This window comes from Anabrus simplex, chromosome 11, assembly GCF_040414725.1.
Source record: "Anabrus simplex isolate iqAnaSimp1 chromosome 11, ASM4041472v1, whole genome shotgun sequence".
NCBI lineage: Eukaryota > Metazoa > Arthropoda > Insecta > Orthoptera > Tettigoniidae > Anabrus > Anabrus simplex.
In genome coordinates, this window is record NC_090275.1 from 71,843,250 (window position 1) to 71,987,428 (window position 144,179).

Consider the following 144,179-nt stretch of genomic DNA (forward strand, 5'->3'; position numbering starts at 1 on the left):
ATCTCTCCACATTCGGTGCTTTAGAGATAAGGGATAACCACACTACAGTACGTGATCAGTGCTGCGTTATGTGAGTCACATCACATGCCCTCGTGTTTACTTTCTTCCTCATCATTTTACGGCTGGACTTGTACTGCAAATTTATTGAATCAATCAATCAATCAATCAATCAATCAATCAATCAATCAATCAATCAATCAATCAATCAATCAATCAATCAATCAATCAATCAATCAATCAATCCTGATCTGCATTTAGGGCAGTCGCCCAGGTGGCAGATTCCCTATCTGTTGTTTTCCTAGCATTTTCCTAAATGATTTCATAGAAATTGGAAATTTATTGAACATCTCCCTTGGTAAGTTATTCCAATCCCAAACTCCCCTACCTATAAATGAATATTTGCCCCAGTTTGTCCTCTTGAATTCCAACTTTATCTTCATATTGTGATCTTTCCTACTTTTATAAACGCCACTCAAACTTATTCGTCTACTAATGTCATTCCACGCCATCTCTCCACTGACAGCTCGAAACATATCACTTAGTCGAGCAGCTCTTCTTCTTTCTCTCAAATCTTCCCAGCCCAAACTTTGCAAATTTTTGTAACGCTATTCTTTTGTCGGAAATCACCCAGAACAAATCGAGCTGCTTTTCTTTGGATTTTTTCCAGTTCTTGAATCAGGTAATCCTGGTGAGGGTCCCATACACTGGAACCATACTCTAGTTGGGGTCTTACAAGGACTTATATGCCCTCTCCTTTATATCCTTACTACAACCCCTAAACACCCTCATAACCATGTAGATCTGTACCCTTTATTTACAATCCCATTTATGTGATTACCCCAATGAAGATCTTTCCTTATATTAACACCTAGATACCTACAATGATCCCCAAAAGGAACTTTCACCCCATCAACGCAGTAATTAAAACTGAGAGGTCTTTTCCTATTTGTGAAACTCACAACCTGACTTTTAACCCCGTTTATCAGCATACCATCGCCTGCTGTCCATCTCACAATATTTTCGAGGTCACCTTGCAGTTGCTCACAATCTTGTAACTTATTTATTACTCTGTAGAGAATAACATCATCCGCAAAAAGCCTTACCTCTGATTCCACTCCTTTACTCCTATCATTTATATATATAAGAAAACATAAAAGTCCGATAATACTGCCTTGAAGAATTCCCCTCTTAATTATTACAGGGTCAGATAAAGTTTCACCTACTCTAATTCTCTGAGATCTATTTTCTAGAAATATAGTAAGCCATTCAGTCACTCTTTTGTCTAGTCCAATTGCACTAATTTTTGTCAGTAGTCTCCCATGATCCACCCTATCAAATGCTTTAGGGGGACATGATGTGTCATATGAAAGCTCTGTGAGTATGTCATAAAATAAATTTGGCAGCTTGAACATAAGACAAAGAAGTATTACAAATGTAGAGTAGCGGCGATTGGAAGTTAAAGTGGGGAAGCACAAAAATGTATAGAAAACAAAATAGTACTGGGGGGCTAGGGGTACAGTATAGTTGAGGTGGGTGGGGAGGGAGTAGACAACATAATTGAAACAAAATAGGTATTTTGATGCTCTCTGAGCGAACGTCGACAGAGAAGTAAAGGTTGACCATTTTACAATTTGCTGTACGTCGCACGACACAGATAGGTCTTACGGCGACGATGGGACAGGAAAGGCATAGGAATGGGAAGGAAGCCAGCGTAGCCTAATTAGGTTGGCCATTTACCAACTGCGGTAATAATAGTGATTTCTTAATTATTCTTTTTTTAAATTTCGATTCAATATTATACAATAAAACTTTCCCCAAACGAACAATTACACATGTGTGCAGCAAAAAGCGGCCTGTACTCATACGAAGATGGTTCGGCGAACTTGGTCTGTTTCAAAGTTTACGAATCAAGATCGCTTGTGTGTGTTGTCTCACGAACCATGTTCGTGGCGAACAGGAATTTCTGTCGAGTTGGAAAGCTTGCTTCGTAGAATTACCAGCGACGAACCATGTTCGCGCCTGTGTAGTGGAGAGTGCGAACATGGTCTTCCTGTCAACTGTACAAACCGGTTTTGACCGGCTGAGTTGATATGAGACCAGTCATTGGCAGCTAGCGGTTGATAAGTACAGTAGTCGAGATGGCAAACACTGCGACGTTGATGCAACCTAATTTCATGACAAATGTTATTGCCTTCCAGAGGCTTTCCTTGTCTTTGGAAAGTTATGTCAAGTGAATTATAGAGGGAGATATAAGCGGGATGAGGCATTACAAGAGCCGATGCGTGAGAAGATACCCGAGGCAGATTTAGCGTTTTTTAACTGCGAGAGTTACTTCGTTGAGACAAAGTTTCCGTAGGAAAATTAGGAATGTTTAAAGCTGGCCTGAGTGGCTCAGACAGTTGAGGTGCTGGGCTTCTGACCCCAACTTGGCAGGTTCGATCCTGGCTCAATTCGGTGGTATTTGAAGGTGGTCAAATACGTCAGCCTCGTGTCGTTATATTTATTGGCACGTAAACAACTCCTGCGGGACAAACTTCCGGCACCTCGGCGTTCCCGAAAACTGTAAAAGTAGTTAGTGGGACGTAAAGCCATTATTTATTATGTATTATTATTTCAGAAAATTAAAGAGTCGGAAAGTAAAACGGCTTCGTCGAAAGAAAGTGCCTATGTACCAACATTGTGGTACTTCGGCCTTCCTCCATTTCTCACCGACCAATACGAAACTCGAAATCCAACATTGATGTTCCATTCACTGAGGAAGGAGAGGCGGATAATGACAGCCAGTCAACTACTGGAATCGCAGATGATAATTTGATGCATTTAAATATTAGTATTTATTAAATTGATTCTAACAAGGATTTTTTTTTTTTGCTTTACGTCGCACCGACACAGATAGGTCTTACGGCGACGATGGGACAGGACAGGGCTAGGACCGGGAAGGAAGCGACCGTGGCCTTAATTAAGGTACAACCCCAGCAGTTGCCTGGTGTGAAAATGGGAAACCACGGAAAACCATTTTTAGGGCTGCCGACAGTGGGATTTGAACCTACTATCTCCCGAATACTGGATACTGGCCGCACATAAGCGACTGCAACTATCGAGCTCGGTGCCAAGGATTTAAACATTCAATACATTATATTGTTCATTTTATATTGAGGATACCATTCGGTCTTGCCAGGCAACTTTTCTCCGGGTATTAAAATAACTCACATAATCCAATTTGCTCTGCGTTTTAACTAATTTCTATATTCCACATCTGGCATTCGCAGAAAGTATTTTTCACTTGTGTCTTTGAGCATGTTTAAAAGATTCATATACGACAACTTGTCTCTTTCTCGTAACCAGTCTTTACATCACGTGTTCCTCTCCGTACCCAACTCGTCAAGCCCAGCTTTGAAAACGTTAATTTCCACATGTGTGAGACCGAGTTCTTCGTGCTGGATGAAGGTGTGTGTAGCGGAACAGAAGCGAATTTGGTTCGCGAGCCAAGTTCGCCGAACCATGTTCGTATGTGTATAGGGCGCTTTTAAGGTTTTATACCATCCCGCTTCTATACACGCTGCTGCGCGGATCTCCACTACTTGTTGTGGCGCTGAAAAACCTGTTATGTGTGTCGAATGACATTTTTTGTGTATTTCCGCTACGTTTTTTTTTAACATTTAAAGAAATTAAAGGAAAGAGGTAGGTAATCGATAATAGAGTTCGTATAAATTATTTTTTTAAAAAGAATTCCTAGTTTTTCCTTAATCTGTTTACCCTCCGGGGTTGGTTTATCCCTCAGACTCAGAGAGGGATCCCACCTCTAGCGCCTCAAGGGCAGTGTTTCGGTGTGTGAGACTTTGGGTCGGTGGGTTTACAACTGGGAAGAAGGACCAGTACCTCGCTCAGGTGGCCTCACTTGCTATGGTGAACAGGGGCCTTGTGGGGGATGGGAAGTTTCGAAGGGATAGACAAGGAAGAGGAAAAGAATCGGCTGAGGCCTTAAGTTAGGTACCATCCCGGCATTTGCCTGGAGGAGAAGTAGGAAAACCACTCCGAGGATGGCTGAGCGGGGAATCAAACACCCCTCTACTCAGTTGACCTCCCGAGGCTGAGTGGACTCCGTTCTAGCCTTCGTACCACTTTACAAATTTCGTGACAGAGCCCGGAATAGAACCCGGTCCTCTAGGAGCTAATTACACTAATACACTAATAACTACAGCACGGAGGCGGACAATTCGGACAAATACTGATTTTAGGTGACTAAAATGGAATCGCCGCCACTCTGAAATACAGTTACAATTTTCTATGTTCTCCTGTAGACCATTGTCTTCATTAAAAAGGAACATCCATTCTTCCTCTATCTCTTTTCCATTTTTTGTATCCCATTCCCCTGATCAACTGTTGCTGGTATCATCAATCAATCCGTATCAGTTGTTTACCTGGTATTTTCTTAAATGATTTCGAGCATGTTAAATAATAAAGAACGTTACTGCGACCAACAGACGAGAGGAGAAACGATCTGGTGTATTCCTTGACTGACAAGTGTGTCGTAATTACAGTGTGTTCTTGTACTGTGTGCGCAGTTACGTCTCATTAATAAATGATCTGTGGACATAGCCTGTCAGAGACAAGGACAAACCTGTGTGAGTCAAACGAGGAGTATTATCGTCTCCATCATACAAACCACTTTTCCTCCAGGCTAATGCTGGGATGGTACCTAACTTAAAGCCTCGACCGCTTCCTTCCCTCTTCCTTGTCAGTCCCTTCCAATCTTCCCATCCCCCCGCAAGGCCCCTGTTCAGCATAGCAGGTGAGGTCGCCTGGGCGAGGTACTGGTCATCCACCCCAGTTGTATCGCCCGACCCAGAGTCTGAAGCTTCAGGACACTGCCCTTGAGGCAGTAGAGGTGAAATCCCTCGCTGAGTCCGAGGGAAAAACCAACCCTGGAGGGTAAACAGATTAAGAAGAAGAAGAAGAAGAAGAAGAAGAAGAAGAAGAAGAAGAAGAGGAATGTAGTTCTCATATACTCTGTACATAAAGTAACATGTCCTGACTCACTGATTGATTTATCATCGCCGAGCCAAAACTACTGGACATTAATAAATGAAATTTTGTTGATATTGAATCCGTTTTAGGTCTTATAGAAGTCTGTTAGGAGGTGACTCTGTTTCTCCAGCACATTACATGGTAAGCAAAGCAACCACCTCCGTACAGGCCATGAAGGCCTTTGGAGGGGTGGAAGGTTAACCTCGGCACGTGATGGGGTAGAGTGGTTAACTCTACGCCCGGTCGCCTTTGCCCCCAGGAATTAACCTGGTACTCATTTTTGGTGTAGGCAGAGTGAATCTCGGGGCCCTATGCACCTCTGGAAGTGGAAATCTCGTTTCTTAAATTTTACGACTTCCTGACGGGGATTCGAACCCACGTCCTTCCGGGCGAACCGAGCACGCCTTTACCGCCTCGGCCAGGCAGCCCCACATTACATGGTATCGGCTGCAATTTGACCCACATAGCTTGCACTTGCACTAAATATACAAACGCAGTTTACTCGACATTACCTCTCGTAACATGATCTTACATCTGTATCGCCATTGGCTGCAATAAAATATATTATAAAATGTTGGGGGTAAAAAGAGGGGATGAATTTTTTAAATGAGTATATCTTTATCTGAAAAACTGAACCGTTTACAGACGTAAAAAATAGGTATTTGGAATCTATTTTAAAAATAAATAATCACTTTCTTTTCGGAAAATCCAGTTAAGGGGGTGGAAAGAAGTTAAAAAGGGGTTGAATTTTTTTATGAGGTTGCTTATATCTCAAAAGCTGAAGATGTTACAGACATGAAAACTGGTATTTGGAATCAATTTAATGGTGAGGGGGAGGGAAAAGGACTGAAAAAGGGGTTGAATTCTTTTTATGGGTATGCCTACATACTTCTCAACAATGGAATATGTTACAGACGTAAAGTTTGGTATTTGGAATCTCCTTTAAAAAGGAACGAGGAATATGATCAAGATTATGCAATAAAACGTCCTAGCTGGATAAAAAGAACGCGCTACGTACCGTCGGGGTCGGAAGAGAACAAAAGATGGCCAAGGGAGGTTGGACAGGAAAGATAAAAGCGAGGCCTGGAACAAGTTAATGGAATCAATGCCAGAGTCAGCTAGGCACACAGTGGTCACCAAATTGACAGCCCCTGGAGGGTAAAAGGGAAGCGTACCAAGACCCATGTTACATATCTCACCACCGCAATCACTATGTAAATGTTCTATGGAGTTGAAAGTCGTGCAGTAAATACACAACCCTTCCTTGTGTAATAGATAAGCAAGGGTTCTAACTCCAGCCGATAACATCGGGGGCAATGACCTAGCTGCCACATAACAATAGAGCTGCCAAATATCATTTATAGCCTACATGCTTGAAATTACAGAATGATATCAATAATGTACAGTATATGTGGAGCAGGAACAAACAATAAAATACATTTGAATATCAGTAAGTGTCTCACAGTTACCTTTCCAACGAGTACATCTATAGTACTATTTGAATGCAAAATGGATAACACAATTTTAGAAAGCTTTACTGATGGTTTAACCAGCGATGTGCTTAACCCGTACGAGAGTGATGATGTCATCCTTCCTGCCGTCAGAAGGTACGAAGGAAAGTTTCCCATAAAGAAGGAAAAAGCATACTGAAATCATTACGCTCCTGTCGACCACAAATACTTTTTTTTTTTACCAACAGATCTTTATTGTGGCCAGCTTCCATTAAGAACGATGACTGTGACCGATATTTCAAGCAAGTTTTATGGTGGACTTTTGATATGAAGACATGTTTTACTAAATACTAGCTGATGTACCCGTGCTTCGCTACGGAATTCTACATTGTATACAGAATTCTGGGTTAGGTACAGTACACGTTGTGTGGAAGACTGTATTAAATTGCATAGCTCTTAACGTTACCCTAGAAACGCGACGGAGAAATCACCAAACGTCTTTTCTCATATGAAGACTGGGTTAGGGAATTTTCACTGTAATGGTAGGCCCCCTTGCCTACAATCAGTCACAATCAGGTTGGAGAGTTTTCATTATAATGGCAAACACTCACTCTCCACCTGCCTTTTTACATCCTCAGAAAGACCGTCTTAGTAGTTTTCCCAACTGAAATGAACATAGGTCATTACAATGACGTCAGTAGGAATGACGCGATTAAAAGCAATGCTTTCATATGAAATACTCGATCAAATGAAAAACTACACATTTTCTCAGTGTTAACGAACAGTACTACGTTGCCGTTCTAACAGTCCAAAGTTCCAGAGCTGGAATGACCAAGCCGAAGGCAGCCGTGATCCGTGAACACACTTCGTCTTATTTCGGCCGGATGGGGGTGTTGAATAGATTCCCAGGGCAAAAACTATCCCCTTTTACCCTGTTTCCTAGGAGTACCCGATGAGTCGGAAAATCTCAGTTCACTACACAGGCGGCGGAAGAATCTATCTGACTTGGAGGTAAATTTTTCCTCCAAGTCAGAGGAGAAACCCCCTTCTTTACTGCTAATTTGGAATAAAATTAATGTAGAATTTAATAAAAGTGAAGAGCAAGAAGCTTTTTCTTAAGAAACGGCTCTTTTCAGGGTTGAATTTTGAGTTATTTAGTGAATACTATTTACTACTATTAAGTGAGCCTCTGCCTTAAGTGTGTACATTGCTCATTCAAAATAGCGCCTCGAGAAGGAATCGAATAGCTGGAATACTATGATGAACCAGTCTGTTACGTACCGGCAGTATCAGAAAATGTATGAACCAGAGGAATGGCATGCTAGAGAAGAAAGTTTTCTAACTTCCCAGCTATTTCCGGTCAGTATTTAGTCAGGCTGTTATACTCGGTACGCAGCAATAATCCCATCTATCTGAGTTGAGCGGCAGCATAGGAGACAGAGAACATCACAACAAACAATGGTCAATGTAATGTTATTGTTGATCAATGTTATGCGCTTTCAATATTGTAGGCCTTCACATTTAGTTTTCTTCCGACTCTGAAATACCACTCTTATCATAGTCGGTACCGGTACGATAAAAGTGAATACACCATAAATGTTCGGAAATTGTATTCTCTATAACTTTTGTTATGTAGTACTTCTCGATAGGACCAATAATATAGATATTTAAAAATTACATTTTAGGCGCCTTCCCCTAAACTACAATTTCATCCAGGGTGAATAAAATGATTTATAACTTAGTCTGTAGTTTCTTATTCCCCGACTTTGTATACCGACTTTCATTAAATTCTGTTAACCCATTTTCACGTGGCTCGGCGTTGATATGGACTTGGCAACAAAAGTACAAATGCATTAATATCTGTGTTATCAAAGCCGGTACAGTAACAATGTATGACATAAATGATCGGAAATTTAATTCTATATAACTTTCGTTATGTAGTATTTATCGATAGGACCACCAATAATATAAATATTTGAGAATTACGTTTTACGCTTTCCCCTAAACTACCATTTCACTCAGCGTGAGTCAAATTATTTATAGCCTAGAGTGTAGTGGCTCATCTCCCGACTTCACATACCGATTTTCATTAAATTCTCTTCAGCCGTTTTCTCTTGATGCGTGTACAGACAGACAGACAGACAGACAGACAGACAGACAGACAGACAGACAGACAGACAGACAGACAGACAGACAGACAGACAGACAGACAGACAGACAGACAGACAGACAGACAGACAGACATTACGGAAAAGTAAAAATTGCACTTCCTTGTTATTATGGACATGACCGATACAGAAATACCATTCTTTTCAAATTCTGAGCAATGTACAGACAAAACTCTTATTATATATATATATAGATTAAACTGTATCTTATCTCGTAACTCAACCAAAAGCAAGATAAATAATGTTTATTTTCATTATAAATCATTTAACTTTGAAGAAATATAGTAATATTATTTAATTACATTTAACACTGGGTTTTGCTTGAGTCCAGCGCAGTGAAGAGTTTGGCCTGTTTGTCAACGCTTCCAAGACCAAAGTTGTAGTCTTCTCTAAAAGAAAAATTCCAGCAACCCTGTCAATAAACGGGAGTAAGATTGAACAAGTATCCTCCTTCAAATACTTGGGTACTGTGCTAGATGAGGAATGTCATTCCAAGAGAGAGATAAAATCTAGAATAGAAGAGGCCAGGAGGCAATTTTTTTAGCATGAAACAGCTATTTACAAAATCGGACCTAAGTGTGCAATTAAGAATGCGAATGATTCGGTGCTATGTATTCTTCATTTTCTCTTTGGATGTGAAAGCTGGACCCTTGACCAAAATCTAGAGAAAAGAATTGATGCTTTTGAAATGTATCTCTATCGCCGCCTACTCCGAATACCATGGGTGCTGAAAATTTCAAATGACGAAGTCCTTCATCGCATGAAGAAACAAAAAGAACTATTACTTACTGTTAAAAAAAGAAAAACCCAATATCTAGGGCACATTATGAGAGGCGAGAAGTACCAGCTATTACAACTCATCATTGAAGGTAAAATACAGGGGAAAAGGTCTGTTGGCAGGAGGAAAAATTCATGGCTGAAGGACATCCGAAGATGGCACAACTGCACTTCAGAAGATGCTTTCCATGCTGCAACATCACGTCCAGAGCTGGCTACGTGGACCGCCAACCTCCGCTAAGAGAAGGCGCCTCAAGAACAAGAAGAAGGAAAGAAACGACCCCCTTTACTACAGAATGTAAGAAATATTTTTAAAAATAACTCTGTCCTTTTAGCAGATAAAAGATACATCATTCGTGTTTCACCTTTCGCTCTACCGCGGGATATTTACAGAGTTTGTGCATTATTGTATAGTCACGTTATTCTCGAAGCTTACGAAAGATCAGTATGATCAAACTTGGAATGCTGACAGTGTTGATGTGATGTTTAAGGACATTCCCTTGCAAAAAGGGTGTATTCTGTCATGAGGTGGAGAGCCGTTTGTCTTGATTTCTCTGGACAGTAGCAGAGTGGTGAAGTACTTATAGTCATTCTCTGGAGGTATGATCCAAAGCAGCCATGTTTTGTAAGGAATTGCAAGAGGGTGTAATTGAGACCGACAGATGTACCAAGAAGGTCTGTGGTGGATGCTGGGAATGAATAGTTTAGTGTGAGAAGCATTCCGCGAGTTGATGTACGTTGCATTCCAAATTTTGATGCAATATTGTTCCAGTAATTTCCTGCATCTTGTCATTGGAATTGAACTATAGGAGGTAGTATCTAGATCAGTGGTTGCTGTTTTGGCTAGAGAGTCCGCTCCTCCATTCCCTCAAATTCCTGCTTATTTTTTGACCCAGTGAAAGGTGATCTTATTTAGATCTTATTTAGATGAATGATTTGCTTTCTTATTGTAATCCCAAGATAATTTATGCGTTGTGCGTCTGTTTGCGATAGCAAGTTCGGCTGCTTGGGAATCTACATATTTAGCGTAGCGCGGTCACTTGGTGATTTGTCTTGAATCTAATCTACGGCCATGAAAATTGCGTGTACAGTAGTTCAGAGGGGCAATCCGTGTATAGTCTTCGTCGCCGACATAAATTTCCTTCGGACGTTTTTCAACTTCTAATGCTGCCCAAACATCCATTCTGGAGCCATCCGTATATATCAGGCAGATAAGGTTTTCCGCGGATGATGTTATTCTGCATACAGTAATAAATACGTTACAAGATTGTGAGCAACTGCAAAATGACCTCGATAATGCTCTGAAATGGATAGTAGGCAAGGGTATGATGATACACGGGGTTAAAAGTCAGTTAGTGAGTGTCACAAATAGGAAAAGTCCTCTCAGTTTTAATTACTGCGTTGATAGGGTGAAAGTTCCTGATGGGGATCATTGTAAGTACCTAGGTGTTAATATATAGAAATATCATCATTGGAGTAATCACATAAATAGCATTGTAAATAAAGGCTACAGTTCTCTGCACATGGTTATGAGGGTATTTAGGGCTTGTAGGAAGGATGTAAAAGAGAGGCCACATAAATCTCTGATAAGACCCCAACTGGAGTACGGTTCCAGTGTATGGAACCCTCACCAGGATTACTTGATCCAAGAACTGGAAAAAATCCAAAGAAAGTCAGCTCGATTTGTTCTGGGTGGTTTCCGACGAAAGAGTAGTGTTACAAAAATGTTGCAAAGTTTGGGCTGGGAAGACTTGGGAGAAAAGAGACGAGCTGCTCGACGAAGTGGTATGTTCCGAGCTGTCAGTGGGGAGATGGCGTGGAATGGCATAAGTAAACGAATAAGTTTGAGTGGTGTCTTTAAAAGTAGGAAAGATCACAATATGAAGATAAAGCTGGAATTCAAGAGGACAAATGGGACCAAATATTCGTTTATAGGAAGGGGAGTTAGGGATTGGAATAACTTACCAAGGGAAATGTTCAATAAATTTCCATTTTATTTGCAATCATTTAAGAAAAAGCTCGGAAAACAACAGATAGGGAATCTGCCACCTGGGCGACTGCTCTAAATGCATATCAGTAGTGATTGATTGAGTGATTGATAGATAGATAGATAGATAGATAGATAGATAGATAGATAGATAGATAGATAGATAGATAGATAGATAGATAGATAGATAGATAGATAGACATCATTACATCTGCTTGTCATAGTGTGCCCATGGTGTAAACACAAATATGATCGTCTTTCGGGTTGATTCTTGCTGTTTTAATGTGAAGTTTCATCCTTGAAGCTTCTGGGATAACTACATTGGTGGGGAGACCTCAATGTTGAATTATAATTATATGATGATATTTATAAAATAATCAAGCAGCTGGCTCAAGACAGAAGGTCGTTGGACGAGGACAGTAATGCTACCCACCAACCATCAGGTTGAGGTGAATGTGAGAGAGAGAAAATGGTACTTTATTGATCCTACTGCCTCTGTACTTTCACAGAGACAAATAAATAAATAAATAAATAAATAAATAAATAAATAAATAAATAAATAAATAAATAAATAAATAAATAAATAAATAAATAAATAAATAAATTTAAGTGTAAAAGAGGACCGTGATCTCTAACTTCGTCGAATGCAAAGGCAATAACTAAATACATAAATGAATGAATGAATGAATGAATGAATGAATTAAATAAATAAATAAATAAATTTCACTTACTCGATTACGAATTATAGGTCATGTGGACAACATTGGAAATGTATTTACCAGTTAAATTACTAAAACATATTATTTTTGGGTATAATTTTCGGCTATTTCTCAGTCGTTATATTTTGACATTAATTTTGGGATTTGATGAATCTTTCTTGAGAATGATTAGGTCAAAAAAATCCGAACCGTGGCTGCTGGCATATTTGAAAGCGTGTTCCTATCCGAAGTGAGAGCTGAGTGAGCGATATTACTGTAAACAGAAATATTTTTATCTGGTGTGGACAGTGGGCAAGGTCTGGCTAATACCATTGTGAGTTATTTGCAGCCGTGACAGTTGTATGACGAGTGAAAAGGGTGACCAACCCTTCTAAGAAGAAGACGGTAGGTATTGTGTTGTTGTTGTTGGTCAAGTGGTCAATGGGGATGTGGGTCACATCTGCTTAACCACCAGACCACACCACCTGCCGGAGTGACCACTCACTGACTATTACAGCACCTGACACTGTCTTTTCAGATTAGTAGAGTCTCTTGATGTAAGAATAAGAATAAGAATAAGAATAAGAATAAGAATAAGAATAAGAATAAGAATAAGAATAAGAATAAGAATAAGAATAAGAATAAGAATAAGAATAAGAATAATACAAAAACCAAACCCCATGGCACTACAGCCCTTGAAGGGCATTGGCCTACCAAGCGACCGCTGCTCAGCCCGAAGGCCTGCAGATTACGAGGTGTCGTGTGGTCAGCATGACGAATCCTCTCGGCCATTATTGTTGTCTTTCGAGACCGGGGCCATTATCTCACCGTCAGAGAGCTCCTCAATTCTAATCACGTACGCTGAATGGACATCGAAGCAGCCCTCTGGTCCAGGTAAAAATCCCTGACACCGGGAATCGAACCCGGGGCCTCCGGGTAAGAGGCAGGCACGCTACCCTTACACCACGGGTCCGACTAATAATAATAATAATAATAATAATAATTTCGTGTGGCTAAGTTATCTCTAGCCGAGTGCAGCCCTTGTAAGGCAGACCCTCCGATGAGGGTGGGCGACATCTGCCATGTGTAGGTAACTGAGTGTTATTGTGGTGGAGGATAGTGCTGACCATTCAGCCAACGAGTCGGAAATATTAATAATAATAATAATAATAATAATAATAATAATAATAATAATAGTAATAATAATAATAATTTTAGAAGTCTTCCTCGTAAACGGTCGAGATTTTCTTCTGAAGACGTGGAGCGAAGTTGTACAACGTATTTTTGATAATTTTGACTTAAAACTAAAAATAACAAGTTCCTGGTACGTTAACGTCAAGAAAGACCTCGAAGAAATGGGACTACGTTCAGATGAGGCGCACAAACGAGACCTTTTCGGAACAAGCATCAAGACGTTTGGGACTTTCTGGGATGAGAAATGGACAACTGGTGCAAAGTGGTCAGACGTATGCTGTCCTCATCACAGAGAGCTAATGAAAACCTGCTGCATCATTCGAAAACTGAGTAAACTGCAGAATGTACGATGAAACTCATCGTGATTCCTAGCTGGCCGATTAGCGAATAATAAATAAATAAATAAATAAATAAATAAATAAATAAATAAATAAATAAATAAATAAATAAATAAATAAATAAATAAATAAATAAATAAATAAATAATCTTGGCTCCACATTGGGCCGGCCCCGCTGTGTAGCTGTATCGTGCCTGCCTTTTACCCGGAGGTCCTATGTTCAATTCCCGGCCAGGTCAGGGATTTTTACCTGGATCTGAGGGTTGGTTCGAGGTCCACTCAACCTACGCGATTACAATTGAGGAGCTATTTGACGGTGAGATAGTGGCCCTGGTCTAGAAAGCCAAGAATAACGGTCAAGAGGATTCGACACCTCACAATCTGTAGGCCTTCGGGCTGAGCAGCGGTCGCTTGGTAGGCCATGGCCCTTCACGGCTGTTACGCCATTTTTTCCCCTCCAGATTTCCTTTGAGGAAACTAAGTACATGATAAGAACTGTCCCCCATCACCTAAGAATAGAGTATGGAAGGACTGAAAGGGTCGACAGCATGATGTTCCTCCGTGAGATGGACCGGATGAAAACTAGTGTAAAGAAAACCAATGGCAGCAGGTGAGGGAAGATGGCCATTTACTTCTGTGGAACACACAGTTTGTGGAAGGCAAGCTAAGCTTAGACTTTACAGCACATTAATAAAAACAGTGTCTTAATGCAAGACTGCTTCCGAATGACTGGAAAAGCTGGACTTAGAGAGCCGAGAAATTTGAAAGAAAGATTCTTCGCAAGATTCGAGGTCCGAAGGTGGTAGATGAACAATAAACTGGAGGTTAAGAGGAACCGAATAACTGTACCAGGAAAACGAAGGACAGCTGGAGTCAATAAGTAAACGAAGACTGAATTTGTATGAACATTCATTGTGTACAGAATGGATGAAGAACGGGTGAAAGAGCAGATCTCCATAATACTGGACAAAAGACCTCTGTTCCAGATAAGTCGTTTCAGGAGGTCAGACAGGATATCAGCACGAAGAAGATCTCAGATCGACCACGATACAGATTGCAGAACAACAGCTTCAATGGCGTCAATGAAAAAGACAAGCAGAACAGCAGATGAATAGAGAATAGAAGGCAGGCTGCCAGAGAAAGCATACAGTCAATTATTCTGGGCTTTAAAAAAGGTTCTATAAAGTATTAATATAGGGTATTTATGGGTTGTAGTAATGATGTAAAGGAGATGGCATATAAGTCTCTGGTAAGACCCCAAGTAGAGTATGGTTCCAGTGTATGGGACCCTCACCAGGATTACTTGATTCAAGAACTGGAAAGAAATCCAAAGCAAAGCAGCTCAATTTGTTCTGGGCGATTTCCGATAAAAGATTAGCGTAACAAAAATGTTGCAAAGTTTGGGCTGGGAAGACTTGGGAGAAAAGAGACGAGCTGCTCGACTAAGCGGTATGTTCCGAGCTGTCAGTGGAGAGATGGCGTGGAATGACATTAGTAGACGAATAAGTGTGAGTGGTGTCTTTGAAAGTAGGAAAGAACACAATGTGAATATGAAGATGGAATTCAAGAGGACCCAATTGGGGCAAATATTCGTTTATAGGAATCGGAGTTAGTGATTGGAATAACTTACCAAGGGAGATGTTCAATAAATTTCCAACTTCTTTGCAATCATTTAAGAAAAGGCTTGGGAAACAACAGATAGGGAATCTGCCACCTGGGCGACTGCCCTAAATGTAGATCAGTAGTGACTGTTTGATAATACAGCAATCAATCCCAAAGCAGTATATACATTGGAAAACCTTATCATGGGTGGTAAATCATTAATGAAAGACAGAGAAAAGGAAGAAGGGAAAATTCTACTGAAAACCTTCGGCCCATTTTGTAGATATGGAATCTGGATGAATAGGAAATTTCAGGATATATGTTGTTATGCCGAAAATTCTCACACACCTTCGGAAAAAGGCGATTGAATTTCTGTGGGCATATTTTCAGAATGAGCGAGGATAGAATGATTAAAATAATTTTCAGAGTTGCCCTTTCATTAAGAACCAAGAACAACAGACCTCCAGAAACTCATCACAGAGGAAATTATATGGGATAGATGTAAATTACGAACACTAATCAATAATCACCAATTTGCAGACAAAACCAACACAAGAACCACTAACACCTGGACAGAAAAACGCAGGGAAAAACTTAGTGAGAGGATGAAGAGATTTTGGGAAAAGACGAATGCAAAAACACCAACTAAATGAGTTCAACCGTGCTCCATAGGAGGGAATAATAATAATAATAATAATAATAATAATAATAATAATAATAATAATAATAATAATAATAATAATAATAATAATAACAGTAATAGTTTATTCTTGCTTTGAAAAAGATAATTAGGACTTGGGGAAGAAGAAGTTAAAGGAATAACCCTTGGCAGATTAGGTCAAAAAATTAATTTACAGTGTTTGGCCTTCCCTGATGACTTAGCAGTGTTGTCCAATAACAGACAGGAAGCGATTGTATCCATTGAAAAACTCCACGAAATTGCATCCAGAACAGGCTCGGAAACCTCACTACATTGAAGAATCTCTTCGGTATACAGATGGACAACCAATGAAAACCCAATATGGCAAAATATTCCAAGTGTCTAAATTCAAATACCTGGGAGAAGTCATCCAGCTTCAGGACTCTAGTTGCTTTACGTCGCACCGACACAGATAGGTCTTATGGCGATGATGGGACAGGGAAGGTCTAGGAGTGGGAAGGAAGCGGCCGTGGCCTTAATTAAGGTACAGCCCCAGCATTTGCCTGGTGTGAAAATGGGAAACCACGGAAAACCATCTTCAGGGCTGCCGACAGTGGGGCTCGAACCTACTATCTCCCGAATACTGGATACTGGCCGCACTTAAGCGACTGCAGCTATCGAGCTCGGTGCTTCAGGACTCAATCGCGAAGCAAACATAGAAAGGGTCTCTAAACTACAAAGAGCACACAGTCTCACTTGGAGCAGATATGATAAAAAATCTGAATCCCGAAATGCAAAATTAAGAAATGTTAATACTGTAATCAAGACTGAAGCACTATATGCATCTGAAACACGGTTCATTGCGGGAGGATTATTGATCAAAGATGTAGAAAAGCAAGAAACAAAAATCTTAAGGAAAATTTTGGACCAGTCTGTACAGGGAGAATTTGGATGATAAGGAAATCTCATGAGCTGCACCAACATTCAGAGAAAATCTCAGATACATTTAGGAAAAGACGTTTTGACATTGTATGGACATATTCTCAGAATGAGTAATCAGAACCTTGCCATATCAATGAAAGTAAAAGACAGTTGGCTGCTCGAAGTTGGAAAAGATCTTCAGGCATCACAGGTGGCATTGTGTTAGACAGATCTAAGTTAAGAAATTAGTCGACAATCACCGCTTTAAACACCATCCAACTGCTACCACCAACAAAACCTGGTCAGAAGATCGCAAGAAAAGCCACAGCGAGAAGATGAAGAGATTTTTGGAGAACAAAAAGGCAAAGATAACAGCTAAATTAAGTTCAATTGCGCTCCTTAGTTGGGCATAACGAGGAAAGAATCATCATCATCATCATCATCATCACCATCATGAACATGTCAAACCGTGTGGTCTCCGAAGAGGTCTGGTGCAGGTCTTTCGTGTTGACGCCGTGTAGGTGGCCTGTTCATCAGTGAGGATGGGGCCCTACCTAAGATGATTTCTATCGCTGAAGACATCACAAACACCCACCCCACAAGCCATAGGAATAAACTAATGAAAGTTAAAATCCCCGACCCGGCCGGGAATCGAACCCAGGACCCATGTGGCCAAAGACCAGCATGCTAACCGTTTAACCATGGAGCCGGGAATAATAATAATAATAATAATAATAATAATAATAATAATAATAATAATAATAATAATAATACCCCTGAGTGAGATCATCATGAAAAATGGACTGGACAAAGAAGCACTTCAGGAGCGAGTACGCAAACTGGAAATAGCCTACCAAACATCCCGCACAATCTACAACAAAAAATGCCTTTCCTAAAACACCAAGATACGTCACTATGAAACAGTTCTGAAGCCGGTAGTTCTATCTGCAGCCGAAACCCTGTCTCTAAATGCCAACAAAGGACTCCTTGAAGAACTGGAGAAAAGAGAACGCAAAATTGTGAGAGGAATCTTGAGATAAAAGTACAGAAATGGAATCCATCAAAAGAGATTCAACAAGGAAGTCTACTGCAAAATAGAGAAAATTACCGACACAATCAGAACGAGACGGGCACGATTTTACGGTCATCTGAAAAGAATGGACGGAAGAAATTTAACTAAAGAAATCTTTCACTTTTTTTTATTCAAACCCCAAAACCACAATTCCCTGGTTTAGAAATACCAAAGAAGACCTGCAAATGCTACATATCTCAGCTGAAGACACCCTTAACAGAGATCTCTTCCGCAAGAAAATATTGACGAACGGGCTAAGCCGAGATGAGCAACCGAAGAGAAGACACGGTGCCCCTTGGACAGAGAAGCGTAAGCAGGCCCACTCACAAAGAATGAGGGAAATTTGGGCTCTAAAGAAGGCCAAGTTCAGTGTCAAATGCAACAAGACTTAACGTGGTTCTTGATGGTCCCAGCGAATTATATAATAATAATAATAATTGTACCGGGCGGTACACCTCTACTCGGTTTATTTAAAAGTTGCGCCAGTTGAAACTCCTCTTCTGGAGGAAGTCTGAACTTTTATCTACACTATTAATCTACTAATTTCTCAGAAGATGTCACTACCTGGAAATTTTTGAGTTTGTGAACTGTGTCATTTTTGATGTGTTTTTGTTTCGCTTGAAGTAAGAAGTGTGAACTTTCTCTTCTAGAGGACACTACTGAAGATCAACAATAGTGCGACCTAGTGCGGAGTCAAAGAACTATTTTGTTGGAGAAATTTTTATTTCAAGAGTTTGTTCTTTGTTAAATTTCTTTCTGTCGTTGTTTAAGTTGGCTGTATACCCCTCTTTTTCCCCTTATTTGGGATCTAGCCAATCCCGAATTTCTTTAATTAATTTTTCCACCAATAATGTGTTTCTTCTTCCTCTATGTAGGGGTTTCTTTTCCCTAGCCAATAAAAATTTTGTGGGAGGGTGTTTTCTTTCCCCTAACGCCTAGAATCTTCCGCGAGAGGATATAAACTGCTGATTTTAGGGTCTCGGGGCCACTTCTGTTCCATCTTTCAGTGTATTAAGTACATAGCAGGAGGCGGGAAGCGCCTCTTTCTTCGGCGGCGTCTACAACCAGGTAATGGCCAAGTAATAACTTCTTTCTTTGCTTGCTCAGCAGTTTAACCTTCGGGGCGGGTTCTAGGCCTTCCACCATGTAACCTTCCTTTAAAATGTAAAGTCTACTGGTACCTATCCTATCTTCTAAAACTACATACTGGGATAGAGAGTGCTAACCCTCTCGAGTTCCCACTCATATTGTTTTGAGGTGAACTTATTTTCTCAAACCCATTCTTCCGTGATGTAATGTAAATTGTTATTTTCTTAAGTCACCTCTGTAGTATGGGATTAGCCCTTGTATTAACGGCCTAGTGCCAAGTAGGTCTTAAACAAAGTGTATCAGGAGTGCGGTTAGCCTCCTCTCAAATTGTTATTTTAGAGGTCATGTAATCAACCTTCTTTTCATGTAATAGACCTCAGTAGGTTGGGTATTTTACCCCTGTGAATACGTCCTTAGAGGACAGCTTGAAGGTAGAGTTTGGTGTGGCCTTTGAGAGGCTTAAATTTTGAGAGCGGATCGCTCTTTTGAAAATGGAGTGTCATATGCCTCGTGGAGGCTTTTCTGTGTAATTCGGAGCCAGGGGCTCCTAGGGATGAATGGGGTTTTCTGCCCCTCTGTTAAAACTTGTGTTTGTGGTAAAACTGAGCTGATCGCTGAAGTCAGGGCGTGAAGCCCAAAACCTGTAAATATTGTAACTCCCCTTGTTTTGCTACATTGTACCTGCCATGTCTGTTATTGCTTTGTTTTTGGAAAAGAAAATATAACTTTGTTAAATTTTAAATTAATTTTACATGCACTATAATTTCGTAGCTTGAAACCCATTCACACCCGCACCTTCTTTTACGCATAACTACCGCTAAAACACGGTAACAAGTGGTAGCAGAGCGTGGTTGAATGGGTCTCAATTTAGCCCCTTTTGACGGCTAAACATTGCTTTGATTCGAACTCTAACAATTTTCTCAGTTGCTGGAATTTTTTGAGTTTTTCAAAATTGTTCTGTCATCATGCCCGGCCCTCGCGATGTTCTCCTCCTTAACTATTTGCGCAAAGAGGAGTTGATATACGAGTTAACTATCAGAAATGTGCAATCTGGAGGCACGGTTGCAATCGACACCAACAAGCTTAGAGAGTCCCTTGATTTGCCCATTTCCATCCCCAATTTGGGAGAGAAAGAAATTGATGATTCTCTTTCCACGATCGTCGAGAATATTACTGGGCTAGCATCTGTAGTCAGCTTTTTTGATGAAAACGATCCGTCTCCTAATCAAATTAAGCGTGTGCAAGGCAGGCTGTATCACTTTGCAAATAGAGTTAATGATCTGTTGTCTCTAAAGGTGAATGACGTTCAGAGGAAGGACGCTAATACGCTCCTTGAAACTATTTCTGAATTGTCTAATAAGGTCACTCTATTGCTAACCGGCGAAGTTCCTCCCAAAACTGATCAACCCGCCACAGTGAATGTAGGTAGTGATAAAGAGCCTCCTCAGGGAGAAGTCAATAGGATAACCGTTGCTGCTCAAACTATCTCTGCCCCATCGAACAACGAATCTGAACGCCGTGAGTCATTGGGTAACATCCGCTCTGAATTAACTTCTTTGCCATTGAAACCTTTAACGACTATGTCACCTGGGTTCAGTAGCTTGCCTCATCCATTGGCAATGTTGCTTAGAGGTATCTCTAAGTTTTCCGTCACCACCACCAGTGATGTAATTTCATTTTTAAGATTTCTAGTGGAATTTCAGGATCATGCTCTTGTTTTTTCTCTTTCGCCATGTCAAATTTTGCAAATTATCTATCCGTATGCTATTGGTATTCTCTCTGATAAAATCGTAAGAGCCATTGCCGAGCAATCATCTATTGAGGATTTCCATGCCCATTTGCTAGCTAACTTCATCCCGGCTAGGGCCAGGTCCTCCCTGATTCAGAAGTACTATTACCGTGTACAGCGCTTGGATGAAAACTTGGCTGATTTCATACAAGATATCAAATTCTACACTAGGGTGTTTGCTCTGCACTTTCCTGAAGATCAGATTGTGCAGGCTATTGTAGAAGGTATTTCGCAATCCTACAGGTCATATTTGTGTTTCGCGGCGTGTCCGCAAACCTTCTCTGAACTTGAAGCATTGGCCGTCTCAGCGGAAGGAGTTAGATACGCCGATTCTTTGCGTGTCGCGAAAGAACCCCCGCCTTCCTTTAGTAACACTCGGCCTCCACCTCGCCGACCAATCAATCCCCGTAAATGTTATGCTTGCGGGTCGCCTGACCATCTGCGCAACAAGTGTCCACTGATCAAGCCAAGTGGGACTAGGAATGGAGCTGGTTCATCACAAGGCTGCTTTAAATGTGGGGCTTTCTCACATATCGCCAAGAATTGCCCAAACTCAAATAGCACCCCCTCCTGCTCAACTTCTGGTGCAAATTCCACCTATGCCAATAATAAAAAGTGACTTGCGGCTTCGGCTGAGTCGACTAATTCTGCTTTCCAAGGCTCAGCCCCGGGCAAAAAGGTCGAGAATTCAGGGAATGAGCAATCTTCAAATTCTTTTTTTGAATGCCCCAGAGAGTGTCTTAGGATTGCGGCGGATACCCCCGCACCTGTTCCTTTTCTTAAGATTGAGTTAAATAACGAGCCTATAACAGCTCTCTTAGATTCAGGCAGTGTTTGTTCCATTATTTCGGCTGATTGGTATTCTAAATTGAAATCTGTTTGTAAACTCCCTGACTATGACTCATCTCCTGTTAAATATGTTTCGGCTAATTCATCTCCATTGGAAATTCTAGGTTCCTTACATGTCAAAATTCGTGTTTTTAAATTTACATGGAAAATCAAATTGTTTGTGGCCAAGCATTTGTCTTGCCCCATCATACTGGGAGTGGACTTCATGTCTCACACTGGTCTTGTGCTCGATCTTCTGAGTAAGTCGTGCACATTCAAATTTGCCTCTAATTGTAAAATCCCTCTATTAAAGTGTAATTCTGCATCATGTTCATCTATTTCGCCTACCCAGGATGAGATGTTGTTTGACCTTAGACATCTACCTGAGGAGCAGGCTGATAGTATTCGCAAATTGTGTCAGTCGTTTCCCGAGGTGTTCTCTGATACTCTTGGTGTTACTGACCTTATTGAATACAAAATTGAGGTCACGGATTCGATTCCTGTTCGCTTTCCACCTTATAGGCTGTCTCCTCCTAAAATGAAAGCTCTGAAAGAAATCATCGATCAGATGTTGAAGGATGGTATTATTAGGCCATCTAAGTCAGCGTATTCTTCGCCTATTTTTCTAGTCCCGAAACCCCAAGGAGGCTTCAGGCCTGTCATTGATTACAGGGCTCTCAATCGGAAGGTGGTGTTGCAATCTGTGCCCCTTCCCGACCTTCATTCTTGTTTTTCATGGTTTCGTAAGGCCAAGTTCTTCACCATCTTGGATTTAAATCAGGCCTATAATCAAATTCCCCTTGCCGAAGAGTCTAAACATCTTACAGCGTTTGCCACGGACTGGAATTTATATGAATACAACCGCGTGCCTTTCGGGCTCCCTACGGGAGCAGCTGTACTCACTAGGCTGCTAGATAGGGTCTTCTCCGACATCAAATTCGAGTACTTATATCACTACTTAGATGATGTCGTCGTATTTTCAGAGACTTTTGAAGAACATCTAGATCATCTGCGAGAAGTTCTCGATCGCCTTCGTAAGGCTGGGTTAACTGTTAAGTTGTCCAAGGTTGCCTTTGCTAAGCCCTCTATGTCATTCCTAGGGCATATTGTGTCACCCGATGGAGTAGCAGTCGATCATTCTAGAACACAGGCCATCCGTGATTTTAAACCTCCCAAGGACATTAAAGGTATCGCCAGGTTCATCGGTATGGTGAATTTCTTCAGGAAGTTCATTCCTAATTTTGCTAATAGAGCGGCGCCCTTAAACCTTCTACGTAGGAAAGGCATCAAATTTGAGTGGGGACCTTCTCAACAAGCCGCTTTTGAAGACCTTAAATTAGCTCTCTGTAATGCCCCTGTACTTGCTATGCCCGATTTCTCGAAGAAATTCATCGTCCAAACCGACACGTCGTCGTCGGCGGTAGCTGCAGTCCTTCTTCAAGAGACTGAACGAGGGAGGCGACCCATCGCCTATGCGTCTAGGACATTGTCAGCTCAAGAAGCAAAGTACTCCATATATGAGCTTGAAGGTTTGGCAGTCTTATTCGCATTAGAAAAGTTCCGTCTCTATCTGGAACACGTCAAATTCGATCTGGAGACAGATAATCAAACCTTAAGCTGGGTCTTAGGTAGGCCGCGTCGTACAGGTCGTATAGCCCGTTGGGCCATCCGTATTTCTGCCTTCCAATTCGATGTACGGCATATCAGAGGTACTGAAAATGTTGTGGCTGATGGACTCAGCCGTATGTTTTCTAACGACGTCGAGACCCAGGAACCGGCCGACAGTTCATCACCTCCCGAGTCCATACTATCTGAGGTTAATGCCATCTTAACGGATGCTCCCATGCTCTTTCGGGATATTGAGAAATACCAACGTGAAGATCCGACGCTGGGTCCGATAATGGAAACCCTTTCTTCTGGGGAACATGTCGTCCCTTATGTTCTGAGGAATGGTGTTTTATGTTGCCCATCGAGGCATGATAAGATGATGAAGGTTGTCGTTCCAGCGGTTCTTGTGCCTATGATCTTCAAATACTATCATGAGACCCCATTGGGGGGGCACCTGGGTATCTTTAAAACTCGTGAAAAGATTCGTGAAATGTTCATCTGGAAAGGTATGGACGGTGAAATCCGTGAACTAGTAAAGGCTTGTAAATCCTGTTTGATTAGTAAACCCACCATGTCCACCAAGGTAGGCCTCTTGTCTTCGCATCAAGCATCGCGCCCCATGGAACGCCTGTATATTGATTATGTAGGACCCTTCCCCCAGTCGAAGGGAAATGCCAACAAATTCATCTTTGTATGTGTAGATGGTTTTACCAGATTTTCCTGGTTATTTCCGACTAAGCTGGCTACCGCTCAGTCTACCATTACTTGCTTAAATTCTATTTTTGCTTCTTTTGGTCCGTGCCAATATATTGTATCTGATAATGCTAAGGCTTTTACATCTAATTTATTTCGAAAATTCTGTTTTGACTTGTCCATCTCTCATGTAACTACTTCGGCTTATTACCCTCAACCATCTCTGGCTGAACGGGTTAACCGTAATCTCAGGTCCGCACTCATTGCCTATCATCATGAAGATCCTTCCAGGTGGGACACGTCCCTGCATTGGATAGCTTTTGCTTTGAATTCGGCGGTTCATGAATCTCACAAGTTTACTCCAGCTTCTTTGATGTTTAAGTTTGTTCCCAACTCGCCGCTCTCTAACCTCTGGTCTCTGAATGACATTCTACCCGAGACAATAGATCCGGATAACATTAAAGATCTTTGGAAGAAGGCTAAAGCCAATCTTAAAGTGTCTCATGAAAAGGTTAGGGAAAGGTATGATCGTGGACGGAGACCCACCCCTTTGAAGGTAGGTGACCAAGTTATGGTCAAGAATTTTGTGCCCGCGGGCAAGCTTGCCCCCAGATTTCATGGGCCTTGTATAATTCTCGATTTTCTCACGCCGGTTACATTGTTAGTAAGCAATCCAGCCACCGAGAGGATATTTAGGGTTCACCTGTCCCAGGTGAAACCGGTGTAAATTTTGTGTCAACTTGCTTCATATAATTTGAAAGGAATATGAAGGTTATATTTTTTTTTTTTTGAGTTTCCAAATTCTAGGCATTCTGCCCCTTCTATAGGATTTTGTTTCTTATGTAAGCATGTTTGTGAAACCTGCCCCGACCCATTAAACTGCCATCCTGTCTTTGCCACGGCCATTACCACGCTCCCGTCTCCTGCTCCACTCTACACAGTGGCTTAATGAATACCATGAATATCTGCACGCCGCTGGCCCCTCAATCTCTCTACAAGCCTGTGCCCTCAAAGAAACATGATGGTCCAACACAATTCTGCCGCCTAGCTTTAATGTTTCAGTGCCCCCGCAGCCACGCAGCGCCGTGCAGCAACTGGGGAGGGGGATGGGCCCCCTCCTCTCCAGCGAAGACGACATGTGCCCGGCGAGCCGGAGCTCTCCTCCCGGCCAAGGCTGATGTGCGGCGCACGACCTGCTACTTGCCCGCAGCCTGTATATGTTCACCGCGGGCGCGGCGTGTTTCAACTCCTCTGCTCCCCTCATAGTGCGGGCGAGCGGTATCTCAGGGTACTTGAGGGGTCCGAGCGGCCTCCTTTGGACGCAAGCTGCAACGGCCGGTCTGGCCACCTCACTTCATCGACATCAACTACATGAACAGTTACTATAAGTAATGATTACACTTGGGAATTCAAAAACAATATTTGGTGGACATTGCCAAATTTTTCATCACTTTCAAGTATTAAAAGTTTATCTTCAAAAATTCAACTTCTACAAACTGAAAGACTTCGCTTCACCTGCAACAACAAATTGTGAAACTGAATCACACAACATTCTGAGAATCTTGTAATCTATTTTCATATTCACCTTATAACTTGGAACTTGTTTCAAACTGATTTCATGTGTCACCCCTGGAGGAACTTTTGGGGGGGGAGGTCTGTACCGGGCGGTACACCTCTACTCGGTTTATTTAAAAGTTGCGCCAGTTGAAACTCCTCTTCTGGAGGAAGTCTGAACTTTTATCTACACTATTAATCTACTAATTTCTCAGAAGATGTCACTACCTGGAAATTTTTGAGTTTGTGAACTGTGTCATTTTTGATGTGTTTTTGTTTCGCTTGAAGTAAGAAGTGTGAACTTTCTCTTCTAGAGGACACTACTGAAGATCAACAATAGTGCGACCTAGTGCGGAGTCAAAGAACTATTTTGTTGGAGAAATTTTTATTTCAAGAGTTTGTTCTTTGTTAAATTTCTTTCTGTCATTGTTTAAGTTGGCTGTATACCCCTCTTTTTCCCCTTATTTGGGATCTAGCCAATCCCGAATTTCTTTAATTAATTTTTCCACCAATAATGTGTTTCTTCTTCCTCTATGTAGGGGTTTCTTTTCCCTAGCCAATAAAAATTTTGTGGGAGGGTGTTTTCTTTCCCCTAACGCCTAGAATCTTCCGCGAGAGGATATAAACTGCTGATTTTAGGGTCTCGGGGCCACTTCTGTTCCATCTTTCAGTGTATTAAGTACATAGCAGGAGGCGGGAAGCGCCTCTTTCTTCGGCGGCGTCTACAACCAGGTAATGGCCAAGTAATAACTTCTTTCTTTGCTTGCTCAGCAGTTTAACCTTCGGGGCGGGTTCTAGGCCTTCCACCATGTAACCTTCCTTTAAAATGTAAAGTCTACTGGTACCTATCCTATCTTCTAAAACTACATACTGGGATAGAGAGTGCTAACCCTCTCGAGTTCCCACTCATATTGTTTTGAGGTGAACTTATTTTCTCAAACCCATTCTTCCGTGATGTAATGTAAATTGTTATTTTCTTAAGTCACCTCTGTAGTATGGGATTAGCCCTTGTATTAACGGCCTAGTGCCAAGTAGGTCTTAAACAAAGTGTATCAGGAGTGCGGTTAGCCTCCTCTCAAATTGTTATTTTAGAGGTCATGTAATCAACCTTCTTTTCATGTAATAGACCTCAGTAGGTTGGGTATTTTACCCCTGTGAATACGTCCTTAGAGGACAGCTTGAAGGTAGAGTTTGGTGTGGCCTTTGAGAGGCTTAAATTTTGAGAGCGGATCGCTCTTTTGAAAATGGAGTGTCATATGCCTCGTGGAGGCTTTTCTGTGTAATTCGGAGCCAGGGGCTCCTAGGGATGAATGGGGTTTTCTGCCCCTCTGTTAAAACTTGTGTTTGTGGTAAAACTGAGCTGATCGCTGAAGTCAGGGCGTGAAGCCCAAAACCTGTAAATATTGTAACTCCCCTTGTTTTGCTACATTGTACCTGCCATGTCTGTTATTGCTTTGTTTTTGGAAAAGAAAATATAACTTTGTTAAATTTTAAATTAATTTTACATGCACTATAATTTCGTAGCTTGAAACCCATTCACACCCGCACCTTCTTTTACGCATAACTACCGCTAAAACACGGTAACAATAATAATAATAATAATAATAATAATAATAATAATAATAATAATAATAATAATAATGAGGTGATGGATTATCACCACTATTATTCAACTGTGTCCTGGAGAAGATCGTGAGAATTTGGAATTCCCGACTTAAAAATCAAGGGATAATCCCGATCTGCTTATGAAGAAAATTGGGAGTAATCAAAGTCAACTGCTTGGGTTTCGCTGATGATTTTGCGATACTTTCAGAAAACCTAGAGGAAGCGGCTATACCGATCAACGTCGTAGAGAATATCGCTAGCAAGACGGGACTTACGATCTCAAAAGGGAAGGCCAAGTTCATGATGAACGACAAACATGGACCACAATTCCTTGAAACAGAGATTGGTCGGATTCAGAGGGTTCAAATATCTTGATAAATTCATACAAGAGAACGGACTAGAGAAAGCTACTGTAGACGATCGTATTTCAAAAATGGAGAGAGCTTATAGACTGACTAAAAACATCTACAACAAGAAATGCATCTCATGAAATGCCAAAATAAGACATTACTACACTGTAGTAAAAACAGAATGTCTGAATGCCAGCGAATGCCTCTCGATGCATTACAAGTTGGAGAAGCTGGAGATCCTAGAAAGAAGAAGAATACGGAAAATCTTGGGCCTAATCCAGACTGAAACCGACTGGAAACTTCGGAACAAAAATGAAGTGTACAAAAATGCGGAGAAATTTTCAGAGACCATGAAAAGGAGGAGCTTATCATTTCTCGGACATTTGTACAGAATGGACAAATCCATACTAACCAAAAAGTTATTCGACTACCTGTGCATCAGGAAGACAACGACGGCATGGATTAAGGAAGTTCGTAAAGATCTACAGAAGTCCAACATGCAGGAAGTTCCGATGTTAGATAGGAAAACATTTCGGACCATGATTCAAAATTTGGAAGAGTTTCAAGTCGAAAGAACTGCAAAGACAGGAAGAGCCTGGATGGATGAACAGAAGAAACAGCATAGCGCCCGTATGGAGTACTGAGGAAGAGGAGACTTCAGACAAAGAAAAACTGAAATTGTAGCGTGATCCTCAGTGGTCCATTCTCAAATAAATAAATAAATAAATAAATAAATAAATAAATAAATAAATAAATAAATAAATAAATAATAATAATAATAATAATAATAATAATAATAATAATAATAACAACAACGGGGGCGCGGTTAAAGTAGAGACTTAGCCGCTGGCTTTCCGACCGGACAGCTGAGGGTCGATTCCCGATCAGTCCTGGGTAAGAATTTTCGCCAGAATAATCACGTAGCGTCAGGAAGGGCATCTGGCATTAAAACCCTGGCCAAGACACAAAACAAGCCAGGGTGACTCCAGTGAACCCAGAAATAGATGGGATAAGCTGAAGAAAGTTTGTCCGGATCCTTTGTTGGATGTCTATCGTACCGTTCTTCAGTTCAATCAATCAATCAATCAATCAATCAATCAATCAATCAATCAATCAATCAATCAATCAATCAATCAATCAATCAATCAATACATAAATTAATTAATTAATTAATTAATTAATCAATCAGCCAATCAATCGATCAATAAATCGATCAATCAATCAGTCAATCAATCAAGCAATCAAATAATCAATCGATCAATGAATCGACCAATCAATCTATCGATCGATCAATCAATCAATCAGTCAATCAATCAATCAATCAATCAATCAATCAGTCAGTCAATCAATCAATCAATCAATCAATCAATCAATCAATCAATCAATCAATTCATTAATCAATCGATCAATAAATAAATAAGTTAATTAATTAATTAATTAATCAATTAATCAATCGATCAATACACACATAAATAAATTAATTAATTAATCAATCAGCCAATCAATCGATCGATATCGATCAATCAATCAGTCAATCAATCAAGCAATCAAATAATCAATCGATCAATGAATCGACCAATCGATCGATCGATCAATCGATTAATTAATTAATCAGCCAATCAATCGATCAATCAATCAGTCAGTCAATCAAGCAATCAAATAATCAATCGATCAATGAATCGACCATTCAATCAATAAATCAATCAATCACGCAATCACTCAATCAATCAATTAATTAATCAATGGATCAATAAATAAATCAATCAATCAATCGGATCAATCAATCGATGAATCAAACAATCGATCAATAAATCAATTAATTAATTAATTTAATTAATCAGTCACTCAATCAGTCAATCAATCGATCAATCAATCAGTCACACAATCAAGCAATCAATTAATAAATCGATCATTGAATCGGCCAATCAATCGATTAATCAATCAATCAATCAATCAATCAATCAATCAATCAATCAATCATCAATCGATAAATAAATAAATAAATTAATTAATTAATTAATCAATCATTCAATGTCAATCTGTCACCACTCATCTGTATTTATTGCTGTCGCCCAGGTGGGAGATTTCCTACCAATTGTTTAGCTAGTATTGTCTTAAATAGAATTTGGAAATTCATGGAACATCTCCCTTGGTAAATTATTCTTATCCCTAACTCCTCTTCCTATAAAATGAATATTAGCCCCAATGTGCCCCTTGAATACCAACTTCGTTTTTATATAGTGATCTTTCCCACAAACTAATGTCATTCCACGCCATCTCTCCAATGGCAGCTCGGAACATACCACTTAGTCGAGCAGATCGTCTCCTTTCTCCCAAGACATCCCATATCAAAAATTTGAAGATTTTGGTAACACTACTCCTTACATTAACACCTACGTACTTAACAGTGATCCTCATGAGACACTTTCACCCCCATCAACCCAGCAATTAAAACTGAAAACTCTTTGTGAAACTCAAACCCCGACTTTTCACCCAGTTTACCATCGTACCATTGTTCAATGTCTATCTCACAACATTGTCTTGTAAGTTATTTACTTCCCTATACAGTATGACAGGGCCTCTCAAACGCCCAAAATCTCACGCGTGCAAATCGAGTTGCAAGAGCTCCGTGCACTGTGCATTGGTCGGGCTCGGCTTGTCTCGGAACAACGCTTCGTCTATGGGCTACTCGGGTAAGCTCGGCTAAGCTCGGCTAAGCTCGGCTCTACTCGGCGCAACTCAGCTCGGATTTGGAGCGCTACGGGGCAAGTGTGGTAGAGGGAGACAGGGGGAGCGAGCGAGACAGGCGCGAGGAAAGAGAGAGTAAGCGCTATTGCTCCTAATCGAGGAGTGGGGGGTCTGCACTCTGGTCAACCAAGCGAAGTCATCTTTTGCACCGTGCACAGTGCATGCACCAAGCGCATGCACCCTGAGAGGCCCTGCAGTATGACAACAACCGATAAAAGCATTATCTATGATTCCAGTTATTTACTCATATCATTTATACATGTAAGGAAACGTGGCTGATTCCCTATCAATTCTCTACCTAGCCTTTCCTTAAGGCGACAATCCGGATATAAAAATCGATATTTTGGTCACTTTGGTGAAATTTTTTAATGACTGAAATTGAAAGGATTAAGTTTATTTTTTCTCGTCACGAAGGTATTCCGCTGAATTCAAACAATTTATAACTGCAATAATGCTTTGTTTGCCAATTGTAATTTTACATTTAAATCCAATTTTTCTCCCATAATATTCTGCCAAATGTAACAAAGTTTGTATTGTAACAGTAAATGTGGTACTTCGGTAGAGATGAGACGCAGGGCGTGTACCATTCGTTGAAGTGCATACAGAGGGAGAGGGTTTGTTTAAAAGAAATCTTAAAATTTTTTTTCCCAGAGTTTATTAATAAATTGAAAGTAATGTCACCTCTGTACAGCGTATACAGTCGAAAATGTTCCTCGTCCTATGGCTGGCAATGTCCTTGGATTCCGGCAGCTCCATTTTCCATATCAGCGAACCACCATTCGTCCCCCGATGGAAGTTCTAGAAAATCCATTCGGTGTCTTGAAGATCCATGGCGTTGAGGTAGTCCTTGTAAATGGTGAACATGAATGAACATCGTTAAGCCCGGGGGCGAGTTAACGTAAAGGCTGCTTCTGCACAGATGAGAGGAGCGTTTATAAATGCTTTTAACAAAGTTCAAACACAAAATGTATCTTTTATCACACGGTGAAATGTCACTTAATTTAGTCCCGTGTTAAGTGAAAGAATGTAAGTTAATACTCATAAGATAAAAGTCCACTCGGAACTGATCGTCGAGTTTAACAGAGTCACGTAAAGTTTGTTGCACCTAGTACAACATGAGGCAATGCCACATGACTTAGTTCATTGAAGCACTGTTCAACATAATTCATCGAAATAAAGATGTTCCACTCGTGAATCAGAACTCGTTCACGTATTGAAAATAACATGAAATCAAAAGACGAAATTAATCGAGTACTGACAGTCCTTGGTTCGACTGTTCGTAAACTAAATGTTCGCAGAATTGAAATGTGCTGTTTATTAGAATTGAAATGCACTGTTCACACATGCACAGTTCACAGTTCACGACCTAAAATATCGACACAGTTCATGGAATGGTAAATTAAATTTGGATTCAAACACAGTCTTATAACTCGAAGTATTTAGTACTCGGCAAGGAGCAATCAGTTCTAAGTCCTGTCCATGACATAAAATTTCAATTTCGAGCACTCGAAAACGTTTGCGAGTCTTAGACACTCGTATAGAGTAACAGTCAATAGATAATGTCCAGACGATACACAATTCACCTCACGTCCTATCGGAGTAAAAAGTTGTCACAATATAAGGAAATCTGCGTAAGTCCATATTCGACACAATTAGATTAAAGTCCACGAACTTGAAACTTAATAGCGGCTTCACACTCTGGCAACATGCTGTAACACACTGTAGCGCACTGCAACATACTGTAACATGCTGGAACACACACTGCTCTGCTGAGCGAAGCAGTACGTATTTATATCTGATCCGGGCCTCTACCCCTTTTTCCATAACTTTATCGTCCCAAGTCAGATTCACGTGAAATTCGGCAGGAACATAGCTAAAGCATTAAGTTATATGGTGATGTAGTTCAATTTGTTCAATTATTGTCGTGGGAAAAGTTATTACCCGTCGAAACTCGAAGAACATTCTACATCAGTCTAGGCTCTGTAGTGCGGCGAGGCATGCTGTGACGTCACCCGCTCACTACGTCACACGCGCACAGCTGTTGCTCGCTGCCTAGTCAGTCCTTCGTAAGCGGACCGGAGCATAACACGTAAGTTTTAAAATTTCTATGACGGGGACTTAGTTTGTACCGCCGTTACCGGTACATCATGGTATATGTATCGCAGCTATATTAAGAAACCTGCTTATGGAATTTTTGATTGCAGAATTATCTACCTAATTACGAATTAATTATTTAATTAAATTTCATGAAAAACTGGAATTAAAAATTTCAAAAAAAATATTTTGGGAAATCTATTAATTGTATATGAAAGAAACGTTTGTGATATCTCTACGTTTATGTAGGTGAGGAAAGATCGTTGAAGTATTGAGTGCTGAGTGTGGAGAATGTGGAGAAGGTCTTTGGTTCTGGTGGAGCGGGAAGGAACGCGGAGGGAGAAGAGTGAGGCAAGATGTTCCGAGCGGTAATGTCCATTTAAGATCTCGTGGAGGAAACTCAGTTCAGCTACCTGTCGCCTCATGTGCAGCGGTGACACATTAATTGCCATTAATACCTGCTGCGTAGATAGATTTCTGAACTTGGGGTTTCTGTTCCTTACAATTGCAGCAAAGAAGGACACTGCTCTGTCTAACTGCTTAGAATTGGAGGGGGCGGCTGTTGTCCAAATCGGAGAGCAGTAGTTTAAGAGAGGTTGAACGATCGTGAGGAAGAAGTGACGAAGAGCATTGGGGTCAGAAATTTCTGTGAAGCGATATAGTATTAATAGGAGACAAGAGCTTGATATAGCATCAAACAAAAGTGTATTCGAGAGGTGTGTAAATAGTATCTTAAAGATAAGTTGATGTGAAGGGATTATACCGCCATCTCGACCCACGACGACTTGGCTATGAACGTGGACATTATCATGGTTTTCGATTTGGACAGTTGTTATTAGTAGGATGTGTACCTGATCTTTATATATTTTGTTATGTTTGTTATATTTTATTATGAAAGTTTACGTTTATTAAATAGTCTGTTGACAGTGCAAGTGAAATTTCCTCAGTGTAGCTGTATCTTGTGCTTCGTGAATAAATAAATAAATAAATAAATAAATAAATAAATAAATACATAAATAAATAAATAAATAAATAAATAAATAAATAAATAAATAAATATCGTTTTATCTCCGGAGTGTCGCCTTAAATGATTTAAAGAACTTGGACATTTATTGAACATCTTTCTAGGTATATTATTCCAATCCCTAATTCCTCGTCCTGTGTATGTTTAGTCATCAGCCCGAAGGCTGGTTGGATCCTCAACAGCTCCGCCATCAGCTGTCATAGATGGCCTAGGCATCGCTGAAGAGGCGTACTAGGGAAATGAGGAGTGAGGTAGTTTCCCGTTGCTTTCCTCACTGAACCAGAAGTTGCTATTACATATCAGTCTGGCAAGCCCACTGAAATGCATGCACCAACCGACCCTATGAGCAATATCGTCACACCATTCATAGCAGGGACTGGCTGCAGAAGAAATGGCATTACTAGCATCACTCATACCTCAGTCACTTTCATTTTGTCAAAGCTAAGGATAAAGCTGAGACAGATCAATGAAAGTAACAAAATTGCTCTAGCCTATACCAGAAGACATAGTGCACTGTAAACACTATGTCCTGCCAGCAAAGGCAATTCCTCGTCCTATAAACGAATATTTACCTCAGTTTGCCCTCTTAAATTTCAACTTCATTTTCATATCTTTCCTACTTTCAAGAACTTCACTGAGCCTTATTCGTCTACTTATATAATTCTACGCCATCTCTCCAATGACAGTTCGGAACATTCCGCTAAGTCAAGCAGCTCGTCTCCTTTCTCCCAAATATTCCAAACCCAAATTTTGCAACATTTTCGTAATACAACTCTTTTGTCCCTTGTTAATCTTTCATATGCCTTCTCTAGATCCACGAAACATAACTTTCATCTCATAGTATTTTTCAGTTACTTGACGCATACTGAAAACCTGGTCCTGACCACTCTGGTTTTCATCCGAAGAACATACATACATACATACATACATACATACATACATACATACATACATACATACATACATGCATACTGTACCGGGAACACCGCTACGACAGAAGTCCGAAGTATGTTTGTTGAACTTCGCGCGAGATGGAAGGTAGGCAGCCCGCCGATCGCAGTGACGTACCCAGCGAGTGACGTGGCCGCCGTAAGCCAGCTCTCCGCTACCATATATGGTAATGATCCAGCTCGTCCTCAAAAGTACATTTTGGAGCTAATTTATCGCTATTTTGACACTGCCAACTTAAAAGCCTTTTCAATAGACATCATCTGTTCAGATTTCAAGAAAATCCACCGAGTATTATAGAAGTTATAAGGGTAGTCAGTACCCGAGTTCAAGACACTTCCATGCGAACGTGTATAAAAGGAAGACCACCCGACCTACGAATTCAGTGTCTGTCACTCCGCCGTCTCTGTGACACGGGTGACAAGAGAAGTCTTGTGTGTGTGTCGAACTTCTAGTTGACAGTCTGCGAAATCCAAGTTCGGTATTTCTCTAAGTGTTGTATCAGGACTTTGCCATATTCTTGAAGTGCCTGAATGGGACTTTGTTTCCTGCGGACATCATATTGGAACTTTGTCATATTGAAGCATTGGGACTTTGTTTTTCTTTCGTGTGTCGTGATTGGACTTTGATGTTTTCTTAAAGTGCCATATAAGAACTTTGTTTTTTTTTCTGAAGCGTCTCATTGAAACTTAGTTATTTTCGCCAAGTGTCGCGATAAGACTTTATTATTTTCTTAAGGTGACGTCCTGGAACATTGTCATCGGAACTTTATTTTCTTCGAGTGTCGTGTTGGGACTTTAATATTTCGACACGTTGGAACTTTATTTTCTTCGAGTGTTGTGTTGGGACTTTAACATTTTGGCACATTGGAACTTTGTTATTTCTACACATTGGAACTTTGTTTTTTTTGAAGTGCCACATAAGGACTTACTTATTCGACGACGATTGAATTTTCACGTGTGTTGTGTATCGCATTGAATTTACGTTTCGAACTTATTCGAACTTATATTTTTGAATCAATTTCTGGAACATTGAACTTAGGGGACATTCAACATTACGTTTAATTGCGAAATATGCAATGCTTTCTAAGTGCTGCACAGGGACTTATGTTTTGATTCTTAAAGACTGTGACAATTCGGAATACGCATATCGCATTTCCCTAAAGCCTAGAACTTTCCAGTATTTTGAGTGATCCATAATTTATGAAGTCAGACTTTTTCTTTCAAATATTACTTTCTTTAATGGCTATTCATTTCGCTTATTAATGCAATAGGACAGTTTCCGAGTGCTACTTATTCAGTTCATTGCCAATATGTTTTAAACCTTCAGAACTATGCATTTAGGGCTGCAGTAACAGTAATCCTCTAGAACATTCTGACTTACAGTGAGCTTGCCTTATGAACTTGCATTTCTACCAGTACTTGTTCTTCGAGTGGTTATTCTAGAACGTTTTTGCAGTAATCATAATTAAAAGGTCATATCTGTTCAGACAGTGCCCTGAATGTGTGGGGTGCCGTACAGGAAATTCAGGTGTGAATTACGTCTCGAATCGAACCCAGGAACGCGTACCAATCTTCGAGACATTCCAGAACGTCGGGACATTCCAGAACGTCGAGACTTCCAGAACGTCGAGACACTTCCAGAACCTCCAGACGTTCCAGAACTCCTCATCCGAGCAGGTGTGGTCCCTGCCCAGTCGATGTCCAGCACCATCCCAGGGCTTGGAGGTACCAACCAGCCGCGACATTTCCACGCTGCTGTATGAAGGTGATATGACTTGCTTTTGATGATCAATAAACTCAATTTATCAAAATAATCTCTCAATTTGATAACTATACCTCTCTCTGTACCAGCTCCAATGATAAAGCCACAACCGAGATTAAGCCTCATGCTCGTTCATTTAATATCAAGCGCCTTAAAGATATGAACACATTTTTACGGGTACAGAGAGGAGGTAGTATACGTGGCGCCCACCTTTAGGGGCCAGATTTCATTGGAGCTTAACAGGAAAGACTTACATACAGCTCAAACTATGGTGATTAAATTCAAGCAGAGTAGGAGTGTTTGCAAATTTCAGTGGACACTAACTTAACTGAAATATAAGTGCATAATTTAAGTGATTTGGTAGAGGTGATTTGCAAAGACTTGGTTTGATTAATTTGTGTTGAAACATTGGCACTAGGACTTAAGACTTTGAACTTTTAACTGAATGCAAGTTTCGAAAATCTTTGAAATTTTTTTTTTGAAGTGTGTCAATCATTATTTCTGTACTTGGTACTAGAGTTATATATTTTAATAAAATGGAGGAGATTATGGCAGCGATTGAAGCCCTTAGGCTTAGTATGAAAGTAGCAAATGAAAACTTAGAACGTAGGATCGTCGAGACCAAAGAACAACTTAACGAATCTAGTTCTAATCTCGAACATCGGCTTAATGAGTCTAGTTCTAACCTTGAACGGTCATTGAGAGAACAATTAAATGAGTCTAATTCTAATCTTGAACGTCAACTTAATGAATCCAGTTCCAACCTTGAACGTCAATTTAGGGAATCCGTAGTTCAAATTAATGCTGAAGTAGATAAGAAGTTTGTAGAAGCGAATGCCAACCTAGAACAAAGGCTCACTCAGGCTGGTGCTCGCATTGAACAAAAATTTAAAGAGTCCAACGCTAGGGTAGATGAAAAATTTTCCGAAATCAATGACCAATTGAAAAGTAACATGGAGGTCATGAAAGAAGAAATTAAATCCCAAGTTGTAGCTCTTCTTAAAGATGACTTCAAAGCCATTCTCCCCACTTCTCAGGCAATTGCTAAAGAGATGGAAGGCTTAAAAACTCAGTTACAGGAATCACATTCACAATTATCTTTAGCCCAGGTTAAAATAGCCTCTATACAGGAGAATCTTAGAGATACGCTTAAAAATGACATTCAAAGAGTAAACAATGAAGTCAGTCTTATAAAGAGTAAACAGGGAGAGTTTGATAAAAAATTTACATCTCAATTAGATACTACACACACTCAGGTTACGCGTATATGTCGAGACGTATCCGAATTAAAAAAGGATCTCCAAGATGAAGTTAAGGTAGTAGAAGATACTATTAAACAACAGGTGAAGGATGTTAAAACAGAACTACAAGGACAGATAGAAACCCTTGGTAGTAAAGTCTCTAATTTAGAACTGAAGGATACTCCCTTATTTTATTCTAGTCTATTAAAAACTAATGAAAACGCAAACATTACTACTATCATCCGAATGACCGATGAAAAACCTGCTAAATTCTCTGGGAAGGAGGAATACACCGCTAGGGAATTTTTACTCAACACTGAAGAATATTTTCAAGAAAATAAAATCAGTCCTGATCGACAGCTTCGTGTCGTTTCCAAGTTACTAGAGGGACGCGCTCTATCATGGTATTCCGCTTTTAAATCTTGCTTTAACACTTATTCTGAATTCAAGGAAGCTCTATTGAAGCGTTTTTGGAATTCAGAGACGCAACATTTAATTAAGTTGCAGTTGTATGCTAAGAAGTACAATAAACACATCCCGTTACTCAGATTATTTCATCGGGCAACTTAAGAAGATGCAATTTTTGAATCCACCATTGCCTGAGCAAGAGCTGATCCAGGCGATCACGTTGCAATTCCCAGCCCAAGTTCAGGAGATTTTGGTAGCTGCTAACATACAATCTTTAGAACAAATGGATGGGATACTTCGTAGATTGGACACAGCCCACGCTCAATGTTTACCGAAAGGGAGTAAGACTAAAGAAATGACTACCAGTCCTGTCGCCATTGTGACACAAGGACGTCCAGATCCGGAAGTACCAGAGGAACGGCCTATATCACGAAACACACCTACCCGATATCGAGGGTATAAAGGACGGCCGGACCGAGGGAAAGCGCCATACCAAAATAGATTAACATGGAAAAAGCCAACAGAGGCCCAACAAGTAGAGGATAGGGTTTCTTATCGAGATGAACTGAATAGACGATGGCGAGATACTCAAGAGTACTTGAAAGAACAGCGAAAGGGCGAGGATCAAGAAGGAGCCGCCTCGCTAGAGTATCAGCAAGCCGCTGGTAAGAAAAACGAAACGCCTGCCCCGAACCCTAACACAACGGGTGCAAAAAAAAACTCTAATGTTTTCTTAAGAAGATTGCCTGAAAATGGAAGGAGGGAAGAGCCGCTCTGCGTAACTCAGGTACATTATTGGCACGTAGAGGACTCGGAACTACTCCATGAAAACATGACACCGTCTAGGCCAAGAATCCAACGTAGCCTGCCAGTAATTACCATTAGGGTTGGCAATATTAAAGTTATGTCATTGGTAGATTCAGGAGCTCAAGCCTCGCTTATTTCAGCCAGACTATTAGAAGCCATAAAGGAGAGACGTGATGTACTTGTGATGCCTGTTTCCCAACTTAGGATCAAAGGGATTATTCCAGATAAGTGCATTAAATGTAAACTACAGACTTTTATGGAATTCGTCGTAGGACGTGTTCAATTTGAGCATGTTTTTCTAGTAATCTCTCAGATGAAATTCAATGTTATCCTTGCATCGGATTTTCTCATCAAATATGGAGGAGTGATCGATTACACAGCAAATGTCATTAGATTTTATAACGTTGACCCTGTAGAATTACAGCTGATCGAAGGAGACGACGGTCGGATACAAGGGATAGATACCCCGCAAGAAGAATTCGATGGTGGAAATAGCGATGCTGCACCAGTCGGAGATGAAGAGGGTGATCCCGAAGAAGTGGGACCCGTCGAAGATGTACCCCTGATAGATGAGATGTACGACGACGGTCCAGACTATGTCAGCTCCGTAATCAGTGTGATTGAAGACCCAGTGGCCAACAAAGACGTTGCGGATTCAGTCAAGGAAATCTTCGAAACTTATCCAGACGTGTTCAATGATAAACCCGGAGAGATCCGAGATTTTAAATATCATCTGGATGTCAAAGATACTTCCACTTATAAAAAACGTCCCTTTTCCATAGTATGGAGATGCAGAGCATAAGCAAGAACACACATCATGGAACCGCCGAGGGAATATATAATGCTTCTAGCCTAAAAACATACTTCGAGAGAGAAGCCTAAAGAAAATCCTTGTCGAATTTTCTTTGCCCTAAGAGGGGGGGACATGTACCGGGAACACCGCTACGACAGAAGTCCGAAGTATGTTTGTTGAACTTCGCGCGAGATGGAAGGTAGGCAGCCCGCCGATCGCAGTGACGTACCCAGCGAGTGACGTGGCCGCCGTAAGCCAGCTCTCCGCTACCATATATGGTAATGATCCAGCTCGTCCTCAAAAGTACATTTTGGAGCTAATTTATCGCTATTTTGACACTGCCAACTTAAAAGCCTTTTCAATAGACATCATCTGTTCAGATTTCAAGAAAATCCACCGAGTATTATAGAAGTTATAAGGGTAGTCAGTACCCGAGTTCTAGACACTTCCATGCGAACGTGTATAAAAGGAAGACCACCCGACCTACGAATTCAGTGTCTGTCACTCCGCCGTCTCTGTGACACGGGTGACAAGAGAAGTCTTGTGTGTGTGTCGAACTTCTAGTTGACAGTCTGCGAAATCCAAGTTCGGTATTTCTCTAAGTGTTGTATCAGGACTTTGCCATATTCTTGAAGTGCCTGAATGGGACTTTGTTTCCTGCGGACATCATATTGGAACTTTGTCATATTGAAGCATTGGGACTTTGTTTTTCTTTCGTGTGTCGTGATTGGACTTTGATGTTTTCTTAAAGTGCCATATAAGAACTTTGTTTTTTTTTCTGAAGCGTCTCATTGAAACTTAGTTATTTTCGCCAAGTGTCGCGATAAGACTTTATTATTTTCTTAAGGTGACGTACTGGAACATTGTCATCGGAACTTTATTTTCTTCGAGTGTCGTGTTGGGACTTTAATATTTCGACACGTTGGAACTTTATTTTCTTCGAGTGTTGTGTTGGGACTTTAACATTTTGGCACATTGGAACTTTGTTATTTCTACACATTGGAACTTTGTTTTTTTTGAAGTGCCACATAAGGACTTACTTATTCGACGACGATTGAATTTTCACGTGTGTTGTGTATCGCATTGAATTTACGTTTCGAACTTATTCGAACTTATATTTTTGAATCAATTTCTGGAACATTGAACTTAGGGGACATTCAACATTACGTTTAATTGCGAAATATGCAATGCTTTCTAAGTGCTGCACAGGGACTTATGTTTTGATTCTTAAAGACTGTGACAATTCGGAATACGCATATCGCATTTCCCTAAAGCCTAGAACTTTCCAGTATTTTGAGTGATCCATAATTTATGAAGTCAGACTTTTTCTTTCAAATATTACTTTCTTTAATGGCTATTCATTTCGCTTATTAATGCAATAGGACAGTTTCCGAGTGCTACTTATTCAGTTCATTGCCAATATGTTTTAAACCTTCAGAACTATGCATTTAGGGCTGCAGTAACAGTAATCCTCTAGAACATTCTGACTTACAGTGAGCTTGCCTTATGAACTTGCATTTCTACCAGTACTTGTTCTTCGAGTGGTTATTCTAGAACGTTTTTGCAGTAATCATAATTAAAAGGTCATATCTGTTCAGACAGTGCCCTGAATGTGTGGAGTGCCGTACAGGAAATTCAGGTGTGAATTACGTCTCGAATCGAACCCAGGAACGCGTACCAATCTTCGAGACATTCCAGAACGTCGGGACATTCCAGAACGTCGAGACTTCCAGAACGTCGAGACACTTCCAGAACCTCCAGACGTTCCAGAACTCCTCATCCGAGCAGGTGTGGTCCCTGCCCAGTCGATGTCCAGCACCATCCCAGGGCTTGGAGGTACCAACCAGCCACGACATTTCCACGCTGCTGTATGAAGGTGATATGAACTTGCTTTTGATGATCAATAAACTCAATTTATCAAAATAATCTCTCAATTTGATAACTATACCTCTCTCTGTACCAGCTCCAATGATAAAGCCACAACCGAGATTAAGCCTCATGCTCGTTCATTTAATATCAAGCGCCTTAAAGATATGAACACATTTTTACGGGTACAATACATACATACATACATACATACATACATACATACATACATACATACATACATACATACATACATACATACATACATACATATTCATTATATACTGTTATGCCTTTCAGCGCTCAGTCTGCAAGCCTCTGTGAATTTACAATCCTCTATTTGCAACTAGCGCTGTGGCCTCATTTAGTTCTATACCTCTTAATTTTAAATCGTTAGAAACTGATTCTAACCATCGTCATCTTGTTCTCCCTCTACTTCTTTTACCCTCCATAACACAGTCCATTATTCTCCTACGTAACCTATCCCCCTCCATTCGCCTCACATGATCCCACTACCGAAGTCGGTTTATGCGTACAGTTTCATCCATCACGTTCATTCCTAACTTAGCCTTTATCTCCTCATTACGAGTACCCTTTTGCCATTGTTCCCACCTGTTTGCACCAGGAATCATTCTCGCTACTTTCATGTCTGTTACTTCTAGCTTATAAATAAGATATCCTGAGTCCAACCAGCTTTCACTCCCGTAAAGCAAAGTTGGTCTGAAAACAGATGGATGTAAAGATAGTTTCGTCTGGGAGCTGACTTCCTTCTTAAAGAATAATGTTGATTGCAACTGCGAGCTCACTGTATTAGTTTTACAGCACCTTACTTTAATCTCCCTTACTATATTACCATCCTGGGTGAACACACATCCTAAATACTTGAAATTATCTACTTGTTCCAGCTTTGTATCACCAATCTGACATTCAGTTCTGTTGAATTTCTTACCTACTGACATAAATTCACTCTCGGAAAAGCTAATTTTCATACCGTACTAATTGCACCTATTATCAAGTTCCAAGATATTAGACTGCATACTTTCGGCACAATCTACCATTAAGACCGAGTCGTCAGCATAAGTCAAACTGCTTACTACATTTTCACCTAACTGAATCCCATCCCTGCCACATAATATCTTCCAGCAGATGATCCATGTAAACTATGAACAATAAAGGTGAAATATTACAGCCTTGTCTAACCTCTGTAAGTCCCTTGAACAAAGAACGCATTCTACCATCAATTCTCACTGCAGCCCAATTGTCAACATACATTCCTTCTTTGATTGCTTTAATCTATCGTTAATCCCATAGACCCCAGTACGGCGAACATTTTTCCCCTCAGTACTCTTTCATTATGCTTTCTGTAGATCTACGAACCATAAACATAACTGTCTATTCCTCTCGTAGAAGTTTTCAATTAAGTTGCGCATACTGAAAATTTGATCCTCATCCAAAGAAGTAAATATAAAATGTATAAAAAGTTATAACTGGAATGTTGCTCTTTATGGTTCTGAAGTAATTGAATTGAATTGAATTGAATTGAATTGAATTTGAATTGAATTGAATTGAATTGAATTGAATTGAATTTATTGATCATAAGAGAGAAGATCAGAGGCATTCGACATGTGATGTTGAAAAGGAATGGAAATAAAATCTAAATAAATAAAATCCTAACGACCGTGTATCTGTACATTGACTATTTTGGCGATTTTTTCATTCAGTTATCCGTTTCAGGTGTAACAATGACCATCTGCATATTTTTTTTAGCTTTGGAGTCGGTGTGTTTGTTTGTCTGTTTTTCTGAGTTCTTATAACTTGAAAACTACGGGATATATGTGTCTACCAAACTTCATATTTAGAATCCACCTGTCCTTGGGTAGGTTTTAGGGCCACGAAATCAAACAGGGGCAATGCAGGAGTTGGTTTAATAATGAATAAGAAAATAGGGCAGCGGATAAGCTACTACGACCAGCATAGTGAAAGAATTATTGTCGCCAAGATAGACACCAAACCAATGCCCACCACAATAGTGCAGGTCTATATGCCTACTAGTTCAGCGGATGATGAAGAAATTGAAAGAATATATGAGGAGATAGAAGCTTTAATACAATATGTCAAAGGTGACGAGAATCTAATTGTGATGGGAGACTGGAACGCAGTGGTAGGCCAAGGAAGAGAAGGTAGCACAGTAGGAGAATTTGGATTGGGACAAAGGAACGAAAGAGGAAGTCGGCTGGTTGAATTCTGCACTGACTATAATTTAGTCCTCGCCAATACTTGGTTCAAACACCACAAACGACGGCTGTATACGTGGACGAGACCTGGAGACACTGGAAGGTATCAAATAGACTTCATTATGATTAGGCAGAGATTCAGAAACCAGGTGTTGGATTGCAAAACTTTCCCAGGAGCAGACGTGGACTCTGACCACAACTTGTTGGTCATGAAATGCCATCTGAAGTTGAAGAAATTGAAGAAAGGAAAGAATGCAAAAAGATGGGATCTAGACAAGTTGAAAGAAAAGAGTGTGATGGATCGTTTCAAGGAACATGTTGCACAAGGACTAAATGAAAAGGCCGAAAGAAACACAGTAGAGGAAGAGTGGAGAGTCATGAAAAATGAAGTCAGTAGGGCAGCTGAAGAAATGTTAGGAAGGAAGAAAAGATCAACTAAGAATCAGTGGATAACTCAGGAGATACTAGACCTGATTGATGAACGACGAAAATACAAGAATGCTAGAAATGAAGAGGGCAGAAAAGAATACAGGCGATTAAAGAATCAAGTGGATAGAAAGTGCAAGGTAGCTAAGGAAGAATGGCTGAAGGAGAAGTGCAAGGATGTCGAAGGCTGTATGGTCCTGGGAAAGGTAGATGCTGCATACAGGAAAATCAAGGAAACCTTTGGAGAAAGGAAATCTAGGTGCATGAATATTAAGAGCTCAGATGGAAAGCCACTTCTAGGGAAAGAAGACAAAGCAGAAAGATGGCAGGAGCACATCCAACAGTTGTATCAAGGTAACGATGTAGATAATTTCGTTCTGGAACATGAAGAGGCTGTTGATGCTGATGAAATGGGAGACCCAATTTTGAGGTCAGAGTTTGACAGAGCTGTGAGTGACCTAAATAGGAACAAGGCACCTGGAATTGATGATATTCCCTCTGAATTACTGACTGGCTTAGGAGAAACCAGCATGGTAAGGTTATTTAATTTAGTGTGCAAGATGTATGAGACAGGAGAAGTCCCATCCGATTTTCGGCAGAATGTTGTTATACCTATTCCCAAGAAAGCCGGTGCTGACAGGTGTGAAAACTACCGCACTATTAGTTTAGTATCTCATGCCTGCAAAATTTTAACACGTATTATTTACAGAAGAATGGAAAAACAAGTTGAAGCTGAGTTGGGGGAAGATCAATTTGGCTTCAGAAGAAATGTAGGAACACGTGAAGCAATCCTGACTTTACGTCTGATCTTAGAGGATCGAATCAAGAAGGACAAGCCCACGTACATGGCATTCGTAGATCTAGAAAAGGCATTCGATAATGTTGATTGGACCAGGCTATTTATGATTCTGAAGATGATAGGGATCAGATACCGAGAACGAAGAATTATCTACAACCTGTATAAAAATCAGTCTGCAGTGATAAGAATCGAGGGCTTTGAAAAAGAAGCAGCAATCCAGAAAGGAGTGAGGCAAGGCTGCAGTTTGTCCCCTCTCCTTTTCAATGTTTACATAGAACAGGCAGTAAAGGAAATCAAAGAGAAATTTGGAAAGGGAATCACAGTCCAAGGAGAGGAAATCAAAACCTTGAGATTTGCCGATGATATTGTTATTTTATCTGAGACTGCAGAAGATCTCGAGAAGTTGCTGAATGGTATGGATGAAGTCTTAGGTAAGGAGTACAAGATGAAAATAAATAAGTCCAAAACAAAAGTAATGGAGTGCAGTCGAACGAAGGCAGGTGATATAGGAAATATTAGATTAGGAAACGAAGTCTTAAAGGAAGTAGATGAATATTGTTACTTGGGTAGTAAAATAACCAACGATGGCAGAAGTAAGGAGGACATAAAATGCAGACTAGCACAAGCAAGGAAGAGCTTTCTTAAGAAAAGAAATTTGCTCACTTCAAACATTGATATCGGAATTAGAAAGATGTTTTTGAAGACTTTTGTGTGGAGCGTGGCATTGTATGGAAGTGAAACATGGACGATAACTAGCTCAGAAAGAAAGAGAATAGAAGCTTTTGAAATGTGGTGTTATAGAAGAATGCTGAAGGTGAGATGGATAGATCGAATCACGAATGAAGAGATACTGAATCGAATTGGTGAGAGGAGATCGATTTGGCTAAATTTGACGAGAAGAAGAGATAGAATGATAGGACACATCTTAAGACACCCAGGACTTGTTCAGTTGGTTTTTGAAGGAAGTGTAGGTGGCAAGAACGGTAGGGGTAGACCAAGGTATGAATATGATAAACAGATTAGAGCAGATGTAGGATGCAATAGTTACGTAGAAATGAAAAGGTTAGCACAGGATAGGGTGGCATGGAGAGCTGCATCAAACCAGTCTATGGACTGATGACTCAAACAACATTGTTTCTAAATCCCTGAACTGACTGGGGGTTTGTACGAAACCGAAACCGTGATCTTGCACTCCCACAAAATATTAATGGAAATCTACCTGCCTTAATGGAAATCAATTTCTAAAACTTTTTTTCTCATGTGCATCATTTCGAAACGAGGATTGGTATGGGAGATATCATTAACGATCCGTTTTTAATCTAAATTTCAATTAATTTAATTTAAAGCTTTCTTTGTCGATTTGTCTGTTCTTCCGTTTGTTGAGTTCTTCTAACTGACAAAAGTAAAGCAAAGTCATCGCCGTACAGGCCCTTGGAGGGGTGGAAGGTAAAGGCGTCCACCATTCGTAACCTCGGCACGTGATGGGGTGGAGTGGTTAGCTCCACGCCCGGCCGCCTTTGCCCCCAGGAATTAACCTGGTACTCATTTTTGGTGTAGGCTGAGTGAACCTCAGGGCCATATGCACCTCCGGAGGTGGAAATCTCGTTTCTTAAATTTTGCGATTTCCTGAGGGAGAATCGAACCCACGTCCTTCCGGGCGAACGGAGCATGCCTTTACCGCCTCGAACAGGCAGCCCCTCTTATAACTGCCAAACTAGTCTATATATTTCTACCAAACTTTATAACTGTCCTTGGGTGGGTATTAGGGTCAATATTATTTCTAAATCGTCCGCTTCTGTGGTGTAGTGGTTAGCATGATTAGCAGCCACCCCCGGAGGCCCGGGTTCGATTCCCACCTCAGCCACCCTCGAAGTAGTTTTCCGTGGTTTCCCAATCCTCCTCCAGGCAAATGGTACCTAACCTAAGGCCACGGCCGCTTCCTTCCCTCTTCCTTGTCTATCCCTTCCAATCTTCCCATCCCCCACCAAGGCCCCTGTTCAGCATAGCTGGTGAGGCCGCCTGGGCGAGGTACTGGTCATCCTCCCCAGTTGTATCCCCCGACCCAGAGTCTGAAGCACCAGGATACTGCCCTTGAGGCGGTAGAGGTGGGATCCTTCGCCGAGTCCGAGGGAAAAACCAACACTGGAGGGTAAGCAGATTAAGAAAGAAGAAGAATTATTTCTAAATCCCGGATTGGTGCTTGATGATGATGCTTGTTGTTTAAACGGGCCTAACATCTAGGTCATCGGCCCCCGGGTTGGTTTGGGGGTTTATATGAAGTCGAAACAGTGATTTTACCCTCGCACAAAATATACATGATCAACCTCAATGAAAAACTACCAGCCTTAATGGAAATCAATTTCTAAACATATTTTTTCTGACATGCACCTTTTCGATAGGAGGATAAACATTAATGGACTGTTCTACAGGTTGTCATGTCATTTCAAGTTGGCTTAAATGGTTTAACTAAAGAGGCATTTTAGGTACTCTTTTCGACAGAACATATAATAAGGGAGGTCATCGTTAACTATTGGTTTCATGAGTCTTCAGACACAGGGCCGCTCCCGGTTTCAGATGAACAACAATATGTAACCGGGAAGTTTGGGAGAATTCTGTGGCTTGGTTCTAAAAGGGCCAAAGTCAAAAAAACCTGTTTTTGAGCTATGAGCATTTACAGTTTTGCTTATATTTTTCCAATTATTTTTTCAACAACTATAAATAAAATATTTATTTATTTATTTATTTATTTATTTATTTATTTATTTATTTATTTATTTATTTATTTATTTATTTATTTATTTATTTATTTATTTATTTATTTATTTATTTATTTATTTATTTATTTATTTATTTATTTATTTTTTCAGGATCAGCAACAGCATAATGCCGAATTACAAAGATCCGAGCTATGTACATTAGATATGAATCTAAAACGAAAGATATATAAATATTTACAAAGAACACAAAAATACACAATAAAAACTGTACAGTCGTGTATAATGCGATATAACATAATACGGGATGGTGGAATGCTCTTCCCAAAGACATCAAGGATGCTGCATCAAAAAGTATATTTAAAACCTTCTACCAGCAGTTCCTCGTTAAGTGCTTCCAGCAAGGTACAGTACCTGTATGAGTGGAACGAGTGATGGTGTGTGAAAATGATATGAAATTATTGCACAATAAATTAAATATTGGTTTAATATGATAATTTAAATTAAATTAAAAACACCCATATTGTATTTACGAAGTAGAAGTAGTCTAAAAATAGCTAGTAGAAAGTACAGTATTTAACTTAGATCTAGTCTTGCAAGGATACAATTAGTTAAATTTCATTTAGTATTTTTATTAAGCTTACTAGTATTTTTACATTCGTATTTCTTTCGTTGTGTATTGATTTTTTTTCCTCAAACCTGTATTATGTAGGCAGTTAATTTTTCTTTCATTCTTCTTTGCATGTATATATTAATATTTTTGTCTTAAAAATTAGTGTTACTTGTAGTTCTTGGTATTTTAAGTTAATCAATGTCCTTGTATAGAATAATAACAATATGTGTGTGGTTAAGTGTAAGAAAGGGCCAAGAGCCCTAACTTCGCCACAGAAAATAAAGGCTTTATCTATCTATCTATAATACATATTTACATAAACAACGATATTAACAAAGAAGAATACATTTACAGTAAATACAGGAGCAGAACTGGAAAGGAAAAGAAGGAAGGTTAAGTTATATTAGAAATATCATGACAGAAGGAAGGAAACGTTACGAAGATGTCTAGGTTCTTGTTGGTAGATAATGTATTAAACATTGCTGGAATACGTATAGAAAGGGACCTTTGGGTGAGAGAAAGCCGGGAGTAAGGAAAAAGGAAAGGGGGTCTTCATTCTGGTACTACGGGATGGGACGTGGAGGTGGAATAATGAAGCTAAATCTGGAGACCTAAATAGACCAGTAGCTGGTTTGTATAGCAGCTTTAGGCCGGCTACTTTCCTCCGAGCAGAAAGAGTCTTGAGTCTAATCTTTATTGGTAATCTAACATTATTGGCAAGGGCTTATTTAATTAAACGTTGACTGTTCGTTTAGTACTTAACAGAGACATTGGCCCTTTTAGAACCATGCGACGGAATTACGCACAACTTTGGACCTGGAACTGTATTGTTCAATAAACTCCGTCATCTACCCCATTCTGTCTCCACTTTGCTCAGCTTTATCGTACTTCACGTTACAGCCACGTGCTTTTGTAGAAGAATATCTGTTGAACATGCCGTATTGAACGTTTGAATACAGGTATGTAACTTCGCATAAATTCATGAAGGAATCGTGAAATCGATTACCAATTCCCGTGCGAAGAACGGTACGTATGCTAGTTAATAATAAGGATGTGCTTACCAGAGTTGGGGAACGGACAAGTCTTTGGAAGGAGCTAAGAAATTAGTTTATTGGCTACTTGTGGACCTTGTTGGTGAATGTTCTGGAAGGGGAAGTTGTGGAGGGGGAGGAAGAGGAATGTGTCAAGCCTGCATTTCATTAACTAAATCATTGATGATGTACTATGTTGGAATGAATGAAGAGGAAGAAGAATGGTGGAACAACCGAGAACAATATGCCTGTATAGCCTTCTCTTATCTGTTGGCGCGACACCTCCAGTCACGTTGGTTGAAGCTTTTGCCTCTGTGGTTTCGCTTACATCTTGTGAGGCTAATGGCACTGCCCTATCTCGGGCTTTGTGGACGGAATATTTCCAAATGACGCAATAAGTGTTTTCTAGTTTACTCTGGGAGGTGCATCTAAGCTATCTTGTTTTTGCCCTGAGATTGGGGAAAGGCTATCTTCTGTTGCGTAATGTTTCCTTCTCTCCGGCACGTCCTCGCCTAACCTGACGTAACTCCCATTGCCCCTAATAGCATAACTCACTGGCGGTGTTATTGTCCTTGTATTAGCTCCAGGGAACTCACTTCAAGGATACTCAGAACATTAGACCGCCGGCAGTACGAGTGTGCTGATTGCCCTATCGAGAGGGCAAAACTACATGTTCTTAACATGATGTGATAGGTGCCATTTGATGTTATAGCGACTCGTTTATGAGTTTATTAAAATTTGTTCTTATGCCAATGCTGGCACTATTCTTGCACAAATCATCGCATTAATTTTTTGGCTACTGATTCATTCTCTGTTTCAGCTCCTCTCTGTAATCATATCAGTCCAAGGCGAATTATCTACATAAGATGTTCCTATTTTTCATCGATAGTAACAAAAGCACCCTAGTAAATTCTCATCCTGTTCTTCGGAAAGAGTTCTTCAGCCTTCTTCCTTTCGCATATTTTGCGGACTCTTATTACACATGTACCCGTGCTTCGCTTCGATATCTTACCTTATATTCGGATTTCTACGTAAATAACTGTACACGCAGTGAATACGATTATATTAAACTGCATGTCTCTCAGCGCTATCCGAGAAATACTCCGTGATACTGTTGAAAGCAGCCAGGGACGTTGCCATTGTAACCGATAGGTTCGTTGTGAGTCTGCGAGGGTGTCCGTCATCCAACACAGAGCACGAAAACCGCAGAAAATAGCAATTTTCTCCGTCATCTGAAGAGTAAGCAAAATTATGTACGTAACAAAACTTGTTTAAAATGAAGGAAAGTTTCATATGTAGTCTACGGATTTTACAGAAAATCAATACTATACAAGGAAATTGAAAAAAAACTGTTCTGGTTTCTCTATAAACTCCCAGTCTATTCAGTGATTTTTAAATCATGTTCATATCTTAACATGCTCCTGGATGAGTGTACTCTAAATAGCAAGTTTGGCTGAGATCTATCCAGCCGTTTCACCCTATTGGTGGAACAGACAGACAGACACGAAAGCTAGAAACACTGATACGGTCTTAAGTTGACTTAAAACGGACACATATCTGAAAAACAGCAAGAAACAAAAAACAAAACGAAAACACACAGTGGACTCCCTACAGCTTTATTTATATAGATTAATATTCATAATATGTATCAAATATCACCTGTTTTCAAATTTGACTCCACACTTTGTTGTGGCAAATTTGTCGTACTAAATCCAGAATAAGATTTTTTTTTTGCTAGGGGCTTTACGTCGCACCGATACAGATAGGTCTTATGGCGACGATGGGATAGGAAAGGCCTAGGAGTTGGAAGGAAGCGGCCGTGGCCTTAATTAAGGTACAGCCCCAGCATTTGCCTGGTGTGAAAATGAGAAACCACGGAAAACCATTTTCAGGGCTGCCGATAGTGGGATTCGAACCTACTATCTCCCGGATGCAAGCTCACAGCCGCGCGCCTCTACGCGCACGGCCAACTCTCCCGGTAATAAGAATTTCAGTATTGTATAATGGCACATACACCTTTACAATGTCTTCCAGGGCCTCGAATACACCCACAGTTTGAATCAATTCAGTTTCGTTGATTGTCAAGCTGTAATAGAAATTCAAAATATTTAGATTTCACTGACTAACATAAAGTTAAAATGCAAAAATACACTATGTTAAACAACAATGAGCTAACAATGACAATCGTCGGTCTTATGGCGAACTCAGTAACTGTACAATTTGAAAGAATTCGTCTTTCTTGAACTTGTAACCCGTGGCCACTCTCAACTAATTTCTATGCTATAATCGCTGTTTACTTGCGACTATTTTGGTAGTGTATGTAACTCAAACCCATTTTTTAAAATTAAGTTTATTTATTGTCGCTTTAACTTAGAAAGTCATATCGCGACATTCATACAGGATTATTACATTGATTACATAGAGTTACAATTGTAAAAATAACAACAGTACTTATTGATCAGGTAATGATTATATGCCATTGGATAGATTTGTTTGTCTACAAAACTTAATGATGTTTTTACACTGAGTATCTTTGTTGAAGATGTCACATACTCTATTATTCTGGTTTAAATTACACAACTGTCTTTGTTGATCGTATAGATGACATTCTAGTAAAATGTGGTCAACAGTCTTTCTTTTTTGACAGGTGTCACATATTGGTGGAGGTTTCTTAGAGAAGATATGAGCATGAGTCAGTTTGCTATGGCCTATACGTATTCTAGTAATGAGCACTTGTTCTCGACGCTGAAGGAATGAAACATCAAATTTATCTGTAGATCCACGCCTGATATCATGAAGTCTTGTGGGTTGTTCCCTTGTCCACTCAGTTAACCACTGGTTTCGGATCTTTTTAGTAAGAAAAGGAGCAACGTCGGTGTGAGGAATTGGAAAGTTTGGATCATGTACAGGAAGACGAGTTGCTTCTTTAGCTGATATATCAGCTTGTTCATTGCCTTTTATTCCCTTATGTGAGGGGATCCATATTAACCCATATTTTATTACAACTTCCATAGCACTAGTTCATATCTTGATGACACGATGCAACGATATTTTAATGTTGAAAATATCTCTTAGCAGACAAAGTAGAGGTCCTCATCATCATCATCATCTGTTTACCCTCCAGGTTCGGCTTTTCCCTCGGACTCAGCGAGGGATCCCACCTCTACCGCCTCAAGGGCAGTGTCCTGGAGCTTCAGACTCTTGGTCGGGGGATACAACTGGGTAGAATGACCAGTACCTCGCCCAGGCGGCCTCACCTGCTATGCTGAACAGGGGCCTTGTGGAGGGATGGGAAGGTTGGAAGGGATAGACAAGGAAGAGGGAAGGAAGCGGCCGGGGCCTTAAGTTAGGTACCATCCCGGCATTCGCCTGGAGGAGAAGTGGGGAACCACGGAAAACCACTTCGAGGATGGCTGAGGTGGGAATCGAACCCACCTCTACTCAGTTGACCTCCCGAGGCTGAGTGGACCCCGTTCCAGCCCTCGTACCACTTTTCAAATTTTCGTGGCAGAGCCGGGAATCGAACCCGGACCTCCGGGGGTGGCAGCTAATCACGCTAACCACTACACCACAGAGAGGTCCTCATACTACGAAAAACATAAAATTAAGCAATTCCCTCAATTGTGCAGAACGATGAAGGGCTAAAGGGCCCGGAAAGGCTTCAAATTGTGAGTCTTGGATAGCTTTATCAAACAAATTTCGAATATCCCTCCCGGCCTAAATACAGTTCCGGAAAAACAGCCTAAAATCGCCTGTTTCTTTACCCGTTTTCTTGTTTTAAAACAAATCCTAGCCAAACGACCTATTTACATAATTCTTTCTGAAATGTGTCCCATGGTTCAAACCCCCAGGAATTTTTTTGATTTTTGAAAATGTCCGCACCGAATGTAGTTAAAAGGTCTACCGGGCGAGTTGGCCGTGCGCGTAGAGGCGCGCGGCTGTGAGCTTGCATCCGGGAGATAGTAGGTTCGAATCCCACTATCGGCAGCCCTGAAAATGGTTTTCCGTGGTTTCCCATTTTCACACCAGGCAAATGCTGGGGCTGTACCTTAATTAAGGCCACGGCCGCTTCCTTCCAACTCCTAGGCCTTTCCTATCCCATCGTCGCCATAAGACCTATCTGTGTCGGTGCGACGTAAAGCAAAAAAAAAAAAATATATATATAAGGTCTTAAGTGAAACAATGCATTGACTCACATTAGTGCTCGTAGTGGTAGAATAAGGCAAACTGCTAATCTAATCGACCGGATAAAGATGATTAAGAAAAGGATTGTAATTATTAGGAATAAATAAAGAATATATTCTCATACTTTATTATATTTTATTTACCTAAAATTCGTGTCCGACTTGTTGGCTGAATGGTCAGCGTACTGGCCTTCGGTTCAGAGGGTCCCGCGTTCGATTCCCGGCCGGGTCGGAGATTTTAACCTTCATTGGTTAATTCCAATGGCCCGGGGGCTGGGTGTTTGTGCTGTCCCCAACATCCATGCAACTCACACCACACATAACACTATTCTCCACCACAATAACACGCAGTTACCTACACATGGCAGATGCCGCCCACCCTCGTCGGAGGGTCTGCCTTACAAGGGCTGCACTCGGCTAGAAATAGCCACACGCAATTATAATTATTATACCTAAAATTCGTAGCTCGTACACCTAGGATATTTTCAGCTTGCATGAAGGGCTAGAACTGTGGATTTATTTATTTTTGCCGCAACTGTGGCGCAAGTCTCCACCTCAGCGGGACACACTCTCCCCACAGTAATATTCGGAACTCCGCCAGAGCGCTCTGTTATCAGCACCGTGCACGCTCCCCACCTTCTGCGCTCTTACGTCACATGGCCTCTCCGACGTCACACGGTCTCTCTTACATCACACGCCAGCCAGTTGGCCGACCCTGAACTAACATTATGGGTGGCGTGCACCATCTTGGAGTAAATTACTACGGGAGTAGCGTTTACTAAAGAAGTCCATACTACAGAAGTAAATTACTATGGGAGTTACTTACTCCGGAAGTAACGTCAGAGAGTTGAAGTACAATTTACTCTTTTAGTTACTACTATAGAAGTAGCGTTCGTTACTCGCGGAGTAGTGCTGTGTTCGTGTATCTTCTTTAAAGTAATCTAAATAGATAAGGTTATGTGCGATAGGAAACGGGGAAAAAACGTAAGGGAAAAAGATAAATGCTTGTTAATTGAGATAATGATGATCTATGCAAAGGATATAGGGTGTAAGAAACACAACATAAAGATGCTGGATAAGAAAATAAATTCATGGAAAGTCGTGACAAAAGAATTCAATGCTTCGAGTGACGGAAAACGCAGTGAAAATCAAGTTAAGATTCTGTAGAAGGACTTAAAAGCAGAGACGGAAGCAAAGCAGAAAGTCATGGACACGCGGGAAAAATTAAAACTGATGGTGGTTTCTTCATACAGATGGGCTACATCCACAGCGAAATTTTCCCATTTTCACACCAGGCAAATGCTCGGTCTGTAGGCCCTACCTTAACGCCACGGCCGCTTCCCAATCCGTAGGCCTTTCCTGCCCTATCGTTGCCATAAGACCTATCTGTGCCGGTGCGACGTTAAGCAAATTGAAAAAAAAATTACCTCTTCCGATTTCTGAAAAGTTTACCGTTGTCACCGAGAGGGCAATAAATGGGAATATGCGCGCAGTCACAGTCAATTGCACCCACGATGTGTGGAAACCTGCCAACGTGAAGAATATCCTTTTATTTTCCGAACGATCATCGTCATTTGCAGGCGTACCTCCCTCTTAGCCTCAACTAGTGCTTTAACCACGCGATGAAATATACGGCCAGCAATTGTACGGTAAACGTTAACTAGACCACCGGCAACTGTACTGAAATGTTCCGGTACGAAACACTCGTAGGGCACACAGCAACTGTAATTTGAGAGATACAACAAAATTAAGACAAGAATTCAGCTGTAAGTGATCTCCAAGTAGATTTAGAAGGAAAGTAAAGGATTCCTTCCTAAGACCAAAAACGTTTCTGAAACTCGCCGTGTTCACGGTGTTCACATTACACGGCTCTCGCCTTTCACGCACTGTAGGCCTACGCACTATTACATTTCCCATCGTTTACTGCGTCGAGATCGTCAATATAATCTAAGTAATCTATAAACACGTTTGAAACGTCCATCCTCTCATATACGGCACGATATTATCATTAGTCAACAAGTCTAAACTTAGCTTACTCTATGCACGACGTGAGAGTAAATTCTAACCTATATTCGTACGTTATTTACTTCTCTAGTAATATACTACAAGATGGTGCTCTTCAACATTTTACTCTTGTAGTAATTTAGTCCAGGACTATCTGAAAGGACTAAAATACTTCGGAAGTAATTTACTCTCGTATGGAAGTCGCCGAATGCTGACTTCAAGAGTGATTTACTACGGAAGTAGAACTTATAGCAATTGCCACGTAAGGCAATACCCCAGAAAGTAAATATCGCGGCCCGATGCTCTTCTTTTCTCATTTTTTGTAATGGCTGATCACTGCTGCCAACCTGCCTGGTTACATATTAAAATCACCTGACATAACCATAACAAACTAACCTCAATCTAAACACTGATAATGAATGTTTCCCTACCCTAGTAAATGATAAAATTGAAGATGAAATAAATCAAGATATTCATAATTAAGTCGATTTCCACGTTCAATGAGGAATTAAGGAAATAAACACACTTTATCACTCAAATTAATGTTACATATATCTGTCTTTATTTTGATATACAGTAGGCGTACTATAACCATGTTCTTGAAAAGAGGGGCGTGTTAAACGATGAAATTTATTTAGTAAGTCTTTGCAGTGTGATTTTCGAAAGTTCCATACATCCAATGACTTCCCTTTCTTTTGCGCGAACATTTCCTTCTCTCTTCAGTACCGATAACCAGTAAGGAGAGAGATTGTTGGGCATATTTTCAGCCTGCAGGCTGGTTGTATCTTCAAGCTTATCAGGAAACATATAGGAATACTAATGTGCCAAGCTCCGTGAACGGAAATTAGGTCAGCTTTCAAGTTCACTGCGGATTTTAAAATAATAATGTTTTACCTGGTATTAGCCAAATAGATTTACAATCCCACAGAAAAAGAAAATATGCTTTAAATATTCTCGAAAATGTGACTTCAACGGCAATGCGGTGGCAACACGCAATTCACGCTAGAACAGTGACTGAACGTTGCCAACGTGCCAGATTAATGGTAAATGTAAGACGTCGTATCGGCAAGTAGGGTCCCTAAACTGTATGGTTACCGACACTGAAAAAGACCTGCAAAATACCCAACAGCAAGAAAAATAACTATAAATCAATACCTTAATATTGCAGGGGAGAAAGGGTAAGTTTGCACCCTTAGGGTACGTCCTTACACGGAGAGGACTATACTCTTGGTTGGTGCACGCCACCCTAAGTGTTGTAGACACCGATTCTGCCGAACTTTCGGAAGGGTAATCTACAGAACATTGGGTCATAATCAACACTTAACATTGAAACCTGTATTAAGCAACCGGCGACCGTTCCACGAAAACACTTTTTAAAGGGGTGATCTCTTGAAAGGGATAGGTATTTTAACTTATTTTTAAGTAGCAAAACTAATACTGGATTGACCCAAGCTGTCAGAGAAAGCAGTTCTCTGTGCGAGAGTTAAGAAGCTGGAAATGGCTTATCGACTGAATCAAAACACCTACAACAAGCGATACCCGTCACGCAATCTGAAGCTGAAATACTAAACAACGGACATCCGCTAGGAAACCCTGCATGCCACGGAATGTCTGGCACTAAACAGAAAAGGCTTGAATGAAAACCTGGAAGTCGGAGAGGCAAGAATTCTCAGAAAGGCACTAGATCCGGTACGGGAAGATGGGGACTGATTACTGGAGAATTCAGACCTCAGACTGAAACGCTTTAAAGTTACATTTACCGAGCAAGTTGGCCGTGCGGTTACAATCTTGCGGCTTGCGGCTGTGAGCTTGTAATCGGAAGATAGTGGGTTCGAACCCCGCTGTCGGCAGTCCTTAAGATGGCTTTCCATGATTTTCCATTTTCACATCAGGCAAATGCTGGGGCTGTACCTTAATTAAGGCCACAACCGCTTCCTTCCCACTCCCAGCCCTTTCCTCTCTCATCGTCACCATAAGACCTACCTGTGTCAGTGCGACTTAAAGCAAAATGAAAAATATATATACATTTCTGAAGATTGGTACCTTTTTGAACATATTGCAGGTTACATGAACAATTGTATCCCTCGAATGTTATGATTATTTCTGTCTTAAATGGAAGATAATAATAGTTGAAACAGAAATATGTACATATGTACATACATTGTTGTGTAACTAGGAGTATCTATTGGAATTTACTACGTCATTGAGCTTTAGTATATCTTTTGTTTGTGAAGTCATTCCGCAGTTGAAGTTCTTCGCTTTCCTTGATTTTTATGGATTTAAGGTTTCCAATCCTTCCCGATCTGCTGGCTTTTGGCCACAATTAATTAATTGAAGACCTCCCTGGAATAAGGATGTAACCAAGAAATTTTTGAAAAGTGAGATTTCAGTGGAAATAGGGTGTATCATCAAGCCTCAATAGTGTGGTTTCTTCTTACATTTGAACTTCAAGCTGGTTTACAGCCAGCAGAACTTTGTTCACCGTGGTGTAAGGATGGGACATCAGTCAAGATGGTGGACAATGCTTGTGTTGCTTCATCTCCAGGTGTAATAAACCATTTAAATGAAGGCCGTAGACGAAATCACATATATGTTTTGAAATATTTTCTGCCATAATATATTCTTAGCAGTTATTTGTTACAGTTGTTATCATATATATTTTTTCAGTAGTATAGATTCCTTTTGCGGCGCTCACAAGTAAGCGATCGTGACAAATGAGCATTCAAAAGAATGAGGATAGACATTAGCAGTGACGAATTACACTCTCATTTCATAAATATTGATACTTTCTTTAAAGAAATGAGTTTAACAATTGTACAAAGTGTGCAATTTGCAAATACTGTTGCTGTAGGAAAATACGCGCTATCATTGTTGTCCACTTCACATTTTGGTCGCTGGGATGCCTGTTTTATGTCATTATAATATGCTGTAATTATCAGTTAAGAAAAGAATGAGAGTAAAACCAAAAATTACTTCCAAAACATTCGTCAGTATAATAATGCACTTGCATTTGCTTCCGTTCAAGTGGATACCATAAATGTTAAAAAATCAAAGGTTACATTAAGTGGTAAGTAAGAGTGTCTAATAGTGTACTGATTTGTGTATTCCTTACTTCACCAGTAGTTCACCACACATTTTATGAACATGCGAGATTTCTCGCACGGGTCTCCTAGTTTTTATTATTACACTAATATGATTTGCTATTATTCATGTTCAAATTGCATGTACAGGATTTCTCCTTTGTTATATAAAATAAATTGGCGGTAGATTTTCACTATTTAAACGGCCGCAGGGTTTTGAGAGTTTCCTAGACAATTATTAGAAATGAAAGACAAATATTTTGTGGATAATAAATTTGATTCAATAGAACATGGTGCACTTGGAATGTGGGTAATAACTCTGTGTAGTATGCCTCTGTGATATGATAAACAAGAGACATATTTTAAGAGTTCGGGGGTGAAATTATGAGTAAAAGTAAGATAAATAAATGAATTACCAATGTGCTGAGATAGTTGCTCGTAACAACATTCAAATTAAAGTGATGTTTGAGACAATCAAATGCCTTTTCATTTCCTTGGATGTCTGTATTAAAATCGGCCATCATGATGATTGGCACACACATACGAGGACGGTTTGAAAAGTTCTCGGAATCACCGCTAGATGTCAGTGCTAGAGCAACGAGGTTCCCGCGCAATAATCACACATCCTTTGTGAGTGAACACGTGGCGCGTCAGTGCTCTAGCTGCAGGAATGTGATAGTTACGACTCTTTGTTGTTGTTCCCGCGTAGTTATTTGTGACAATGAAAAACTGAGATTCGAGCAGTGATTAAATACTTTGTAAAGAAAGGTATGAAAGCAAAGGAAATTCATGCCGACTTTCAGAACACACTGGGGGACTCTGCTCCTTCATTTTCAACTGTTGCCAAGTGGACCAGCGAGTTTAAATTTGGTCGGGAGAGCGTGGATGATGGTCCGCGTAGTGGACGGCCAAAAAGTGTTACGACCCCAGAATTTATCGCAAAAGTGCATAAAATCGTCATGGAGGATCGTCGACTGAAAGTGCGGGAGATTGCTGAAGCTGTAGGGATGTCTTCTGAACGGGTATATTATATTTTAACCGAAGAATTGTGTATGAAAAATTATCCGCAAGTTGGGTGCCGCGGCTCTTGACATTGGACAATAAACGCACCAGATTGGAAATGTCCGAACAAAGTCTGGCCCGTTTTCAGTGCAACCAACAAGATTTTTTGCGCCGGTTTGTGACTATAGATGAAACTTGGATCTACTACTATACCCCAGAGACAAAACAGCAGTCAAAGCAGTGGAAACATGCTGATTCACCACCACCAAACAAAGCAAAGGCAGTGCGTTCGGCCGGAAAGGTCATGGCCTCAGTTTTCTGGAATGCAAAAGGCATTCTGCTGATAGATTATTTTCCTACTGGCCAAACAATTACGGGGCAATACTACGCAAACCTCCTTGACCAACTACAGGAAAATATACGCAAAACAAGGCCTGGTTTGGCAAGGAAAAAGGTCATCTTTCATCAGGACAACGCTCCGCCGCACACAAGTGTTATTGCCATGGCAAAACTTCATGAACTGGGGTACGAATTGTTGTCACATCCACCTTATTCACCTGATTTGGCACCATCAGACTTTCATCTATTCCCCAAGCTGAAAATTTTCCTCGGTGGTCGGAGATTTTCTACAAGGGAAGAACTGACAGCCGAATTGGAGAGGTATTTTGCAGGCCTGGAGGAATCTCATTTTCGAGATGGGATCAAGGCATTGGAACATCGCTGGACCAAATGCATTAGCCTACAGGGAGACTATGTTGAAAAATAAAAGCAGTTCCACCGAGGTAAGATACTTAATTCTAGTACATTCCGAGAACTTTTCAAAGCACCTACGTACAACTGACCACCATGATTGTATTCACAACGACAGCTAACCTCCAACTGAGTCAACAAAGCACCACCTTAAAACAAACTATCCGTGTGACTTCGCATATTTAGCACAACTTTTGCCTTACTTTAAATTGCTATTCCATGAAATTGCAATTTCGTTTTTGAAACAGTTAACCTCCTCTTGTATCTGTCAACTGAGACATTAAACATAATCGTAAGTTAAATACTCTTGGGGATATACACGTTCTACCCAAACACTAAAAGCGTCTTAATTTTTTCCGCGTGCCCTTTGTCGTTAAAAGGAAACGAAATACTCCGTACTTGAAGATTACAGTGGAATCTCGATATCTCGAATCACCTCGGGAGCTGAATTTTATTTCGAGTTATCGAAATTTCCAGGGCTCTTTTCTTTTGCTTTACGTCGCACCGACACAAATACGTCTTATGGCGACGATGAGATAGGAAAGGCCTAGGAATGGGAAGGAAGTGGCCGTGGCCTTAACTAAGGTACAGCCCCAGCATTTGACTGGTGTGAAAATGGGAAACCACGGAAAACCATCTTCAGGGGTTCGAAACCACTATCTCCCGGATGCAATCTCACAGCTGCGGGCCCCTAACCGCACGGGCAACTCGCCTGGTCTTTTAAAAAAAAGACAGGATACAGTACATACAGTAGTGAAACAAGGATGATACCTCGGTTAACACCTTTGGGAAAAATCCGTTAGTCTCTTCTGTTTGTTACTGTTAAACTTTCCTCCCTTCACGTTGAAACTTCTCGCCAATACCACGCAGCCAAGATTCGTAAATGGAGCTTGTCATCCGCGACTTCGGGGGTTGCTTTCGTACGTGACCGGTAATTAATTCACTCCCGAGAAACAGCGAGGCTTCGCCGATTTTCCGATCACTAGAAGTTTTAGTTTTTTGGTTCCCGTCATATTAGCTCCCAGCTTCACTGTAACCCTTTCTTTACTTGTTAACTGTGTTGTGTGTGTCCTCCGCACCTAAAACTCCGCGCCTACAAGCTCCGCAGCCCGCCGCATCATCGATGTTTCCAGAGACTACGAGGTGACTGCACTGCGCCTGGCATGCTCGTCTGTGACGTCAGCCAGCGCTATATAAGGAGCAACGTTCCTCGACTCTCCAGGACTACCCCAGTGTCCAACGACCAGACCACACCGCAAGTGAGACACGGAGGCATCCTCTTTAAAATGTGTTTGAACAGGTGGACTGATTTCTCGCCGTGAGGTCTCACCTCTGGACATTGCCTCACTTTCCCTGATCCCCGTAGCCACGTCGAGCCCCGAGTCAAGCATTCTGCTACTCCCTCTAGTCCTCCCAGTGCTCCGACGTCAATCTTAGCATTCTGCTAATTAAGAATATTAATGCAAGTTCCTTGCAAGTCTAAGCCCAATACTAGCTTCCTGTTAATACGAACTCTCGCTACGAGTTACATTTGTTGTTACTCAGCAGATAGTTTTCGACTATCCAAGGGCATTCTTATTGGAACAGACTATCTCATCAAGATAGGATGAATGTGTATATAGGACTCTCACTTTGTATAAATGTATATACGCCACAGACCTTCAGTCTACCTTTTAATATCAGCATTAACCGCGTGCCATTAATCAAGCTTCAAGAAAAGTTTAGTTATATTTCTTGTAAATACTGTATAAAACTATTGAAGCAATAAACTTTATGTTGTGTTACTGTATACCAAGTTCCCTGTATACAACACACTGTTCCTCACAAACCACAAATGTCGTAATGCACAGTTAATGTTGCACAAAGTTCGAGTTACAGAATATTTTTTCTTCAGGGGAGGAAATGTTTGCTTCGAGAAATCGAGAAATTCGTGTAACCGAATTTCGAATAATAGAGAAATAAATACACATGAAAAATAGCACAAACGGCCGGGAAATTTAAGTTACTTCGAGATACTGAAAATTCGACTAATGGAGGTTCGAGATATTGAGGTTCGACTGTATCACTTCCAATTCATATGTTATTTTTAAAACCTTACGTTATAGCTAGGGCCCGAATTCATATGCACTAAAAACTTATAAAATATGCATGCACATATACACTGAAAATGTTGAAAATATGCACTAAAGATAAAACTAAATACACAAACAAAAGCATTATTTAATTTTAACTCAGTGTTAAATTGATGAACATGTTTCATTCCTTGCAAAATGATGCAGGCAGTTGATTATCAACAGTTTTTCAATGTTTTCAGGGGTCAGTAAGCTTTTGTTGTTGGACAGAATTGATTTATATGCTGAAAATAATCGTTCTCCGTCGACGGATGTAACCGGGTAGTACTTGTTCATTGGGACTGACTGCTCGGAGCATTTTTCTGGCAAAGACTGCCTGCGGTTGCTTATGGATTGAATCTTCTAAAGTCATGGGTTTGACTCCAACACCGCACTGAGTTTCCTTTTAACCTTTTTTCAGTTTCACCAGGAACACCATTTAAAGAACTAATGGTGTTTTGAATTAACTGAAGGAATTCGTGGAGGGGTGCACCGCGAGTTTCTGGGCTCTTAATCACCTTCGAAAGTGACGAATAATGCATAGGGGTGAAACTGATACCTTTATATACAGTTTCAGATTCAAATGCACACCTTGTTTCACGAACACACGCAGTATGATTATCATCAATACTTTTTAACTACATCTTTTACTTGATTAAAGTTCTCCTGGTAGAACGATACTGCGGATAACCAAGTTCCCCCTTCCAGCGGAAAAGAAGCCTGAGGTAGGTGAATTTTGTAAAACTGTACACGAACCGGTGCTTTCAGGACATTTTTTCCCACTTGAAATTACTTTGTTGGCAGATGGAAAGAGGGTACGTATCTCTTCTGCAATACGATGCAATCCATGGACCAAACATGTGACATGGATCGGATTTGGAAAAAAAAAAAAAAAAAACACTCGGAGAGACTGACCAGCTTTCAACATATACGAAGCTGCATCTGTGATTAAAATGCGCACTTTATAGCAATCGCTTTCCGATTCACTAGGCGATACACAAAAGTCGTTCAGAAATCTTAGATAATTGATCACACATAAGAGAAAAATATATCTGTATATGCACTAACTTTCAAAATATGCGTCTGCATATGCGGATATGCATTTTTTTAAATCCGGGCCACCGGGCGAGTTGCCGTGCGCGTAGAGGCGTGCGGCTGTGAGCTTGCATCCGGGAGATCGTGGGTTCGAGCCCCACTGTCGGCAGCCCTGAAGATGGTTTTCCGTGGTTTCCCATTTTCACACCAGGCAAATGCCGGGGCTGTACCTTAACTAAGGCCACGGCTGCTTCCTTCCAACTCCTAGGCCTTTCCCATCCCATCGTCGCCATAAGACCTATCTGTGTCGGTGCGACGTAAAGCAACTAGCAAAAAAAAAAAATAAATAAATAAATAAATAAATCCGGGCCCTCGTTAAAGCTAGACTCCGGACTTAGAGGCAGTAATAGGTTAGAAAGCAAGCGGGTAACGAGTATAGTCTACCCTGTACAATGGTTATGTTATGAGTCTTACATACTTTGTAGGAGTACGGCCCATCAGAACCCATAGGGTACGTCCAAGATGCACGCTTGTTTTCTGAGTCAGACAGTCGGCGCCGAGTCGACATAAGTATGTCCTGTGTTTTTAAGCGGGACTGGCCATAATGCACCTGCGCGCAGGAAGCCTGCGCACTGGTAGCCTGACTCAGATATTTACCGGAATGATTCGTTCATTCTGGTTTCAGACAACCTGCCGCGCAGGCTGTTGATTTTCGTGTTGAGTGTGGTAATTCGCCCAGTTCTTAGTAAGCCTGTGTTCAAATTTTAACAAAATAAAACAAAACCTATCCGAACTCATTCTGAAATATTCAAAAATCTGTTTTCGTTGACAAGTAACTGTGGAAAAAGGTGTTTGTACTCCCCGTAAATAGATCTTAATTCATTAATTAGATGTATATCACTTCTCATTCGTTTTGTAACATTGTCACTTAGCAGCAATAGAGCTGCAGCCTGTTCTCTTGTTAGTTCCATGCTACACTGATCAGTTGTATTTCATATCTTTTCTTTTGTGGCAGCTCTGTCTGCGCTGACAACCAGCTTTCATAATGGCCACATCCCACCTGCCACTCGGAGTCAGACATTCAGCGCCGACTGTCTGACTCAGAAAACCAGCGTGCATCTTGGACGTACCCTTAGAGTTTATGTTACTCTTGCTACATAACGGAAGAGCGAGCTAGTCGACACGTCCTAATAACCAAATTAGTTTGCATCCTAACCTATTACTGCATAAATATCAGTGGCGGCGCGTGACTTTCATCACTGGGGGTTCAAAAGAAGAAAAAATTGCCTCCCCCCCCCCAACCTCTCCTCTCCCCATCTCCGCCAGCTTCTCTTCCGTCGTGGGCCGTAACCTCCTAAACTAAGATGACATACGTTGTAGAAATGTGATCAAATACGAGAGGAGCAGAAAATACGGTAGGCCTACGTGCCGAGTTTTACCACATGCAAAATAAGAAATAACTGCTTCATTGAAGTCCGCAGAGTCTCGAACAAAGTTCCTTTCAATTGACAACATAGCAACAGCAATAAGTCTATCCTCGGTCATTGTGCTGCGCTAGAAGGTCTTTATTCTCTTCAGGGTAGAGAAACACCTTTCTGCTTCCGATGTCATGGGAATAGTAACAACTATACGGTATTTAAAAGTTTTCATTGGTATTGCCTTGCCGCTATTCTTTGCCTCAATGATTTTTGAGATAAGTTTCTCTCCAAAAGGTAATTATTCCAAAGAAGGCAAATTAATAGGTGTTTAGTAAGTAATGATATATTTGGGACAATATATTAATTGGAATTTGACAGTTTAATGTGACTTTTAGTAGTAACGATGCTTTTCAACACTAGCGCTAGTTACGTGCACTATTCTCTGTTGCCTAGTCAAATTCCCGTAAGGCCAACAGATGGCAGGCACATACCCCAACCCCAACAACACGACTAGCTAGTCTTGAGACAGTGGCCTATTGCGCATGCGTAAAGAACAGAGATCCGTTTCTGCGATATCCTGGTCTTGCCTTAGTGCTGGCTTTCGTCCCCCCGCACCTCGCCACTCCCTTCGCCTATGTACGGACGGAGAGATCGCCTTTGCAAGGGGGTTCATTCCAGACAAGTATCCAGCCACAGACCTTGCGCAGCTCACATGAATTGAAAACCAGTACGAGTATATTACGGATAGAGGGACTTAGCAAGAGCTTCGAGATTGACAAGGGAGTTGTGAAAATTACGTAGTTGAGTACAATTTGATATAAACTGGAGGTTCATTGCTCCATTGCGCTATACCAGAAACCGCCACTGATAAATATCCAGGGTATAGTTATAATAACAATAAAATATTGTTTCTGATAGATGAACTCATTTGTACACTTGCACATGCAATTGCTTCAAGTGGAGTACACCATGAAATACGCCTCGAAAATAATTTCCCTCTCTTCTGAAACATTACTGATTTGTTGGTTACATCCTTATTCCAGGGAGGTCTTCAGTTAACATTATTATTGGTCCATTCATCGATCGCGAAGAACAAAATCAGAGAGTAAAAACGATTTAACATTTAGTTATTTCAATTTTCGTAAAACACGCTCATTGCCTTCGCTAAAGAAGGTTATTACATCCTCGAATTTTTCACCTCCATTTTTTTGGTTTGAACTGCCTGCGCTAGTCATGATGGGCAAAGATATTGAGAATTCACAGACATAGCACTCGATAAGTAACCTGAAGCTACTCAGAAAGAAGTGTTCGAAGTTGTACCTACATTGAGATTAATGATACTAAGAAGCATCCTCAAAAGTTAGATTATTAAATAAATATTATGTAAATGTAAGGTTAGTAACATTAAATTTTTCAAGATTTAGTTTTTAATCAAAGTAAATACTGTATATTTATATAATAATTTTAAAATGAGTTTTTATGTTAATATGAATTTCTGTTGAATTCCGCGTGGAATGATTACGATATAGAAACCACCTAATATTGCATATTTTTATGGTCACTTATTCTGTACTTGTATTCGCTATGACATCACTTATATTTATTAGCCTGTCTATTTGTGAGCAAAACGAGATTGGAATCTTTTAAATTCATCGATAGCGAAGAAGAACATCAGAGAATAAAAATGATTTAACATAAAATAAATAAATTGTTTGATGAAGATTCGAACCTGTGCACCTAACATTTTACAGGCTGCAACTTGACCAAAATGCTGCCAGATCGCTTCTTGGAATCCTGGTTTATATGACGATTTGTAACTGCTATTTGAAAACTGGAACGCTAAAATGTTTGAGAGAATTTCCAAATAGGTATTGATTTTGCACCCATGTAGATGAAATGGGAGTCTCTTTGAAATATACCGCTGGACAAGGGAGCGCCACAAAACGTGGTGAAACTCATCAAAAGGCGTTATAAGAACAACATAGTCAGTTCACGGGTCAATAATACTTACTATCTACGATACCTTTGAGTCCAAACCAGGAGTCACACCGCAGGGGTGCATATTATCTCCCATACTCTAAAACACCCACTCTGAACACACCATGTGGAAAGTACTGGAGGAATGGAATGGTGGAACGTCATAGGAGCGATTGACGGTAGCTAGCAGGGAGTTTAGTCTATAGGTAGAGGCGAGCTAATTGTACTCTACACTATATCCGTGAAATTCGTGCCAGAATCGGAATCGATCCTGGGCTATTCCGGCGGCAGTCGACTCTGCTAACCAACAGCCCAACGTGGTTAGCGATCACTTTGTAGTAACTTATCACTAGAGCCCGGATTTCCATGCACTATCAAGTCTCGAAATATGCATGCATTCATGCAACATCAAATGACGAAACATGCACAATCAAGTGGAAAATATGCACTATCAAAATTTAATTCCACATTGTTATATTTTCACTTCCGTTTGAACCACTGTACAACTAATTTCTCCATATTTTTTTCATTTAAGTTCATTCGTTTATCTGACAGAACATTGCTGAACACGGAAAATGATCTTTCTACGTCACAAGAAGTGACAGGTTCATACTTAAATTAAGACATTTAGGACGAAATATATCTGAAGTTATCTCTTTTCGAAAATTAACTAAAAAATTGCTTACCTAAATCCATTTAGACACGAGATCTCTTCGTTTACTTTTAACAGGTGGCAGGACACCAACACTTCACAGCACAGCCCGACACTAAATTGCAATTTGAAGCGTTTACGCGTGCTGCTCAATTATTTTGGCCTCAGACATGTGAACAGTGAGAGTTCGGAGTTCGGGGTAGATAATTCTAGGAAAAGAAAACAGGATTCAGTGCAAAACCAAGGTTTGTAAGCTGCTATCTCAGTAACGCGGCGTCACAGAAGTATAATTGAAGTTTTGATATCTTCATCTAACATAGACGAAAAAGAAAATAAAAGTTAGTAACTCCAAATTTACGGTTAATTTTTACTGGGACACCTTATTTCTAAGGATTAGAGAGGTCAACGGGGGGCCTTCCCGCTTATGTCAATGTTTATTCAAGCAGCAGAAAAGAACGTGCTTGGCTAACTGGATTATAGCACATCTATGCATCTAACTTTGGTTGTGAACTAATATGCCAAGAATACATTTTCTTTCTCTCTCAATAATAAACAAATAACGTGGATTCACGGTCCCAAATTCTGCAAATCCATGTTAAGGAAAAGGCACTATCATGCAAATTAACATAATCTATGCGTCAAAGTCAGAAGAAAAGTCAGATAATACAATGTAAATGTCAAATTATTCGCTACTAAATCCAAAAAACCTTCAAAATATGCATTATGCATGAATTTTCTCCCAAAAAGGCCAAAACATGCACGGAAAAAGTACGGTTGTTTGGAATTGGTTAGTCATAAAACGAATAATTGCAAAGTTTCAGAAGTGTAACCAGCTTAGTTAGGAACATGCATTTGCATGGAAATCCGGGCTCTACTTATCACTAACGAACAGGAAACTTATGAAACACACTGTATATTCCATATTGCCATGACCTCGTTACCAGGAATAGTGTAGAGATCTCGACAAAGATTAAGTAACCTAAATGGAGCTTTGATGTACTGTTACGGAATACAAGATCACTCTACATTTGTCACCAACACCTAAATATATGTGTGGATATGTTAGTTCTTGACATGACGTAACACATGTTCAAGGTGAAATCTAGGCAGAGCTCTGCTAGATGAAGCTAGATGTCACCAACTACTCTGTACCTCAGAGCGACTCTCGATTTCTTCTAGTGGTCAGTTTTGATTCATAATCCCTTCCAGGGCAAACATTACAAAGATTTCAGTTTCCTCCTCACGAGACTGAAGCAGCAAGATTTAAACCCGCTGACTCCGTTCCGTAAAACTTCTTTCTTTCTACAATGATCACCAAACAGGAGTTTACGAGACACGAGGAAGGAGCTATCTGGAGAGAGGCAGCGGCTTCTTTGTCCCATCCTCTCTCCTGTAAGACTCGGCCATTGGTAGAGCTCTGTACTTGTGCTAGTGAAACACGTGACTTACTTGACGCGCTCAGTGGTGGTGGTGGTGGTGGTAGTGATTTTTGTTTTAAGAGGAAGTACAACTAGGCAACCATCCTCTATATAACACTAATCAGAGGGAAAAAATGGAAGGGGTCCGTCACTTCGAAAAATGAAGATATCGGCCAAAGGAAGACAAGGGCCACGAAGGGCGTGAAAATGAAAGACTCCCTAGCCCTCGCAAACCTAATAGCATCTGGGTCGGAAAAGAACAAGAGTTGACCAAGGGAGGTCGGATAGGATAGATGAAAGTGAGGAGCCTGGCTCAAGTAAGTGGAAGGAATGCCAGGACTCAGCTGAGGGCACCGTGGTTGCCAACCCACGCTCCACAGTTCAGAGCCCCTGAGGCCCCTTTTAGTCGCCTCTTACGACAGGCAGAGGATACCATGGGTGTTATTCTACTGCCCCCACCCACAGGGGGATGACGCGCTCAGTGTTGTGATTATAAAGTTCACATTCACAATTATACATCACGGTTAAGTACACCGTTGAACAACGAGTGTTTATTGTAGAAACATATGGATTATTATTATTATTATTATTATTATTATTATTATTATTATTATTATTATTATTATTATTATCATTATTATTATTATTATTATTGTGCCTTTGCTGGCAGGACCTAGTGTTTACAGTGCACTCTATGTATTCTGGTATGGGCTAGAGCAATCTTGTTACTTTCATTGATCTGTCTCAGCTTTATCCTTGGCTTTGACAAAATGAAAGTGACTGAGGTATGAGTGATGTTAGTAATGCCATTCCATCTGCAGCCAGTCCCTGCTATGAATGGTGTGAAAATGTTGCTCATAGGGTCAGTTGGTGCATGCATTTCAGTGGGCTTGGCAGACTGATATGTAATAGCAACTTCTGGCTCGGTCAGGAAAGCAACGGGAAACTACCTCGCTCCTCATTTCCCTAGTACGCCTCTTCAGTGACGCCTAGGCCATCTGTGACAGCTGATGGCGGAGCTGTTGAGGATCCAACCAGCCTTCGGGCTGAGGACTAAACATACATACATACATATATATTATTATTATTATTATTATTATTATTATTATTATTATTATTATTATTATTATTAATGGTCAGCGTAGTGTTCCTCTTCGGTTCAGAGGGATCCGGGTTCGATTTCCGCCTGGGGTTTCCGATTTTAACGTTAAATGGTTAATTCCCCTTATGTCGGGTAATGGCTGTTTTTACTGTCCCCAACATCTCTGCAATTCACACACAGCACTATCCTCCACTACAATAACCCACACTATCCTATACACGACATATACCACCCAAGCACTGTGGTCTTTCCTAGTTATTCACAAGAATGTCGGTAAGATCATCGTCATGATCAGAGCCCGGAAGTTCAGTCATTAATTTTGACTAAAACAGGCAGGGAAATAAGCACTTAGAATTTAGGGAATAGGCTGTAAAATAATTAAAACAGGCATTTATAATGGCAAAACGGGCACTAAAATAATAAAAATGATTTAATGTACGTCACTTAATGCACATCTGCATGCCATTTTACTACTTAATCTTGCGTCCCCCTGTGTGTGGAGCTGATAGAATAACATCAACGGTATCCCTTGCCAGTCGTAAGAGGCGACAACCGGGCGAGCTGGCCGTGCGGTTAGGGCCGCGCAGCTGTGTCTCAATTAATCTTAACTCGTAAAGTACCGAGCTCGATAGTTGCAGTCGCTTAAGTGCGACCAGTAACCACTATTTGGGAGATAGTGGGTTCGAACCCCACTCCCGGCAGCCCTGGAAATGATTTTCCGTGGTTTCCCATTTTCACACCAGGCAAATGCTAGGGCTGTACCTTAATTAAGACCACGGCTGCTTCCTTCCTACTCCTAGCCCCTTCCTCTCCCATCGTTGCTATAAGACCTATCTGTGTCGGTGCGATGTGAAACAAACTGTAAAAAAAGAGTCGACTAAAAAGGGGGTACAGGGGCTCTCAACTTGTGAGTGTGGGTTAGCGACCACGGTTCCTCTGGCTGAGTCTGGCGTTGCTTCCATTTTATTTGTGTCAGATTCCTCTCTCTTATCTTTCATACCCGAACTCACTTGGTCAACTCTTGTTCTTTGTCGACCCCGATGGTATTAAGTTTTCAGACCTTAGGGAGTTTATTATTTTCACGCCGTCCGTGGCCCTTTTCTTTCATTTTTTTATTTTTTCCGATAACTTTTCATTTTTCGAAGTGTCATACCTCTTCCATTTTCCTTCTGAGTGTTAGTAGACGATGGTTACCAAGTTGTTCTTTCTCTTAAAACAATAATCACCACCACCACTTAATCTTACGTAGCAGGAACAGGACCTGGAAACCCTCCCGACCATTTGACTCGTGGAGTAAGTTTTCAGCAGGGATTTGTGTAATATTGAAATAAATGTATTTTTTATCTATTAAATTAAAAAGAAATCTTCTTCTTTATTATTAACACAGTACATTGGAATCATATATTATTTTATCTCCATTGTTCCGTTTTAGTATATAAATAACAGCAGAAAATATCCGCAACAACTCAAAAGAAGCAAAGAAAGGAACTAAACTATCAAATAGGCACCGAAAGCTAAAATAGGCAAAAAGGCAAAATAAAAACTAGTCGTACCGTTCCCAAACGCACAGAAATATATATAGGATATAGGCTTTTAGGCTTATGCCGTGTCAAGAAAATAAGGTGAAATTCTTTACGTTTTGTCGAGATTTTCTTCTGATGAAAGAGTTTCACCTTATTTTCTTGACAAGGCATAAGCCCAAAAGCCTATATCATGTCTGTAGGTACGGGCCGTGAAGGCATCAGTGGCAGCACGGAAATATGTTTGTGTCTATTTGACACTTCGATATAAACACCCAAATAAATAAAGGCATTTTGCCTAATTTCGAGGCTCTAGTCACGATATTTACAAACTGTGCTTCTTTGTTTTAGACTTAACATTACTGACGAGCAGAAGTAGATATAGAAACCACTGCCTTTTTGTAAAGAGGGATCTTTAAAGGATAAGGGAGATAATCTCTGCAAAAATAAATAAATAAATAAATAAATAAATAAATAAATAAATAAATAAATAAATAAATAAATAAATAAATAAATAAATAAATAAATAAATAAATAAAAGAAGAAAAAGGAAAGAAAGAACCGCTTTTCTCTTTTCGAAAATCAAATGATCATAAATATGTCTCTCGGTCATGGCCATCCATCAACGGCTGCTAATTTCTGATGACGGCCAGCCATAACACATATTTATGTCAACAATTGTGCGGTCGTGAGTAGACAGCCCCTCCACAGGACTAGGGTGCAGAGGGCTAAGAACTAGCACACCTGTACCGAACCAGACGTAATTTATGCTGGCCGGATTTTATGGAGACGACATTTTGCATTGAAATTCAGGACACGAACTGGACTCTGGAATGTGAACACCATGAATGAGTCCGGCTCCATGGCTAAATGGTAAGCGTGCTAGCCTTTGGTCACAGGGGTCCCGGGTTCGATTCCCGGCAAGGTCGGGAATTTTAAGCACCATTGGTTAATTTCGCTGGCACGGGGACTGGGCGTATGTATCGTCTTCATCATCATTTCATTCTCATCACGACGCGCACGTCGCCTACGGGAGTCAAATCGAAAAACCTGCACCTACCGAGCCCTCCCGGCACTAAAAGCCATACACCATTTCATATTTTACCATGAATGAAATGGCAGAATGACAGACGTAATGGAAGAAATCAAAAAACATATTCTGGAGTTACTTGGCTTGAGTGAAAGTGGAGTGGGTGTGTTAATCACAAAGAAAACAAAAAATAGTATTATGAATGTATCCTTGTACCGCACAGGAATAATTACTGTTCGAATAAAAACCAAAGTTACACCTGTGACCATAGAGCAGTGCTACACACCAACAGAGTTAGCAGAAGAGGAGGAGGAGATTCATGATAGGCTGACGCTGTAGTTTTAATAGGGGCAGTGACGGCTGGTGCTGAATTATGTTGGTAGTTCTGCACTGTGATGCCCAGACTATTGCAGTTATTCTAATGGGCAAATCTAAATTCGTATTGCATACGGGAAGTACCAGCTGAGCTCGTGTGCATCCGTCCTCCAACCCCGCAGAAACGCCTTATCCATGCCCTATCAGCTTTGAATTTCCCGAAAATGTACAGAAGAAATATACGTGAACATACATATCAATTTGTAAAACCCCGATATAAATAACTGACGTTTATAAAAATAAACAACACTTAAAAAGTTACAAAAATAAAGCCTTTCTTCCCCTTATCGAATTTTTTAAATATAATATCGACACACTCATACTTACAGAGGTTCCAAAACATGAATACAACTCTGGGAACCAGTTTTCTTATTGGAGGGGGAACATCATCTGATAATACAAACGTTCCGGTTTTCATTTTCATGACTATCTAACTTCGGAGTTTTCTCTGACATTGCGGAGAAACATCTTCATGATCGCGTGTAGAATGTTCATTCAGGTATTGATGTAATTAATTTTACGGCTTGTCTCATCTTGCCAGCTGTATTACGAAGAGTGGAAGACTACCTACTAAAACCTTTGTCGAAAGGAAATTGGTTTAAATCCTTGAAATAATTCTCCGCCACAGTTTTACCTAATAGCAAGGTGCTAACCAGGAGCAGTGACATTTCAGTACAAATCGTCAAGTCAGGACTAAATGCCTTCCAAGAGAGGAGAGGGTGTGATTTGTAGCCGCGCTTCCAGGAACTGCGACGTCTCAGCGACACAGCTCATCTAATGAATATCTACAGGCCAGCCGTGCTGCAAGGCTTGCAGATCATACAGAACCATATGGGCGACTCTTAGGGCCGGTATTATAATAGAGGTTTAAACTGTGGGTTCAGTTTAAACATCGGTTTATCTGTTAGTCGCGTATTATAAAACTTAATCTTAAATTTAACTAGAGATTAATTTTACTGCCACTCATCTACCGTTTAAACCGAAGTTTAAGAACACATAACCTTACAACATGGCAGAACGAATGGAACTCGAAGATACTTTTGAGGTGTTTGAAGAAATACTAAGCGATGACGAAGAAGTGGTTCAAATTATTGAACGACCATGGGCACTACGAGTTTTCCGAGCAAGGGGTTGTCACTTTCGTATATGGAATGAAAAATAATTTTAAATATGTTTAGGCTTACAAAACAGACTTTCATAACGCTATTTCAGCAAATTGGTGCTAGAATAAAACATGCAACGAAAAGGTAAGAATGTAAAAATGTTTTGAACTGTTTGAATGTCAAAAATGTAAATTTTAGAAAATAAAGTAACTTCCTTCTATTTTAGTAATCATGCTGTAGAACCCCTCAGTCAACTACTAATAGCATTGCGGTTTTATGCCTCCCGTAGTGTGTTTATTAAAATGGCAGATTTCGGAGGAATTCATAAGGCCACTGTTTCACGGACTATATAAATGTTTCTGTACTAATTGCACAAGCAACTCTATTTCCTTACAAATAAAATTCGGACAAAAAATATTCCTTTTATCCGCCATTTTACCTACAAGAAGTAAACAAAACATTATCGACAGTCATTTTTTCTAGCAAGTCACTGCTACCAAGATCGTATATTTCCTTCTTCACCTCAGTTTAACTTAGGCCGGTCATTATAAGACTCCACATCGGTTTAAACCCGCATTATAATACCGGCCCTTAGCCACCTATCGGATAAAGCTGTAGTTAAGTGTGGTCTCATTCTTTCAACTTAATGTTCTGTCGTTCACAGATCCAAACAAGGTTGCCAGATCACCAGTATCTGAATGGGTATCGATCTTTGGCACGATAACGACACACAATGTGAAGAATGGGATCGCTCATCGCTAGATATCATATTTTTCATTTCATTCTGATGGTTCTGTAGATCGTATTATGGTGCCGCGCCTGAATGGTATACCTAAATGCAAAAACTGGTAGTGAAAATGAAGGAAGAGAAATCATGAGCAAACAGGGAGTTGAAGAAGAAAATAATAATGGCCAGATATTTACCTGTGCAGTAATTTTGGATTGGTTCAAGGTGGATCACTCTTTCCACATAAGAACTGCCACAAGATCTCATGGATGTCACCTGATCTTCAGACAGAAAACCAAATTGATCACATGGCAATAAGCAAAAGATGTAGACAGTCACTCATGGATGTGAGGAATAAACGAGGAGCAGATGTAGGGAGCGCTGATATTCGATTGAAAGTTGCAGCACCCACAACATAGGTAGCTGTGCGAATGAAACGTTTCAACTCAGGAACATTTGAGTGAAGAACAGGTTTGATTTTGAGTTTGAAGAAGGGAGTCCTAATCAAGATACAGAAGAAGGGCGACCTCTCGGATCGTAATAATTTGAGAGGAATAACATTGCTCTCATATGGGTGAAAAGTGATGTCAAGAGTCATACTGAACAGCATAAGTAATACCGCTGATAGAAGATTCCGCCAAGAACAAGCTGGTTTCAAAGTTGATAGAAGGTAGATTAGATTAGCACAATACGAATAATGAATGAACAATTTTCTGAGTATCAGATATCTTTTTATATTCTCTTCATTGAGTTTGAAAACGCCTTTGATTTTCTTAACCGGAAGAACATTTGGAGGACTATGGACAAGTTCGGAATCCCAGAAAGAGATAGTCTGCGTTACACAGGCAACGTACGATGGATATACTTGTCAAGTAGAACATGAAGGGAAGCTGTCAACCTTTCGCTGTGAAATCTGGAGTAAGGCAAGGATGTCTCCTGTCGCCATTCTTGTTTATCATGAAACTCAATTGTATGTTGAGGGAGGCAACGAATAGAAAGCGCGGCATTCATTGGGGATTAAATACCACTGGAAGAACTGGATTTTGCGGACGATCTCTGCCTTCTTGCAAAATGTTTCTTGGGTATGAAAACCAAAACGAATTACTTGAAAATAGAAGCTTAAGAGGTAGACTGGAAATGCGCACAAACCATCGTAATAATTGTAGCCTGACTCTAGATAGAATGGATATAGAAAAGGTAGAGGAATTTTGTTACTTAAGAAGTATGGTCAGCCAGGATGAAGGTGCTTTAAAGAAGTAGTGAGTCGTGAAAAAACGTAAAAGGAGCATTTGCACATTTGCGACTAACATGAAGTTCTCCCCAACATTCGCGTCAACGTTCTAAAGATATTACCTACATATCAGAAGTGAGACTTGTAAAGGGACCAAAGGCATTACCAGAATGCTTACAGAGTTCTACAAATCGTTACTTGAAGTATATTATGAGAATATGGTGGCCAAAGACCATCTCAGTCAAAGACTTTTGGTAGGAAACAAGCTAACTGCAAAAAATGAGAAGAAAAATGGAGGTGGGTTGATCACACCCTGAGATGACCACAAGAAAGTATCACGACGCAGGCAGTGTACTGCAATCTGCAAGGTAGTCGCAGGAAAGGCAGACAGCGGATGGCCTGGAAGAGAACTATAGACAGGAAAATAGCTGGAGTCAACGAGACATGGAGAGAGGAGAAAGCATTGGCAGTAGAAATTTCGACGAGACCCTATGTTCCACCTAGGAATTAAAGGAGCTAAATCAAGTCCCTGTATGAATTGTTAATCTTAGCCGCACCCACCGGCATTATTCTCCGTGCCCCCACATTTTGTGGACCACTGCATTATGGGTCTGCAGTTTACGGTGGTTCTATCTGAGGACGCAACCATCCTCCCAATTGACAATGATAAAAAAATTACTGAAATCGGTTGAGTGGTCCCCAAGATTAGCCTCCATATACAAATTAACTTGCAGAATTTCTCTCTCCATAATATTAGCACAGACGTTAACAGTGGTGAAACATTTTGAAAGAAGCTGCATTTCGTTTCAATTGCGGACGTGACGAGGAAGATGTTAAAGCCAGGATTATTCTAGAGCAACTGGCGATATGTAATCGCCAAGGTTATAATATTTCAATGGAAACTTCCCCAGGCAATGTTGGGTCATTAGTTTAATGCGTTGTGATAGGATCTATTTATCCGAATGCTACCGTGACTTTAAGTGAGGGAACTGTAGGAATGTAGCGTACTGTAGACTGTTAAATGATTGAAGAGTTAAACTGGTAATTGTTGGATATTGTGATGGTAAACCATGGGACCTCGAGTTTTGCGTAGAATCCAAACGACACGGACGTGAATTTTCATTTCAAAAATTCCAAGTGTATTGGACAGGATTCGATCCGCGCACACCTTGGTTAGAAAAAAGTAAATATGCCTTTGTGCTATCACGCCAGCAATTGAAAAGTTAGAAGTTCTGGACAGGGCGAGGGACGCAGGTGGTAGAACACTGATCTTCTACGGTACCGGCGATTGGGAATTGCAAGTTTAGGTGGAGGGGGGTGGGGTGGAGGGGGCAAAGCAAGCCTCGGACCTATGGGAGTAATGGAGTCCCACTCCCATTTGACAGGCGAACGTTTAGTAAATTCTCAGAGGCATGCAGACTGAACGCTGAAAGGCATAACAGTCTATAATGATAATGTATGTATGTATGTATGTATGTATGTATGTATGTATGTATGTATGTATGTATGTATGGTAAATTATTTTATGCTCTCTGAGATAATTTCGACAGGGAAGTAATGGTTGGCCGCCTCTGTGGTGTAGTGGTTAGTGTGATTAGCTGCCACCCCCGGAGGCCCGGGTTCGATTCCCGGCTCTGCCATGAAAATTTGAAAAGTGGTATGAGGGCTGGAACGGGGTCCACTCAGCCTCGGGAGGTCAACTGAATAGAGGTGGGTTCGATTCCCACCTCAGCCATCCTAGAAGTGGTTTTCCGTGGTTTCCCACTTCTCCTCCAGGCGAATGCCGGGATGGTACCTAACATAAGGCCACGGCCGCTTCCTTCCCTCTTCCTTGCCTATCCCTTCCAATCTTCCCATCCCTCCACAAGGCCCCTGTTCAGCATAGCAGGTGAGGCCGCCTGGGCGAGGTACTGGTCATTCTCCCCAGTTGTATCCCCGACCAAGAGTCTGAAGCTCCAGGACACTGCCCTTGAGGCGGTAGAGGTGGGATCCCTCGCTGTGTCCGAGGGAAAAACCAACCCTGGAGGGTAAACAGATGATGATGATGATGAAGTAATGGTTGACAGTTTACCTACTTAAGTGCTGTAATAGGAATAATATTACCCATTAAATAGAAGTACAGCGTGATTATCAGGGGACGTGCGTCGTATTGTTGCAGTGTTGCACAACTCCCAATAATTTTACACTTTATTTGTCTTCTTTTTTTTTCTACTGTTTTAGTTTAACAGCCAACGGCCGTAGCCGTGTTGAAACACCGGATCCCGTGAGATCTCCGAAGTTAAGCAACATTGGGCGTGGTCAGGAGTTGGATGGGTTGCCACGCGCTGTTGGTGAGGGTAAGGGAATGGAGGAGCGGAAAGGAACTGGCCACCCTACCGCAAGTAAACTCCGGCTCAGGAACACCTCTGCGGAGGTTCGGACCTGCCTTCGGGCAGAACAACCCCTTACCTTACCTTAGTTTAATAAACCTAACATATATTCTGAAACATATTAAAATCAACCATCTTTGGTCGTTCGCTGTACTAATGCTTCGTAACGGACCAATAAACGCTGCCGGCTTCGAATCAATCTCAGGGTGTTTGCTTTCCTACGGCAACTCCCTATACAGACAGCTCGGCGCAGTATACTTCAGCAGGGACGAGCTTAAGCCTGCATAGCATCAGGTAGCATGCTCGCCAGTATCGGTTTCAGGGAGTTGCACGAGACTAGCAAGTCCCTAATCGAGAAACAATTCCAAATGTCCCAGCTAGATTGCGCAACTCTGCGGAGATACTTCATTCCTACTTTCTCTCCTGTCGCAAAGGTAATTTCATTTTCATTTTTTTTAATTTACCATTTTTGCTTGAAGTTGCACCGACGCAGATAGGTCTTAGGGCGACGATGGGGTAGGAAAGGGCTAGGAGTGGGAAGGAAGCGACCGTGACTTTAATTAACGCACAGTCACAGCATTTGCCTGTGTGAAAATGGGAAACCGCAGAAAACCATTTTCAGGACTTCCGACAATGGTATTCGAACCCACTCTCTCCCGAATGCAAGCTCACAGCTACGCGACCCTAAATACACGGCCAACTCGTTCGGTAATTTCTTATCCACCCCATACCAGACCATCCACAATATTATCAACATCTTGCTTCAATTAAAAACAGGAGGGCAAATTTTCAATTCAAGTGAAGCAAGAGTAACTGTGCCAGGCTGAGTGGCTCAGACGGTTGAAGCGCTGGCCTTCTGACCCCAACTTGGCAGGTTCGATCTTGGCTCAGTAACTCCTGCGCGACAAAATTCCGGCACCTCGGCGTCTCCGAAAGCCGTAAAAGTAGTTAGTGGGACGTAAAGCAAATAACATTGATTGATTATTTATGTAAGCTATAAAAATGTGACACTGAAAACTTTGGTGCAACACCCAGCTTCAGATACCACCAGCCGCCACTGATCATTTAGTATTTGACTACACACTAAGAAACTAACAGACGCTAAGGAGACTGCCAGACTGAAGAATACGCGCGGCAAGCGACCTCAGTGTCTGTGACCTTCACAAAAGAAGATATACCCCTTCTATCCTTCCTCAGAGCACATGCAAAGTGTGCACTACTTGTTGGGGCGCTATACATATCATTTAGCAGCGACGAACGACAATTTTTGCATATTTCCATATACCCCTTCTACCCTTCCTCAGAGCACGTGCAAACTGTGCACTACTTGCTGGGGCGCGATACATATTACTTAGCCGCGACGAACGACATTTTTTGCGTATTTCCATATATCCCGTCTACTCTTCCTCAGAGCACATGCAAAGTGTGCACTACTTGCTGGGGCGCTATGCATATCACTTAGCCGCGACGAACGACATTTTTTGCGTATTTCCACTAATAATTTTGTTAATATTTAAAGAAAATAATTAGCTGACAAGACAACAGGGCTTATACAAATTGCTTGTTTTAATAATTTCCAGTTTCAGCCGGATAAAATGGAATAAAAACGCAATGTTTTCTCCACAAAGTGACCTCGTCCTCACTAATCGCTGCTACTGATCTTCAAAGCCAAATTTGGCGCATTCAATCTCGAATCAATCCGATGACACTTCTTCTTCTTCTTCTTCTTCTTCTTCTTCTTCTTCTTCTTCGGTTTCCTCACAAAAGGGTGGTGGTCATCTTGGAGTAATTTTTCCTATTTTATGTTTCGCGTGTGGCGGTTGCGTATTGTAGATGTCAAAACAATGAAGGAGTTTCCACGCTCAGAACAACTGTAGCGTCCAAAAGCTTTCCGCAGAGTGGCACGATCGTTCTTCAGCTGGCTTGTTAACAAACGGTAACCGAGGTCAATAGCTGCACTCGCTTAAGTGCGGTCAGTATCCATTAATCGGGAGATAGTGGGTTCGAACCCCACTGTCGGCAGCCCTGAAGATGGTTTTCCGTGGTTTCCCATTTTCACACCAGGCAAATGCTGGGGCTGTACCTTAATTAAGGCCACGGCCGCTTTCTTCCCATTCCTAGGCCTTTCCTATTCCATCGTCGCCATAAGACCTATCTGTGTCGATGCGACGAAAAAAGCAAAAAAAAAAAAAAAACGGACAAGGACGAAGCTTTATCTTTTTTTTTTTTTTTTTTGCTAGTTGTTTTACGTCGCACCGACACAGATATGTCTTATGGCGACGGTGGGAATGGAAAGGCCTAGGAATGGGAAGGAAGCGGCCGTGGCCTTAATTAAGGTACAGCCCCAGCATTTGCCTGGTGTGAAAATGGGAAACCACGGAAAACCATCTTCAGGGCTGCCGACAGTGGGGTTCGAACCCACTATCTCCCGATTACTAGATACTGGCCGCACTTAAGCGACTGCAGCTATCGAGCTCGGTGAAGCTTTATCTAACGCTGTGATACTTAAGAGGGGAATTCCTCAAAGCAGTATTATTGGACCTTTATGTTTTCTTATATATAGAGAGAGTATATAAATGATATGAGTAAAGGAGTGGAATCAGAGAATGCTTGCGGATGATGTTATTCTGTATAGAGTAAGAAATACTGTAAGTTACAAGATTGTGAGCAACTGCAGAACGACCTCGATAATGTAGTGAGATGGACAGCAGACAATGGTATGATGATAAACGGGGTTTAAAGTCAGGTTGTGAGTTTCACAAATAGGAAAAGTCCTCTCAGTTTTAATTTCTGCGTTGATGGAGTGAAAGTTCCTTGTGGGGATCACTGTAAGTACTTAGGTGTTGATATAGGAAATATCTTCATAGGGGTGATCACATGAATAGGATTGTAAACAAAGGGTACAGATATCTGCACATGGTTATGAGGGTTTTTAATCGTTTTAGTAAAGATGTAAAGGAGAGGGCATACAATTCTCGGGTGAGGCCGCAAATAGAGTATGGTTCCAGCGTATGAGACGCTCACCAGGATTACTTGTCCGGCTCCGTGGCTAAATGGTTAGCCTTTGGTCACAGGGGTCCCGGGTTCGATTCCCGGCAGGATCGGGAATTTTAACCATCATTGGTTAACTTCGCTGGCACGGGGACTCGGTGTGTGTGTTGTCTTCTTTATCATTTTCATCCTCATCAAGACGCGCAGGTCGAGCGTCAAATCGAAAGACCTGCACTTAGCGAGCCGAACATGTCCTCGGACACTCCCGGCACTAAAAGCCATACGCCATTTCATTTACCAGGATTACTTGATTCAAGAACTGGAAAAATTCCAAAGGAACGCAGCTCGATTTGTTCTGGGTGATTTCCGACGAAAGAGTAGCGTTACAAAAATGTTGCAAAATTTGGGCTGGGAAGACTTGGGAGAAAGGAGACGAGCTGCTCGACTAAGTGGTATGTTCGGAGCTGTCAGTGGAGAGATGGCGTGGAATGACATAAGTAGACGAATAAGTTTGAGTGGTGTCTTTAAAAGTAGGAAAGATCATAGAACGAAGATAAAGTTGGAATTCAAGAGGACAAATTGGGACAATTATTCGTTTATAGGAAGGGGAGTTAGGGACTGGAATAAGTTACCAAGAGAGATCTTCAATAAATTTCCAATTTCTTTACAATCATTTAAGGAAAGGCTAGGAAAACAACAGATAGGGTATCTGCCACCTGCGCGACTGCCCTAAATGCAGATCAGTACTGATTTATTTATTTATTTATTTATTTATTTATTTATTTATTTATTTATTTATTTATTTATTTATTTATTTATTTATTTATTTATTTATTTATTTATTTATTTATTTATTTTCATAGACCTGTCTAGGATGTGCAAATGATATAAATATGCCCATATACACAAAAAATATGCTCACAAATGATTACGAACATGGCTTCACGTGAGCCCTACTTAACGGATGAAATCAGCAGTGCATTCATTAGTGAAGGAGGCCACAGCCAAAAAACACATTTTTGCGAAAACCGTCAGAGGTACAGAAAAAATGTATATGATGTTTCTTATGGAAAATGTAACTTCAAGGCCACACGGTGCACGTCATTCTTCGATAGGGCCAACCGTTCATCCGCTAGTTTAGTTGATGTAGAGGAAAAAGGTTGCCCAAATTGTGAACATACCCCTGTAACGTCCGCCACTGGTTCGAAACAGTGAAGTAGTTATGTAGACCAAAGGTATCCTCGAAATGTCACTGTAATATTTGTCCCAAATGGAACATAGTAATTGCTTTTACACAAATAAAGTGAAAAATCTGCGGTGAATTAAGAAATACCGTCGTTACTAGATAAATATCTAGAGAAATATGTATACGTACTTACGGGCCGTAGACAGGACTCCTTTATGTTGTATTCCGCTGCTTGTGCCGTCTTTTGTTTCTTTCTTGAGGTCCAGGGCTTTCAGCGACGAATGGGAGTGCTATGTCTGTGAATTGGCATTATCTTTGTCCACGTGACTAGCGCGGGCAGTTCAAACAGCAAAATAACATGATCCCTGAACCAATAAATATATTACTTTTTGTTGAAAGGAAATAGCATGATCCCTGGACCAATGAATATATCACTTAATGAATGAGTTAGGACACAAAACGAATGAGCAACATGAAGAAAACGACACCTAATTAATTCAAACAACTTCAGTGAGCAAAGACATCACACACGAAAGTGTTAGACAAACAAAACACATTCGCAAGCGCTGCGACGTAGCAGAAAAAATAGTTGTAAGGTAGTAAAGTATGTATCCATAACCATATCCATATGTATCGTACTATTTCTTAATTTACCGCAGATTTTACACTTTATTTGAGTAAAATGAATTATGATATTCCATTTGGGACAAATATTACAGTGACATTTCGTGGATACCTTTGGTCTACATAACCCAGTGAAGTATATAAAAATCAAAAATATCCCTCGCGTAACTCGGCATTTCAAGCTATGTTCTCACCAAATTGCAACTCAATCGGACTACAAACAAACAAACAAACAAACAAACAAACAAACAAACAAACAAACAAACAAACACCATCTCTTTTTCATCAACAGTATAGATGTTAACGTCAGGGGCATAACGTTAGGGCAGGCGGGTCCGGGCCTTCAAGGGCCCCGCAGACTGCTCGCGAAAACATAAATATGTATATATAAAACAATTTCATTTGAAAAACTAAAATAACGGCAGTAGATCCCCTTTTAATAAGCAGTGTTCGGATATGTGAGAATGAAATAGAAATTGCAAAACAATTTAAATACCTTGGAGAAACTATAACATACGATTTAAATGAAAAAATTTCTTGGACAGCGAGAACGAATAAATTATCCAGAGCCCAAAAAGTAACCAGAAATACATACAACAAGAAATGTTTGTCAATAAATACAAAATTGAAACATTATAAGACTGTAGTAAAACCTGAAATATGGAAAAAATGAAATGGCGTATGGCTTTTAGTGCCGGGAGTGTCCGAGGACATGTTCGGGTCGCCAGGTGCAGGCCCGTAGGCGACCTGCGCGTCGTGATGAGGATGAAGTGATGATGAAGACGACACGTACACCCAGCCCCGGGCCGGGAATCGAACCCGGGACCCCTGTGACCAAACGCCAGCACGCTAACCATTTGGCCTTAGAGCCGGACAATTCCAACAGTAACTTGATGTAGTGGCAATCGGTCAACTCAGTTTCGAACGAGCTCATTTTACCCGAAGTACTTACACCAGGGGTAAGCTTTTCAGTTGTGCGTTTCCGAACTTTATATTTAAACAGTTTTTTTTGTTCGTATTTTTTCTTGGTTGTAATTGAATAAATTATTATAACTGTCTTCACTATCGGTTGCAGAGCATAATTCTGTAGTCACTGATGGAGGTGGTGGTGGTGATCAGGCCTACTGTTTTAAGAGGAAGTACAACTAGGCAACCTTCCTCTATATAACACTTATATAATGGCGTCTTTTTCTAGTAGACGGCCTATTAGGCGACCTGCCTGTCTGTGAAGATGAAAGCCCTACCTAGGATGATTTCTAATGTTGAATACGCCACACACACCCAGTCCCCGAGCCATTGGAATTAACCAACTAAGGTTAAAATCCCCGACCCGGCCGGGAATCGAACCCGGGACCCTCTGAACCGAAGGCCAATACGCTGACCATTAAGCCAACGAGTCGGACTATATAACACTAATCACAGAGAAAAATGGAAGGGATCCGACACTTCGAAAAATGAAGGTATCGGCCAAAGAAAGACAAAGGCCACGAAGGGCGTGAAAATGAAAGACTACCTAGCCCTCGCAAACCTAACAGCGTCGGGGTCGGAAAAGAACAACAGTTGACCAAGGAAGATCGGATAGGGTAAATGAAAGTGAGGAGCCTGGTACTAGTACGTGGAAGCAATGCCAGGACTCTGCTGCGGGCCCCGTGGTCGCCAACCCACGCTCCCAAGTTAAGAGTCCCAGGGGCCCCTTTTAGTCGCCTCTTACGACATGCAGGGGATACCGTGGGTGTTATTCTACCGCCCCCATGCACTGAGAAATGAAACCAATTTTAAGTACGGATATCTAAGTGGTGTACGGTTGCCGTTAAACGATCATCATCATACACTCGTCGCTGCAACCATTCTCCTCTCAATCCCTCCGCTCTTCTCACTTCCTTGTCGTTTTTACATCCCATCAAATTTCTCACATCCTTGAAGCAGGGTGCGAAATCGCGGGGGGGGGGGGGAGGAGGGATTTTCCCCCCACCGACGATTTTATCTCAGATGTCCCCCTCCCCCACTAAAATTGCCCGGGGGAATTATTTCATTATACAATAATGAGGAAAATGCAGAACACATATCATTTATTACTGAAAAATATGATTTTTTACTGTGCATATTTCAACAGAAACATCAGCAATAATTCAAATGACTGCCAAACCTTGAGCAGTAAAACAACGCAGCAGTGGCAGTCTATTGTTCATGTTTTACTCTGGCAAGTCCATTTGAATCCCGGGCAAAAATATAAATTACTTGAAGCTCTCCTCCCTTGTCTAAGTATTATTATATTATATTAGACATGTTTGTGAAATTAATAACTGGTCCGATAGAAGGCAGTTCGGGTTTAGGAAAGGTTATTCCACTGAAGCTCAACTTGTAGGATTCCAGCAAGATATAGCAGATATCTTGGATTCAGGAGGTCAATTGGACTGTATCGCGATTGATCTGTCTAAGGCATTTGATAGGGTAGATCATGGCAAAAATGAGTGCAATTGGACTTGACAAAAGAGTGATTGAATGGGTTGCTATATTTCTAGAAAATAGATCTCAGAGAATTAGAGTAGGTGAAGCTTTATCTGACCCTGTAATAATTAAGAGGGGAATTCCTCATCGGACCTTTATGTTTTCTTATATATATGAATGATATGAGTAAAGGAGTGGAATCAGAGGTAAGGCTTTTTGCGGATGATGTTATTCTCTATAGAGTAATAAATAAGTTACAAGATTGTGAGCAACTGCAACGTGACCTCGAAAATGTTGTGAGATGGACAGCAGGCAATGGTGTGTTGATAAACTGGGTTAAAAGGCAGGTTGTGAGTTTCACAAATAGGAAAAGTCCTCTCAGTTTTAATTACTGCGTTGATGGGGTGAAAGTTCCTTTTGGGGATCATTGTAAGTACCTAGGTGTTAATATAAGGAAAGATCTTCATTGGGGTAATCACATAAATGGGATTGTAAATAACGAGTACAGATCTCTGCACATGGTTATGAGGGTGTTTAGGGATTGTAGTTAGGATGTAAAGGAGAGGGCATATAAGTCTGGTAAGACCCCAACTAGAGTATGGTTCCAGTGTATGGGACCCTCACCAGGATTACCTGATTCAAACCTGGAAAAAATCCGAAGAAAAGCAGCTCGATTTGTTCTGGGTGATTTCCGACAAAAGAGTAGCGTTACAAAAATTTTGCAAAGTTTGGGCTGGGAAGAACTGGGAGAAAGAAGACGAGCTGCTCGACTAAGTGGTATGTTCCGAGCTGTCAGCAGAGAAATAGCGTGGAATGACATTAATAGACAAATAAGTTTGAGTGGCGTCTTTAAAAGTGGGAAAGATCACAATATGAAGATAAAGTTGGAATTCAAGAGGACAAACTTGGGCAAATATTCATTTATAGGAAGGGGAGTTAGGGATTGGAATAACTTAACAAGGGAGATGTTCAATAAATTTCCAATTTCTTTGAAATCATATAGGAAAAGGCTAGGAAAACAACAGATAGGGAATCTGCCACCTGGGCGACTGCCCTAAATCCAGATCAGTATTGATTGATTGATAGGTCGAACTTACACCACTCCTCTACTTCTTGGAGATGGTGTGTTTCCGATAGGTAGCCAATAGGACAATATATAGGAGTGTACAAATCGACAAATTTGTTCAGTCAAAACTTATCCCTCACACAGGAACGTTCCACTAATAAAGCAATAAGCAAAGCAAAGCAAAGCAAAGTCACCTTCGTACAGTCCATGAAGGCCCTTGGAGGAGTGGAAGGTAAAGGCTTCCACCATTGTTAACCTCGGCACGTGATGGGGTAGAGTGGTTAGCTCTACGCCCGGCCACCTTTGCCCCCAGGAATTTACCTGGTACTCATTTTTGGTGTAGGCTGAGTGAGCCTCAGGGCCATATGCACCTCCGGAAGTGGAAACCGCTTTTCTTAAATTTTACGACTTCCTGACGGGAATTCGAACCCACGTCCTTCCGGGAGAGCCGAGCACGCCTTTATCGCCTCGGGCAGGCAGATCTTGATAAAGCAATAAATCAGGACAAATCGCGCCTTGTCTGGCCTTTATTAACAAAGCGACAGTCTCTCATAAACTTCTCAGCTGATTGGAATAACGTTCTAATGTTTATCATTCTCGTTATAACAACAAAATTCAACAAAAAGATCTAAATTTACATTTTTCTGGGGGAGGGGTTAATTAGATTACAGGGGAAATGTATACCCCCGTCCCCCCGTGAAATACTGCCTGAAATAAGCCCTATGTCTCTGTGGTGTAGTGGTTAGTGTGATTAGCTGCCACCCCGAAAGGCCCGTGTTCGGTTCCCGGTTCTGCCACGAAATTTGAAAAGTAGTACGAGGGCTGGGACGGGGTCCACTCAGCCTCGGGAGTTCAACTGAATAGAGGGGGGTTCGATTCCCTCCTCAGCCATCCTGGAAGTGGTTTTCCGTGGTTTCCCACTTCTCCTCCAGGCAAATACCGGGATGGTACCTAACTTAAGGCCACGGCCGCTCCCTTCCCTCTTCCTTGTCTATCCCTTCCAAACTTCCCATCCCCCCACCAGGCCCTTGTTCAGCATAGCAGGTGAGGCTGCATGGGCGAGGAACTGGTCATTCTCCCCAGTTGTACCCCCTGACCCAAAGTCTGAAGCTCCAGGACACTACCCTTGATGCGGTAGAGGTGGAATCCCTCGCTGAATCCGTGGGAAAAACTGACCCTGGAGGGTAAACAGATTAAGAACAAGAAGAAGAAGGAGCCCCATGTTCCTTCTCCCACCACTATTTCTTTCTGATTTTGCACCCTGCCTCGAAGTATGTCTTCCTTGGTCTTCCTCTTCCTTTCGCAGTATTTTTCTTCAAAGACGTTTACTAGGAAGTCATTAGGTCTCAGGATATGAGCCATGAGTTTTATCTTCCTCCTTTCCATATCATTTATCAGTCTCCGCTGTTCATTGATTTCCTTTAGAACATCTCTATTCGTCTTTTCTTCAGTCTGGCATGTCCTCGCCATTTTCCTCCTCATCCACATTTCAGTTGCTTCCAATGAATCTCTTTCCTTTTTTCCAACATTCCAGCTCTCACAATCGTAAAGTAGTACACTCCAGACGAAGGATTTTATAAAAAGCCTTTCTTGTTTCTAAAAATATGGATATTTGTTAAAAGACTTCTCTTATTTTGAAAGGTTTTTTTAATGCTTCCTAAGTAATAGAAATGTTGCACTTGTTCTATTTTGGAATTTAACGGCCGTAGCCGTGTTGATACACCGGATCCCGTGAGATCTCCGAAGTTAAGCTACATTGGGCGTGGTCAGGATTTGGATGGGTTGCCACGCGCTGTTAGTGGGGGGTAAGGGAATAGAGAAGCGAAAAGGAACTGGCCACCCTTCTGTACGTAAACTCCAGTTCAGGCACACCCCTGCGGAGGTTCGGACCTTCGGGCAGAATACTCCCTTACCTGTTCTTATGTTTGTATTGAATTTCCTGCCATCTTTGCTCACAACTAAAATGTTAGTTTTCTTACTATTGATTTCAAATTTGTAATGTTTCAATGTATCGCACAGAACAGTCAACATTCTATTTAATTCCTTCTCAGAGTATGGAAATGTCATCAGCAAATCTAATACTGTGGATACTTCTCCCATTAATCTTTATTCCTTTAGTCCTTTTCCTTTATAACACGTATTGCTTCTTCAGTAAACAAATTGAAAATGTATGGTGAGAGTGGACAACCCTGCCTCACTCCTTTCTTAATTCTTGCCATTCTTGTTTATCCAATTTTTAATAACCTTGCAATAATGAACAGTCCCTTTGTTTATATAATGTGACAGTGTATTACGTTATTCCTACTTGCTATACAGTAATTATGTTTATATTAATTCTTCATAGGTTTTACATTTTATTTGAGGAGGCCCGATTTTGAGAGGGCCCGAATGTTTATTTTGGCAAGCGGGATCGTATCGCATTCGTTACGCCGCTGGTTAATGTTTAATGATAATAATCGTGAGCCTTTGCTGGCGAGATGTAGTGTTTACAGTGCGCTACGTTTTCTGGTATGGGCTATATCAAATTTGTTACTTTTATTGATCTGTCTCAGTCTCATCCTTGGCTTTGACAATATGAAAGTGACTGAGGTATGTGTGATGCTAGTAATACCATTCCTTATGCAGCCAGTCCCTGTTATGAATGGTGTGAAACTATCGCTCATGGGGTCGGTTGGTGCATGCATTTCAGTGGGCTTGGCAGACTGATATGTAATAGCAACTGCAGGCTCGGTGAGGAAAGCAACGGGAAACTTACCTCACTCCTCATTTCCCTAGTACGCCTCTTCAGTGACGCCTAGGCTATTTATGACAGCTGTTGGCGGACCTGCAGAGGATCAAACCAGCCTTCCGGCTGAATACCCAATATACATACAATAATAATCGTGAATGAGGACTGGGATGTCGCATGATTTCCTGGATCGACGGAGTAATTCATTGTTGGTGACGTCGTCTGCCCATATGATCTTCAACTTTCTGCGATGGACCCACGTTTCAAATTCCTGCACACGGTTCCTTGATGAAACCTTTATTGCCCATTCATCTACACCGTGGTGGTGGTGGTGGTGGTGGTGGTGGTGGTGGTGGTGGAGGTGGTGATTATTGTTTTAAGAGGAAGTACAACTTGGCAATCATACTCTATACAGGGTGTATCCTTGATGATGTTACATACTTTCAAGGGTGATGGAGGACGGCAAATGGACCAATTTGAGATAAGGGACCGTAGTCCGTAAACGTTCGAGTCAAAAGTAATTAATCATCCGAGTTGTTTAAGGTCCGTCCGTTCTTAACAGCAGCAGTGTACACAGTGGTGCTCAGAGTTCCTGGAACACATCCCACTTGCCCTTCGTCCAACATGATGGAGTCCCACTTCACTTTGGACTGAACGTTCGTGAACACCTGGATCAGACATTTACTGCAAAGTGGATAGGAAGAGGAGGTCCTGTTTCGTGGCCCGCTCGTTCACCTGATCTCACTCCACTTGATTTCTTCTTGTAGGGCCATGTGAAAAGCCTTGTGTGTGAGACACCTGTCGAGACTGAAGAGGATCTCTTGGCAAGAATTCTCGTTGCCTGCGACGGTGTTCAAACGACACCGGGGATATTGGAATGGGTACGACAGAACTTTGTGGGACGTTGCCATGCCTGCATTGACGCAGGGGGACTCAATTTCGAACATTTGTTATAAATGGAGCAGCTTGTGAAACTTATGCAGGTAAACGGACTTAAATGAGTAGAATTTAGCTTAACTTTTGACTCGATCGTTTCCGGAATATGGTTCCTTATCTCAAATTGATCCATTTGCTGTCATCCTCAAAGTTCATCATCACGGATACATCCTGTATAACACTAATCAGAGAGACAAATGGAAGGGATCCGACACTTCGAAAAATGAAGGTATCGGCTATAGGAAGACAAGAGCCACGAAGGGTGTGAAAATGAAAGACTCCCTAGACCGTCGGGGTCGGAAAAGAACAAGAGTTGACCAAGGGAGGTCAGATAGGAGAGATAAAAGTGAGTAGCCTGGCTAAGGGCCCCATGGTCGCCAATCCACGCTCCCAAATTCCAAGCCTCTGGGGCCCCTTTTAGTTGACTCTTACGACAGGCAGGGGATACCGATGGTGTCATTCATCTACATCATCCCGCAGCACATACCAATACTCTCTGGTGTATACCATTGACACGTAACAAGCCGGTGAGTTTCCAATAGGTCCTGTTGTATTTGAAGGTGTTCTAATTCGCAAGCATCATGTCGTTACTTTTACCGACACGTGAAAAAAGAACTGCTGCGGGGCAAAATTCCGCCACCTCGGTATCTCTGTACATCGTGAAAATGGTTGTTGAAAAATCTAAAATAACATTATTATTACTGAGCGAGTTGGCGGTGCGGATTTCGAGAGATAGTGGGTTCGAACCCCACTGTCGGCAGTCCTGAATATAGTTTTCCGTGGTTTCCTATTTTCACACCAGGTCAATGAAATGAAATGAAATGTCGTATGGCTTTTAGTGCCGGGATATCCCAGGACGGGTTCGGCTCGCCAGATGCAGGTCTTTCTATTTGACTCCCGTAGGCGACCTGCGCGTCGTGATGAGGATGAAATGATGATGATGAAGACAACACATACACCCAGCCCCCGTGCCATTGGAATTAACCAATTAAGGTTAAAATCCCCGGCCCGGCCGGGAATCGAACCCGGGACCCTCTGAACCGAAGGCCAGTACGCTAACCGTTCAGCCAACGAGTCGGACTACCAGGCCAATGGTGGGGCTGTACCTTAATTGAGGAGCAAAACATACGATGTCCACCTCTGGACAAACTTGAGTTTGATGCAGTTTCATGGAGGATTTTTTTTTTCTCTATATCTCAGCGCATTCAGATTTTATCTATCTGTATACTGTCACATTGAAATAATAGCTTGAAAGTGAGCGGTTGAAACAAATCGTATAATGTCCACCCGCGTGACTGAATCAGAACATGTGATGTCCACCAATGAATATTTTCATTTTACTTTCCTTTAGTAAAAAATGTACTAAATGTAGCCTGTTCTAGACTAAAATGTCGCGCTGTGTGGCTCAGACGGTTGAAGCGCTGGTCTTCTGACCCCAACTTGGCGGGTTCGATCCTGGCTCCGTCTGGTAGTATTTGAAGGTGCTCAAATACGTCAACCTGTATTAGCAGATTTACTGGCACGTAAAAGAAATCCTGCGAGACAAAATCCGGCACCTCGGCGACTCCGTAAACCAAGAAGTAGTTAGTGGGACATAAAGCCAATAGCATTATTATTATTATTATTATTATTATTATTATTATTATTATTATTATTATTATTATTATCTAGACTATAATATTCTGCCTATAATAAATTACTGTACTGAACTAGTTTTTACAAAGTAATTTTAGTCGTTGAATTCCTTCAGGCGGATATTCATTTTATGCTGTTCTAAGTAGGTACTGTAAATTTGAAGTGACTGAAAGTCTAATTTTGTAAATTTTAATTTCCAGGTATTAAAATTAATGTGAACTAATGATGATAAAAAAACAGTATACTCATCAAAACATATAATGTTCCATAACATAGATCGAAACGTATATTGTCCAAAATGTAAATGAACTTTCTAACATCCCCAATAAATTATTGATCTCTTGCAACATGACATCTAATTCAGTATCTCAATAAGAAACTAACTGTGAAAACTGCATTATATTTTATTGAATACTTTAGGAGCTGGCAGTTTTCTCTTCTCCTGAAAAATCTACGAATTAAAAGAGTTTACTATAAACAGCTTTGGCAAATTTGTCCGTCCGTTCTACTGGACCGATCTGCTTCATTTTTGTTTTATTCTCTCCAAAATTACCTGCCGGTGAAAAGCGAGACATTGATAGGTCTGTAAGTTCAGCCAACTTTGAGTAATCAAAAAATAATTAAATTATCACTCCAATAATTGCAGGCGAAGTCTTACCCTAACCTGAATACATTCTGTACTTAGCGGGTTGCTAAGTGACTGACACTTGTGATTTTCATCCTTAGTAATGCCATTGAATGCAGCTATGTTTGATTACTATCTGTCAAGCCAGAGAGTATACACTTCCTCTGATAACGGAAGAATACTATTCCCTGCTAGATACTCTTTGATTCTCTAACCTTTCCCAGCTTCCAAATATATTCAACAGATGGCAGAGCTTTCCTAATAACTTACATGCTGCTAAGAGGTACGCCTTAGACATTATCCGGGAACACCTATCGAAGTATAACCTAGCTACCCTAGGAAGAGTGAAGGCTATGTATCTTAAAACATTCTCTGCGTGGCGAAAACCCGCTCCTTCGAGACTAACCTATGAGCTCACAAGACAACCGTTCTATGTAAAAGAACTGCGGTTAAAGATACCATTGCCTTCCACGACACAATAACAAAATTTACGTCAAGAACTGCAAGATAAACAAGCGAGTATACGGAGAGACATCAGAACTGCGTACGAGCTGCAGCATACCACAACGCGCTTCTTATTAAATGTTCATAAAACCATTGAAAAGGCAGGCACATCAAGGCTATTTATCTGACCTATTTATAATGAATGTTGCGGAGCATGATTTGGCCCTCCAGATCCCCTGATCTTAATCCAATCGAGGATTTATGGGATGCTGCGATGTTGGTGTACGCTCCATGAACCCCGCACCAACTACACAAGACCAATGAACACTGGTCGTCTAGTTGGTACTAATGGACATTACACATTTTGACTGGTTGCTCCTCAAAGAAGGCCACGGTCGCTTCCTTCCCACTCCAAGCCCTTTCCTATCCCATTGTCGCCATAAGAGGCCACGACCGCTTCCTTCCCACTCCTAGCCCTTTCCCATCCCATTGTCGCCATAAGACCTGTCTGCGTCGGTGCAACGTAAAGCAGATCGTAAAAAAAATAATCCGACTACCTCTGCCGGGTTTGAACCCGCTATCTTAGTGTGCCTGTGTGAAAATGGGAAACAATGGAAAACAATTTTTCAGGGCTGCCAACAGTGGAGCTCGAACCCACTGTCTCCCGAATGCAAGCTGACAGCTATGCGATCCTAAATGCAACCAATACCGTCTGATGTATGTCGTTCATTCGTTCATTTTTTTTTTTTTTTTCTGTTCCGTTATCCCAATCCTTGGAGTGAGCGGTATGTGCTCTTTGTAATGATGATGCCACTGTGACTTCAAATGTTGACAACAATCTCGTTAGGTTCCTCGGAATGACCAAGGTTACCGCACTCAGCCGGCCATGATCTACGGGACCAGTGTCACGTCATCATAGGTGTGTGTTTACAGCAGGCCGTGGAAATAGCCAAAGTCTCTCCGCGTTCTCATTTCCCGCAATGTACCCGCAAGCTATCAACGTCTTTGTGACTTCATGGGGCCGCTGCGCTGGGGTAGCTCAACACTGTGGAGATACACAGGTCTTGAAGGCAGTGGAAGAAAATGGTGAAGGCATCGAGTTTTTAAACTTTCGCCACAGAAAGTGGAACCGGTTTCAACTGAGCCACATGTCCGGCAATATGGGTGTTACCAAGCGAGTGCGATTAGGATCGCGTAGCTGTGAGACGGTGGGTCCGAATGCCACTGTTGGCAGCCCTGAAGATGGTTTTCCGTGCTTTCCCATTTTCACGCCAGGCAAAAAATTGCGGCTGTACCTTAATTAATACCACGGCCCTCTCCCACCTTTCCATCAACGAAAACCTCCAGTGTGTTGGTGGGTCATTCAACCAATAATAATAATAATAATAATAATAATAATAATAATAATAATAATAATAATAATAATGTACGCCTCTGTGTTGTAGTGGTTAGTGTGATTAGCTGCCACCCCCGGAGGCCTGGGTTCGATTCCCAGCTTTGCCAGGAAATTTGAAAAGTAGTACGAGGGCTGGTACTGGGTCCATTCAGCCTCGGGACGTCAACTGAGTTGAGGGGGGAGAGAGGTGTCGATTCCCATCTCAGCCATCCTGGAAGTGGTTTTCCGTGGTTTCCTACTTCTCCTCCAGGCAAATGCCGGGATGGAACCTAATTTAAGCCACGGCCGCTGGCTTCCCTCTTCCCTGCCTCTCCCTTCCAATCTTCCCATCCCTCCACAGGGCCCCTGTTCAACATAGCAGGCGAGGTCGCCCGGGCAGGTTACTGGTCCTCGTTCCCAGTTGTATCCCCCGACCCAAAGTCTCACGTCCCAGGCCACTGCCCTTGAGGAGGTAGAGGTGGGATCCCTCGCTGAGTCCGAGAGAGAAACCGATCCTGGAGGGTAAACAGATTAAGAAAGAAAGAAAGAAAGAAAGAAAGAAAGAAAGAAAGAAAGAAAGAAAGAATAATTTTAGGATCAAGACCCACGGAAGTAGGGTAGCGCCTCCAATCTCGGAAATTCACAGAAAAATTACCTAATATTGCGGCAGACCTCAGGAAAAGAAGCCTAAAATTTTATGGACATTTTAAAAGACTTCCAGAAACCAGACTAACCCACCAAATTCTTGTAAGCGTTCATAAACTGAAGAATTTCCCTTGGATACAACAAACAAAAGCGGACATGAAGAACGCACAAATTCAACCTGAAGAAATTTCGAATAAAAATTATATACAGAAAGAAAATTGACAAGTGGGAAGTTACTCCAGGGAATGAAGTAGCAAAAAGAGCAGGTACCAAGTGGACGGAAGAAAGAAAGAAAGAGGATCTGTAATGAACAGACGAAAGCATCCTGGATCCTCCGCAAACGATATCATAAATAAAGCTTCGTGTGTTCCGAAATGGACCATTCACGAATAATAATAATAATAATAATAATAATAATAATAATAATAATAATAATAATAATAATAATAAACGGCTAATGTCACGTAATGCTAAATTGAAACATTACAAAACAGTTATTCTACCGGAAGCTCTACATGCATCAGAAAACTTAACTTTAGGGGGTCATTCTAAAATTGCAGACATTGAAATACAATGACGTAAAATTCTTATGTAACTTTCGGTCCCATACAAGAAAATGGTATTTGGATCAAAAGGCGAGCTGCAGACTTCTATCCTTTTGAAAAATTTTGGACACATTTTTAGGATGGATAATAATAGACACACAAAAAGATTATCCAAGGTAATAAATTATCAAAACAGGAGAATGATTTGACTGGAGGAAACAAGAAGGGGCCTGAATGAATTGAACATCAGGGAAGACATCAGGAAACATCGCAAAGTCATCAGGACCTCAGTAAATCAACACACATTTATGGTCAAAACTAGCAGCAGGACTAGTACAAAGTGGTCAGAAGAACGGAAGAGGCAACACAGTGAGTTCATGAGGAGATTTTGGAAGAATAGGAAGGCGAAAGTCATCAATCCAATGAACAACTCTCTGTATGCATGGGCATAACGAAATAATAATGACAATAACTACAAAAAGCGTACAAACTCACTTAGAACAGATATAATTAAAAAATCCATATCCTGAAATGCAAAATTAAGGCATTATAACAGTGGAATCAAGTCTGAAGTACTATGCACCTGCAACACTGATCACTGAGGGCAGATCGTTGATTAAAGATGTAGAAAAGCAATAAATAAAAGTATTAAGGAAAATATTTCGACCAGTGTGGACAGCAGTAACATGGATGGTACGGAAATCTCACTTATACCAACACTCAGAGAAAATCTCAGACACATTTAGGAATAGATGTTTGAAATTTTACGGACATATTCTCAGAGTGAGTAATCAGAGATCGACCAAAATAATTCTGAGCCTTGCCCTATCAATGAAACTAGAAAACAATTGGCTGGTCGAAGTTGTAAAAATATCTGCAGGTAATATGCATCACAGATAACATTGTGTTAGTCAGAAAATTAGTCGACAATCACCGCTTTACACACCATCCAACAAAACCTGGTCAGAAGTTCGCAAGAAAAGCCACAGCGAGAAGATGAAGAGATTTTGGGAGAAAAAAGGGAACGACATCAGCTAAATAAGTTCAATCGCTCTCCTTAGTTGGACATGACGAAGAAAGAAGAAAGAATAATAACAAATAAATAAAAGAGAAAGATATGACTGCTACAGTTCCGTCCTACTGGAATCATTGGCGAATTTTCTTCATACACAGTAAAAGTCAGCTGAGTTGTTCACCTCAAATAACTCGTAAACTATTGAAATTATGGAAAGTCTCTTTTCCAATTCAATAATATTAATTTCGATCAGTGCCGGATTAAGGTGTTTGGGGGCCCTGGGCTATTTAAAAATGTGGGGCCCCTTCTTCGTAACATCACGTAAGACTAGCATACTGAAGTCGTTATAGAATTACTTACACTTAAATTGATGAATAGGGAAGTGTTGAAATAGACTACAATTTTTCTCTATTTTTCATGTTAAAATTTCATAATGCCAAAACATCTTTTATATTTGTCTCATCATCACTATCAAATCGACATACAAAACAGAACTTACGTGTTTTGGCACCTCTAGGATATTTTCTATCCATTTTACAAGAACATTACAGTTGTAACTTACGAATGGTTCAATAATCAGAGGTGAACTGGAAGTTCCCTTCCTGATACAAAGGTATAGTATAGCATGCGCATTCCACCGTGCTTTCCCTGTCCCCTCCCGCTCACTTCCTAGACCTCTTACCCCTTCCCCCTCTGCCCGTACTCGCAAGCTGCCAGATTTAAATTTTCATCAGCAATAACCTTTACAATAATTACAGTGCGTAAGTAGCGAGGATTTGTGTCTCCGGACGGTAATTGATTCTAGCAGTCATGAAATACTAACGCGGACAGCTGACAGGAAGGAAGGAAGGAAGGAAGGAAGGAAGGAAGGAAGGAAGGAAGGAAGGAAGAGTGCATGTTCGATATTTTGCGAGGGTAAATATGCATATACATGCACGAAGGTGGAGTAGCAGGCCTTTTTGTACAATTTTAGGTTCGGCCAAGGGCCGGGGCCCCTTAGCATGCGGGGCCCGGGGCTGCAGCCCCTTTAGCCCCCCCGTTAATTTAGCCCTGATTTCGATATCTACTGAGATAGCGTTAGCATTGAGGCACTCATCGCACCGATGCACCAGGTTGAAGATCCCCGCGTCCTGCTGCGTGAAGAAGTCCGTAACCGCCTGCTGCACATCCTCATCCGACAGGAAACGTCGACCCTTCAAGGCCTTTTTGAGGGGACCGAAGGTGTGATAATCACATAGGGAGAGATCAGGACTATAGGCATAATCCACCGCCCGCTTGTTGTTGTCCTTAACGAATGAGGCTGGCCTCCCAGATCGACCGACGTCTTGCGTCGAAACACGACCGGCACGGAAAATGGTGCACCATTCCACAACGGTGGTTTTCAACAGACATTCTTCCTCATACACTGTCTTCATTCTCCGATGGATGACCACCGGTGTTTGTCCTTCGGCAGCCAAGAACAGAATAACAACACGTTGGTCCTGTTTGGACGCATTTGGTAATAATGTCGCCATAGTTCAGGTGGCCCACATTTAACGCACACACCGCGGCACGGATCGACTGCAACACTAATCCCTTTTCCTACATGCCCGTGCTTACATATATGCATCGGGGTCGCGCAACGCAGCAACGACCTCAAACGGACACTTCTTGATCACGACGTATATAAATGGAATTACTGTACACTGTTTTCATCGGTCCTGCAAGTCTAGGAGTAGCGAGCAGAAATTCCGTGTTTCATTCCCGGTCAAGACAAGAAGTTTAAGATGGATATATATATTTGGACTAGGGGGGTCTATCTGGAATGAGCGTATTCAATTTCGCGTAGACTACTTTGCGTGGATAGAAAACCGACACTATGGTAACCATGCAACAAGTGTTAGTCGCCTTCTTCCTCACCAACCGAGCTCGATAGCTGCTGTCGCTTAAGTGCGGCCAGTATCCAGTAATTGGGAGATAGTGCGTTCGAACCCCACTGTCGGTAGCCCTGAAGATGGTTTTCAGTGGTTACCCATTTTCACACCAGGCAAACGCTGGGGCTGTGCCTTAATTAAGGCCACGGCCGCTTCCTACCCATTCCTAGGCCTTTCCTATCCATCGTCGCCATAAGACCTATCTGTGTCGGTGCGACGTAAAGCAAATTGCAAAAAACAAAAAAATCCTCACGTTATTACCGTGTGCCAGAAACGCCCTTCTATATACAGCAGGTACAAATGACGACGTGTTTGAAACGAGTTTCCACAGTCTTATTCGCGTTTCGTCTAGGTCACAGCAAAGCCCCTAAAAACACGGTAACATCACCGAAGGCAGACATAATATGTGAGGGGGCGAGTTGCAATACTGTATCTGCCTCGTGACCTTTTTTTTACATTTTAATAAAAACGAGAAAAACGTGTAACTTCTATACTATTATACTTACAAAGTTCAAATTTGGTGAATTATATATGCCATTCGTGATCTCTATAAGTATCCAGAATATTCAAAGATCTGAAGCCATTGTTGCCAAGAAGATTTTGTATTTTACTTGTACGTTGTCAGTTTTGAAACTCAAATTGAAGGGAACTGTGAAAAAAAATGTGTTATAGGATTCTTTTTAGAGCAAGTACAACTTTCATAATTATACTTTATTCTATCCTCAGAATTAACAGTGTGGAAACGTAAGTGGTTCTTCAAGTTTAGGCATTAAGGTAATGGCCATCTCCATCTTGGCTGTCAACACACTCAGTACTCACAACTACAGCTCACAAAAACTAAGTGATGCTTGCTTTAACACCCTAAAAGCTAGGCAGCGAAGCGTTATGATTGGTGCGTACAAATTGCAGGTTTTAAATGGAAAAAAAAAATGAAATAATTCTGTTCACGTTGCAGGATTTGAAACTCAACCCAGTATTCAAAGCCTTATATTACAGCACATGATTGACTTATGCAAGATTGATGATAGCAAACACTCGTAATCGAGTAGGTTTGTCTTCCAAACATGATGTCTCTTCATCTATGCGTTCGGAGATGACTATACAGTCCAATGCGGGAGTTACACAATTTGCCACAGTGCAGGTGGAGCAGTCATGTTGTTTCTATTTCTCCTCAGCACTTATTTTTCTTTCCTACGTTGCCTCTTGTCATTCGCTGAACGTCGGCGGTTTTCTTCAAAAGATAGTGTGTCGTAATGGACTAGTGATCTCCAGGATGAACGGTCAAGGGCTAAATCCTCCCAGTTATCAACATCAGTGTTACATCTCTTCAACTTAGCCTTGATTACATCCTTAAATCGCTTCCTCTGACCACCTACACAGCGTTTACCTACTGATAGCTCAGAGTAAAACACTTGTTTGGGAATGCGATTATTGGGCATGCTAATTACGTGCCCTGTCCATCGTAGCTGGCGTCTTAAAACCATCAGTTCTATACTGGTGGTGTGTGCCTCTTCAGGAACGCTGATATTTTTGCGCCTGTGTTGCCAAGTTATTTGTGGTATTCTCCTCAAGCATCGCTGATGATACTGTTCCAGCTTTATAAGGCGTCCACTTTAGCATGTCCAGGATTCAGATCCGTAGAGCAAGTTTGGAACTACAACAGAATTGTGCACAAGAATCTTTGTTGCGATATTGACATCATGATTGTCAAAAACTCGAGATCTTAACTTAGCAAAGAATGCTCCTGCACGGTTAATTATGTGTTGGATTTCTTAATTTTATTTGCGCTTGATGAGAGGGTGCTGCCAAGGTATGGGAAGGTGTTTACAACTTGAAGGCTCACTCCATCAATTGTGAAATCGATACATCTTTGACCTTCCCCAGGGACTGGTTGATATATGATCTGTGTTTTGCTGGTATTCAATTTGAGTCCGATCTCGTAGTACGCAGCGGAAAAAGCATTCAGGATTATCACAAGCTCTTCTTGTGTCTGAGCTACCACAGCATTATCATCAGCGTACTGTAACTCAACTAATGCTGCAGAGGATGTGCGAGTTTCTGCCTTTAAACGGCTCAAATTAAAAAGTTTACCATCCATCCTGTAAGTTATATGTGTTCCTGGAGGGAGATCATCTCTGATAAGTCCCATGACAGCGGCAACATACAAGGAAAACAAAGTGGGGGCTATCACACAGCCTTGCTTAACGCCGGTATTGATATGGAATGGCTCTCCAATAGAGCCGTTGTCAATGACAGCCGCCATCATATCAATGTAGAGCAATTTCTAGATGGCAATAAATTTCTGCGGAAAACCATATAGAGCTAAAATTTTTCACAAAGCTTCTCGCTTCACAGAGTCAAATGCCTTAGTAAGATCAATAAAGGCAATATAAAGAGGTCTGTTTTGTTCTCTACATTTTTCCTGAAGTTGACGAGCTGTGAATATCATATCTGTGAATATCATATATGCAAGATTACTTTTCAGCACATGGTAAAGTTTGATATTGACAACCGGATGGCATACATAACTCACTTTGACCGAAAAAGTCACGTGGCAGGTTTTCAAACTCACCCCCTCATGTATAGTGTTGGTAATCCAAAAATGAGTGTAACGTGACGCAACGAAATATGTGACGGAAGTTCAACCATAGCAACCTGCAGGTAGTGATGTAAGGTACAGATGGATGGTCAGACAATGTTACCTGGCAACCGTACAGGCTGTGTCTCATGGCTGGTGACATCTGAAACTAGCAGCCGTTGATGGATGGCCATGACCGGGAGAGATATTTATGATCATTTGAATTTCGCAAAGGGAAAAGTGTTTTTTGTCACATAATACGAATATTTGTGACCAGAAAATTGTGTGCTAAATCAGCGACCATTTTGTTGGATGAAGATCATGATGCTATTTGTACATACTGTATTTCTTTCGATTTGTCAGAACTCGTTTATCTTCCCTAATGTGCGTGTTGTCATCTGCTTCTCCGTGGGAAATCGTATGTAACGTATTGTAAAATACAACGTACGTGCCTTATTATTAAACTTTGACTGTTTTAAGAACGACGTAGTCACGGTTACAAATGGAATACCCAACATTTGTGCCGTGTTTTTCATGTACAAGGATTGTGACCAAAATATTCACAAAATAGCATGGCCCAGTGGAAAACAGCAACAAACAAAAATATTATGCAGGGGAGATTTGATCCGTGGATGAAACGGAGAGCTTTTTCGTTGCCTTGTGCGTTCATTCTGGGAATCTGTCGCGTGCTGGTCTTGGAAACCACTCTCGAAATATTCAAATTCCATTTTCTCGGAACTGGATGGGAGTTGCGCCTTGAAATTTGAACCGGAGAAGGTTCTAGTCATGCTCTACACGGATGTTGAAAATGACTCAAATCCGTGGGGACACATTGACATCGTCTCTTTTGTTATATGTAACGGTCGGATATTAAGGAAAATTCATTTTTCTTTCTTGAGGTCATTTTACCTGGAACATGAAAAATAAGTGTGAAGGATGGGTCCTTGGCCCCGTTTAAAGCAATCTGATGTTGCATATTAATGGATCTTTCGGCCATTTTTATAGCGTTGGTCCTATTTTGCTTCTTTCAGTGATATAAAGTCATATTTGGTTATATTTTGAGAATTTTTCATTTAAATGGAGGCGTCGTTTTTAACAAGATACATGTTATGTTGGGTTTAGAATGTTACAGTAGTATTTTTTTTTTTTGGTATAATTTTACTTTCTATGGATTTGTATGTTACACTCTTGTTGCTGCAGTTGGCGTTGTAAGGTAGTTAGATTTTAACTTTATTATCACTTGTAATGTTAAGCTAGGAGAAAGCACAACCTATACTATTGTAAGCCGTAATGTTAAGCTCTGGAAATACTTAAGTTGTGGGTGAATTTGTATATAAACAACACAATTTCGTGTGGCAATTTCTAGCCGGGTGCAGCCCTTGTAAGGCAGACCCTCCGATGAGGGTGGGCGGCATCGGCCATGTGTAGGTAACTGCGTGTTATTAGTGGAGGGTAGTGTTATGTGTGGTGTGAGTTGCAGGGATGTTGGGGACAGCACAAACACCCAGCCCCCGGGCCACTGGAATTAACCAATGAAGGTTAAAATCCCCGGCCCGGCCGGGAATCGAACCCGGGACCCTCTGAACCGAAGGCCAGTACGCTGATCATTCAGCCAACAAGTCGGACAATTTGTGTATGATGATGCTAGATTTAGAATGTTACATTAGTAGTAATTTTTGTAATATTTTATTTGCATGGAATTGCTTGTGGTTGTTGTTGTTGTTGGGTAATTATGTTTTAAGTTTACTTTATTATTACACTACTGTAAGTGACCGTCCCGGCCCGGTAGTGTAGAGGTAGCGTGCCTGCCTCTTATCCGGAGGCACCGGGTTCGATTCCCGTCCAGGCCAGGGATTTTTTACCTGGATCTGAGGGCTGGTTCGAGGTCCACTCAGCCTACGTGATTAGAATTGAGGAGCTATATCCAACGCTGAGATAGCGGCCCCGGTCTAAAAAGCCAAGAATAGTGGCCGAGAGGATTTACCGTGCTGACCACACGACACCTCGTAATCTGCAGGCCTTCGGGCTGAGCAGCAGTCGCTTGGTAGGTCAAAGCCCTTCAAGGCTGTAGTGCCATGGGGTGGTTGTTGTTGTTGTTGTTGTTGTTGTTGTTGTTGTTGTTGTTGTTGTTGTTGTTGTTGTTGTTGTTGTAAGTGACCATTGCCACCGGGATATTTCCCAATTGCGATGCATTTGTTAATAATAATGAGAATAATAATAATAAAAATGTTTCAACCACAGGATTTCAAAATATGATAGTAGATCTTTTTTCTTTTCTTTTTTTCTGAAACATGTAGATAGCAGGTTGAGGAGACGTGATTCCGATAAAGTGATGCTGTACGAACGTACGCTGGTAGATACCATAAAGCATGCTCATGCTTAATTATTGACTCCGTTTTAGGGAAACAGATCGACAACTGCGCCTCGGGGCTACGATATACTGAATAAATGTATAAAGTTTTAATTTACCTACTTTAGCTCTGATAGTTTGCATGATTAAATATGTCTGCTATATTATCGCTAATTACTTCTTGATATGTTTAATGTTAGTAATACTCTAATATAATACTTGCTACCTGTCCCTAAAATGTTTAATTCATATTTGACTTTTTTCAGGCTATAAACTTCCGAACGCTAGTTATATGTTAATAATTTACTCCATCTAATGACAGACATAAAGGAAATCTAAAATGAGTACATATTGCTTTCCCAGGGAAAGGTGAACTGGGAAACTAAACTTCACCGCGAACATTGGGACTGTCTCCAGTAAACCCTAGCTGCTTGTATGTAATTACTTGTTCGTTTTAATGTTATAAAATGTCCTTATTTTACGACGCAGTTTAAGTGTGAAATAGGACTTTGTTTTGAGTTTATCACACTGGGGAGATAGACTGCCTTGTCTTGTAAGTCACTTATCAAGGTGCCCGGATGATTCAACTTCCTCTTGTGAACACCTACATCATAATATTATTAGGTAATAAGCTCGTGATAAATATCAGCTTTAGTAGATGAGTCTCACTTTTCCGGGAACAATTAGCAATGGACACAAATAAGAGACGAGATGAGAATGGTCATTACAGCTTGGGCTTACTGTCTCCTTGTTATTCCCCATAATAATAATAATAATAATAATAATAATAATAATGTCCGTCTCTGTGGTGTAGTGGTTAGTGCGATTAGCTGCCACCACCGGAGACCCGGGTTCGATTCCCAGCTCTGCCACGAAATTTGAAAAGTGGTACGAGGGCTGGAACGGGGTCAACTCAGCCTCAGGAGGTCAACTGAGTAGAGGTGGTTTCGATTCCTACCTCAGCCATCTTGGAAGTGGTTTTCCGTAGTTTGCTACTTCTCCTCCAGGCAAATGCCGGGAAGGTACCTAACTTAAGGCCACGGCCGCTTCCTTCCCTCTTCCCTGCCGATCCTTTCCAATCTTCCCATCCCCCACCAAGGCCCCTGTTCAGCATAGCAGGTGAGGCCGCCTGAGCGAGGTACTGGTAATTCTCCCCAGTTGTATCCCCCGACCCAATGTCTCACGCTCCATGACGCTGCCCTTGAGGCGGTAGAGGTGGGATTCCTCGCTGAGTCCGAGGGAAAAACCAACCCTGGAGGGTAAACAGATTAAGAAAGAAATAATAATAATAATAATAATAATAATAATAATAATAATAATAATAATAATAATAATAATAATGTCCTCAGTGGGTCAGTGTTAGAATGTCGCCTTCGGTATTCCAAGATCGTTGGTTCAAGGCCCGCTGAAGTTGTCAGACTTTTTTTAGGTCAGAAAAGTGTCCATTAGACACTCCATGTCGTATGTATGATGTCGGCCTGTAAAATATATCTAGTGACACGTTTGGTATTTACCCGGAAAAGAATAACTAGAAAAAAAAAGCGAGTAAGTGGCCGCGTGATTTTGGTTATTTAGCTATCAGCTTGCATTTCGGGAGATAGTTGGTTCGAACCCCACTCTCGGTATCCCTGATGATGCTTGCCCTGATATGCCGTTTTCACACCAGGCAAATGCTGGGGCTGTACCTTAATTTAAGGTCACGGCCTATTCATTTCCCCTACCATCGTCGCCATAAGACCTATCTCTATCGGTGCGAAGTAAAGCAAATTGAAAATAATAATAATAATAATAATAATAATAATAATAATAATAATAATAATAATTTTTCCGGTGATACCCGTGGAGCAGAAAGAGGTAAAGAAGGTGCCGGTGTTGAATGGGTCTAACTACAAAATCAGAAGTAATTTAAAACTAAACTGAAGGTTATACTTTCAGAACTTCAAACTTAACAATTTTTCATGACAATATTACAGCTACAAGTAGCAATCATTAAACAAGATTGGGAAAAATCCACGATCAGAATAATAATAATAATAATAATAATAATAATAATAATAATAATAATAATAATAATAATAATAATAATGTCCTCAGTGGGTCAGTGGTAGAATGTCGCCTTGAGCTTTAAGCCCCTAGTTTTACACTTTTACAAATGGAAGAAGAATGGTTTCGTTAAGGGCAGAAATCCCTTAATTCATAGAGCACTTGCTCCCAAAATACAATATCTAGGCTTCCAGAGGCACGCGTTACAATTACAAACTAGGAAAAGAGCTAACCGGCTCTCAGTTTCTTACAGCCTACTCAAAGCAACATTACATCAATCTCGGGCCTTTCAAGACACAACTTACAATTTGAAACAGGGGTATCTCGTACCCAACCTATAGGGCCTTTGCGGAAGAAGCAGGTTAAGTAAATGGCCCGAAACACAAACTGAATTGAGGCGTATACTTGCACTCCTAGATATGAACACAAAACAACCTAAGGGGCTCTAGGCCGATGAAACAGGGGCTATTCCCAAACTACTGCGGTGACTCGTATAGAAATTACTTTACCATATTACAGAATGAAAAACAGTTATAAAAAACGTAGACACCTCAGACCAAGATGAAGGGGAGCTCGAGAGGGTAATTCACTCTCTATCCCCGATTTACAGTTAAAGAATTTAAGAAGTTTTTACATTAGCCGGAAGAAGTTAAATTTTAGAAAAGCTGGTTACCTTTTCCTCGGGTTAAACTGCGGAGGTAGCAAGAAAGAAAGAAGTTATATGACCATTACCTTGTAGATGTTCTGTTGACCGATGAAAGAGGCCGCCCGCCTCCTGCTTTAACACACACACTCAGTAAGATAACGATCAATTGGTCAAGAAACGTGAAAGGCCGCAGTTTATAAACCTTCAGGGAAGGTTCGGGATCATTCAAGATGAAACAGGACACGCCCTCTTAATTTTTATTGGCAGATACAAAGTGAAGAAGAAATACGGGATTGGTTGGAAATTAATTACAAAAATTAGGGATTGGCTAGGTTCAAAACTCCCGGAAGGAAAAGGAAGAATTCCCAACCCAAAAATAAATGAACATCAATCAGTTACAAAAACCTAGAAATACAAAACTTCTTTAAATATAAGTTCTTTCACTTCGCACCAGGATGCATGATCACAGTTTTTAGTGGTGTCATCTGTGGAAAAATGTCCAAACTTCTTGATGAATGGCAAACAAAACAAGGAGAAATTCACTCAGGTTAGGCAACTGTACAATAACAAAATTACAGAATAATTCAATGGTGACATCTTCTGGTTAAAGTTCTGACTTGTATTATTATTGGTTTCACTTTTGATTGATAGAGGAGTTCTTTTAGGCGCTGATTTTGAATGCGCAGCGTAGAGGTGTACCTCCTAGTACAATAATAATAATAATAATAATAATAATAATAATAATAATAATAATAATAACAGAGTTCTTCACCAACATCAAAGAAGCTAGCAGATACTTCTAGAACGGGGAAAATCAAGAGGACTGAGGAATTTATCTCGGCGAATGGATTAAACCCAACTTATCAGAAAGAGCATCAGTATTCATGAGTGTCAGTAAGTTGGAACTGGCCTATCGACTGACAAAGAGCACTTATAACAAAAAATGCCTGCCACCCAACCTGAAACTGAAGCACTACACGTCATTCATACGACCAGATCCTCTGTGTGCTAGTGAGTGTGTTTCATTGCCTCGAAGACGTCTGGTGGAGAAACTGGAAGTCAGAGAGAGAGAGGAGAATTCTCAGGAAGATTTTAGGTCCGGTAAAGGAAGATGAAAAAATCCGTATACAGCACAATTTCGGGCTCTATGAACATATAGAGAGGTTTTCTGATTGTCCTAAAAAAAAGGAGAGTAACTTTCTATGGCCATATAGTAAGACTGCCTTCCAATAGACTGACCAATCCCTGCTCATCTTCTGGCAGAACAAGAAGATTCGTACCAATTGGCTGACAGAAAGTGAGAATGACATTAAGGAACTGGGAATATCAGGTCTTCAAGATACACGGTCTGTACGACGTACCCTGAAAAAGTCCATGGATTTCAGGAAAAACCCTGGAAGAAAGGTACCTGCTGGACAAATGAAAGGAGTTACACCGGCAGAAAATGCGAGAATACTGAGCAAAGATCAAAGCCCAACACTTCGGTTTAGGGGTAGCGTACCTGTCTCTTACCTGCAAGGCGTGGTTTCAGTTCTGAAGGCTGGTTCGAGGTCCATTTAGAGTAGTATATATGGAGAGTTCTGCCGCCTCCTCCTCCTCAGGCCCTCCGCAGAGGCGATGCAAGATGCAAGATGGCGGATGACAGCTGTCAAAAAATCACGTAGATTTTAAGTTACCCGAAGTGCCGTAAAGAGGGCAGCACTAAGGTTAGAGATGCAAGATGACGGATGACAGCTGTCAAAAATCACGTGGATTTTAAATTACCCGCAGTGCCGTAAAGAGGGCAGTACTAAGGTTAGCGATGCAAGATGGCGGATGACAGCTGTCAAAAAAGCACGTGAAAATTGCCCGCCACCACGTGCCTATAAGGTTTAGTCCCGTTAAGATGGCAGCACTGAGGTTAGCGATGCGTTGTTGTTGTTGTTGTTGAAGTTTTGTGCCGTTAAGATGGCAGCACTGAGGTTAGCGATGCGTTGTTGTTGTTGTTGTTGTTGTTGTTGAAGTTTTGTGCCATTAAGATGGCAGCACTGAGTTTAGCGATACAAGATGGCGGATGACAGCTGTCAAAAATCACGTAGCTCTCAAAAAAGCACGTGGAAATTCAAATCTCGCGCTAGTGAGATTTAGTTGGCAGCACTGAGGTTTAGGCCCGTCAAGATGGCAGCACTGAGGTTAGCGATGCGTTGTTGTTTAAAGATGGCGGATGACAGCTGTCAAAAAGCACGTGGCTTTGTTTACAAATTCAAATCCCGCGCCAAAATTCAAATTTTCCTTGGGAGGAGGAGGCCTCTGCGCACGGTCGGTGGCGGTGGTGGCGGTGGAGGCCTCTGCGGTGGGCCTGTGGTAGTGGCGGCCGCCGAACTATTTATACTACTACTCACCTAACCTGAAAACAATTGAGGAGATATCTGATGGTGAAAGAGCGGCCTCCTCCTACAAAGCCAAGAAGGGCACATAGAAAGAAGGGGTTCATTGCATTTTTTTATTGGGATCTTCACTCCGTCTTCTAATGTTCACTTGAACTTCCTAGCGGACAACTCCATCTATGGAAGAAGGAGTTCCCTCCAGAGAAATGAGCTGAAGGAAAAAAAGGAACACTTCCCAGAGTGTTTTTCATCGATGTATCTGCAGGGGAAGAAGAAGCTCATTGTATTCTTCTCGCGCTCAGTGTACGACCAACAGAAGCTTAGCAAAGCAGAACAGAAGCATTTTATTTGAGAGAAAAAAGACATAAGGAGAAATCAAAAAGACGATGTGAATTTGAGACGATTTTGCTTCGACTGTGGGAAAAATTTGGCTGTTCCTAACATTTCCAGGAATGATGTCTACTACAGGATCTGTGTTTGCAATTTAACATCCATGAACTGTCTACTTCCCAGAGTGTTTTTCATGTGTATCCGGAGCATGAAGGCAAAGAGAGAAGTGATGATGTATGTTCCTTGTTGCATCACTTCGTCTACAACCATTCTAATGTAATGTGCTTGAGTATATCCTGCGATTCGTGTAGTGAACAACAGACGAACTTAACTTTCTTTCGGTGCCTCTTCAACATCGTGAACGTTGAGAAATAACCGTAACTTTCCCAGTAGGGGGTAATTCCTATCTTGAGAACGATAAGAACATGTGTTTGGTGAATTCAAAAGTCCAGGCAAGTGTTCCTATTGACTGGGTCTCTATCATCAAAACTGCTTGTCAGAAGCTTTCACGGTTCGACGTTGTAATAGCTGACCAACCAATGTTTAGAAGTTGGACGAATTTCTTGGATGAGAAGAATGCAAAGAAATCACAATTTCCATCCTATCCAGTGACAGAGATTAAGATTCAGAGAGGACCTTTGATGAGCTTCTGGACCACTTACAATGGAGCTTGGATTTCCGTCTCCATAGCAGCGAAACTAATATGATTCCAATAATCCAGATGGCCAGTTTGACCTGCCACAGAAAGCTTATGAACTTAAGTGTATCATTCCCTTCATGGTGTCATTCTCACCTTCACTTAATTATCCCAGCATAGCACAATGCTTTTATTCCCTAGGAGCTTTGCCCATATCTTCCGAGAAGTTCTTAGACTTACAGGAGTTAATGAGATTATGTGGTAATGAGGCAAGTGATTATTTCTCAAAAATTCCTCACGGATAATGAACTGTAGCCTGTGTTACGGGATGTCATGGACGTAATAGTTGCTAAAGTAATTGGTAAATTGTTATAAATATTGTAAAATGTATATTATGCTTGTCAGGGGCTTGAAATATGTTCTTAGTTTATCCACTACTACTAGAGTTTAAAAAGCTGAGGTTGGTTGGCAGCAACTCTCCAGATGTTCAGGCTTTGTGCCATTCTCTTCAGTTCTACATAAGACTGGCATCCCAGCACCTCTACCAGTTGACCAATATATTCCAGTCTAGGCCTTTCCCTACAATTTCTTCCTTTCACAGAGGCCTCCAGGATGAAGGCTAGTAAATTCTCATGTCTGATTATCTTTGCCTGTATATATATAATTTCCATTTATTTTGGAAAGACCTCCTGTATTTACAGGCTGCCGCTAAGAACAAGGTAAAACACATCAATTTTCTGTAAATATCTATTAATTGAAGGAAATTCAAAATTAGATGTAGAGGTGGTGCCTCAGGATCTTGACGGAGCCTCGGAGGACGAGGGTCACGATTTCGGGGATGAGCTTCATTGGGAGTTGGAAGCGCTTCCATGTGGCGACGAAGTGACGAGGTATGGTACCGCGAGCTCCGACCATTATCCCTATTATTTTAATTTCCTCAAGGGGGTATTTAGATTTGTAGTAAGGGATAGTGGATTTGTATTTGTTAATCTTTTCTAGATTAACCTCCTCTGGCTGACCGCTATGGTGCTCGAACATGACAGTCGGATCTAATATGAATCCTTGAGAGCTGACCAGATCCCTCTTACTTCGGTTATCAGCTGTTATTTTGCTTCCTAAGTAAGAAAATTCTTCAACGTTACTGAGCTGGAACCCACGCAGAGCTATCTTAATTTTTCTTTGTTGCTTACTTATCACCATTCTATTCTTTCTTAATCTGCTTACTCTCCAGGGTTGGTTTTCTCTCGGACTCAGGGACCTCTCCCACCTCTACCGCCTCAAGGGCAGTGTCCTGAAACGTGAGACATTGGGTCGGTGGATACAACTGGGAAGGATGACCAGTACTTCGCCCACCTGCTATGCTGAGCAGGGGCCTTAGTGGGGGATGGGAATATTGGAAGAGATAGACAAGGAAGAGGGATGGAAGCGGCCATGACCGTAAGTTAGGTACCATCCCGGCATCCCGACATCTCGAGGCTGAGTGAACCCCATTGCAGCCCTCGTACCACTTTTAAAATTTCGTGGCAGAGCCAGGAATCGAACCTGGGCCTTCGGGGGTGGCAGCTAGCTAATCATACGAACCACTACACCACAGAGGCGGACACTTATCACTAAAGCCCGGATTTTCATGCGGTAATAGGTTAGATTGCAAACTAATTTGGTTAGTAGGAAATGCCGGCCACCCGCTGTTCCATAATGTAGAGAGAGTAACATAAATTATAGGGGTTCTGATAGGCCGTACCCCTAATGTTTATGCAAACCCCATAGCATAATCGTTGTGAAGGTAGACTATACTTGCTTCTCGCTTCAGTAAGTTTGCATTCTAACCTATTAGTGCATAAAATTCCGGGCTCTACACCATTACCTTTGTTTTTTCTGAATTTATGTTCATGTTATATGCATATGTAAAAGTACTGTCCTTTACTTCCAGCATTGTCATTAATGTTTCTTCACTCTCCGCTATTATTGCAATGTCGTTAGCAAAATGAAATGTACTGTAGGCATCTATTCTCCCTTTTGTTGCATCTCAACACCACCTCTTTGTCCTAGTTTCTGCGTTCAGTCACTACTGATCTGCATTTAGGACAGTCGCCCAGGTGGCAGATTCCCTATATGTTGTTTTTCTAGCCTTTTCTTGAATGACTTCAAGGAAATTTGAAATTTATTGGACATCTCCCTTGCTAAATTATTCCAATCCTTAACTCCCATTCCTATAAACTAATATTTGCTCGAATTTGTCCTCTTGAATTCCAACTTCTGTTTCATCTAGAGCTTTATGCATGTATCCGTTGAATAGAACTGGTGAGAGGGAACATCTTGTCTTACACCTTGCCTTATGTTTGCTTCTTGTTGGTTCCCACAGCAGTTTATTACCGCCACTTCTCGTTTGTAGAGTCTCCACATAACTCTCCTGTCTTTATATTTGACTCTTGTTTCTTTTAGCACTTGAAACGACTGATACCATTCTGCTTCATTTATTAATTATGTTGTTTTATTAATGATAATGAAAATAAATAATAATACAGAGACTTAAGATTTCCTATACATGAACATAGTCAGAATTTTTTTTTACCTTATTTGTATGTTAAAATTCCATAGTAAAAATTGCACAGTTATAATAAATGTACCAAGATTTTTGAATTTCCGAACTTTAAAATCGAATAAAAAAACAGGTTCTACGAGATTTTGAAGCTTAAAATGCATTTATTGAAAAGTTAGTAAAATGTTGCTGAGCCCCTTCTCTCCTTGTACCCTTCAAATGCAAGTTTCGTCCATTTTTTTATTGTTTTGGCCATATTTTGCTCATCATATTGATGTTCAGTGTAAGGTTATATTTTGAATATTTTTGTTTAAATCGAGGTGTCGTTTTTAACAAGGTACCTATTACCTGCGTTATTTTCGAAACACAGGATTTCCAAATATTGTAGTAGATGCATTTTTCTTTCTTTTTCCCGAAACAGACAGGTTGCAGGTTTAGAAGGCATGATTCCGAGAAAGAGATGCTGTACGATCTGACGCCGACAGATACCAAAATGCATGCTAATACAGTACTTCATTTTTGATTATTTTTTCGAAAAACAGAAGGGGAGCTGCGTCTGAGGGCTATGCTACTGAATGAATGTATATAGTTTTAATTTACCAACTGTAACTCTGTCAGTTTGCATGATTAAATGTGTCTTCCGTATTATTACGTATCACTTATTTATACGTTTAATGTTAGTTAGTTAATTACTCTAATACTAATCCCTAAAATACTTGTCATATTTTACCTATTTTCAAGTCATATTTAGCTAGTACGCTATGAAGATCATATGCGGTGGAGATGAATGCTTTTTCTTTTTAACGCCTTTATTTGTGATATCATTTATGTTTGTGGTTTCCAGAAAATATGTGTAGGTTTTTATATGGTGATAGTGTTCAAGTGTTATTTCCGTAATCAGTTTTTGTTGTTCTTTAAGGTGTATATTGACTTAACTTCATTGCCCTAAGTTCTTCCGTATTGGATTCTACGTAAATAATAGGTCATTAAATTAATCTGCAAAGAGAGTTTATTCGTATTTGTGTAATCTTACCTAACTGTCACCATATTGAGTTTTCTCGATTGATACTATGGAAACCACAATATAGATATGCACTACACTAGTTCTTTGCTGTGCCCTACGTACGGGAGCCATTTAACGAGCGGACGATCTCTATATCTTGCCCTATCGGGGTTGTCTTTGCTGCACGTCCGTAGGTATAACTTTCAACTGTCCTACACGTGACCCCTAGGGCCTGTTTCATAAAACTAACTAATAATATTAGAACGCAAAAAAAATAATTTTATTTAACCAAATTCTGTTTCATGAAGATGTTTTTTTGCTAGGGGCTTTACGTCGCACCGACACAGATAGGTCTTATGGCGACGATGGGATAGGAAAGGCCTAGGAGTTGGAAGGAAGCGGCCGTGGCCTTAATTAAGGTACAGCCCCAGCATTTGCCTGGTGTGAAAATGGGAAACCACGGAAAACCATCTTCAGGGCTGCCGATAGTGGGATTCGAACCTACTATCTCCCGGATGCAAGCTCACAGCCGCGCGCCTCTACGCGCACGGCCAACTCGCCCGGTGAAGATTTTTTACATGACTAATAAAATGGCTTCAATCATAATATTAGTTTATTAGTCAGCTGATACAGTTGGAGGTTAGAGTCAGTTTGTTCTTAGTTTGTGTTTGTTCCTTGCAGTAGGCTTGTGCTTGACTACAAACGGTTATAGAAATAGAATATATGGAGAAAATGCCTTTGCTGGCAGGACCTAGTGTTTACAGTGCACTATGTCTTCTGGTATAGGCTAGATCAATTTTGTTACTTTCATAGATCTGTCTCTGTCTTATCCTTGGCTTTGACAGTATGAAAGTGACTGAGGTATGAGCGGTGCTAGTAATTCCATTCCTTATGCAGCCAGTCCCTGTTATGAATGGTGTGAAAATGTTGCTCATAGGGTCGGTTGGTGCATGCATTTCAGTGGGCTTGGCAGACTGATATGTAATAGCAAACTCTGGCTCGGTGAGGAAAGCAACGGGAAACTACCTCACTCCTCATTTCCCTAGTACGCCTCTTGAGTGATGCCTAGGCCATCTATGACAGCTGATGGCAAAGCTGTTGAGGATCCTACCAGCCGCATCGCTGACGGGCTGAACATACATACAGAAAAGAAAGCTCCAACTTGAAGTTCTTAAACTGAAGCTCGAGGTGTTAGAAAATTGAAAATTGAACATTCGCCCCCTCACAAGGAGCTGGGAGGAGAAGAGCGGCACACTCATAACTTTTACATTGCAAACAATTATTGTTATATAGTAAATGATGAAGGAAACTTTGTTATGGCTCATCCGCAGACCTCAAAGTAAGTGAAAAGCACTACTACGTTTGGTGGCCATACCATTTGTCCTTTATTTAATTTTTATTTCAGTCATCACAGTGTCTGTTCAGGCGAAGAGGTCGTAAATGTATTGCAGATTTTATTGAGCCTGGGCTGAAACTTCCACTCCCTCTTGAATATCCTCTTCCTCGAAATTATTATCTTCCATTTCAGGATCCATGTAGTTATCTAGACGTCTTGACACGTTACTAGCACATATTCAAATGTTCAGTAATCTAACCTAAATCTCTTATTGTATTGTGTGTCCACCTCTGTGGTGTAGTGGTTAGTATGATTAGCTGCCACCTCCGGAAGCCCGGGTTCGATTCCCGGCTCTACCACGAAATTTGAAAAGTGGTACGAGGGCTGGAATGGGGTCCACTCAGCCTCAGGAGGTCAATTGAGTAGAGGTGGGTTCGATTTCCACCTCAGCCATCCTGGAAGTGGTTTTCCGTGGTTTCCCACTCCTCCTCAAGGCAAATGCCGGGATGTTACCTAACTTAAGGCCACGGCCGCTTCCTTCCCTCTTCCTTGTCTATCCCTTCCAATCTTTCCACCCCCTGTTCAGCAAAGCAGGTGAGGCCACCTGGGCGAGGTACTGGTCATCCTCCCCAGTTGTATTCCACGACCCAGTGTCTGAAGCTCCAGGACACTGCCCTTGAGGCGGTAGAGGTGGGATCCCTCGCCGAGTCCGAGGGAAAAACCGACTCTGGTGGATAAACAGATAAAGAGAAGAAGAAGAAGTATTCATATGTTTGCTCCATACCAGTATAGGCTGTTCATGGCCTAAAAGTTCTTGGACGGCGAATATACACTCTATCCTTATGACTATTTGAATCAGAGTCAACCATTTCACCGATCTTCTTAATTTTATGCCAAAACATCAAAATACCACTCACTTTGGCCTCGCTAGTAATATGGATTATGAGTCAAAATTATTATTATTATTCTTTTTCTTATCTTCTTCTTCATCTGTTTACCCTCCAGGGTCGGTTTTTCCCTCCGACTCAGCGAGGGACCCCATCTCTGCCGCCTCAAGCGCAGTGTCTTGGAGCTTCAAACTCTGGGTCGGGGGATACAACTGGGGAGGATGACCAGTACCTTGCCCAGGCGGCCTCACCTGCTATGCTGAACAGGGGCTTTGTGGGGGGAAGGGAAGTTTGGAAGGGATAAACAAGGAAGAGGGAAGGAAGCGGCCGTGGCCTTAAGTTAGGTACCATCCAAGCATTTGCCTGGAGGAGAAGTGGGAAACCACGGAAACCATTTCCAGGATGGCTGAGGAGTGAATCGAACCCCCCTTTACTCAGATGACCTTCCGAGGCTGAGTCGAACCAGGGCCTCCGGAGGTGGCAGCTAATCACACTAACCACTACACCACAGAGATTCAAAATGCATTCATGGAAATAATCCCAATAATATGAGTAACTTTTATTAGTTATGTTGCCTATGAAACACTTTACTGATATTACTAGGAACATCTACTAATAATTTTTACTCATAAATTAATTACTAATATTATTAGCTAAAGATTTTATGAAACATACTAACAGTGTTAGTTATTATTATTGGTTTTACGAATAATATTAGTGGAATATGTTTTATAAAAGTGGGTCCAGGGTAGTGCCAAGATAGCAACTACATTGGCTGCTGGACCTAAAGCTTTGCTTTATGGATATCCCAGTCATCGGAGGATACTTCAATATGAGACAAAGCGTAGAACTATATTTAAACCTACTACTAATGTGTACATATTAATTTGTACTATTGTAACAGTGTATCCTCTTGCCATATGAAATAAATAAAAAGGCATATTTGCTTTTTTTCTTTACGTCGCACCAACACAGATAGGTCTTATGGCGACGATGGGATATGGAAGGCCTAGGAGTGGGAAGGAAGCTGCCGTGGCCTTAATTGAATCGATTATTTCAGAAACTAGTCAAGCGCCAAATCTGTCACTTTTGGGAAAATGAAAAAAACTGTCTAGAATCAGAGAAAAGGTTATGGTAGTAATTTTATTATTTTAGCATGAGAGTATTGTATTATACCTTTTAATACTTTCTATCCAAAGAAAAATATTTTGTGCTCATTAAATATGCTGTAAACAAATCCGAAATATTTTCCACTTAACTGGTTTCTGAAATAAACGAGTGTTGCAAACATATTTTTATGAGATAATTCTTGAATTTTGAAAGGATTTTGTCATAAAACCCACATTTGTGGAAATAGAAAATATTTTAAAAGGTTTAGACTACATTGCTGATACAAATATCATTATTAAAAGGATGAAATCAACAATGCCTGCTCATCACAGGACAGGAGGTATTCAATCCTCATAAATAAACTTCACAGCACATTCTGTCTCTGTAGTAGGCCATTATAAATGATGTCATGTCCGGCTCCATGGCTAAATGGTTAGCATGCTGGCCTTTGGCCACAGGAGTCCCAGGTTCGATTCCCGGCAGGGTCGGGAATTTTAACCTTAATTGGTTAATTTCCCTGGCACGGGGACTGGGTGTATGTGTCGTCTTCATCATCATTCCATCCTCATCACGACGCGCAGGTCACCTACGGGTGTCAAATCAAAAGACCTGCACCTGGCTAGCCGAACTTGTCCTCGGACACTCCCGGCACTAAAAGTCATACACCATTTCATTCCAATGATGGCATAAGTGTTCATATCCCATCAGGTAAGGTTTTAAGGCATTTAGGTCACGTATTTTCTTAATATTCATGGGCACCTAATACAAACAATGACAAAGAATAATGTAGGGCTCAGACCAGGTACTTCCTTGCCCGAGTAAGAAATATAACCTTCTCCTTTTACCCTTGCAATCCGAATAATATAACGCGTGTGAGTTAGTTTGTCTACCACTCCTCGTTTCCTTTTAGATACAGGTTCGTCTTCTATACTTTCAGACATATCACTACGATTATAAAAACACTGCACTAAACATTTTTTTTTCTTTCGTTAGGGGCTTTAAGACGCACCGACACAGATAGGTCTTATGGCGACGATGGGATAGGCAAGGCCTAGGAGTTGGAAGGAAGCGGCCGTGGCCTTAATTAAGGTACAGCCCCAGCATTTGCCTGGTGTGAAAATGGGAAACCACGGAAAACCATCTTCAGGGCTGCCGATAGTGGGATTCGAACCTACTATCTCCCGGATGCAAGCTCACAGCCGCACGCCTCTACGCGCACGGCCAACTCGCCCGGTGCACTAACCAAAAGAAACACTTTTTCAAACAGTTGTTCACAAAACTACGAACATGGGATTCCAGAAACACAACAATGACAACATAAACAGCTGAATAGCTGGCTGTTCTGGATTCAGAGCAGCCTGCAAGGTGCAGCACATCACAAAATGTACCTGCTGTTTACTGCAGAAACCAACCAAGCGGTGTCACTTAACTGGTTTCTGAACTAAATACGAAATTCAACATAATGTCTGACCATGATAGAAGGACGTTTCTTGACTGTTTTCAGCACGAAAATGTGCGTATACCCTCTTAGTAACATATTCTGCCATTAACTCATTTTTTTTTTTTCATTTTTGGGCACTTGACTGCTATCTGAAATAATCGATTCAATTAAGGTAACCACGGAAAACCATCTTCAAGGCTGCCGACAGTGGGATTCGAACCCACTATCTCCCGGATGCAAGCTAACAGCTACACGACTCTAACCATACGGCCAACTCGCCCGGCATATTTGCTTGGATATTTTGTACTTATTTAGGTCATAAACTTCCGAACCTTAGTACGTACTATGTTCCATGTGCATACAGCAATTTCGGAATCACCGGGCGAGTTGGTCGTGCGGTTACGGGCGCTCAGCTGTGAGCTTGCAACCGGGATATAGTGGGTTTGAACCCCTCTGTCGGCTGCCCTGAAGACGGTTTTCCGTGGTTTCCCATTTTCACACCAGGCAAAATGTTAGGGCTGTACCTTGTACCTTAATTAAGGCCAAGGCCGCTTCCTCCCCACTCCTAGGCCTTTCCTAGCGCATCGTCGTCGCCATACGACCTATCTGTGTCGGTGCGACGTAAAACAAAATTGTAAAAAAAAATTAAAGTAAAAAATTATCATGAGAATGCCGTCTCAGGAGAATTAAAACTCGGCGTCTCTGATTTAAATATTTGTTTTCTTTTGTACGTATTATGGAAGATTGGTTGGATAGAAACCGACAACACTGTTTATTACAGCTATTTCCGAAGCGTCAGTCCATTTTCTAGGCCCCCTGTAACTCTCATGTGGGGATGACGTGTCTGGTGAAAGTGTGTGAGTGAATCCTTATCCCCTATGACCTCAGTCAGGCCCCTCCTCTCAACTTCTGCCGTGGCCATCAAAATCTTGACCAACCACAATGTGCCCCGGGCTGAGCAGCGTTTCCTGGAGCGCCTGTCACTACTAGCCATTCGCAAAACATCTCCTTTGTACCGCACAAGATTATCAATCCTCATACACTGAATAATGACGTCAAATTTGAAAAAGAAAAGTCGTAAATGCGCAAGACATAAACAAAAATGTGTTGATGTTGTTGTTAAGGTTTCTAGACGCTTGGAATGTTGAGGTCAGTCTGTGAGTGGACTACGATAATCTGCATTGCTGTCTTGTGTATGCTGGAGTAATAATGATGTTTTTAGATCTCGTGAACTACTTTTAAGGCATTTAGGGACACTTGGGTGTCGGAAGTTTGCTCCACAAAAGATATTTTGCGTGCTAGTAAATCTACCGACACGAGGCTAAAGCATTTGACCGTTCACCGCCAGGTTAAAGAACTCATGTGAGACGAGATTCCGGTACCACGGCGTCTCTAAAACTTGTAGAAGTGGGCCTAGTTAATGGGACATAGAAATAATAACATGCATACATCTTCATTATAGACCATTATGCCTTGCAGCGTTCAGTCAGCAAGACTGTGAATTTACCAAACGCCGCCACAATCCTCCATTTGTAACTAGTTCTGCGGTTTCGTCCGGTTCTATACCTCTTATCTTTAAATCGTTAGAAACTGAGTCTTGCCATCCTTATCTTGGTCTCCCTCTACTTCTGTTACCCTCCATAGCAGAGTCCATTATTCTCCTAGGTAACCTATCCTTCTCAATTCGTCTCACATGACCCCCACCACCGAAGCCGGTTTATGCGTACACCTTCATCCATCGAGTTCATTCCTAACTTATCCTTTATCTCCTTATTCCAAATACCATCCTGCCATTGTTTCCACCTGTTCGCACCAGCAATAATTCTTTCTTTCTTACCCTCCAGGGTTGGTATTTCCCTCGGACTCAGCGAGGAATCCCACCTCTACCGCCTCAGGGACAGTGTCCTGGACGATGAGACTTTGGGTCAGGGGATACAACTGGATTGGATGACCACTACCTCGCCCAGGCGGCTTCACCTGCTATGCTGAACAGGGGCCTTGTGGAGGGATGGGAAGATCGGAAGGGATATATAAGGAAGAGGTAAGGAAGCGCCCGTGGCCTTAAATTAGGTATCACCGGGCGAGTTGGCCGTGCGCGTAGAGGCGCGCGGCTGTGAGCTTGCATCCGGGAGATAGTAGGTTCGAATCCCACTATCGGCAGCCCTGAAGATGGTTTTCCGTGGTTTCCCATTTTCACACCAGGCAAATGCTGGGGCTGTACCTTAATTAAGGCCACGGCCGCTTCCTTCCAACTCCTAGGCCTTTCCTATCCCATCGTCGCCATAAGACCTATCTGTGTCGGTGCGACGTAAAGCCCCTAGCAAAAAAAAATTAGGTATCATCCCGCCATTTGCCTGGAGGAGCAGTGGAAAAACACGCAAAACCACTTCCAGGATGGCTGAGGTGGGAATCGAACCCCCCTCTACTCAGTCGACCTACCGAGGCTGAGTTGACACACTTCCAGTCCTCGTACTACTATACAAATTTCGTAGCAGACCCGGAAATCGAACCCGGACCTCCGGGGGTGGCAGCTAATCACACTAACCACTACACCACAGAGGCGGACAGACTGCCTATTATTCCGGTAATTTTCTGTTATGTCCGCATCTGTGGTGTAGTGGAGACTATGATTACCTGCCACCTTCGGAGGATCGGGTTCGATTCCCGGCTCTGCTACGAAATTTGAAAAGTGGTACGCGGACTGGAACGGGATCCACTGAGCCTCGGGAGCTCAACCGAGTAAAGGGGTTCGATTCATCTCAGCCATCCTCGAAGTAGTTTTCCGTGGTTTCCCACTTCTCTTCCAGGCAAATGCCGGGATGGTACCTGACTTAAGGCCACGGCCGCTTCCTTCTCTATTCAATGTCTATCTCTTCCGATCTTCCCATCCCCTAACAAGGCCGCTGTTCAGCATAGCAGGTGAGGCCATCTGGGCGAGACAGTGGTCCTCCTTCCCAGTTGTATCCCCCTACCCAGAGCCTGAAGCTCCTGAACACTGCCCTTGAGGCGGTAGAGGTGGAATCCCTCGCTGAGTCCGAGGGATAAAACAACCGTGGAGGGTAAACAGACTAAGAAAGAAAGAAATAAAGAAAGAAAGGAAGAAAGAAAGAAAGACTTGCAGTTGATTAACTAGTGATAGCGAATTAAAACTTGCATAAATGTTTAACTATGTTGGAAATAATTCGATCTTATTCAGTTAAACATATTATAACAGTATTGTGCCTTTTTCTTTCTTTCTTAATCTGCTTACCCTCCAGGCTTGGTTTTTCCCTCGGACGCAGCGAGGAATCCCACCTCTACCGCTTCAAGGGCACTGTCCTGGAGCGTGAGAAATTGGGTCGGGGATACAATTGGGGAGGATGACCAGTACCTCACCCAGGCGGCCTCACCTGCTATGCTGAACAGGGGCCTTGATGGGGGGTGGGAAGATTGGAAGAGATAGACAAGGAAGAGGGCAGGTAGAAGCCGTAGCCTTTAGTTAGGTAGCGTTCCAGCATTTGCCTGGAGGAGAAACGGAAAACCACTTCGAGGATGGCTGAGGAGGGAATCGAACCTACCTCTACTCAGTTGACCGCCCGAGGCTGAGTGGACCCCATTCCAGCCCTCGTACCACTTTTAAAATTTCGTGGCAGAGCCGGAATCGAACCCGGGCCTCCGGGGGTGGCAGCTAATCACACTAATCACTTGTCTATCCCTTCCAATCTTCCAATCCCCCGGCAAGGCCCCTGTTCAGCATAGTAGGTGAGGTCGCCTGGGCGAAGTACTGGTCATCCCCCCAGTTGTATCCCCCAAACCAATGTCTCAAGCTCCAGGACGCTGCCCTTGAGGCGGTAGAGGTGGAATCCCTCGCTGAGACCGAGGGAAATGCCAACCCTGGAGGGTAAATAGATTAAGAAGAAGAAGAAGAAGAAGATATATTTTTACTACATTGCACCTTTCTTTCTTTCTTGCATATAAACATTCCGGTTTCACCACTGCAGTGTAGTGCCTTATTTTAAGATTTTTAGATAGACACTTTTTGTTATAAAAATTCTTTGTGATACCATATGCTCTTTTCATCTTTAGTACCCTTTCTTCTACTGCAGATTTGTCTAAACCATTTTCTTGAATTATTTCTCCCAGATATTTGAATTTCGTTACTCTTTCCAATGTTGCCAAAAATTTTGGAGGATTCTTGATGTTTGTAATAATTTTTTTTTTTTCTACGGAGATTCTCAAACCTGTTTTGTTGGTTATTTCTTCCAAGTGATTGCTTTGTGTTGTTGCACTTGTTAGGTTTTCTGACAATAAAATATAGCGAAATCGCCTGCAAATGCTAGGCAATTTATTTCAATGCCTTTGTTTTTTCTCCCCAAAGTTACCGGCAAAATGTTATGCTTTTTAAGCTTTACGTTTCAAAGTCTTACAATTTTCTCTAGAACACAGTTAAATAGAAGGGGTGACAGACCGTCACCTTGCCGTACCCCTGTATTTATCTTAATAGGTTTTCATATCTCACCCATAAATTTCACCTTTGAAATTGTGTCAGTAAGGGTTTCACGTATTAGTTTTGCCAATTTTAGTTTTCACTCCAAATTCACGAATTGTTTTATCTATGGTTTCTCTATCAACCGAGTCAAAGGCCTTTTTAAAATCTACAAAAGTCACAACAATGTCTTTTCAAGTCAATATCCTATGTCGAGTTATGGATTTTAAGTTAAATATTTGTTCTCAACAAGATCTACCTTTTCGAAACCCAGCTTGATACTCACCCAGTTGCTTGTCGAGTGATGTTTCTACTCTATTCAGCAAATTTTTGAGATAACCTTGTATGCCATTTACATTTATATTTTCTCTACAGCGACTACTCGCCCCCCTTAATCGCCACTACTGAAATCTGCCACATAGGCAGTAGCCTTAAATGCTGATCATTGATGATCGACTAATTCTAGAGAGACCCCCAGCACAAAAACCTAGCCATTTTTAAACAAATGAACCTTTAATTCATTCTTTTATTCATTAATTGAGCCACTCATTCTCTTTACAACAAATTACTTATAATGTCTTATTTATAGGCTACCCACCGACGCCATCTGGATTTCGCCTTCATATAGATTCTGAAAATCATCGTGAGAAGAAATAAACCACTTTGTGCGCACATTTTACAGACAACGTCTACGGTACTAAATATGAGATAGTTCCCAGACAGCTCAGCGTGAACGCTTTGATTGCCCTTCAGACGTAGCGACGAGTGGTATGTAATGAAATTGATCTCTCGTCTTCTAACAGCGGTGACTGTCTGTCTGTCTGCAGGCGGTAACTCCTTTGCTTGTAAGTAGGCTCTTGCTTTTCCCAATGTTCCATATACACGTGTTGGCGGCGAGATCACTCAAGACAGATCGGTTACTTGCAAAACTCATCATGTATAAGCAATGACAGAATTGAGTGAGATATTTGCATCGTATATTCTATCGTCTGTAACTTATAGTTCTCCCAGTGGCGTATACTGAGGGCTACCAAGGCTCAATTGAGAATGATGGAAGTCTTAAAGCACGTTATAATGCAAGCATCTAGACACATTGTTCCATTTACAAAACTTGAAAGAAGTGAGAAGAAACGTCTCACGCATTTCTGAGAGGAAGGCATCGGAGATTGATATTGCAGCCCAGACTCTCGTCCGTCTCCCCTCGACTCTCAACACGCGGCTTGCTGCTGCACAGTATATCGGAAAGGAGCGGGGACCGGGAGGATAGGTGTGCTAGGCTTCGGTCCATCAGATCGCCGCTGCTAGCTATCAACCATGCGTTACTCATCGTATATACTTCCTCACCTCATACTTCTGACTTAATTGGTATTTCACTCCCGTTTCCTTCTACCTCCTTGTAGGAAGACACTGCAGGGCTGCTGTTATAGGAGCAATATCGTTTTCTTTTTATTGGTAGATCTGCTAAGATGAAATGCAATCTTTCAGGTTGTGTTCTCTTTTGTTGGTCGGAATCGAACCCGTGATCATGGGCCGGACACCACCACCGATTTTCCGAGGAAGGTAATTAACCAGTGAACGATGGGTACCCTCCATACCCCATGACACTACTGCCCTTGAAAGGCCTTGACCTACCAAGCGACCGCTGCTCAGATTACGAGGTGTCGTGTGGTCAGCACGACGGATACTCTCGGCCGTTGTTCTTGGCTTTATAGACCGGGGCCGCCGTCTCACCGTCAGATAGCTCCTCAACTCTAATAACGTAGGCTCAGTGGACCTCGAACGAGCCCACAGGTCCAGGTAAAAATCCCTGTCCTGGCTGGGAATCGAACCCGGGACTTCCAGGTAAGAGGCAAGCACGCTATACCTACACCACGGGGCTGGCGAACGATGGGTGCGACCGCTGTAAAATTCAACATTTTTATGTAATAATAATAATAATAATAATAATAATAATAATAATAATAATAATAATAATAATAATAATAATAATTGTTCCGGGGTGTCTGTGGAACGCAGAGGTGAAAGAAGGTGGCGGGGTGAATGGGTCTAGCGACAATGTCAAGAATTGACTTAAAACTTTAACAAGGTTATATTTTTTCGTTATAAAAAACAAACTTAACAAATTTCCATAAGAGAAAAATAAGAATCAGGTACAATGCCAATCTAGAAACCAGATTAGGAAAAATCCAAGATACAGAACCTTAACACTTTGGGCTTTAAGCCCCTAGTTTTACAATTTTACAAATGGAAGAAGAATTATTTAGTTAAGGGCAGAAATCCCCTAATTCATGGAGCACTTGCTCCCGAAATACAATTTCTAGCCTTCTAGAGGCACTCTTTACAATTACAAAATTCGGAAAAAGAGCTAACAGGCTCTCGGTTCCATACTGCCTACTCAAGGCAACATTACATCAATCACGGGTCTCTCAAACCACCATTTACAAATGGAACTAATTTTTACAAGGGTATTAAATACCCAACCTACTGGGCCTTCGTGGAATAACAATAACAGGTTAAATTAATGGCCCGAACACAAAATTAATGAAGGCGTATACTTGCACTCCTAGATATGAACACTAAAAAAACCTAAAGGGCTCTAGGCCGATGAACAGGGGCTATTCCCAAACTACTGAGGTGACTCGTATAGAAATTACTTTAACATGTTACAGGCAGAAAACCGTTACAAAACGGTCACCTCAAACCAAGATGAAGGGGAGCTTGAAAGGGTACACCACTATCTATCCCCCGATTTACAGTTAAAGATTTTATAAGTTTTTACATTAGCCGGAAGAAAGTTACATTTTAGAAAAGTTGTTACATACTAAAGAGTCGGACCTTTCCCTCGGGTTAAACTGCGGAGGTAGCAAGAAAGAATAAAGTTATGTGGCCATTACGTTGAAGATGTTTTACTTGCCGACGAAAGAGGCCGCCCCGCCTCCTGCTTTGACACACACACACACACACACACACACACACACAGAAAGATGACGATAAATTGGCCAAGAAACGTGAAAAGCCGCAGTTTATAAACCCTCAGGGAAGGTTCGAGATCATTCAAGACTAAACCCGCCACACCCTCTCAATTTAATTGGCCAATTTCAAAGTTACACTCAGAATCGAACAAGAAGCCTGTGATAGGTTGAAAATTAAATACAGAAATTAGGGATTGGCTAGATTCAAAAACTGGCGGAAAGAAAAAGGAAATATTGCCAACCCAAAAATAAATGAACATCAATCAGTTACAAAAAGCTATAAATACAAAACTTCTTTAAATTATAAGTTCTTTCGCTTCGCACCAGGGTGCATGATCATAGTTTTTTGGCAGTGTCATCTATGGAAGAATGTCCAAACTTCTTGATGAATGGCAAACAAAATAAGGAGAAATTCACTCAGTTTAGGAAACTGTACAATAACAAAATTACATAATATTTCGGTGGTGACATCTTCTGATTGAAGTTCCAATTTCCAGTTGTAGTAGTTTCCATATTAGTTCGATAGAGGAGTTCATTAAGGCGCTAATTTTGATTTTATTATTATTATTATTATTATTATTATTATTATTATTATTATTATTATTTTGCTATTTGCTTTACGTCGCACCGACACAGATATGTCTTATGGCGACGATGGGATAGGAAAGGCCTAGGAATAGGAAGGAAGCGGCCGTGGCCTTAATTAAGGTACAGCCCCGGCATTTGCCTGGTGTGAAAATGGGAAACCACGGAAAACCATCCTCAGGGCTGCCAACAGTGGGGCTCGAACCCACCATCTCCCGATTACTGGATACTGGCCGCACTTAAGCGACTGCAGCTATCGAGCTCGGTCGCTAATTTTGAATGCGCGGCATTGAGGTGTACCTCCCGGTGCAATAATAATAATAATAATAATAATAATAATAATAATAATAATAATAATAATAATAATAATAATAATAATAATAGTTTATGGCATCTATATAAGCATGGTGGTGACCTAATGAGGATAAAATGAATGGCGAAGACGTCATAAACACCCAGTCACCAAGCTAGGGTAATTAAGAGTATGAGGGGGTTGATTCGGAGAATTGAATCGGGGCCATCGGACCAAAGGCAAGCATTCTACCCATTTAGCCACAAAGGCGGACATTCCACTGATCAGCGGTTGAGTATTGGCAGTATCAGAGGCCAGGGCATTAGCTTGTGAAGCAGCCTTGACAACACAGCAGACTTCTCCGTACCGGGCGAGTTGGCCGTGCGCGTAGAGGCGCGCGGCTGTGAATTTGCATCCGGGAGATAGTAGGTTCGAATCCCACTATCGACAGCCCTGAAGATGGTTTTCCGTGGTTTCCCATTTTCACACCAGGCAAATGCTTGGGCTGTACCTTAATTAAGGCCACGGCCGATTCCTTCCAACTCCTAGGCCTTTCCTCTCCCATCGTCGCCATAAGACCTATCTGTGTCGGTGCGACGTAAATCTCCTAGCAAAAAAAAAGACTTCTCCGTTGGCTATTGGCTGCTGAAGGCTTGACGTTCACTAAACCAACCATCGTAAAGGGGCAACGTAAGTCTAGTGGTAGCCCACGTCTTGATCCCAGCGTACACCACTGAGCATAGCTGAACATTTTGTTCTGGTTTCATTTTGTCTTCCTGTTGTTGTTTGAGTCATTAGTCTATAAACTGCTTTGATGTAATCCTCCATGCCACCCTATCCTGTGCTAACCTTTTCATTTCTACGTAATTATACATCATACCTCTGCTATAATCTGCTTGTCATATTCATACCTTGGTCTACCTCTACTGTTCTTACCCCCTACACTACTCTCAAAAATCAACGGAATAAATCCTGCGTGTCTTAAGATGAGCCCTATTATTCTATTTCTTCTAGTCACATTTAGCCAAATCGATCTCCTCTCACCAGCTCGGTTATCTCTTCATTTGTGATTTGATCTATCCATCTCACCTTCAGCATTCTTCTGTAAAACCACATTTTAAAAGTTTCTATTCTTTCTGGGGTAGTTATCGTCCATGTTTCTTTTTTTTTTTTACTATTTGCTTTACGTCACACCGACACACATATGTCTTACGGCGACGATGGGATAGGAAAGGCCTAGGAATTGGAAGGAAGCGGCCGTGGCCTTAAGTAAGGTACAGCCCCGGCATTTGCCTGGTGTGAAAATGGGAAACCACGGAAAACCATCTTCAGGGCTGCCGACAGTGGGGAGTCCATGTTTCACTTCCATACAATGCCACACTCCATCTTCAAAAACAGCTTTCTGAAGTGAGCATGTTTTTATTTTTTTATTTTTAAGAAAGGTATTCCCTAATCTAATATTTCCTGCATCACCTGACTTTGTTCGAACGCACTCCATTACCTTTGTTTTGGATTTATTTATTTTCATCTTGTATTCCTTCCCCAAGACACTGTCCATACCACTCAGCAATTTCTCGCGATCTTCTGCACTCAGATAAACTAACAACGTCATCGGCAAATCTCAGGGTTTTGCTCTCCTTGGACGGTGATTCCTTTTCCAAATTCCTCTTTGATTTCCTTTACCGTCTGTTCCATATAAACAACGAAAAGGAAGGGCGACAAACTGCAGCCTTGCCTCACTCCTTTCTGGATTGGTGCTTCCTTTTCATAACGCTTGATTGTTATCACTGCAGACTGAAATTTGTGCAGATTTTAGATAACTCTGCTTTCTCGGTATCTGATTCCGATCACCTTCAGAGTCACAAATCGAAAGCCTTTTCTAGATCTACAAAAGCGATGTACGGGGGTTGGGACTTAAATAATGGCAACACTGCTGTGGAGACGCTATGCAACGGAATCTAATGTCTCTGATAGCACACGTTGGTTGCATACTTACCTTACCTCAGAGCAAATGGACTCGCCCTTCCCACATCGCCTGCGTGCGCACAAGCGAGAGAAACACAGTCACGTGTGAGCTAGCGGTCTAATGTAACGTTGTCACTCTGTTTTCCAAACAGGAACAACGGAGTTGGATCAAGATTGAATGTGTCAGAGGTCGTACAGCACGACAGTGTCATCAAGGTCTTCAAGAGGCTCGCGGGGAATCTGCGTTGCCTTACAGAACAGTGGCACGTTGGGTAAAAGCCTTCAACGATGGTCAGCAAACTGTGGCGGACATTCATCGGGCAGGTCGTCCTTCGAGTGAAGAAGAAGTGCATGCTCTTGCCGCGTTACTGGACAGTGATCAAAACCAGATGATTCGTAAGCATTCGCTTCAGAACTGTTGCAAAGATTCGACAGGCAGTAGAACGCTCCATTCGCACCATCAACAGAACAGGCTCTGCTAAAGGTATACTACGACTTCCACATCGCTGGAAACGGGTTATACACAACGCTGGTGACTACATTGAAGGAAAGTAAAGGTTGCTAACATGTAACTCTGTTGTAAATAAATAGTTGCCACTATTTAAATTCCAACCTTCGTACATGGGCTTGTTCTTCTTAATTCGGTCTTCTAAGATCAGACGTCTTCTAGTTATCAAACATTAAATCGTCTGTTTTACTGTGAAATTTTATATGATAGAAAACTTGGTGTATTTCGTGTAAAACTGAATTATTCTGCTAAGAGATGGTGGTGATGCTTTTATTTTTAAGAGGAAATATAACGACCTTTCAAGACAATCAGGTTTGTAACCACTTTTGAAGACTGGATACTGAGTCACCTTGCTAAATAAGTATGATCGTCCTGAATGGCTTACCACACCAAAGGAGTTTACTTTCAGTTTAGATCAGGGCCGCCCAAACTAAGGGGGTCACATCCGATCCACAAATCTTTATCTATGGCCCGTCTGAACTGAAGTTATTTTACTATCATCTATCTTTGACTGAAGTTTCTAATAGTTACAATACGAAGGTAATCCCAAAAATAAGGTCTCCTATTTTTTATAAATACATAGACCTGTTTATTTATACAATGGTTTACATCATTTTACAGCTTGAACTTTAGCTATTTTTCTACATAATCACCATTTCGGTCGATGCATTTTTGTAGACGCTGTGACAGTTTTTGTATGCCCATATCATACCAGCTCGCTGCCATGCTGTTCAGGAAGCTGTAAACCTCATCTTTCACGTCGTCGTCGGTGCTGGCACCAATCTTGCGCACACCTTCATTTCCGTTTAAATTCTGTGAGCGGCGCTTCGGGAAACCTCAGGAATCAAAATGCAGAGATCATCCAGGGGGGATCCACCGATCTTCACGCATGGTTTGCTCAACCTTCACGACTGTCTCGACGGTAATTGACGGTCTCCCGCTCCTTTGTTCGTCATGAATTTCAGTCCGATCGGCTGCAAACTCTCTACACCACTTACGAACATTTTTGACATCCATGCAATTGGCGGTAACAATCAAAGGGAGCTCCATTCTCGACGGCAGCCAAGACTGAGTGCCGCACTGCGAACCCGGGAAACACTCTTCACAATATTGTGACTAACAGTCACACGAACAGAGTTCTGTATTTATAAATAAAAAGGAGACCTTATTTTGGGATTACCCTCGTAAATGGTTTCAGCTAGCCTCGAAAGCAAGTAATCCTAGGGTATATACAAATTAATTCCCTCAATATGGAAGACCAGATACTGTTTGAGAAATAAGAAGCAATTTTTGTACATCCTTGAAGCAGAGGGTAGCAAAAACGGATCAGTGGCATTGATGATTGATAGGCTTAACGAGTGTTAGTTAACAAATACTACTGGTATTCTTTGATCTTTACCGACTTCTTGTACATAACACAATTTCTGTTGACAATTCGGGAAATCTGTTGATAACGTAACATGTTGATAACAACTTCACTTAGTAACACCGATGTAAATGTTGCAAGGCCACCCCGGGCAGTAATCAAGGACATCACTAGCAGGTCATTCATCCCTTATGTACCGCTATCCACTCCAATCTCCACTCACCGTTACTGTTTCTTTCATTTTCAGTGATTTAGCGTGCCCAGTAGTGTCACAAAAAGTGAAAAATTATGTCGGGAAAGCACAACACTGGTAGTGAATGCAGGAAATATACATATTTACAATATGCTTTACGTCGCACCGATCCCACGGCACTTAACGCCCTTGAAAGGGCCTTGGCCTGCCCAGCGACCGCTGCTCAGCCCGAAAGCCTGCAGATTACGAAGGGTCGAGTGGTCAGCACGACGCATCAGCTTGAATTCTGGAGATAATGGGTTCGAACCCCACTGTTTGCAGCCCTGAAGGGGATTTTCCGTGGTTTCCCATCTTCACATCAGGCAAATCCTGGGGCTGTAACTTAATTAAGGCTACTTCCGCTTCCTTTCCACTCCTAACCCTTCCTTATCCCATCGTCGCCATAAGAACTATCTGTGTCGGTGCGACGTAAAGCAACTTGTAAAAAAAATTAAAAATCTGTTAGTGGAAAAACATTGTGCACAGAACAATGGAAAGCTTACCTTTGGCGATGCAAAAACTACCTTACACCTCTTAAGGCTAGTACACACCTAGCAACAAAGTCGCGGGACATTGTATGGGGACAGTTGCGAGACACTGTCCCAAGACTGTTGCGATACAATGTCCCGCGTCCACATCTATAGAGCCAGTTGCACCACAGGAATCGGTGAGAAATGGCGCAAGAAATTGCGTTATGTGCTTTTAATGTTGTGAATCTTTTTCTCTATCTCGTGAATGGATATAGTGAACTTTTTAGCCAGAGATTCCATTGCTTCCCTCCTTTTGTCTCTGTATTTATACTCGGTAGACATAACATCCCAAAGACAAGGGAGGGTGTGTAAATCCTCAATGATTTTTAAAGTAGTTTCCATCGCAAAACAATAGAACACGAAACACAACACCAACACGTGGCGGCTATCTGCACACTGGCATCGGCGTGTCCCGGGACTTCGTCTCGCGACACTTCCGGACTACATCATGTTGCGCAACATTTGTATCATGTATCCCATTTCGAATGGGAGACCTGCGACATGAAACTTTTGTATCGCGACAGTCCCAAACACGGAAAAAAATGTCGCAGGTCATCCCTGGAACTTGTCGCGATACACATGTCGCTTGGTGTGTACTTGCCTTTAGAATTAACATCAGGTCGCAGGTGTTGTAGTTTGTGCTCACAATTCTTAACTCCTTGCTTGCATTAACTGTCCATTTAGTTCATGAGATTATCAAATAGACTACATAATACAAATGTTGAGTCTCTTTTATGTCTCTGGAGTAATACTCGTGCCCTCTGGTAATCATTAAGTGGCACGAGGCAGTATCTCACAAGTTTCCATGAAGCCTCGGGGAATGTGAGATGTACCGTATGAGCCCAAAACCATCACAGTTCAAGTTAATGAAGGAGAACTTTGATTGCACGCCGCCGAAGACGAGCAAGGATATAGATTATTCAAAAGATGATTAAAATAACACACACTAATGATGTCTTTCATTTAAATCCTAGTCATTTACATGCAGACCTTCTGTTAAGGAACAGTCGTTTGATTCATCCTGAGAATTAGTCTGTAACTGGATTATTATTATTATTATTATTATTATTATTATTATTATTATTATTATTATTATTATTATTATTATTATTATTATTATTATTATTATTATTATTATTATTATTGTTACGGAGTTTTGTGGATGTGCAGAGGTGAAATAAGGTGCTGGGATGAACAGGTCTCAATCTACGAAATTAAAGTTAATTTAAAATTTAACAAGGTTATATTTTCTTTTCAACATTAAGAAATAACAAATATAACAGGCACTCAGTAGCCGAAACACAAATCGAGAATGTACAATTACAGAGTTACAGAATTTGGGCTCCGAGAGCCAGACACACAATTCTTGAGCTATAAGCCCAACCTTATGATATACAGGATTCAACAAAGGGGCAGAAGACCCCAATCATGCCCAGGAGCTCATGCTCCCAATTACACAGTAAAGCCTCCTCGAGGCACGCAGAAACAAATTTTAAGAAAGAGCAACCCGCTCTTAAGTTCAAGCCTATCAAAGGCCACACCAAATTCTACTTTCAAGCTGTCCTCCAAGTACATGAAAACAGGGGTAAAAATACCCAACCTACTGAGGCCTATTCAGCGAAGAAACAGAAATATTACATGGCCTCCACAATACCAACTTGAGAGGAGGCGAAACTGCACTCCAAATACGCCTTATTAAAACCTACTTGGCACTAGGCCTCTAATGCAAGGGCTAATCCCATACTAAAGAGGTGACTTATAGAAGGAGACAATTTACATTACGTTAAGGAAGAAACGGTTGTGAAAATAAGTTCACCTCAATGCAATATGGGTGGGGGCTCGAGAGGGTTAAGCACTCTCTATCCCAATATGTAGTTTAAAAAGATAGAATTGATACCAAGTGTCTTTACATTTTAGGGGAAGGTTACATGGTAAAAGGCTTCGGACCTGCCCCGAGAGTTAAACTGCTGAGCTAGCAAGAAAAGAAGTTATTAAAAGGCCATTACCTGGAGGTTGAACTGCTGCCCGAAGAAAGAAGCGCTTCCCGCCCCCTGCTACGTACTTTACACACTGATAGATGTTACTGAAGTGGCCCGGAGACCCGAAAATCAGCAGTTTATATACCCTCGTGGAAAGTTCGAGGCATTTCAGGAATGAGAACACCCGCCCACAAGTCTTTTACTGGCTAACAACGAAAACCCCTACACTAGATGAAGAAGAAACACATTATTGGTGGAAAATTAATTACAGAAATTCCTTATTGGTCAAATTCAAAACTGGCGGAAAGAAAGGGTTAACATTGCCAACTTAAACAGTGGCAGAAAGAAATTTAATAAAGAACAAACTTATAAGTACTAAATTTCTTCAAAAAAAAGGTTCCTTCACTTCGCACTAGGGTGCACAATTGTAGTTCTTAAGTAGTGTCCTCTAGAAGAGAATGTTCACACTTCTTGCTACAGATAAAACAAAAACGAATCGAAATTGACATAGTTCAGAACACTTCAAAATTTATAGTAATGACATCTTCTGAGAAATCGTTGAATTAATATGGAAGTTAAAGTTCAGGCTTCCTCCAGTAGAGGAGTTTTAACTGGCGCAAAGTTTGAATTAGCGGAGTGGAGGTGTACCACCCGGTACAATTATTATTATTATTATTATTATTATTATTATTATTATTATTATTATTATTATTATTATTATTATTACTATTATTATTCGCTCGTACTCGTAAAGAATGAAAATTAACATGCACTGGCGGAAAATAAAATCCCAACACCAAGAAGACATTAGTTTAGAACAGGGCCTCTCAAACGCCCGAAATATCACGCGTGCAAACAGAGGCGCAGAGGCTCCGTGCACTGTGCATCGGTCCCACTCGGCTCAACTCGGATTGACTCGGATGGTGTAGTATGTTGACAGCGACGATGCGTTCGGAGATATACGGCTTGTTTATCAGTGAAATAGATACGCGCAAGACAACAACGTATTAATGGAGCAACCTATTTCGAAGAAAGCAAAGACTTCCGAAAATCAATTTCAATCGAACTGGGAACGTGCGTATTTTTTTTCTCAGACGTGACGATAAAGTCAAATGCTTAATATGTGAGACAATAATTACGTGATCGTCAAAAACATCTATTTTTCAATACATGCTTTTGCTCGAATTCTACGATAATTTGTTGAAGGAAGATTTTCCTCAGCTGCATCGAAAAGCAGTATTTCTGACTGTAATTTAAACAACGCTTTCAGAATTGCTGTCAGCCGATCCCTTGTTCCAGCTATTACTGGTATAATTGCAAAGAAAAAGAAGAGCTAGAGGAGATAAATTGTGTGCCCAAACCAAACTGAAAGAAGAGTTTTTTAACACTGGTAACATTGTCCCACACAACAGTGTGTCTCCGATCACCGCACATAAACATCGCGCAGTGAAGGAAGAATCAGCGGGGAAGGTGAAGAAGGCGAAGGAAGGCCGAACGGGTGAGACAGGTGTAGGGGAAGTGGAGTGGAGGTTTGCACTCTGGTCAACCTAGTGAAGTCGTCTCCTGCACCTTGCACCGTGCAGTGTACTGGCGCATGCACCCTGAGTGGCCCTTGTTTAGAGGAATGCAATTTAGGCGAAGCAATTTTCTAGGTAACATACTCATTTGATTAAGGTTGCCCGATCACAGGTGCAAGTACGCTCTAGAAGACATGTGACATGGGGGTATATTAATAACCGCTGTAGTCGCCACGATTTTGAAGGCAAGCATGCATACGTGCATACATTGTGTAGTACAGGTGCCTTACGTCATTTTGTAGGATGGAGTTCCAAGCCCGTTGCACTTGGTCAGTCTAATGAACAACGGCCAATGCTGGTATTGGATGACGCTGGATTTATCGACTCATAATGTCTCACACGTACTCAATGGGCGAAAGGTCTGGTGATTGCGCAGGTCAAGGCAACTGATCGACATTTTGTAGAGTAGGGAGAGCAGATTTTCAAACAGTGGTGGTTAGTAGTCTATAAGTCACGGGTTCTAGCGCCACCGCCACAACAGGCCCTCGGCAGAGGCTTCCACCGCATTGACCTCTGGCAAGGTTATTGACTACGCTGGCTAAGACTGCATGTTTAGCCTTACATCCGCTATCTTGGAGGGGCTTAACCTAACTTTTTACGCGCAAGACAGCAAGCCTAACCTCATGGAAGGGCAAACCTCATTTTTACGGCTGGATGCCCTTCCTGACGCCTAAGAGAGCGAGCTTAACCTTACAGACGCTATCTTGGAGGGGCTTAACCTAACTTTTTACGCGCAAGACAGTAAGCCTAACCTCAGAGCCGTTATCTTGGAAGGGCCTAACCTCAGTTTTACGGCCGGATGCCCTTCCCGACGCTATCTTGAGTAGTAGGGCAATGGGTATTCTCGAGAAGTTATTTAAGTAGTAGGGCAATGGAGATTAGCATAAAAGAGCACACCTAACTGCGTGGAGCATAACCTCACTTTTACGGCCGGATGTCCTTTCCGACGCCAATTGCACAAGATGGCGGCTATACACAGCTCCTTATGAGACGGCTTAAAGGCGCATGCGCAAGATGGCGGCCGCAAGATGGGTGCTATACATAGGCTCTTATGAGACTCCCTAGGGACGCTTGCGCAAGATGGCGGCTATACATGGGCTCTTATGAAAAAGCTAGCTTAGAGCCTACTGCATAAGATGGCGGCTGCTGTTATGTAGATCCTTATGCATGCATGCGGTAGAGGGAAATTTGAAAATCAACGTGCTCTTTAAAGCCACATGCTTTTTGACAGCTGTCATCGGCCATCTTTAATCAACATAGCATCGTTCTGCCATCTTTGGCTACTACCTTTGAAATGTGGTGGCGGGCAATTTGAAAAATTCCACGTGTTTTTGACAGCTGTCTGCCGTCATTTTTAACTACATGCACATGGCTTACTACTACCGGTACTATTACTCTCTCGACGGAAGTAAAACATTACAGCGCGGGGCTTAGCCACGCCGCAAGCAAGCAAAGCTGCCCTTCTTACGATCATAGTTATAAAGCAACCTGCCCTTCTCAACATACTATTAACTTAGTTTTTAAACTAAGATGCTGTTAGAGATACCGGCTATGGGCGATTGCACAAGATGGTGGCTATACATGGGCTTTTATGAGACGACATAGGGGGCGATTGCGCAAGATGGCGGCTATACAAAGGCTCTTATGAGACGGCTATGGGCGATTGTACAAAATGGTGGCTATACATGGGCTTTTATGAGACGACATAGGGGGCGATTGCGCAAGATGGCGGCTATACACAGGTTGTTGTGGAGAAAACTAGCTTAGAGGCTACTGCACAAGATGGCGGCTATACACAGGTTGTTGTGGAGAAAGCTAGCTTAGAGGCTACTGCACAAGATGGTGGCTATACACAGGTTGTTGTGGAGAAAGCTAGCTTAGAGGCTACTGCACAAGATGGCGGCTATACACAGGCTATTGTGGAGAAAGCTAGCTTAGAGGCTACTGCACAAGATGGTGGCTGCTCTTATGAAGAAAGCTATCTTAGAGGCTACTACACAAGATGGTGGCTGCTCTTATGAAGAAAGCTATCTTAGAGGCTACTGCACAAGATGGTGGCTGCTCTTATGAAGAAAACTATCTTAGAGGCTACTACACAAGATGGTGGCTGCTCTTATGAAGAAAGCTATCTTAGAGGCTACTACACAAGATGGTGGCTGCTCTTATGAAGAAAGCAATCTTAGAGGCTACTGCACAAGATGGCGGCTATACACAGGCTATTGTGGAGAAAGCTAGCTTAGAGGCTACTGCACAAGATGGCGGCTATACACAGGCTATTGTGGAGAAAGCTAGCTTAGAGGCTACTGCACAAGATGGTGGCTGCTCTTATGAAGAAAGCTATCTTAGAGGCTACTACACAAGATGGCGGCTATACATATGCTGTTATAGACTTCTCCTCTGTCGAGGCATATCTCTATCGAACAAGTTTAAACATGCATCGCGAAGGCTAGAATGAGCACGTGTTTTTAACCTGAAGCGATGACGTCATCATAGTTATCGTTTTCTCAAGAATGAGTAGGTATAAGGAGGAAAAGGATTGCAATAAGTACAACATTTTGAATTCAATGTAATATTTATTTACAATGTACTACAATAGTGTTCGTTTTGCTGCTGACAAGGTTGCTATGCTTCTTAACAACGTTTTGCGAAGAGGTAGCATGCTTCCGAAATGGTAATGCCTCCTGCAACATTCAAATTAAACAAAACATTTAGAAATATATTATACTAAGTATGTTATGCTTTACCAAAAAAAAAAAAAAGATAATTTAAAATAATTTACAATTTAAAATCGACGTGCTTTTTGACTAGTTATAACCACGTAGGCGTGGATTTTGAACTTCGCGTGCTGACATAGCATACCACCTGACCGTGACGTCACGACCACGTGCTCTTTTTTTGTAAACAAAGCCGCGTGCTTTTTTGACAGCTGTCATCTTGACGAACCCTAACCTCACTTTTAAGGACAATAGAGTGTCGCTAACCTCACTGCTGCCATCTTCACGGCGCTAAACCTCAAATGCACGTCGTGGCGCGGAATTTAAAATCCAACAACAGAACTTCGCTAACCTCACTGGAACATCTTGACGAGGTTAAACCTCACTGTTGCTACCTTGGTTATACGCTTTTGTGTTAGTTTACTGTTAATCGCTAAGCTGTTTGCAACATCGAAGTAGAGAGTAACAAGTGTCTAGTATATTTAAAGAAGAATCCGTTAGCAGAAGATAAAGTCCGTCATGGAAAAACCTATTTCCAGGTATATTCGCAAAGAGTGTGGAAAAGCATTTTCCCGAAGCTATCACAAGAGACGTCATGAGATATCATGTAAGACAATTTTTCAATGCAAACATTGTAGAAGAGAGTTCAAGAACGCATACAACGCTCAAAGTCACAAAGCCGCGTGTAATGTACCTTCATCGAGAAGAAAATACAAAGAGCTCAACTGTAGTCAAGCGAACGCTGATTTATTTTTAAAAAGTACACCTCTGCGAGAGATTTTTAATTCTCTCTTGTTGTCAAGGCTTGCTATAAGTTCTGTTACTAAGCACAAACTTCAAGATAAAGATAGGCAAGATCATGATTATGATAGTAAGGATAATGATGTTGATCAAAACAGAAGTAAAGGAAAAGTAGAAGAAGAACAAAAAGAAGATCTCAATGTTTCATTGCCATTATAGCTTGATGATTTTACTTCATTTTCTAAGCCTACTACACGTTCTGTCACAGTGCAAACATCTCAAGCAGAGATGCAAGATGATGAAGAAGAAAATCTCAACCCTTCATTGCTATCGAAAAGGGCGAACCGCCTCGGCCCCTAAGTAATGAACTACATTCCTACTAAAACTGTAATATATCTGGGAATTACAAGCCGGGAAATAAGAGGCTGATTATACTCTGTAATTACAGTTACTCTTAATAATAACGTTATTGGCTTTACGTCCCACTAACGATCTTTTACGGTTTTCGGAGACGCCGAGCTGCCGGAGTTCTTTTACATGCCAGTAAACCTACTAACACGAGGCTGACGTATTTGAGTACCTGCAAATACCACCGGACTGAGCCAGGATCGAACCTGGGGTCAGAAGGCCAGTGCCTCAACTGTCTGAGCTACTCAGCCTGGTACAGTTACTCTTGCCTCACTTGAATTGAAAATTTACCGTTCTGTTTTGCATTGAAACAAGATGTTGGAATATTGTGGGTGGTCTGATATGGCGTGGGAAATAAATCACCCAGCAAATTGGCCGTGCGGTTAGGGTCGCGTAGCTGTGAGCTTGCATTCGGAGAATAGTGGGTTCGAACACCACTGTCGGAAGCCCTGAAGATGTTTCTCCGCGGCTTCCCATTTTTACACCAGGCAAATGCTGTGGCTGTGCCTTAATTAAAGCCACGGTCGCTTCCTTCAAACTTCTACCCCTTTCCTCCTATCCCATCGTTGCCGTAAGACCTATCTGCGTCGGTGCAACGTAAATGAAATACCTTTGCGAGAGGAGAGAAAGTAGGAATGAAGTACTCTCCGCAGAGTGGCGCAATCTAAAGAAGACATTTGGAACTGTTTCTCGATTGGGTACTTACTAGTCTCGTGCAACTCCCTCATATCGATACTGGCGAGCATGCTACCTATGCTATGTAGGCTGCTCGTCCCTGTTGAGGCTGAGGCACATTGCGCCGCGCTGTCCGCTAGGGAGTTGCCGTAGGGAAGCAAACGCCTGAGTTTGATTCGAAGCCAGCAGCGTTTGTTGGTCCGTTACGAAGCATTAGTACAGCGAACGACCGAAGATGGTTGATTTTAACATGTTTTCGAATACATTTTAGGTTTATTAAATTAAAACATTAGAAGAAAAGACGACAAATGAAGTACAAAATTATTGGGAGTTGTGCAACCCTGCAACAATACCACGCACCACCCCTGTTTTCAAAATCAAAATGTGGGACACAAACTAAAAGTTAACACGAATCGACATTTTATGTAAATATTCTTTATTATTGTATTGTATCTACATAGCTTTTACAGCAGATCTATTTTAAATAATAATCTGTTAAAATAAGCAGGTTATGGTATAATAGCATAAATGGTAGGAGACAAAAGAGGCATACGGGAAAAGGAGATGAAGTCCTTACTATTTGCAGATAATATTGTGGTCTGGGGAACAAACAGCAAAGAAAACAAGAACAACTTGATGCTCTGAAAAAGAACATTGAAAAGTATGCTACGAAGATCAGCGCAAAGGAAACCAAGACCATGGTGATATCACGAGGAGAAAGACACAAAAAGGCATTATGGAAATTTGGTACTCAAAGCCTTCACATTGTTGACAGTTTCAAATATCTAGGGAGTGATTTAATGCAGAATAGAAGACTGGAGGTGGAGATTTAGCTACAGGGCAGTGCATTCTACCAGAGTGTAAGGAACCGTGTCTCGAAGAAGGAAGTACCGAGGAAGTGTAAAGAGATAACGTACAAAAAGTATTGTGCACCCATATCAACTTATGCGGCTGAGATATGGACAATGACAAATAGGCAGGAGGGAAAAATTCAAGCCAGTAAAATGAAATACTTAAGAAGACAAGGAAAGACAGATTGAGAAATGAAGATAAGAGAAAGGAGGTCGAAATGAAAAGCCTAAATGAGAGAATTGATAGGAATAAACTAAGATGGTGTGGACATAAAAATAGGATGGAGGAGGAAAGAATATCAAAACAGATGATGGAGATGAAGGTCGAGGGAAAGAGAGCGAGGGGAAGACAAGGTGGATCGATTCAATAAAGAGGAGTGCAAGAAGAAGAAACCTGAACTAGGAAAAAATGATAGAAGGGAAATGGTGGAAGGGAGAGAGGAAAGTGGAGAAGTGCCATAATGCCCTGACCCAGCAGGTGCTGGATACGGAGAAAGAATGATGATGATGATGATGATGATGATGATGATGATGATGATGATGAGTTGATTTATGCTACAACTAGATCATCATCGCACTTTTCTCTTAAAATTCACTCTAAAAGGAATATCAAAATACATCCAACCATTTAATATTTTAATGTTATGACATGTAAACATTATGATCTTCCATTCTTATTATAATCAAGTCCTAAACGAGAGTAGACAATCATTGTTTATTCACAGTTTGTATATGTTACTTACTTCTGACTCAATGGTCTAGAGGTTTCACTGTGAATAACTTAGTTTCCAAAATCTCGTGTGTGTTGTGTTTTGCAGAAGAATACAACTCATTCAGGAGTTTGACATGTTCCAGCAGAATTTTATAAAAGCAACACAACAAGAATTCTGAAAATTAACCTTAGTTATCATTATTTCCGTAACACATTCGACACCAAACCTATTCTTTTCATAAGTTCAAAAGCTTTTTGTGATAGAAAACACTCTTTCTCCAATGGCATTAGTATCACAAAAGCAGTAGTGACTGAAAATTTTGCAGCAATTATCATGGAACGCAAGGAAGTTGAAAATGACAGACCACTTTTCACCAACACACTTAACATTTCTTAGTACATAGATTTTGGCCCCACGCACATTTTTAACATGAATAACTTCCTCTAATATTTCATCTTCACATATTTCTTTCAATATACAACCTGTGACAATAAAGTCCGGTGAATGAAGGCAGAACGGTCGATCCGGCAACACTGGCGACACACAACACTGCACCTGCGTAGCAGCAGGTTTTGACCCGCTGCTCCCAACGTTGTTCAGGTGAGCATCGTGTGTGTACCGTGAAGACCTGTTTGACACAGTGCGTGTTTAGTGCGTTGGTTCTGAATTACGAACAGGAACATGAACGACCAAAAGATCAATGTACAGTTTTGTTTTAAGCTTAGGAAGACACCGAAAGGAACGCATGCGATGCTAGTACGTGTTTATGAAGATCAAGCACTGTCCTTGAAGTGTGTGTACGAGTGGTTCGCCCGTTTTCGGGGAGGCCGGGAAAGTGTTTCTGACAACCCCCGTAGCGGAAGACCGCCGACCGCCGTTGGTGACGAAAACATTGAGAAGGTGAGGGCATTAATCACGAACGATCTGCGATTAACTGTGCGCATGATAGCGGATGAACTGCAGATTAACCGTGAATCGATAGTCAAGGCATTATCCACAAGGAATTTCTACCTGAGGGAACAACGTTGAATGCTGCACGGTACATTGATATTTTTACACGTTTCGTGAAACGTCTACGCAGGGTACGACCCCAGTACGCACAACAAGGTTCATGATTTTTTGTCCATTACAACGCTCGCCCACACACAGCCAATATCGTCAAACAGTTCATGGCAAAAAAAAAAGAGGGTGGTGCAACTTGAACTTCCCCCATACTCGCCAGATCTCAATCTTCCAGACTTCTTTCTAATCCCACGACTCAAACTTGCTTTGAAAGGAAAGAGATTTGAGGATATTCCTGACATCCAACAAAACGTGACGAAGCTTTTGAACACCATCCCAAAGGAAGCCTTCTTGCGAAGTTTTCAGGACATGTATAGCTGATCTCAGCAGTGCATAGTTATGGGAGGGGACTATTTCGAAGGACAGTAAGGTCACTGTCTTGCATTGTTCATCTATGTTGATAGTACACTACTATTCACTGAACTTTATTGTCACAGGTTGTACTTTCATCAGACTCTGATGAAGTTTCAAGATATTGCTGAACCGACTTCAAAAAAAAAAAAAAAGAGGATTTTTGAGTTGTACCTAGTTAAATGGTTTCAGCACATGAAATGTCCGCCTCTGTAGCGTAACGGTTAGTGTTATTAGCTGCCGTCCTCGGGGGTTTGAGTTCGATTCCCGGTACTGCCAGAAATTTAAGAATGGCAGGAGGGCTGGTATGTGGTTGAAATGGTACATGCAGTTCACCTCCAGTGGGGGTGTGCCTGAGGACACAAGTTTGCATTTTGTCCGACTCGTTGGCTGAATGGTCAGCGTACTGGCCTTTGGTTCAGCGGGTCCCGGGTTCGATTCCCGGCCGGGTCGGGAATTTTAACCTTCATTGGTTAATTCCAGTGGCTCGGGGGCTGGGTGATTGTGCTGTCCCCAATATCCCTACAACTCACACACCACACACTATCCTCCACCACAATAACACGCAGTTACCTACACATGGCAGATGCCACCCACCCTCATCGGAGGGTCTGCCTTACAAGGGCTACACTCGGCTAGTAATAGCCACACGAAATTAAATTAATTAAAGCACATGAAATGAGTAAACACCTTTTTCAGCGTACTCAATTAATACTTCATAAATTAAACTCGGAATTTCCAAGACTTCAGATTCTTTATGTAAGTCATCCTCTTGCAACGTACATATCATAGACTGTATTTGTTTTCATCCTATCTCGATTTAATTTTCCTCATCAGTATTTCTAATTCCTCCAAAACTTCATTTCCAGACATATTTGCTGCCTCAGTATTTTATGGCTGATGAAATTACCTTCAATTGGCTTTGAATAAATGAAAACTTAGCTTTAATTTCGTCAGTAAAATCACACTTTTGTTTTTGGCATTTTTATAAAATAAAAAATAACAGAAATATATCACATCAAGTAACTGTAACCAATGACTCTAACTGCACTGCTACACGTGGCAAACGACCAGAAGCAACAGGCAAGCACAAAGAAAGCAGGAACGACAAATTGCATGTCATACGACCAACCAAGGAACTTCAAATGATTGATTTTGAATCAAAATCCGTGTCTTGTTAAGTTTGGTTTGATAAAAGAATGTACTTTCTGTATTCTTTGGGTATGACATTATTTTGTTCTCCACTTGATTGTTCAACACGTTACTTAAATGCATGCTATGCGATACCATTAATGAAATATGTGTCCCGTCTACATTTTGTCGGGACAACAGAACACTTAAGGGAAATAAGTGATGATCCCATAAAATACGGGGTTTCTAGTCAACCTATTGTAATATAATGTGATGTAATGCATTCTTCTTGCGTATTTATTATCAACAACAATAAAGAGAACTGTTCATTGAAGGCCAGTCGACTATTGGACTCTCGTAGATTGAGACATTGATTGTCCTGCCATTGCCTCGAGTGTGTCCACGTGATCTAACGCCTGTCGCTGGCGGGAAGGTCGCATTCACACGTCAGGTAAGCCATTGAACATCAGCCTCATCGCACGCATCACCCGCTGTTACGTGATGGATGACATTAGAAAGAAATTAACTCGAGGAATAATAAACTTCCAGCAAGACGCATCACCGTAATCATATTAAAAATTTGCCAATTATCTCACTGAATCTACGCAATAACAAATGTATTCTTTCTACGCCTGCAAGTGGCATCTTAGGCAGATTGTTAATGTAGAGACGACGGAAGATTCTTAAGGATGTTATTATAAACTGCGTGTTTTTCCCGTCGTTGATGGGTTAGTGTTCTTACAGTTGAAGAAGTGCACGCTTCGTGAAAAGAAATCGTACTCCTAAATTCCTATCAATCAGTCAATACTGATCTGCATTTAGGGCAGTCGCCCAGGTGGCAGATTCCCTATCTGTTGTTTTCCTAGCTTTTTCTTGAATGATTTCAAAGAAATTGGAAATTTATTGAACATCTGCCTTGGTAAGTTATTCTAATCCCTAACTCCCCTCCCTATAAACGAATATTTGCCCCAATTCGTCCTCTCGAATTCCAACTTTATCTTCATATTGTGATATGTCCTACTTTTAAAGACACCACTCAAACTTATTCGTCTACTAATGTCATTCCACGACATCTCTCCGCTGACAGCTCGGGACATACCACTTAGTCGAGCAGCTCGTCTCCGTTCTCCCAAGTCTTCCCAGACCAAAGTTTGCAACATTTTTGTAACGCTACTATTTGTAGAGACTCACAACGACAATCTGAAAGATATAACATGAAACAGGAGTCATCTGAGAACAGAGCAGGAGGCCATTTACTTGGCTGCGAGTGCTCACTAGCAAACTGCATTCTCCTGCCACAATGACATCTGTCCAGTGCAGGTATTTGAGCGGGACGTCGGGATCTTGCATTGGCCTCTCGAAGCCTGTTTCTGACTGTTTGATCCACTAACTCGCTGTAAGTCCACCTGAAATACTTGTGCTGTATCTTGGCGGTTTCAGAGAGCTTGTAGACGCAAAAAACGATCGTGCCCTGGATTTATTTTCCTTTGGCTGCCCGTGATAGGGCGCCTGGCTACACTTCCTGTCTCCTGGAGACGTTTCCACATAAGTCAAATGGTATTCTGAGCAACCCCTTGCAATATGGCAACGCACCTCTGCGAGTAGCTTTCTTCAAGCAGTGTAAGTGAAC